This window comes from Lineus longissimus, chromosome 6, assembly GCF_910592395.1.
Source record: "Lineus longissimus chromosome 6, tnLinLong1.2, whole genome shotgun sequence".
Classification (NCBI taxonomy): Eukaryota; Metazoa; Nemertea; class Pilidiophora; order Heteronemertea; family Lineidae; genus Lineus; species Lineus longissimus.
Window position 1 is genome coordinate 334,463 of NC_088313.1, and position 109,693 is coordinate 444,155.

Consider the following 109,693-nt stretch of genomic DNA (forward strand, 5'->3'; position numbering starts at 1 on the left):
TATTCATGGCTATACTTAAAATCAATCACATTGTAATCGATGACCACGACAATGGGTGACTTAACCTCTCAATCGACTGCAGAGAAGCTTGTTCGTTTTCCTGGAGCATGCCAGTCTGCTGTCAACCGCTCTACGCTTGCCCATCTCAGACCTGAGTGAAGCTAACGAGTTGATATTTGATGTCAACTCCATTCACTCTAAGTAATGTTGGTTTTCTTACTAAGTATTGGGGTTTAGGTAAAACGACGTATGGTTTGACACCAAATTACATTGAAGTAGATATGATATGACGTTCTACCAAACCCCATGTCAAAAATGAGTGGGTCATTAGTTCAACTCTAGATTACCTTTTATATATACGAACGTGAAAATAACGCTGATTCACTGGGCTGGGTCCAGAGCTGTCCAATTGGCGTCGGAGGCAATCACCAGCGCGTTATCTCTGCTGTACTATGAATGTTATAAAAATGTTGCCAGTGTAAACATGACTTTATACACTGGAAGATGGCAACACTGCCGCCACTTTGATGGGAAAATTTCAGTTTTTGTAATTTTGCACAAATTCGTTTATCTGTAATTGCGATCAGGCATTTGCCACTATAACAGATGATACTTGGTATCAAACTATAATCTAATTGGTCAAGTGATTGGCATATCGCATTTGATTGGCATTTAGATGTCGTTTATCTCACTTTTTGTCTTTCTGCTGTCTTGCATTATTGATTTCGGGAATCAGTTGGAGTGTTTCTTCGAGCTAGGAGACAGGCGACAGGGCAAGCATTGAACAACAGGCAGGTTTAACGTATACCTTGGGTCAGGAATTGGCGGAGGCGCAATGACGGCATCCTGAGATCAGGCTTTTTTGACTCCTATGTCGTGGTTGAAATATCGAGAGGCGGAGTATATTGAAAACAACTGGTGCCAGAATGGGACTTAGGACGAATGGAACAGGTACCTTGCGCACCGGAAGTTGACATTTCCCCCAGGGTATCCCCCAGAGGGCATGAGGCTATACTCCTTACCCATCAGCAGCAGTAGAATCGGATCTGTACGCTTAACCCCCTGGGCGAGGCGCCCAGAGCCAAGATTGGGTGCCAATGACGTGGCTTAAACAGTCATATAATTGCCCATCATTTGCGAAGAAAATATGCAGCGATTTCACCGAAAGGCACATCCGTTTCCAAAACGACGAAATCGCCATTGCAAATCATTGATAATTTGGGTTTGAAATCTCATATTGCCTTGGCTACCCATTCTGTCTTTAGTCCCAGGCACCTCAATGTGAATGAAAGAGGTGTCAAAGAACAAAAAGGACAATACGTTCCCAACGCTTTCTAGAACCTAATATTTTTATGGGTCAGTGTCAAGAAGCCCACGAAAGCTATCGAGTGAATAGTTGTGGCTTTTCTTGTATAACGAGAGAACTTGAGAACTGCTCATTTCCGTCGAAACCACTTTTATTTGTGAAAAGGAAAGCATCTTCTTTCTTACTTCGGCGGTTGTTCTTTGAGCCGAATCTATAGATAAACCCAAGCTGACCGTCTGAAGCAGTCAACCTATCTAATATTCTCGCGGATTTTCATCGATATCACCCTCCTTGAAGCAAAAAGAGAGCCCTGAAAGGCTTTGAACTTCCTTTATTTGAAAATCAGTTATTTCAGATTACACCTCCCCTGTTTTTCATAAGAGGTACATGTAATGATAAGTTTGAAAACAATTATGAAAGACGCCATTAAAGAGAATGACCGAATTTGAAATATGACTCCCACTTCCTTAGTTACCAAGGTTAAGGTTCCCAAGACTGAAAAGAAGAGGTTTGAGTCTTTTCTCTCCCGTGGAATTGGTAAATCGTGCTTTTGGTTAAAGAATAAACAGGAAGGAGCAGAGAGGGACGTAAAGTGTGAAAAGGTAAGGAGTTTGTGGGAGGCTGAAAGCTTTTACAGGAAGACGTTTTGCGACAGACGGGATCTAGTTACCCTTTAGTGTTATGACAGAAGATTGACCAGTGTGTCACTTAAGGCGTCATTATTGAAGTCATTATAGCTGTTGTAATGAATTTATTGTCAAGCTTAATGAATGGCATGATTTGAGAAGGCGAGTGTCCTCGATTTGTTTTGTTGTGCTCGACGTGAAGTAAATTGGAAGAGAGATCGCCATCTCATATTATAGGTTAAGTAAGATTTGTTCATTTTATGTTTCTGTCACCTGCGAACGGATTCTGAACTCCCTGCGACCTGGTGATAGAGAAAGGGGAAGAGGAAGTGGAAGGGTTTGATAATATTCAGGTTTTGGAGAAGTCAGATATTCTTTGTGTAAGCTGATGTGCGGTTACAATATATTTCGAGTCAACGGATCCAGCATCTGTCTTGATTTGTGTTTCTTTTGAGGAATTAGATAAAAAGGTCTCGTGATTCCGCAAGGGAATGAAAAGTACCCAGGGAATCAGGTATCAAAAGATGAAAAGGGTCGTACGATTCAATGGTACTAAGGGACCAAAGAAGGGTCCGAATTATAAAGGGGCCTAAAGAGTTGAATGAGAGATAAGAGAGATGTTATGAGGAATCATGTGAATGAAAAAGGGCCCCAATTGTAAGATAGTTGACTTGAACAACAGGTGTCCTGGCAGATATTATGTATCAATGGATTGTCCATCTGCCCTGGTCGAGTTCCTTTGGGGTGGGATGAGGGTCTCATTGATAAAAAGGGTACCAGGATTGATCCGAGATTATGAAAAGGGTTCACAGGAATGACATACAAAGGGTCCAAGAGATATGATAGGAAGTTATGAAAGGGGCAATTAGCAAGATCAAAGGTTATGAAAAGGTTCATAAAAAGGGTCGAAGAATGGGTAATGCATAACGGAACACGACAAAGGGAGGACAGGAAATGAAGAAAGGGACCAAGGATCAGAAAGGAGGGCCCGAGGAAGAGGTAAGGAACGGGAGGCAAATTATGAAAGGGACGGTAAAGGATACAGGATACGTGATAAGGTATCATAGAAAGGGTCTAAATGATGCTGGATGATGAAAGGGATCATAAGACATGACATGGTGAAGCATGATTTATATAATGAAGATGCAAATCATGTTATCTGGAGTTCTGTAAAGGACCCTGAGAGGAAGTTGACAGGTAAAGGGTTCGAAAGAATGGGACATGCGGCAATAAAAAGGGTCCAAAGAAATCGTATTCAAGAGAGTTGGCCGTGCTAAAAATTTGATATGATTTTGCCCTCGAAGATGATGATTTAGTTCCGCTTGACTGCCAATTGTGAAAAGAAGGGTCCTCCAGATAATAGAAGGGAAAAAGCTAGCCCTGACTTAAATGATGGTAATGGTCTGATGACAGGTGGGGTGAAATAGCTGTTGATATCAAGGGTGGTCTTGAAATAAATAACGCTAAGACCCTTATGACAGGTATTCAGAAACTTAATGAAAATTATAAGATTTGTTTGCTTCAGTTTTGTAACGGTATATTCTGTTGAAACGCCAAGATTTGAAAACTTATTTTGATATCATGGATTTCTAATTTTGGAAGAGCTGCATGGTGAACTAAGAGAAACTCTAAAATCTCTCTAAGAATACTTGGACAAGACATCTTTTTTAATGGCGTCGAGGTCCATGCTTATCAGTAAAATAGCCAAATATAATGGTGAGGTTGCGATTCACAACCAGTACTCTTACGTGTAGTACTGGTCTTAATGCATTATGCACTGAAGTCCATTTCACGTGCATTGCGATACATGTGTATACCTCAACCTCATTATAGTCCCAGGTCGAGGAGTGTAACGGATATAGCTTCCCCCTAAATCTCAAATGACTAGTAAAATGCTTCATTGGCTTCGTAACCGTTATTCAAACATCGATACTGTAACCACAGTCATAACATCCAAAATAACCATGAAATCTCGACCACGACTGCACACTCGGGGTCCCAAGCAGCAATAAGGGTTGACATATGCTCTTCGCCATAATGGATCACTGCATTTTACATCCACGACTTGATAGAAGGAATTTTCCCCTTTCAAGTCGGTGACTCCGCCAAAGTTGGGTGGGTAAGAAATTTCACACCTCCGTAATTCCTCAATTGGTTCCATTCAAAGCTATTAAGTTTAGATTTGTTACGACCTAACGCAACTGGGCGAAGAGCTAATTTTAACATTTTGGTACCTTTTAAGAAAGTGAGTGAAATTTAAAGACAAGAGGTGTCCGGAGTTCGCGGGGCGAACTCGGAGGCTTCCCCGCAGTGATTTATTATGCAAATCAGTTACGTAACTGAAAAAATCAAACCCCATATGCACAACTTCAACAAATCACCTATCATCCCTGAAAATATACGTATTTTATACCAAAAGAATATATCGACATCGACGAATCTAACCAGAACTAGACCTGAGACAGCTGTTTCTTGGTGGCTCTTCGGCTGCATGGTCATTTTCATCAGCGGCGTCATATTTCGAGAGTTCTGCGAATTCCATAAGGATAATCGTCACAGGTTTGTCTGTTACTCATCAACTTAATAATGTTCTAATAAAACTACCATCTTTTTGTTATATATTATCTTCACTTCAGGTACAACGCCAACGACGCCCCAACCCGTGAAAGACTTCCGCAATTTCATTCGAAGATATCGTATACAAGACATGGCGAACCCTAATCAAAATAAAATTTGAGAGGAATAAAATACCAAATTAGAATGTTCAGATGACATATGGACAGGTCTAAGATTTAATATGATGCTTAACACGCCTGTGGGTGTCGGGGCCATTTTGAACGGGATAATTCCAGTCACTAAGATGTCCGTTTGCAGTTGATGGGCAGTTTGTGACTTAGGAATGGCCATATGTCTCATCTTTCATTGGAGACAAGACAGTGATGAGCATCTTGAAATCACCCCAGAGCATCTCATCCCGGGGTACCTCATCAGCGGAGTGAAACTGGCCATCCGTGAATCAGGAAAGACACAGACACCGCTAGCTCCCGCCACAAAGAAGATTATACAGAATATTAAAAATATTCAATAAAATCTCATAGTAATTGGTGGTAATTACACATGGCAGCTCGCAGCTGTTCATTTGGCATTCCTTCACTTCATAACTTGTGCTATTTTGGGCAATTTCACAGGATTAGCAAGCCATTCCAGGGCGGAAGTGAAGAGTGGGCACTGATTGTGGTCTCTCTCTGGACGCTCCGGCAACGTGGCCAGGACATTTTTTCATTCTGCCAGTGTTCCCGACAATGTTCTACCAATAAAGTTACCGGAAGTTTGGACAAATAGTGAAAAGAGGGCAGGTGATTTTTGAATACTGTTATTTGAGATTGCACACCCTTACCATAGATTAGAAAAAGGGCTGGCCGTTACCATTGTTTACCGTTGACCATAGTTATCACATTCCCTTCGAAACAAAATAAGAAGCCAGTAATCTGTTGACCTTCACTGCGACCTTCACTCCACCTCTGTAGCCATCTGCTCGACCGGAAGTAGAATTCAAAGGGCCTTAGTTTCAATGCTGATGTGTCATAATCGCATTCCCATTGGAAGAATGGCGGTCTAATGATATTCAAAACTTAGATACGAATCACTGGAACGTTGTGAACGAATTTTATTCTTGAAAACTATCACAAATATAATTAAATCATATCGAGGAGTTTGTTGTAGGTCACTTTTGAAGTTGCTGTCACTCTGACTTTGCACATTTCTCGAAACTTTCGCGTTGGAATCATCCGTCGTTCCCTCGAGTTATTAGCTTCTGACCATGCACCAGGACCTATGACCACATCAATGACCTCAGGGTATCGGAACCACTGCCCCCTAATAGCATCATTGAGCTAAGCTACCAAAGACCCTTACTATTTACAGGGAACAAATACTGTGGCCCCAAGTACAACGCAGATAGTGCAAGTATACGTTCATAATTTCCTCCCCTGGGTTTATTATAACCGTGAAATTCATGTTTATATTTCGGCCAACCATGGACGTCTGTCCGCGGAACAATCAACCGTCGTCCTTCATTTGTCCTTGACGCCCGAGGATAGACAAAATGGCTGCGACTTCCTTCTTGACCAGCGCTGGAGCTTTGCGCCATTTCATTATATCTCTGATTCCTTTATTGGACTGAAATGGACTACTAATCGCTCTAGTCAAATAAGATTGGATTTCGTCCTTCCTAAACGATTAATTTGATGTTTGACCCAACCCCTTTTCTCAATTTAGAAATTTGAAGAAGGAAGTTGACCATCCCAATGTCGAAAGCTAAATTGTGAATCAAAATCCAATCCATATACACTTGTGTCATACAATTTCTACCCCAGGGCAAAAGAGTTCCAAGCCGTTCTCTGCGGATGCATCTTTGCTTCAGCATCCGCCGAGATAAGTAACTTATAGGTGTGACGGTAATACAGGTCCCAAAGAATGCGAGTCCCATCACAATTTATATCCAGAGGAAGATTTACAAGGTCATTGCTAAACCTGAACAAAATCCTTCAATTAATCTCTGTGGATCATTCTTTCAAATCGCGTCGTTCTTTTGAGGTGTTCTCCAACTTGCCAAGTTACGACCAAATCATCATTTACCAGCAACTTAAGCGGGCGATGTCTTATGAGCAGGAAAGAGAACTTCTGTCCATACAATGAAGTTCTACGCATAGTGGATCACTACAACCAAATATTTACAAGCTCGCCTAAAAGTTGTCGCTATGACCCGAACTCTGTGAGTTAACATGTTGTTCACCTTCAATAGACGATGTCCTTGAAAGACAGGCATTGCAATCTTAAAAAAACTGTCCCAACTGGCGCCGAGTGTCCATCATTCGAAGGATGTCATCCAATGAATCCCAGGGGCGGGGCCTTAGGATGTCACCCAAAGACACTCAGCAAAACCATCATCAACATCTAAACATCTTCCGTAATCGCAACACAATGGCTGCTCAGCGACCAAATTCTCTAAAAGCCCAGAGGTGACTAAATCTCCATTATGATGGAGAGTTTGGTGTTTGTATTGGACAAGAGGATGAAACGTTGGGACAAGTGTGATGTTATTGTTGGGCCTGGAGCGATGTCCCAAATGGCGGACACTCATAACACCGGAGAACTGCGCATTATAATTACTTCTTATTTGTTACAAGAGTGCATGTATCTTTTTGGTCAATATCCTATCATCATCTTATGTCTAGCCCAGTTGTCTTTGTTGCGATTTGATGAATATGATCAGATGAATCCCAAGAAAGTTTTGAACATGTGACCACCGTTAAGAGTGACGACATTCCTTTACCATTTTCTTCATTTAGAGGCGCTCCGACAAGGAAGTGGTACTCCGTCATGTCCTCCAAACCTTTTTTTTCGCAAAATAGAATTTTATCACGTATAATCATCTTCAAATACCAAAACTGAGCCACTAATCCCTATTTGGTGGAATTTGGCGTCGAAATAAAAGTTGTGTTTTGCAAAGATTGATTGATTTGAACTTCTGAAACAATCAAAGTGAATTTCGAATCTTGACAGGGACAGAGGACATCACAATCCCGAGATACACAGTTGTCTAGCGGGGATTCGACTTCCCACGATTGTTTGCAGAAAAAATTATCATTCTCACCTGTTTTACAAGTGGTATATTAGCAAAACTTGGAACGTTCGCCAGAGAAGCGTGTCTTTAGGATCCTTGTAAATATCCAGGTAGAACATCGGCGGGTTTTTCACTTAAGACAATGGTAAAGTGATAAGTGTCGCTGCGGGAGCAAATGAAAGAAACATGGGGGCCATGTTAAAGATGGCTCTGGCAGTAGGTTGTCTCAAATACATTGCATTTGCGTCAAAAGACTAAGGCCAGGCACGCCGGTGATGGATTAAGGTATGATGCTGTAGAGACCAACGGTTAGTACCGCAGATATAAAAAACGCGTAGTAGAATCCTTTGTTTCTGAGATCCTCGGACAAATTTTCCTACCACGCTGTGGAGGCAGGACGCGAGCAAAATGATATAGTGTTGGTTGTTGCTGGTCCCTGGGAGTGAACTTACTACACACTTCTTTCTAGCTAAGAATTCCTACAAATTGTATCTTTCCACAACTTGAAGATACAGCATCGTTTTCACGGTAGTTAGTATCTGTTCCAGGGCAGAACATCTCCGATAACGATACCTATCAACATCCCGTCTGGTTTACTCATCACTACCAGGGTCGACTGATTGAGAGGTAATGGCAGACGACAGATCAATGATTCCTCCTCGAATAGCGTGCAAACATCAGTATGCACTCGAAGAAGAAGAAGAATGAAAATTATGATAACCCGGGAAGATATAGTTGCCTGTATATTTCAAATCATAGTAAATCATTTGCATCCATTTACCCCGCTCTCCCGCACATCGATGAGATGCACGTGTTACAAATGGCTACCCTCCAAGCCATTTTGTTCGAGCCTTGCGACGAACTGTGTGATTACAACTTTGATACCAGCCGATTCTAATTGCTTCCATCTCATCGTCTGCTGACTCATCCATCGATTCCCAGGGTCGGCGATCGGGGAGGTAACACCAGACGACCAATCAATGTTTCCCGCCACAACATCCATTACCCAACGGTAAACTAGCCCGCTGGTCGCTAAGAACTGTTGAGATGGCTTGAACAGGTTAGGCAACACCAGTTTAACTTTTGAGATAATTCTTAGTAAGCAAAAATTCCTGTCAGGAGAAAGTCAGTCACCTTCCTCATGTCGGAAGGAAGTTGGTTCTTTCTGTCAGGAGAAAGTATGTAGGCCTCTTCCTGTCAGGAGCACGTTAGTAGACCCTTGTCATGTCAGGAGAAAGTCGAGTAGGCTTTGTCCTGTCAGGAGTAAGTCAGTAGGATTTGCCAACTTTCTCCCGACAGGAAGAAGCCCACCAAATGTCTTCTGACAGGGCAAAGCCAACTGAGTTTCTCAACTTATCATTTTCTCCTGATAGGAACCAACTTATTAACATTCTACTGTAAGAACAACGGCCTTTTATCCTCATCAACATCACAATACAGAGATTTGGTGCCCATTTCGTCGTAATCACCATTGCCTCTCTGAAGAGTGTTGGAATTCTCACCGCTGTCTTGCTGTCTAGATGCCTAGAGCTATCAGTGCACCGCCGCTAGGCCTTCAAGCCTTATTATCCTCACTCATGCAACCTGCACCATGCCCTCCATTGTTTGCTAATTGCTAAGGCCATGAGCTGTATGAATACGATAGACCAAATCTGGTGACTCGATTCCAAGACAATCACCAACGAATTAACTTGAACTTTAGAACAAATCCGCCATATTGCTGACACCATTGGCGCCAAAAACTATTTCTTTTGACCCTGTTGACCTCGATTATAAAAACTTTTTAAAAAGGCCATTCAAATGTCAAATCAACTGCAAACATAATCTTTTATATCACTGAGGTATATAAATACGATATTTTGAGAAATATATGTACAACTATCGAAATATACGGATGCTCGGAACTATTTCGACCAATCACTCTGCCACCTGCGCGACCTTGTCACAATTGCGGCGCGTTTTTAATATGGCGACGACCTGAATGACATTAGAGGGATGTCATCTCGTCATGCATCACCTGGCTCGGTCGCGCATTGCATATAAGAGGCGAATAAAATCTCTACCCTGACATGAAAGCCTTGACGGGTCAGCGCGTGGAGTGTTTGACTGTGGTTCGGCTGGTCACGGGTTCGACTCCCGGCGAATCTAGCTATCACAAGTTTTTCTTTTTTTTTTCTTCATTATCTCTTTTTTCAAACTGCAGCCACTGATTCCGGGCGTTCGAGTACTTCCGAGGATGGTTGGATCGGCGGTTGGTATTCTCGAAGCAAAACAGTTTTTTCCCCTAAGGGCACTAATGGGAGAGATAACAGGAGCCTATGGTAGAATTGCATGGAATCTTTTTACAATTGGCATGAGTGTTAGAAGTAATCCTTCACCTGAGGCAAGGCAAAGGGGTGCCATAGTACTTTTGTGATGATTTATGAATCAAAGAGCTCATGGATGTCTTCCATGATCAGAGCCAGTCAGATGCTCCTCCCCTCGGACACGTTCATGAGTGCCGAGTGTTGCACTGAAGTTCAGGATGTCCGTGATGATTCCTAAAGACAAGGACCTGCAGCATCTTCAGTCTGGAGAATTTATAGCATTGGCAACAGTTCCATACATAACAAATTATGGTCATGAAGCAGTGTCATGGACAACATCACCCCAATCCCATGTCTTGTTGCTCAGGAACCAAAGGTTTTTTCATGACCTTTGAAGCGATTTTGATTGGAAACCAAGTTCCCATGATGTACATGTATATGAACCCATGTCCTGCTGGTCGAGTAAGTTTTAAAAACACAACAAAAAGCATCAAATTCGGATGTGCCCTCAAAGGAATAACATCATTGTTACCGTAGAGACTGCCAAACTTCAAAGAATCGTCAAAGAGACGTTGTTCCCTCGTGAGCACTTCTGATTTCATGCTCCATGTCAGGTGGAAAAGAAGGAGAGACACTTGAGGTCGTACCAGGGGAGCTAAGTGTCCTGTTTATCCAAAAGGATCCTGGCACTAGCCAGGAGGGTCTTTGAATTAAACTTTTGTCAATGGTTTGGTTAGTATCTCGGTGGTGAAAGTGTCTATGTCCAGCAGATTGTTCTTGACGCAACCTCGAACACGTTTTGTAAAGGCTTTATGATGAGTACACTGTTTTATAATCTCAATGAATATAACATGAATTACTGATGCCGTCACTAATTAACGTAGGCTATGTTTGCACAATTTCTGACGGGTGAATCATAAGAGTTGCAGTTTATTCATGCTCCGAATCTTCGATCCTTTAATGCCAGACTGTGTTTCTCATCATAAGTTCATAGAAATTGTGATCATTTTCTCAGGATGAGCTTGCAATGGTGCAATTCACGAATTTCTTCAATAATTCTTATCAACCCTCATCAATACCTGTGTGTTGTGATAGATAAACTTTTCACCTTGATTTAATGAAGTGATCATTGAGGATAACCTCAGCAGGGGGCGCCATGAGAAGGGCGAGATGAAAGGGGCTGAAGAGCGTAAGCAATGAGGCGACTGGCGTATTGAACACTCTTATACAAAAATCACATCCTCAAAGGAGATAATGTTTATGCCTGTACAAGTTTACCACTATAGTAGGTCTGTACTACTGGTTGGCCCCGTGGAGGCCAAGTGAGAAATTATATCTGACGAAAGTTTGATAGGAGTTGTTACATATTCTTTTTTATTCAGCCTCAATGTCTGTACTAATCCTGTCAGCAGTGAGGAGTGAATCTCTGCGACCCAAATCCGTGTCTCCTTTCACACTGATGTCCCCCAATTACCCACTTTTTACCCCTGATGGCCAGATAACCATGGCGATTGTGTCGGTTATCTTCTCCCAAGCCAAAGACCTTTGATCTTGTCAGCCCGAGGGTTAGGGTCAGGGCTCATTCTATACATAAGGATAAGGGACAAAATAAAAGAAGGGTTCTAAGGATTTAAAAAGTTGAAGTAGACCCTTGATTTCATGGACGAATTGATTAATGGGGACACCTGTGCAAGGGTCTGAAAGTATAATGCGCCTCGTATTTAACCCTTTCAAGGCTAAACTGCCTTAAATTGCTGAGATCTGTGATCAGATTTCTGTTGAAATCAGCAAGAGTTGTCGAAGATAGTTGCTGATGATAAGTCAATGATTATATCTAATTATTTGTAAATGATACACTGACTTTGATGTCAGGAGCAACTTATCTAGCGACAATCTGAAAAGATTAATATGTATGCCTTCAGTCTGTTTCTCGGCGTTGAATATCATCCCTTTATAACGCCAGTACAAAAGTTAGATGATCGCAAAACAGGGCAACTGGCCTCTTCTCAAACTTGATATCCGAGCGATTCCATGTTGTCCCCACATGCGACAAGACAGAAGCCTCATATTTATTTCCACAGATTAAAACTACTAAAAATCCCCACAGTCGTCCATTTCGTCCCAGTCATGTTTGATGACATTATGAAGGGGTCAAGAGTTCTGTTGACTGGTCAAATCAAAATATTTGTCCCAGAAGCTCTTCCCTCGCCAGACTATCGGGACCAAACTAAACAAGTGATTAAATTACTTGTATATTGATCAGATACGATCTTAGTGCACTCTAGGTGGTCAACTTATCACATGTCAAACCATTAATTGGTTATTCTAATGAACAATATCAGCAGCTTAGTTCAACAGCTGACAAAATGCCTCCTTGTCTATGCAGAGTCTCCCACTGGGGAGAGGTAGGCCTAATATACCCTTCTTGATAAAGGAACAAATAGAATCAGGTCTCTATGTTTTAGGGACCCAGAAGTATTAAGGTAGCGGGGAAGGGATGGGCGTTTGTTATTAGGCATGGTGCCAGTCTCTCTTAAAACACAGCCCCGCAATGTTCAGCATTTCACACAGTATCAGCATTGAAATTTTGGGCAACTTTGCATGAAATTGTCTTTATTCTATATCGCTGAGATTTTGATGCCCATTCTTGGGTCCTTATTCAGGAATATGATACAAATAATCAAGGGTTCTATCCACTTGTCCCTTTTTCCCAGGCACTCCTGTCCAGAGGATATGTTGACAATGTCTTCTTCAGGACAAGGTGTAGACAGGGCGGGGTCAGTAGGTGACCTGCTCATCCTCCTCACCTTCCTGTAATATTTCAATGCACCGAAACGACCACCATAAGAACAACTGCGTAGATGAGACCTGAAACGCCTTGGACATATTCTTGTTCCCCTTTCCCAGGGACGTCTGCTGGACAATATCTGGAGCATTGTCATCTTCAGGACAAGGTGTAGAGGGGCGGGTCAGTAGGTGACCTCTTCACTCTGACCCTTCCGTGAGATTTCTCTGGCCTAAAATGACCAAGGCATACACCTCTTCGGCGTCAACCTGCCTCTTTTTCCCAGGCACTCAGATCCAGACGATATTTTGACATTGTCTTCTTCGGGAAAAGGAGAACAAGGATAAGGGTCCAGTTGGTAATAGGATGACCTGCAGAGGCTGACCCTTGTCTGTTATTTCAATGGACGAAAATGACCATTTTGGATACCATTGCATGTGTGGTAATGAGGAGGTAAATGCTAGGATATCCACTTGTCTTCTTCCCAGGGATGGCTGTCTTCGCCAGGGATTTCAGCTGGTTGATATCTTTGCATTGTCTTCTTATCTTGTTATGGAAATGTTAGACAAGGAGAAGATAAAGTGCTTGTTCAGAACCTTGTCATCAATTTCGATGAATCAATATGACCAATACTCCTTTGAATCAGCTCCGCTGAAATCTTGCTACCAGTAACATCATGCTGCTATCCAACGGAAGACCCTTCTGAATCTGTCACAGACAACATATCCTTATGTCTAAGTTGCCAAACCATGAAGGCCCTGGAGATCAGGGCAGGTTGAACCCCAGGAACCCAGGGTATATTACCCCCAGATTACCCTCCATTAGGTCTGAAGGGTCCAATATTAGGGGGTACCTTGACATCAAACGACAAGGTCAACCATATCTCATCTTCAAGAATGATACAATCACAGTTACAACTGACATCAGAGATATCACACAACAGCTGAAGAATTCTCATTGTCGCCAACTCTGTGTGTCTGCTTGCTGTCGAAACGGATTAGGGTCAAAATAAAACAAGGGTCAGAGCCTTCTTTCAGTTGGGTTGTATCTGTCTGCAGTGCTCATCAATTACATTATCATTTAGGAGGGATCTCAGTTAGTTACAACATTTAGGACAACTGCAGTGCCTGAGGGTTAAATATCTTGATTGGCATATCACTTGGACAAAATCTCATTTTGGACAACATTACCTTTGGAGGACAAGGAGTGTTTATGGTGCCTTCAGGGCTTGGGACAAAAGGTGTATCAATTACAAATATCTCATTTGCTTGTGATAGTCAGACAATTTGAATGATGAGATATCTCATTTACGAGATAATTATATCATTTTCAATGGTAAATTCCATAGGAAGGAATCTCAGTCCTTTTGTCAAAGTATGGTGGTGCACTGGTTCCCAAATGAGAGATCAAGCTACATGTATGATCTTTTAGACGAGTCCAATACACATTTGATTTAAGATTCCGTTGTTCGATCTGAAGACACAAATCTGTCCTGCTCTGACAAAAGTTGGCCATAGCTGCATTCCTTTGGACGATGAGCTTCCTTAGTTGCTTTATAGTTTTCTGGAGGTTATTCCTTGTGATATTTCACATGTTTGAAGATTTCAAATCTGGGAACAACAGCAGCTGTGGGTGACAACCACGGCCTTGGAATCAAATGGACTGACATTAAAGCTTCAATCTCTCAAGTTGTTTCTTCAACCGACAGGATGTGGGATAGTAATCAAAATGTTTATTAATTTCATTTTGTTTGTTTTGCTTCCACAGAAACAAGCAAAGTTTTCAAATAGTGTTCATCAAGGCCATGTTTAAGAATGATTCATTGACAGAAATGTCTGATCTTGTAGGAATGCAAGAGGTACCGAATGCCGTTTATTGTTACAGCTAATGGAATAAAGAACTTTCTTTGCAATGATAATGATTTTCCATAAAAGTTTTGCAAAACAATCTACCATTTCCTGTAGAGGACCTGAAGATTATCCTAAAAGCATATCGATATTATCTAAACACATCGTAAAGTTCGACAGACGTGCTCAAACATTGTATTCAAGCCAGAAGAAGGCATAACTTTTCTCCTTTCATCTGATGGAATTCGGTAAAGGTTTTTATTCAGGATGCTTTCAGAAAGGATGCTGAATAAAGGGTCTTCCCATTCAAGCGGTATTTTTATCATCCTCCTCAACAAATACCTGAACACTTGGTATCTGCCAGATGTTTGAACGTGTTGTTTCGATGAATGGCAAATCCTCTTACCTTCTGACCGAGGGCACGCTACGGTCAGATCGCCAGAATCCACGCTACAATCTGGGCGTATCGGATTCACTTTCCGCCACTAGACTTTTGACGGTACGCTTTTCACGATGACCTTCAGAGGTCACCTTGACCTGTCTGTATTGGCACGTTTAGAGCATATTTCTTAGGGTTATGAAGAATCGGCATAAGAAAAGAAATCAGAGACGCAATTTAAGAAATCTGATACGTTTCATACCTTTTTCTTTAAAGATTTTACAAATGGTTTCAAATTTGACAAAACGAAAATTTAATTAGACAAATTGACCTTTTTCCATGGGTCAACTTCAGCCAAAAATACAAAAGCGGTTTTTGATTTAACAAAAATCTCTTAAGATTGATTTGAGGTCTATAAGGGGGGTATAGAATTGGATATCATGATAGGGGGACCGCAGCCAATTATAGTATAAAGGTGATTTCAAGTCCTTGCTTACCTGGGCGGAGGGGTGGTGTGTCCTGTCCATACAAAAAGTGAAAGGCTTTGGTTAAAATTTGGACCACAATTTCCTCCCTTTTAGATTGTGTAATTTCAGCTTTTAGGTCTCAAGGTTACTGATAAAAAGGGCAATTACAGCAAGGCTGAGACGATGTATGTATGTATCTGATGGGCCAAAATACAGATTGTAGCTTAAAGGGAATTTGTCAAATCGTGACATGTATCGGGTCCAAAAGAATTTGAAACATGTCAGTGTTTAAAGATAAAAGCTTGGACATCCCGTTTGCATGGTCCTTGGTTAGAAACAGTACCACATGTCAACGAAAAATAACACCCCCTGTGGCTAAAATCATAAACATTTGTAGTACATTCAAGCCTAATGATAGGGTCCTTGTCTCCCCAGGGGGTTCATTTAGTGGGACAAGAGGACCCATGGTTTGAATGAGGAAATAACAAAAGGGAATCATTAGCAGGCATAGGTTTGTAAATTATGAGAATAAATGGAAAGATTTGTCAAAGATAATTGCACAGATTTTTACATATTTTCGTCATTTTTGGATTCGTTCCTTGGATAATCTGCATGGAGGTTCTCGGGCACATCCCCAAGGCAACATTCTGTTATTGGAACCTGAAAGCATGGATGTGTCCAGAGTTGTACACCAAGATCATGGATGACTTATTAATGATGTGTGAGCTCCCACTCTCTGCCTATACTAGTAACACCCTCAATAAAGTTTGAGTAAGCGTTTGATAATGATTATTGAGTTTTCTCCACATATCTTTGGCCATCAATGCAGTGGTGGAGATCAACTTGTGGTTACAGGGATCATGGAAACAGGGACCCGCTCAACCAACCCTATCCCTAACAGATGGGCCAGGCAACTTGATACGGTAGGAATACGGTAAGCCTCCCAACATTGGTATCAATTTCCCCAGAGTTGTTCACCATTTCATGTTTGCTGGTGGTCCATGGTTGACACCCGAACTTCAAATGACAGAGGATTATGTGCTGGCACTGACTTCAGGGACATGTATTGTCTTTTTCAAGTCATGCCTTAAACCTTGTGTTTCAAATTTGGGTAATTTGATACTTTAGTTTCCCTGCAACGGTATTGATTTCATCGAGAGTTGTTCATTTTGGCATAAAGAAAGATTAAACTTTTCCGAGTCAATTTCAAATCCCTGAAAATTCCAATCTGCATGGCTTGGCAACATGACAATCAACGACTCTTATTCCTAATCTTACGAGTAAGGCAGTCTGACTTACCATGACAATGTTACAGGGTATCATACTTTTCGCACAGAAACTATCGGTCTCAGAAGAAATGAAATTTCCCTCAATGACCTGCATGCATTTCAATGCTAGATTGGGGAAACAATGTGGCCATGTTCAGGGAGAGTGGTTACATAAGACGGCAAGAGTCAGGATAGGTGTTTCCCCCTTCTAGCAGCACTGCTGCTTCGAGCTAAATGTAACCATCTGAACGACCAGATTTAGGCACACTTGGTCATACTCTTGGCTTTATAACATTTGATACTGGTGAGAAAGTATGACCGATACTGGCTCAGTACAGGAAACACTCAACAAATATGATCACACGAATGATGCCTGATTCCTTCATGTCACCTTGTTGCCAAAGGAGGTAACAAGGAATACATTTTTTAGGAAGTGAAATCATGTCGTGTGGACCTGCCTTCAACTATCTTTCAAGAACTGTGTCCCACTGCCATTACTGCCGAACTCAATCTTCTCATCAGTAAATCTCGCTTACACCACTTCACAGTAGTGTCAGACCAATGGAGACAGACTCTCTCGAGGACCTGGATTTTCATAAATGGCCAAAAACCAGCTTTTTAAACCTGTCAAAAGAAGAGGGACTCCACTCCATGCTTTGGCCTAATTTAACAATTCAAGGCAGCAAGAAAGAAGACGCCCAACTTTGATTCGTCCATTGTTGCAGACCTGTCAACCACGGCACCTGTTATACAAGATCAGGTGAAAATAGCAGTTTGAATGAGTCCTGGACTCCGCATTCCGATGCAATCAAATCCAATCCAAGCGAGTCCAAGCGAGTCCACGCATACCAACTTGCCCAAAATCTTGTGTACAACTCTGTACATAGACACAGACGAGATTTAATCAAGGATAGCTTGAACCTTGGTGGACAGACACAAACTGTAAACCGGACTAGCTTATCTCGGGGTGTTATCTCTCGGTTTATTCGACGGTCCAGCCAACGTTGACAGGGGTCTGTGGGATTTTGATGCTTCTTGGTCCGCTGTCTCTGACCTGGAAAATGCAGTTCAGAAGAAGATTCTGATTTATGTAATGATGATGAATCTTCTGACGAAAATAGCAGATTTTGATTTAACAAATTTGTTCATCAACGAATTCCAACTACTTTTGGGTCCTGCATGTCATGCAAGGATGGCAGGAAGTAAATTGGAAAGCCAGGGATTTGGGAGTCATACATTTATCCTGTTAAGCTCAAGAGAAAAGAATCGCTTGCTGAATTTATGCAAAATGGCCAAGCACACTAAACCACCAACGAAAACTTCTAGACTTTTAGTTTCAGTCAACCCCTGAATATCTCACAGGAATTCTGTGTAATGGAAACACTACTTGAGTCCTCCCCCTGGCTTCAGGCCACTGGTCCAAACCCTTCAAGAGAGATAACACAACTCGACCAGAAGCAAGCACACAACTTTCAGATATTCCGCCCAGTTGGGTCAGTTTCTCAGGGTTTACCATTGTGGGAAGGGTCTTGATCCCTTGTTTCTAGGGCTAAGGGGATTACCTGAGGTATTATTAGTTTAATTTCTCCATGGATTTGTTGACCTGTTGCTCAACCTGGGGGGAGGGACATTGGGATCAGAGAAGTCAGGGTGTGCCATACCATATCTAATCTCACTCAGACACAGGTGTGTTGGAATCAGCGTCACCATATTAACAAGAGGCCCATGTGCCAAGTCCTCAGCTGTGACTAGGTTGGAGCTTGTGTATAGTTTAGAGTTCTTGTCAAGGAATGATACCTTACATACTTTGAGGTATTTGGTGGTTTACTGTATTGGGCAATTAACAAGATACACATGTATATATTTTTGCTACTTTCAGAAAATAGCTGTAAAGTTTGGATTATAACTGAAAATGCACAGGAAAGTTTTCGACATTTTTCATCATTTAACTTTTCCTGTAGGCCCTATTGCTCTGAAAACAGGTCAGACATCAGTCTTCACATGGACAATGCCACACTATCACGCTTTGCGCTGAAACTGCTCAATTTCATCCCGTTCCCCAAACAAAACATCCTGCTGTCAACTCAAAATGGCTTGCACAACATTCCACCAATTCCAAGGGTTAATAACAGAGAATATCAGAGTATAACACCATAACACTCAAGTGTGACAACCCCATATCTGAATTTGACCCCAGGAATCACTGCCCAGTGGTCAATTTCAAATTCATCTATTTGGACATGGCCAGAAAGAAAACATCCTGTTTGCGGTCCAGTCCTCTATTAGGGGTACAGGTCCCTGCGATATTCAATTTAGCAAATCAGGTTTATTTACTGTCCGATATGAAAACAGATTATGTCTGACCTCTGGCATGAGTTTAATATTGGCAGTTAGTATTGGAATTTATGTGGGAATGATTCTGATACAAGGCCAGGGAGATTTTGATATTTTTGGTAATATTTTCTTTCACACCTTGAATATGGAATTGAGTATTTGGATGGGATAAGGGGCTACTAATAATATACCTAAAGTTATCATCATCACCAGCAACTTAGTCAAACAGGCTGCGATCTCCGCACCTGGCTCTGATGGAGATTCAAACTGTAATCCATGATGTGCATCCCGCATCAGACTCTATACAGATCAAGGGTCGTTTCCTCTCCCGTATCAGACTCTATACAGATCAAGGCTCGTTTCCTCTCCCGGAAGAGCATTTCATATGACGTCACTTCTACCATATAGCACAACATCTAAACATCTAATCACCATTTGATGGCGTCCTGCGAAACTACAACCAACGAAAATATGTCGATGATGTCATGTCAAGCTTTAAGTAGAAATAAATTGAACTAACTATCTCATCTCAACTTGGATCAAACTTACATGCATGTGATGCACATACTGCACAGTCATGTTTTGTCAAGATGTGGTGACTTGGGCACCACCTGATGTGCTCATCTCCTTCATGCTGCCCCACCCCCATTCATGACTTCGTGTCCTCTCCTTTACTTAAATCTCAACTTGACCTAGGCTCACACAAAGGACATGTTGTCCCCCTTAGTCCCAATGCCACTCGACAATGTAGGATTCACTGAATTGATCATCTTTTGGGCCACATTTGGAACATTTTGATAAATATAGTCTTTTATGCACATTTAACGAGGTATCATATTTCAATGTAAAGCTTGTGAGGATTTTGTTCAACGAGTTTTAACATCCTTCATATCTCGGGCCACTTGGAGAGCTGCTCCTGGTTTGATTACGAGTGCAGGGGCATCAAAATAGGCAAATTGCACACAATCTCTGCTGAGGGAGGTGTCACTGTACTAGGGACCATGATTTTGAGTTCAATCCAGCCACTTGGAGATTGGAGCTGCTTTTGGTTTCCAGAGCAAAAAACATACACAAACTTTCTATTCATTCAACCTTTATTACTTTATTATCATCATTATCTTTTACAAATTTATAAATATATGAAATCTGAATATAAAATCTCAGTTGCCACTGGCATTATCATGTTATACATACTTTTGATTCAAATTTTTAGACATACATCATATCAACTTCGCATTTCACAGAAAAATACAGATATATTCACTCATGTAAAATGACAAAATGACAAAATATATGTGTACGAATTACCCCAACAATTGTACATCCTGTTGCAAAGAAAATAAGCAGAATTATCCCCTATTTTCATATCAGTCAACTACTTGCTAAATGAGGACAAAATGAAGGGAACCCTTATAATCTGATGACAGCTCTCACCAGGGGTGTTAGGTCGCTGTCAAACATGCTCCCCTTCTAATAGCCCTGCAATGAGCACTCAAAATCACTCAGTTATGCCTCGGTAACTTTACCAAGATTTTGAAGATATTTTCACCATTACTTGACCAGACATCCATCTCATTGCTGCACATCGATATACAGTGACTGTACAACTATTGCTGGCAAGGTGACTTGAAACAGACTCAAACTTGATTCCAAGTTAAACTGACAGCATCGCTGATACTTTTAAACATTGCCCCTTCTTTGGAATGCACAAAATATTTTGTCAATTCACAATATTTGGTAATTTTCCTCAGCAGATTTCCTTCCCACTGTGCAAGGGACCCAACACTTGTAAGGGGCTGAGGTAATCCACGGGAAGTTTGTCGCGGGTTTGGCCCTTATCGCGCCCGGAGCTGCGGGGCTATATCCGCAGCCACGAAGGCAATCGCTCGTTAATTGGTCGCTTTCCCACAGAGCGCGGGATGCTGGGTAACATGCGACACACTACAGCTTAGAGGAACGATTACACGCTCGGTTCCCAAAGACTGCCGGCTCAGGGGGATGATTTGGGACCCTTGTTTAGACCCTTACACATGCTAAATTTCCCCTACTTCCTGTTGTAGTTAAGAATTATTCAAATTTGGTTGTCTTGGGCAACTTTCTGGCTTTGAGGGGTATTGCATACATAGTTACACAAGACATGAGGAAGGGAACGATTTAAGACCCTTTTTCAAAACCCCTTGGGTCTGGGGATTCAATACCCTTACTTCCTCTTCCTGTGGAAGGGTGAATACATTAATGTCGACAATTTTGACAGGTTCTTGATGGCAAATTTGTTCACAAAATGTTATTCTAAGTTTTATGACATCGAAAACCCAATATTAATGAAGATACCAACAACTTTTCTACAAACGTATTCTTTGAATCCCTGAATCCAGTTTCAGTTTGTCCAAAGGTATCACGAGGCCAAATGGTGATGCTGCATGGTCAATAAGTCCAATTATTGCACAGTCCAATTGTCATGCGAGAAACTACACATCACGCAGTTATTGCAAATTCGAACGAGCACGATAAATTCCTCACTTTCCACGAGGTTGGCCGGAAATGATGCCAGATCCAAGGAAGGTTACTGGAGTTTTTCTGAAAGATACAAGAAGGAAGAACACATAAGACCAAGCCAGAGTATAAGGAGCAAGGCACCTCGGGTCAAGGCAAAGTTAGCATCCTTGAAAGATGGGTCTACTGTACAGAAAGCATCTTCAAAACTTCACGCTGAAAAAATAAAAAACTTTGTAAATATTTTTGAGTTAGACAACTACATGTATGACCGAATCTGAAATGGGCGCTTCCGTGATTAAATATGCAGGTTTCAAATGCACCAAGTGCCGTCTGGTGAAAACTGCATGAACTGTAATGGCCTTTTTAGACCCTTCCAAGATGCAGCCCTCAAGAAGAGCTAGATTGTATTCCAATAAGAGAATAGCTCTGAGATGGTACAGCGAATTCCTTGCCACATCTTCCTATTCAATTTCTGTCAACTCCTCAAGAGAAGATGGGACACGTCTCCAGGCGATGGCCATCAGGTCTATTTTTGACACAATTCATGGCATCCTTCACCTTTTTGGGGAGGGCACTGGTATTTCAAAATTGAACTCGAAAGTTCAATCTAAATCTGATGTCATAGACAAGTCTCTGTCATAAAAAATCTTTTTTCAAGATTCTTTTTTCCCGTCTCCCATAAACAACGGTGATGGCAAGTTTTTCCTTCAAGATCAAGAGCCTATGGGGGTATCAAAGCCTCAAATACTCCTGAGAAATTATAACTTTCTGACGTGCCCAGACACGTTGGACCGAAGAGGGGGTTTATCATCCCAAAGTAGTCAATTCAAAAGGAGCAGAGCACAGGAGTGCACCAGACTATCTTCGCCATCTTCCCAATAAGGAACTATGGGATGGGCCCAGTGGCTATGACTGTCTCGTCTATTTTAGTCCCCAATTTTCATTCACAGCATCTTCGGCAATAATTTGGCATCTAAAATTAAACGCGATCCATTATGGAATAGAGGCTGCGTTGTTGACCTCACGATTTCAGAGCCAGGCCGTCGATGAGGTCATCATTAACCCTTACACATCAAGCCTCATCATCAATTTTATTTCAAATTGAAACTTCAACTCTCATGTTCCCTCTTCTTCTTGCTTATTGCCCAAGTGGCCCCAACTTTAGCCAGGGAGGATCTGGAAATATAAGTTGCCTGAAACCCTGACCAATATTGTAACTATCAACTACACCATTGGCACGATGCCATATATCGTAACCAACAGACTGCCATACAATCTTACTCACGATCGCCAAGACGTTCTCAGCTGACGCTGTGAGCACCAGGATATGCATATAGATTATCTTATTATAGAATATCATATCAATATTGAGATATTAGCGGAGAGGACACGGAAATCAACGCCATTTTGATCTGGTCACGCAGAAAATTGGCATGGATTTCCAATGATGTGACTCCTGGTGCTGGGCTGGGTGAGAATTCAATTGTTACACAACGTTACTGCAGTATCACGCTACATACGTTACACTCACGTTACAAACGTTACACTCACGCTATCAGTGTACGAGTATCAGATTCTTATTTCCTTAACCCTCACACTATACCTTTCAGGGCCACAAACTATGACCAAACTAAGGGATTCAGAGATTTGAAGATTTCATTTGTAATTCCCTTCACAATACGCTCACTCACACTAACAGAGATCACCAATGACCAATCAAACAAAACATTTAAAATCAAAACATCCGCATCATAGAAGTTTCACCACGACTCTTCAAAGGACAAACATGATTGTTCTCTTGAAACAGATGAGCTGATATCCCACTAGAAGTTCCCAGAGGAAAGTCTAACTTTATAGATTACACCTGCAATGACCCATGCCAGTTAAACGAATATTCTTCCAATGAAATGAAATATTTTCAAACTTCTGTTTCACCCTGACGATATTGGAGCCACATGTTGGTTAAATGTACAGTGACACACAGAAGATTTCGGCATAAGAATGCGGAGAAAAACTTTTAGAAAATGTTCGTCACCACAGAAAGGCGGAAGGTCACATGACCAAACAGTCACCTGTTTTCTCGTCCATCATCCAACACAAACACACGCCATCAAAATAATCTCATGATATGATTTCCGGCATTTTATCCAATCTCTGTCAAGTACGGGTCACCGCTTTGAAATTCTCTGCAAATGGTTTGGCGAAACAAATGCAATTATGAAAGATTCTTTAGGAGATCAACAACGGCAACAACAGACCATGTCGATGTAACGTTGCCGCCACCTGAAGCTATGGATGTTGTTTGTAAGAATTTAAAAGATCCCAACACAAAACTGACCCAAGGACAAAACGCCTCAATATAAGACTGCTCTCGTTTCCTGCGTAATAGACCCCATCTTTTGTCTATGTGGGAAATAACAGCGAAAACCCACCAACGCATTGTCACGGTTTATTATTGAGATTTGATTAATGCGAGTTCATGAATTATTAAAAATACTGGAGCAGGATATTATTTTCAATGAAGAAGTCGGGTGTAACAGCTGGCTGTACATAAACTTTCTTAAAGTTCTCCACAAATGAGAGATATCGGTCGAAACAATCTCAAACATCGTTCATTTTCGGTCATTTTTTTTATACTCTCTTGGTCAAAAGGAAACTGAAAACTTCAAGGTTAGCTGTCTCAATAATCAGGTGCCGTCTGCTCATTTCACAGTAAAAGTTGAAATATCACTTCTCTACTGCCGTGATAGATCTTTTACAGAGAAATTCCCCCTTTTAATATTCTCAGACAGCTACCATCTTCTGTGTCACTGCATCCAGCACAAAAATCAAAATCTCTATGAATTCTGCTTCAGACACTATTCGAACTGTACAAGAGGAAATTTGTGATCTTTACATCATTCAGGATGCATTCCTGAGTTACACTTCCTCCAAACCTCCATCATCATCCTTGCGACCTCCTGTCATCCGTTTTGTCCATTCCCAACACCCCATAATTTCCTTATCAAATCCTCTCAATCAAGCTGACTTTATATTGTGTTTGCACCGTTATCACCAACTAATCAACGACCCGCCCCGCCCCATGAGATATTTGGCACAGTTTACTGTGTGGAAGACGGATTAAGGAAAGGCCAGTTAACTCTTTAGGTGTCATTCTAGTGTCAGAAAGAGAAGAACCTTGTTCTCACAAAACCTCACTCAACTTCCTAAAATCTGTTCAGAGCTCCCCCCAATATTTCACAGAATGCAGGAAACCATCACTGAGAAACCATGTTCTGTAGGATGGTGGGCAAGGAATACAGGAAGTGACTGTTACTAAGCAACATCCAAAAAGAAAATTCTGTTAATTAATTAATCAACTTGAGGAAGTGCATGCTGAGACAGCATAAGGTTTTCTTGGTTCCATAGCGTGGCGCTGTTCTCTAGGAAAATGTCTTGGTACCAGGAATCACAAAAATCCTATTTACAGAAAGCCCCTTGGCACCATGCAACACTGCAGGTAAATCTATTCTGTCCTCATCATAATACCCAAAGTAAATGATAAAACACTTAGTTTCTTTAAAATTTGGACAAGTGTCATTTAATTGCACTATTGCTGTAGTTAACCCTTTTGTCCCCTCAATCAGCGTGGGAGGGGCTGGAATAAAAGCCCTCAAAACAGGTGAAAAACACAAGAGCTCAGATGTCATGCTGAATTCACCAAAGTTTCCTGTACAGTTTAACTAGCCAATGTGAGGAAATCTCAGTGCAAGTTGAATTGGATTTCGTTAACCTTGGAGTTGGCTCAGGTTTCTTGTCAAGGTTTTCATCGTGACAATAGGTTCGAAGATGTAATCTGGTTTAGAAGTTTGCTGCACTCACCGCTGATAAAACCCCTTAGAATGGTTAGGGCCCTTACTTTCAACCCCTTTGAAAGACCCTCTGACCATGCTTTGTGACCCTTACCAGGAACAGGAAGTCCTATTCACGCTCGACTAAGGAACACTAAGGGTTGACTAATTAAGTCTGATGGGGTTTGTTTCTTGAAGAAAGGGAAATTGTATGGTAAAGAAAATTGAATGCGATTATCACTGTATACCACACCAGGAATGCGGAAGTTTGGTTGGATTTTGTGAAGTAATCTTTGAAGAAAAGAGATCATTTTGAATGAGACAGGTTTTTTTCTTGAAGAAGGGCAAATTGGGCAGGAATATAAAGAGAAGTGAATGCCACTGATTGGATAAGGAAGAACGACCGGAGACCTCATCCACCTCGCAGAGGATAACTATGGTGCCACTTTGTAAACACGCAGTAGTACAGGGTCGCCCCAATGGCTGCAAGGCTGCAGGACAGAAATAGAAATATATGTTTATATATCACTCATCTTGACAAACAACTGGACAGTAAACATATCATCTTGATACTTCCGTTTCAAATTAACAAATGAAAATCGTCTAAAAATATCAACCACACCCAAATTCATATTCATTGAAGGAGGGGAGGCTAAAGAATGTACATGTACTGTTTTTACAAACCGTAGAGCTATGTGGTTCAATCCTTTCTTGATATTGGTCCATAGAAAGGTTTTTGGGAGTTGGCAAAAATAGGCCTCTGACCCAGTCACAGTCTGAGGAATATCATCAATCAGTACGGGTTAAAGGTCCAGGTGAAAGTGATGAAAGTATAATAGTAGGGAGGAAGTGATTTGTTAAGTTATAAACATCCCCTGTATCAATAAATATCGAGTCCCTTCCTTATTTGCGACCCTTGGGAGACAAGGGACCCCGGGTGCTACCCTACTTCCTGCCAATAAAGACCAGATCTGACATAAATAATGCAGTGCTCATCCTCTTGAATGAAATTTCAAACTATAGAAATGAAATGTCCACCTTTTCAGTTTCTCTACTCATTCATTTTACGACCTCTACTCAGGATATTGTGATTTCCTTCACTATTATTGTGAATTCTCGGATGGTATTGTGAATTCCGCTCACCATTCACCACAAATCTGTGGTATTTGTCTTTGGGCATGTTTTACGAATTACTGTGATCAGTCGTTGAAGATGGCACCCAATTCAGAAGCTATTACTGTCCATTTCATTCTATCGCACTTCCTGTGTTTATTTTACATTTTAAAATGAGATAAATTCGCACAGACAACAATACGAAGATCCCGCTGTTCTGCTCCTCTTTGGTCCATCGGCGACGGGATGCGGAAGTCGCTATCTCTTCTTAAAATCGCTACCCGTTCCGTCCCTTTAGAAATCACCATGCCGAGAGGGCCCTATCTATTCTCGTTAGAACATCTTCAATCTGGCAATAACGGTGTACAATTGTTTCATTGTCTCCAGCCATGACCATGAATACGGTGATCAGAGATCGCACGCCCAAATCAGGGTCCCCAAGAAACAAATCTCGGACAGGATCTACTGGTCACTTTATGCCAATATTGTCCGTAAAACAGGAAGACAATTTCTCACATTGTTCTAACGGATCAGCGTGTCTGTCACTATAGAAATCGAACGATCAACTTCCTGTGTGAGATTGTCTGCTTCTATGGACGAACAGACAAATAGCGGGTTTAACTTCTCTGAAATTGGGTGCAAATTAGCAGGATAACAACCCGGTCCCCAGCTGGGTTAACAAGAGACGATTGAAACATCTTTATTTAAGAACCCCACCCCAATCATCTTGAAGACCCTCATGGCTAATTTTTCTAAGAATATGCTTTGAAATGACATTTAGAGATGGGGATCTTTCTTTGAGGTGTTTCAAACATCCTTCTTTGAGTCTTCACCCCACTACATCGATGAAGTCCCTTGGGACTCATGTCAGAAACAAAGCGCTTGCTACTCATTGCTGCTAAAGTTTAGTACATGTAGTGGTCAAGAGGTACAAGAAACTGTAACATCTATAGATACATTGAGGTCAAGATGATGACATATGATATCATATAGGTTTTAAGGAAACCATTTTTCTGGAGCATTCACCAAAACTCGCCATATGGTCAAGACGGATCAGGGTTTGGATGTATGCCTCTCGAGATTTTGTTAGTGCAACAATCTTGGTCTTATCTGACACAAGAATGAAGACAAACGAATGAATGACAAATGTTGAAGAAAACCAATCAAATTTTTATGAAATCATCTAAATTCGTCTAATTTTACAAAGTGTTGAAGCATTATCATTAAAACTCTCCCAAAAGAATAAAATTTCTTGACAATGTTACACCAATGACAATATCGTTATAAAGTGAAATTAAAAAACGTTTCAGAAAAATATGGTATCGGGCCCATTATCAACGTTACGGTTTAATCATTGTAAACGTAGCATCCCATGAGAGTGGGATAATTGTGAGATGTCACTTTGACGAGAAATGAACCCGATTGTTCCAACTCTAATCTCATTGGCTAAGAATGGCCACGCGCGTGAGATTGGCGTCCATTACGCTAATTGCTGCAATTGGAGTTGATAGAAGAGACAAAAAACGTGATAATGCATACCATGCAGCGATGAAAAGATTTCATCGTCAAGTGTAAAAGTTCAACAAGCAGCGTAAGTCAGGAGGTGCACAATTTAGTGCAGGCATTTCAGTTTCCATTTAACGGCGGATTAACGCTTTTAAAACTGACTTTCCTCGTGTAATTATTCAGAAGGGGGAAATTAAGGCAATCTTAATTGTTCCTGATTACTGACTTAATGTCCAGGTGCCAAAGGTCTTGAGAGATTTGTGTGTGGTTTATGGTGGAATAAAGTGGTCAGTCCTGGGAATAAGCTTTTAACAACTTTAAGATGATGTTCAGGTCTCAGACGACTGGTGATCACCGCCTTCTTGTGACTTGTTGGCTGTGCACACTTTGCCGCGTTCAAATGAGTCTAAAAGATGACAGAAGCAGCAGCAACTCCCCGCTACAAAATTATTGTTCAAGTTCCCTCGATGACACCAATTTTCATTCAATGGTTTTTTAAGACCATGTACCATACACAAATGAGGGATGTGTTCCATGACACCCAGTGTTGAGGCCATATCAACTCAATTGATACAGAATTAGTCCATAACTGCAGCCTCCCAGGGTCCTGCTCAATTCTCCCTCCCAAGACATCAATACTTACACTACTGATCAATGTTAAAACTGTCTCACAGAACCAGTGCCAGTCCCCAGACCTGAACCAGATGCAATCAAGCATTTCAATAAATCTAACGAGCTAATTAGCACTTCTTACTAATTACCTCCCATTCATTATAGCAAATCACGGATATTTCAACGGTCAATTATTGCCTCAATGGAGAAATGCCAAAACTTTGCACATTTCTGATGCAATTAGAGAATTTATCGCAATCTAAGACAGGGAACTGCGCCAATGAGAATTTTTAATTGACTTCATCAGATGTTTACCTGGAAAAGCTGCTTAGCCTTGATTTGAGATGTTGTGTGGTTGGTTGTTGATGTTTTGTGCATAGTGTGCATATCACTGCAGTTTCAAGTTGGTATGCGCTTATGTGCCGTTCATTTTGTGACTTTCCTGAGCAATTTCAACAACCAGTCTGTCTTTTAGGGGTGTTTAAAGTCCACTTAGGGCATGTCATACAGCAAATAAGTTGCTCCTTCAAATGCTTTTCTCATTTGCCTAAGTATTCCCCATCTCTTGACAAGATTTTCAACTGTCTCAACCGAAGTTCATCGCTCAGTCATTCCTTAACAGATTGTCATGTATTGTACATCAGTTAAAGATAAATCTGTACATACTAAGCCATTACCAATGACTCATTTTCAGCCAGGGTCACAAATCTCCCACATCCCTTACACCAGTGGCTCCACCTGAACTTGTTTGCCAAAACCACTTCCACCTCCAGATTCACCTTGCCTTGGCGCTGTGGCTAAACCCGCACAACAAGTTATTTCTAAGGAATCTGACTGCCTGCCATCAACTACGCTGTAACTCCCAAGGCATGTTTACTATGATTTAAACAATACAACATCTTGCCGCAAATACTGTGATGATGAATTCACCTCTGGGCCAACGCCAGCCAACAAACCAATACTTGCGTATCAATAAGTTTACCACCAAAAAAAATCAATGTCAGACAACGACTTATCGCTACATCATCAGAATGTTGTGCGTGTTATCGCCAGTTTTTTATAGGGAATTAACTCATGACGTAAATGGCGATGATTTACACAACATGGTGAAAATATATCGTCCGACGTCCAAAAATCTGGCAGATAGCTCGCTAGGTGGACTACTAGGTATAAACAGAACATAAAACTTGTTCCTATCTCGCCGTGTTAGTCAAAAGCTACATCAATAATAGAAGCAGCTGTAGCATTTTAGTGTAGCAGTAAAATACTGGCATGTTTTCAGCCAACAGCTGAGTTTTAGTCATGATTCAGGGGAACTTTGACCCTCGCTGATGTGGTTGGCCACATTTCCAATCAGTAAGCTGAGAAGAAAGAAACAGCCTTTGACTGATCTCAACACAGTGATTCGTAATCCCAACACTGTGAACAGCCATACCTAATTCAGCATTCCCTCAAAAGGTAATAGTGCAGAAAAGACCTGATTTTTTTATCTAGAGTCGTCTAAATGAAGTATTTAACCTCACCTAGTGAACAAAAAGGTTAAACACCCTTGAGATTAATGACTTCAAATTCTATTTCATGATGTGAGAACCATTTTAAGCGTGAGGGCGGGAATTTCTGGCCGATTGGTCAATGTCACTTTGAGAGATAACGAAGCGATGCACATTGACTCCAGTGACAGTCCATGTTTGTGCATATCAGGGCATAATCAACTGCTGTATCCGACGAGGAGGAGTGATCGGCAGTCAATGCGGGTGTTATCTCTGTGGTGCTCAGCCGGAGTAAATCGGGAGTAAACAGAATGTCAGGGCGTATGATGGAAGACACAACGCCTTGTTTCATGCCGTCGTTGATGTTGGAAGTATCTTAGACGAAAACCAAAAGGAATAAACTCTGAGAGAGAATTAAGAGGGATTAGTTTTCGTTCCTGATGGTGCCAAATTCTGAGTTTTGGGCAGGGTGTGAAAACATGAGGGACACAGCTTGTTCAAGGCTTATGTTGACTTTGTTGACAAGATCCCTAGCTCCTGCAGCCAGCTGCTCGTTAAAGGGTCAGCATTTTTGATAATCTGTCAAAAAATCAACTGTAGATTCTGAGATATTGCTTGAACAAGAACAACTAAAAGCTTCATATTCTGCACGAGATTGAACCTAGCAACAGTCACCGTGTCAATAATCAACTAATTACTTGATAGAGCCCCCATGATGATTAAGGCATCATTTAACGAAGGGGAGCCATTGTTGTGGATGGCTGCCATGACAAATACTTGAACAATGTCGTAAAATTGTGAAGTCATAATGGATTTTCAACAAAATTAATCAATTTGGTGACATCGGCATTTCTAGAATATGAATTGATGGCTTGCATCTCATTGACTGCAAAATTTGACAAAGTCACAACTAGAATGCAGGGATAAGTTCACTTTCAAACTTTCACTGGCTCTGTCTTTGACTGTGGCAGCTGCACATTTAGGCTCAAATGTAACAGTTGCTAAAGGTCCAACATGAAACATTTTCAAATCAAAAATCGCACTAAAGAGTCGCTCAAGGCTTACCCCAGACAATAGCCCCCTGGGCTAATTTGGCTTCATCCTGAGGGTATCCCAATATTTACGAGAAAGGGGCAATTTGTTGAAGCCCTCTAGGGTGACCCCTTCAGGGTAAAGGACCTAATCCTCTCGTAGTGGACGTATCACAGAATATCCATACACAGCCTTGGAAAGTCCATAGTCTTCTAGATATCGAGACCTGGGGCAGTTTTCAACCTAACAAAGCCCACGGCATGTTTCGCCCCTAATCTGGGGAATATTTGGGTGCCTCCTGGCAGGAAACCCTTGTTGGCCATCCCCCACAATAACATATAGCACTCAGGACGACGTCCGCAACAGATTGATACTCTTTGCTGCAGGAATCCGTGGCATGGTTAATCCGAGGGATCCTGCTTAGAGCATATGGTACCTAGAGCCCGCTGGCCCTTCCTCTATAAACGGGGACAGGAGCCATGGTGGTCTAGTGCCTTGGGTCTCTGACATGCAGTCATCAGGTCTCTAGTTCGACCCCCATTGTTGGCACGAGACTCGTTACCTTCCATTGGAAGGTTGCACAGAGCAGGACAAAGTTCTTGGGCAAGTCACTCAACTGAAAAAGCATGTTGGGCCGCATTTGAGGCTGGGGTTCTATCACTCTGATTTCTACACAGCAACTCTGTCCAATGAGCCTCCCACAGCCTCTTATTCAATCTGCAATCACTCTGTTAAATCAAATCAAAATCCTGATTACGAAGATTTGGCAGGCTTCAACTTCCTTTGTACTAAATTTGTCTCTGAAATACCTCCCTCGATAAGTGTTTAGCAAGGAGATTAGAAGCTGTACCAAAACCGCTATATTTACCGTCACATCCTGTCATTACACCGTGTGATGACATACCGCTCCTGATCCCAAAACATTCAAGTGTGCATTGTTTTGAGATCAGCATGTGAAAACACCATTTCTCACACCCCGACACACGTTTCGTGCCAGGAAATCTTGTCACTGGCATTTTTGAGATTGTTGTGTCTTTCATTTGAAATTTCTATGAAAGTTACCACGTCAAGCTCAGATACCGTGCATCAGCATGAGAATTAGAATATTTGGTGGGAAAGGAAACAAGTTCAAAGTTCTCAGGATAGTAAAAGAATAAACAAATGATCGGGAGACTGTGATTCAAAACTTATCGCAGGTTTTAAGACAGGAGACAGTAAGCCAGGATGTTATCAACAACAACAACAACAAAAGTTGGCAAAGTTGCCATGCCAAAGGTTGGCAAATTGGCGAGAGAGTAAAATTGATTATCTGAGCATAATAAAGGGTGCCGACCCAGGAAAGATCCATTAAAGATGCGCACAACAAACTGTAGCATCCCATACTCGGTTCTGGGAAGAAAAACACCACAAAAAAGCGACAGCACACCTTTTGTTGCAATGTTTTTATGAGTTACAGGCAGACGTCCAAAAGTTCAGTGCTAGCCATGGGCTGTATATTGAGACGATTAATGCAAATTTTTGAAGAAGATTCACACAAAAGACGACAATATACGTAACGTTTGGACAGGAGCATCCTTTGAATAAAATAATTCAAGATTTTTCTAATCCGATAATAACGTAACAAAGTTTGATTGCATTCTGTCCTTGACCTTGACACTTTGACCTTGAGATCTTGAAGCCTAAGGAAATGAAGGATGTTGACGAGTGAGAAAGTAATCTTGATTTGAGAAATCTATGATCAGACAGAAAAAGATAATCATGAAATTCAAAATGAGAAGGATAGTACACTTGAAAGTGGCTGTTTTGGCAAGAAAATGATCGGCTGGTTGGCAGGTCATAAAATAATTTTTGAGGATCAATGTTTGACTATTTGCAGAATTGCATATACGTGGCAAATCACGTTACTGCAATTGTCACATCATTACCAGGTGAAGGAGGCAGATGCCCATTTAGCACTTGTTTGTTAATGAGTGGTACTTGCTCTGATATGATGCCACTGGAAAACAACCGGAAACTTGCATGCAGGTACTGGTCACTCTTGGCCATAACTTTGTCAGAGAAGACAATATATAACTAAGAATTTATATAATAATTCAGATGTGACCACAAACAGAATTCAAATCCGTTGTGGGTCACCAATGATTACTTAAAAAAGACAATTCATCATTTAGTCCCAAGTTTACTTCCCTGCCAATATTCCTGAAAAATAAATAAACTTCTCCAACTCACCATGCTGCACCGGACCCTAGATCCAGGGTCCTCACACGCCTGCACCATTTCTTTAAAATTCCGAGAAAAAAAGCTAAAGAATTTGCGTCAAAAGATGATGATTCAGTCTGAGACAGTTCTAAAATTATCCAAACCTTTGGGCGAATCGATAGACAAATGACAAGTTTTTCTAAAAACCTGAAAATCTTGCTTGATAGTCCATCGTTTTTTGCAGATTTTTATATTTTTGAAAAACCTTCAAAATGACGGAAAACTTGAACCGGTCTTAAAACATTTGACCTAAGGCAGTAAAATGATGGACATGGAATTATGTCTACAAGAACGAAAACCTTGAAAATGATTCTATTTTAGTCCAAACCATACATGTACAACATGAAAAAGCAACAGTTTTTCTGTTACCAATGGTGGCTCTCTTGAACCCTGATCAGAACGTTAGTACAAAAAGTTAGTAAAGCGTGGATGATTCCTAACGCATCCCAGAAATGTCTCTACACAGCTGCAGTCATAAAAACAGTTGCTTTTATGAACTTTTAAATGGAAACTGGAGACTTTAACTTTGGCTTCACTTTTAATACTTTTGCAGCAAATTATATCATTTTTGGCTCACCCTGTAGAAAGTGAGGTTGACCCCGCCCAAGAGCAGATGGCCAGGTGTAACTAAGGCTGTCATACAGAGCAATATCAAAATGTCCACCTCCCTGGGAATTTGGACAAAAAATCAGGTCAAGGGGGTGGGGACACCGCAACCCTGGATGTGAATATTTTGACTAAAATGTAATCAATACAAAAAGTGTCACGCAATGTCAAGAAATAAATGGACTGGTTTTTTTGGTATCTGAGCGGTCCAGGGTAATCTAGTCACTATTAAACTGGAAATGACACAAACAAATTTGGCAGTCGGTGCACTTTCTGCAAAAAAGTTAACGGAGGGCAGCCAAATGACTTTGGTCAGCACAGGTTGCATCATTTCATATGTTCGATGAGGTTACCTTGGCTTGGTAGCTTGGTTGTGTATACTACAGCCAGTTGGCAATAACAGAAAAGTTGTAAAATTAACATAAACCAGGCTAACATTCAGCACGAGTGTAGGTCAGAGGTCAGACTCTTGATGGAAAATAACATATGCAGTGGTTGTCTGGAAAGAGCTGGAGATCAGAAGATAAAATTCGGATTCAATCTAAGCATGCCGATATCTGTTATAAGGAGTTGTGCGCATAAATGTACGGATGATAAGGTTTTCCTAGGGTGGAAAGAACGAGAAAAACAACCAATCAATTTGTGGGATGAAATCAACAAAATGCAGATGTGGGGGTCAGAGGTGAAGAGAAACTGGGATAGATGGAGAGAGCAAACTCCCTGGATTCGAGCTTCCACATCAAACACTTGAAGAAACAGGGGAATGTTTTTTCAGCAGTTACGACTGCAAATGACCCAGCAATATCTGTGAGCGGTGCATGGCCAGGATCTAACCACAGTCATCTGTATGCCCCTCTCTAAGCATTTACAGCACAGCTAGGTCTAAATTCAGGATGGTACTTTTTTGAGATGCCGGGACTGGCCCAGAATTGATGCGATATTTGTTCTCCGATATTTTGGGGTGATTTTGAGAAACATTTTTGCACCCCAAAAGTTCACGAATTTGTACCCCTCTCTCGCATTTAAATATTAGGCTCGCAAACTTAGTACACATTCATCGATTCCGGATGATAAAAAAAATTTTTTTTCAAGTTATTAAGAAAAATAGTAAAGAATTGCTAAGGATGTGGCGGAAACTAGGATGATATAAGCTGTTTAAATTCTTGCACTAAAAATCGCAGATAAGACAAGATTTAACAGACTTTTCAAACCGTTCACTCTTTACAAAAATTCACAGCATAAATTCAACAAGATTTAGGAACCCATTCCATTGAATCCGATTTTTTCTTTTACGGCATTTACAACTGAGCGGCATGAAATTCCATTAGCCAGAATCCCGCCCAGGCATTGGATCCAAGTTAAACCAGCCTGACTAACACGTGATATCTTAGGGCAATGTATGGGAATTTCTGCCAACTTTCCATGAACCTAATCCCAGCTCTATTCCAAGCTAAGATCCTCAATATCTCTGTGCATATCTTCACCGGCTATAATAGTAAGAAGTTCGGGAAGTTGCTTCCAATTCAAACTGAAACAAATGAAAACAGAATTTTCCCTTATTGATTTATCAGCACTAAGAAAATTAAATCTGACTTTTCGTTCGCTATCTTTGATTCGGCATTTAGGGATCAAACACACGTTTTTAGAGCTTTTATTTAATTATGCACAGATTAGATAGGGACAGAGGGCAGGGCACGAAGCGATAATTGCCTGATGGAATTGAGCACGGAATTCTAACGATTTGTGCACCGTAGCAATCGCCAAGTAATTTCTTTAATGCTAACCTGGTCCACAAGGAGCAGTTAGTTTCAGAAATGAATAACAGGAACAGAGAAGTAGTGCCCCTGGGGTGAGGATGATGTGATTGGGATGAGGAAGGTGGGGCACACATTATTTGTTATTGCTTTGAGATTTTGTAATGTGTGTATTTTTTATAGGTGGCAGCACCAGACTGTAGAAGAGAATGACAAAATTTGCCGCCACTCCAAGTGAAATCGAGTTGTGGGGGAGGAGAATCATTTTTCAATTTTACCTGGGCTGAACAGAAAGGGGTTAAGGTAATTGATAGAGCCAACTGTAAAACACAGGTATCACTCTTTCATACATGTAATGAAATGTTCTCCTTTATCTCTTATATGGCGATGTCCGCTGACCAAAAGACAACACAATGAAACGTGGCATCGCAAGTTTACCATGATAAATCTTCTCTGCCGTCCATTTCTATGCAAATGAGCATGCCAAAGTGGTTGTGCGCAATCGTTGCGTTGCTCGGCAGGAAATGAAGCCACTTCGCTAACAGGAAGCTGCGGACAGCGACTTTTGTCATGGAAAATGAATGACGGAGAAGTTGTGAGTTTCCAATCGTTTAGTATCGGGACAGTTTGATGTCTGTCACTTGATGTATTGGGTAGGGTAAACTGCTAAATTGTCATGGGCAGTTCTCATTTTTGCGGATTTCGATAGATTTTATACCCGACACTTGAACATAGCTTGTGACCTTGGGCAATACTGTTCACTTAGAATAATATAAGACCAAATTTCTTTAACCAATTTGAGTACATGCAAGACAGAAGACAAGAGTCAGGCCTGGCGATCTGTAATGCACCAAAATGCTCACTGGGGGAAACAGAGATCACGAATTCAAGCCAAGCTTCTTACAAAGTAGTGGTTTGTACCTCAGGGTCTCGGTGTTTATCCTGGACAACCCTTATATCTCACCCTTGGGGCAGTCTCTGTGCTATCTGCCACCTGGTTTTTAAAAGACAAACTACCACAGCAATACTGGATATACCATATTTCCTGGCTCATCTCTGATAACAGATGTTGCTGAGAAAATTACAGGTAGGAAAAACTCAGTCATGCTACATCCACAAAGATGTAAACAAAAAATAAACAGAAGCAGTAAGGACAGGAAAACACCATTTGGAACGGAGGTTTTAGTTTCTGGACCACCTCAGTTTTGGAGGATGATAGGTAATTTCACCAATGAAGTTAATGGGCACAACTTGTCCATCATCATGCCATTAGATTTAGACCAAGATATAGGTGAGATTGTGATTTCTGGTTAGACAATGACATTGCCTGGTATTGATCCAGGCCTCATGTACACAAAATATATCAAATATAGAACATTGATGATGGAAAATTGGAGAAATATCAGCCCTTGGATAAGGTTGAATTGGTTTATTGACCATTTAGAAGAAAGATAAGTTGAAGGGAATTCAGTGGGTGGCACATTTCTTATACACATTCCTGCAATACTACAATATCGCAGTGCTAAACGATAGTAAACAGAAACAGTTTAGTAACTCAACAACTCATCATCATATGCTTTTAGTTTTTTCGTCATGGGGAGCCAACCCTCTTTAAAAGTTTCAGCCTTTAGGATCAGGAGTCACAAAATCTACAATAATGTGAAGTGACTCTTATGTGCCCCCACCCCCTCTCCCTTGAGCTAAAGTTAGGAGGAATTGATATCCCGCTAATGGGCAGTAAACAATAAACAGATGATGCTGGGTGTGATAGTTTATTGGATTTATAGGTGGCAGCATTGCATTGGGTTTGATTTCATGAGAAATCTGCGCATTTGCAAAATATTTGCTGTATATTTCTGAGCAAGTCTCACACAACTGCTAATTGAATTTTCCTTTCCTTTGCTGGGCTGGCAGCATACTATGTTTGTAAATCAAACTGATACGAGCAGAATGAAACTGCTGAATTGATTTTTTAAAGCCAAACTAAATAATCTTACCTATCATGATCAATCGTTATCTTTCTTCGGCATTTTCAGCATGAGGTGCTGAATGCGTCCACTTGGACCATGTCCTGACACCCACCTGAAAAAATTTGGTCTTTGAATTTGACATTTCTGGGCTGTTCATAATGCTATCAAAGATTCAAATGTGATACAATCATAAATCAAGATTCTGGCCTGCCACATCTATGATATTTTACAGAAACCACAGTGTCACAGACTATCACATTACTCATTAGATCTGAAGAAGAGACAGAATAATGTGCGGAAAGAGGCGAGAAAAGAGTAGAATTGTCTAACAAAGGCAAGATACTGACAAAGTCGGACTAAATAACCACAATTACCGAATCTTGATGGGTCATTTCTGAATTGAAATTATGAAAATCACTGTCAAATCAAGTGTCAAAAACTTCTGCATGGAGAAGCTTCTTTGTTATCAACACGTAGATTAAAATTATCATAAGTAATTAAAACCATTGTGACACAAGAAGAACTAAGAAGGCCAATTAAAAAGAACAAAAGAGAAGAGTTAGTGACTGAAAGGTCTGTTTTTCTTTGACAGGCGAGTGTTTTACCTACCACTGACAAGCTCTTCGTCGCTTTTCTATGGCTATACCCTCACTAAAGTATGCCTGGAGAAGTAGCAAAACCACACTGACCATGATTGTTGATTTATATGTTGATTCCGGGGTTTTTAGTTGAAAAAAGTTGGGCAGAAATTTGTGTTTGAGGCTGGGGTGCAACACTGCAGTACCAAAGGATGCCGCGCCATCTATTCTAAACTTATAGAACTACTGTGGCAGAGACAGTAGGTCGAGTGAGGCTAAACAATAATAATGACCACCTTTGAAGACGCTTGGAGAATGGGTATCCGGTCGTTTCGCTCCCTGACCTTTTCGCCCTCAGTCGTTTCGCTCCCAGGGACTTTTTGTTGGGGATTGAGAAAGTTCCCATGTACATGCAGACGTCAAGGGTGAGAAGAGGAGAAGAGGATGACAAATATCACGATCTTGTTTTTAATATCTTTATTGAACAATTAATTATTAGAGTAGAATTTACAACTTTTTTCTGGGAGTTTCTACAGCCTGGGACAGAATGTCAGGGAACCAAGCATTCTATCACTCACTTTAATCTGCAGCTATTGCCGGTGATGGCATCTAGTACAGAACCATTTATAGCATAATCCGACAGAATACAATAGGCCCGGACACTTTTTCCAGGGGAAATTATCTGCTTTTACTCCAGAGTTTTTCCCGCGACTCCCCTGAAGTATCGGCGATCTGTGTGACCTGATCATCCTGATAATGTTGATGTAATTGTGACAGCGAAAGTGGTGCGACAACACACTTGTCCTGATTGTTCTTCACATGAACCGCTTGTTGCCGACAAAGTCAAGACACTTAAGGCGTTACCTCATGCAGTTAAGTCCAATCAACATAACGCCACGTTAAAAGACATGATCAACGGGCTATTGCAATTTGAACGACCAGCACAGGAAGGACGTGTCAAATTTTGTCCTGGATTATGAACGGACACCAATGATGAAATGTACAAACAACCGCTGATTGTGAAACTTTCAATCTAGCATTTGAAATGTTTAGGACAAATTCAAATGATCAACTTAAACTGGTGTCTTCATCTGTCGATATTTTAAAACCACTGATAGGTTTTACAAAAAGATATTTCTAACAAAAAGCTATGAAGGTACTACATTTGTGAACAGGTGGCGCTCCAGTTTGGTAGGATTCGTATCCGAGTGTAGCAGAATGGAATGACCACTGGGAAACGTGTCCTGGTTGGTGACGTCGGGTTAAGGTATGGTTCTACTGAGACTTGGCCCAGAGTTATTTTTGTCTCCATGGAGGTCTTTTTACGGAGGGAAGAGTTGTTCTATTGACGACGCTTGGAGAATGGGGCCTGGCGCCAGAGCGTTCGGGTTCGATTCATACTGGGCATGCGCTTCAAGGCCCGAGATCGTGTGCTTACCGAAGCGCGGCGCTCGAGATCGAACGCGCTAAAAAGGCTAAAAATACCCCGATAAAATTCTATTTTTCAATACGAAGGCTGAGATGACCCCTAACCAAAATTATGAGACCGTCTGGTAGCGTCCTCATTGACAGAAAATGAAACGAAAAACTGACCTTTTCACACCAATGTATGTATCGATGCACTCTTTGCATTATTGCATAATTGCATGCTATTTGTAGTAATTGGTGCGGTAATGTACAAAGTAGACTATGCCAAATAATGTTAGGAATTTGATATAACAAGAGATGTAAGATCAGTGTACGTTGTTGAAAAAACGCTAAGATCTATTTACTTCACGCAATGCTACAGTTTTATCAGATGAAGCGTTGTGGTGAGGCTACAGAAAAAAGACGAGAGTTCGACCCTTCAAAACTTGAAATATTTAACAAATTTGGCCCCTTGCATCAGGTAACCTACATTTATGTGGATGTATGAATTGTAAATAAACCATAGATTTCAATTAACTTTGATGAAAAATGTGAAAGTCACGTATTTTATGTGTGATTTAGATGTCTCTCCGTCTCGTCCATCAGCTGACCCGTTGATTTGCAGTGGTCATCCTAAACAGCGTCCACCAGGTTTAAAGTCGAGTATAAAGTCATCAAAATAAAATTTAGTAGCCATAAACGTAATAAGTACACCATAATCAGTGACCATAAAAGAAAAGATGCGCCAATATCAATTACGAATTTTCATCTTAATACTAGGGCTTGGCCCTTGGCCAGACCTGATACGCCAGTCTACCACCTCATGACCCTGGCTGGACCAACAAACCATCATTGCTATAGATCTTCACGGTAAAAGACGCCAGACTATTACTGTCTACATCATATGTAATGTTGTCCTTTTTATGTACTAAGGCAATACAGGCGAAAATAGACATGTTCTTTCACCCCACTGGCTGCATTGTGCATGTTGTCGTGGACCAGGCCCAGGGCCCAGGCCTGCACCCGCAGCTGCGACAGCTTGCGTATCTGTAATCTGCCAATGCCCACCCTCATCCCAACAATGAACATCCATGAAGCAAGGGTAAGGTATTTGATGGTCACGGCTGGTGCAGAATGATCAAACTGGCAATGATTTTAATTTAAAGGCCTTCTGAGACTGACATGGTCACATACTGACCCATTTTCACACAGTATAAATGGCCTGCTCACTCCTACCCCAGTTTTGGAGAGTGCCCTGTACAATCCTGTTCCAATTGGTTGAATCCGCCAACAGGTAGGCGTTTATATAAATAGAATGCAGAACAGCTGATCAGTCAATACAATTCCTGTTCAGAGCAAGCTGATATTGAACTTGCTGACCATTCAGATTCTTTCTGTGGACAAATATTTTGTGCTGTGATCAGTTTTTCAATAGGATTCACAGTGGGGAATATGCTCTAGATAGCCTTTGTCTGTGACATATTGGATAGCAGATTTTTTGTACAGAACTTTATCTGTGCACAACTAGATTCAGCTTTGTCCTTTGAGGAACATGGACTGAGCCAAATACACTGAACAGAATTATATCGATTTGTGGTTTTAAAATTAAAACTGAAATGGAGGTGATGAATGGTGATACTGTTCAGAATTGGTTGTCCACATCTGACTATTCAAAAACAGATGTGGACGAAATTATTACAGTAATAAAACGGCGAAACTCGCAGCAGACCGGGTCTTCAAATCATGTCAGGTTGGTATTGTATGTTTAATTGTGTCGTCTCTCATTCTCCAAAAATTGTTGTTCTATCTTCGAGTATGAACTTTTTAAATCTTCATTTGATGCATTTTCATGAAAGTTGGACTGTGGTACAGAATCCTGACTGAGGGGTAGCTTGCTTCATTCATATGGCAATATCATACAATACATGTAGTTTGTGCATTAGTGAGGATCATGTCATAAAGTCATCCATTCCTGATACTATACATGAATGTACAGTGGACCCTCTGTTAGTGGACACTTCTCTATTAAGGACAACCTCTCTATTAAGGACACTAGTTTTGGTCCCAAATTGGTAGGTTCTATTCAATTTGACCTCTAATCAGGACACCTCTATCAAGGACAGCAACTGTCAGTCCCGAGGGTGTCCTTAATAGAGAGGTTCTACTGTATGTGTTGTTGAACACATAAGTGACTAACAGTGAGCGTGGGACTCTTGAGGTTGCCTATAAAAACTCTCAGAAGTGCCCTAGTTTTCTTGTCATTCTTGTAGATCTGCATCATGTATGTGTTGGCCTATGTACATGAATGTCTAAACATCTGTGCAGAATTAGAGCAAAGAAAATGTTTATCAATCATGCCCAGGGTCCATTTCAAGATCTATTACAGTGTATTCATTGATGAAATATGGCACTATCGATTTCTGTTTCAATCATGAGGCAAAGGCATCAACATCCTGACTCTCATGTACATCCTGACTCTCATGAAAGGCAAAATCAATTCTGGAAGTAGTAATTTCAGTTTGATACTGCTGTATTTGTTAGAATGTGCAGTTGTCAATTGAATAGTATAAGTTACAACTTCCAGTGGCCTTTTGTCTGATCTTGCTAAAAGTGTGGTAGACCCAGCTGTTGGCTTTCCAATCCATGTTATGGTGCCCGTCGGTCTTAGCTTCACGGAGCTTTTCAAAATGTTGTAATAAAAAATTGGTGGTATCGAGCTAGATTAATTGAAGTTAGTAAAGTGACTTTCCCATTGTCACAATATGCCTCGATGTTCGGTATCAAACCTATCATTTTCAGATTAATTGACCATTTTACTTATGAAATGTCTTGTTTGTAAAAGGGCTGCCCGTCTTCAAAAGAAATGGCCAGAGGAGAGCTTTACGTCACATTGCAATTTATTACCTCAAGATCCTTGTCACATCATGAGCAGAAAACAAACATAATTCTTTGCAGCGGCCCTCTCAACATCGATTCAAATTTACCCTTCGCTCGAGACTGATGGCAAAATGCTCTAATTGCATTGACGGAAATGAATTGTGCATTGATTGCAGAAATTGCAGGGTCTTCTTGACTCTCTTGAGGGTGGGACAGCTTCGTGGTTGACAAGTGTCTGTTTGCTGTAGATAAAATTCAAGGAAGTGCTTGTGTAGTAACTGTGGTGAACTGGTCTGAGCCGGTCAGAGAACTGTTTCTTGTCGACATTATAACAGGTAAGCTAGATCTCATCTGGTGTATAATTTTGGACGTTGGAAACTTCTATCTTAACTCCTGCTTTGTGTATTTTCAGATTTGAGCCAGCAGTGATGGCGACTGATACGACCCCATCAAGACCTCGCCGTCCGAGCAAAACTGAGATGAGAAATGGCGACACACCGGATCACAAAAGTCACAGACGAGATGCTCAAGAGAGGTTTGTACATGCTTTCTTCCCATTCTCTTATTTCGAAATTTTTAACGGAAAAACTCACCACAATAGACCATTCTATTCTTGAAATTCTTTTGACCTAATTTTATTTTGAATTTTTTCTCAGTGTCTGATGCTGTCCTTTGTAAAGTTTGCCCTAGATTCTGTATACAATTTTACAACTTCTTTACAAGTGTGAGAAGTTCTGGTACTGTGTAGAGTAAGGTTTACTATCAGTAGAGACACCTGTTGGTCGCTTTGTGAGCATTGACCGTGCCTATCTTTCTGGTGCCTTTGATGTCCCTTTTAAAATTTGAACTATCCACTTCTTGGATCTGAGCTTTCAGTGCCTAAAAGTGTTTGATTCCTTGGTGATTGATAGTCAGTATAGTGTCAGCAATATTGTATAATAATGATTAGAATTAGTATCCTCCACATATATGCATTCCATTCTGTTGCGTGCTTCGATTGGGTTTCAGTGTTAGATTTGTAATGTCTCCTCTAGTCTACAGGGTGGCAATTCCGATAGGTTTCGAAAACTGAAAGTCGGCAAAATTTCCTCATTCCAATGTTCGTTGTGCCCACAGTGACAATGTGAAAGTAAACTGGTTGTGAAGTACAGTATTGTGCACAATAACGACCCAAGTTCTAGAACGAAAGCGTCTGACTTTTTGTTGTCATTTCCCTTTGATTGCAGCCATGAGACCGCAGTGGCTACTGGTAGCACAGGTGCTGCCCCTGGTGGCCATCATGCAAGTAACTCAGACAATTCTGATAACGAACTCGAATTTTACTTTGACGGAAATAAAGATAAATATTCCCCTCATCGCCCGAGTGGTGGTTTGTCTCTAAGGGAAAATGTTTCTGATCAGTTCGATGGTGAAAATGTTGTCTCTGAGTTCTCTCGCATGAGGCTGCATCGGCAGTTCACCGTGCATACCTTATGCCCTGTGTCAAGGTATGTTCTGTGTTGACCACTAACTGTAGCATGTATCCTCAGCTTCTGTTGTGACTCAAAGAACTCCCAGGGCCAGGCTTCTGTAATTATGTGCCAAATATTGAGCCTAAGTTAGTTGCTGAGCATTGTTGATTTTCTCTTTAGTCACTGCTGTCCAAATCCATGTAAAATTTGCAATGCAATACTGATATCACCTAACATACATTCAATGAGCAGTAGCTTTGATTCCTTGAATCACATTATGCTCTGCCAGAGATCTGTTACTGCCAGTTCTTACTTAAAAAGCAAGCTACTCATTTGAGAGCCACAAAGTTACACAATTGCATGGCCATGGGTTGTTTTTGTGGAAAAAATATATTCAGAATGCTCATATAACAACAAAATGACTTTATGTTTTGAAAATTGCCAACACTGTTTGAGTGTTGCTGATGATGAAATGTGTCTAAAACCTTGAATTGTCAAAAGCAGTGTGAACAGTTGACTAGCTTGTGCTCTGTCCCTTAACCGTTTTTCCAAATAACAGTTAATTTGACTTGTGGAATTGATATTCTGACGAAACAGGATGATGGTGTAGAGTGGATTCCTTGCCTTGTTTTATAGGAGTAACCAAGCTATACATACTGCTACTGGGTTTTCTTCAAGCACCAATACACATCCTTGTTCGCAACTGCACAGAACCCTGCAACTTACCCCGACCATTTGTCTTTACAGAGATTCGTGCCTACTATCCCTAAATCACACTAATTACTGTGAAAAGCTCAAGACTTATCTCGCATAGAAATTCCTGCAGATTTAAGGAAAACACAACCAAAAGTTGAAAATCATTGCTCATGAAACGAGATTTTGGCCTTTGGACGTTTTTACTTTCAGCCCAATCTACAGTTTAATGCAGCTCTTAGTCTTGATTTTGAGTGCACAGAGAAAATAACTTATTTCAATTACAGCATGCCCTATATAATAACATTGTTGTATGATCAATTGGTGTCTTCCTAATTTTGACTGAGAATTTATTTTCACCAATGTTAGTCCTAATCAGAGTTTAGATTAGGTTGGACTTCTTAGGTAATGCTATTATTTTGAGGGGTCTGTCTTCCTTTCAAATAGTCACATAGGCCAAGTGATAGGTAGAATTGGATTTGCAGTGTAATGTGGGCTATGGAGCTGTTGGACTTGGTTGGGAGAGAAGCCTGGAGTCCAATGTTTTATCTAGAGATTTTGCAAAAACAATACATGACTCAATTCCTACTAATAGATCGTAACAGCATAGGTATAGATGTTTGGGACTGGTACAGTAGAACCTCTCTATTAAAGACACCCTCGGGACTGACAAATGCTCTCCTTTGATAGAGAGGTGTCCTGATTACAGAGGTCAATTAGAATAGAAATTACAAATATGGGAACAAAGCAAGTGTCCTTATTATAGAGGTTGTCCTGTTTACGGAGGTGTCCGCTATGGGAGGTTCTGCTGTAGTGAAGAGACCAGGCACTGGTTGACATACTTGGGAGTGAGAGTAACACAGTGATGCTGTTATTTCTGCGTACACAAGCTTTATTCTATGCACTGCTTAAAATCAAAGCAGATGCTTTTGTGCACTGGATGTACAGTCAGTGTGTCATACATGTATGACTCTTCCTGTTGCAAAAAAATGTCGACTAAACTTCAGTGAAACGTCCTGTATATCATGAGGTTTGTTTATATATTGCTGCGTAGTGATGTGGTGCCTGGTAAATGAGTTTCCTGGTGTCATGTGATGCCAGAAAATGTTCCTCTATTGTTAGAATATGGTGGCAACAGTAATCATAGTAATTTATATGTAGCAGCTTGTGTGTTGGACTTGGGGTCTTGAACAGTGTGCATGATCATGAGTCAGGTTGAACCTTTAAATGTGGCCTGGGGGAATATTTAAAAAGTCTTCCTTCTTGAGAGGAGATCGGTGGCAAACTTTTAGGATCTAAGACCGATCCATAAAGCTGACAAATCCTGAGCTTATTGCCTCACCTGGGCTTCTTCATAGAGCCAGTGCTCCCATTTACATTGGTAAACTAAAGAGAGGTTGAGGAGGTTGTCAGGCTAAGTGCTAAATCTTGTATCATCTTATTTCAGGGTGTTTGTCAACAGAAGTTTATACTTGGACAAGATCAACTTCTATGGCTTTGACATGGACTACACACTTGCCGGTAAGTATGGAATTGCACAATTCCACAAACAACACGCCTGATTCATAAGTTCATCCTGGTCATATTTCAAGAGGAACAACTTGTAGTTGTTCATTGTTTGGTATTGATTGGTCTTACTCTTAACCAATCGGTACGATTTTTAATCATGCATATGTCAATTGTCTGCAATAATCAGAACTTTGTTGACTTTTATTTCTCATCTTTTGTCTTTCAGTCTACAAATCACCCGAGTACGAGTGCTTTGCCTTTGACCTTATAGTGGAAAGGTTAATCAGTATTGGCTATCCCGAGTCAATCAAGGAATTTGAATATGACCCCACTTTTCCTGTCAGGTAATTATCACATGTCTGGTTATGATAATTCAACAGCATGAATGATAAGTGTACATTTAATTCATGTCTTACGGTCTCTGTAAATTGATTTGAAAGTTCAGTCTGATTATAATTTATAGAATTTAGAGAGACAAAGTTAAGTTAAAGTCTATTGTAAAGGTTAATTTTAGGGTTGTTTTCTCTTCTTCAACTCTCTCAAATGTCTCTTTTATCAAATCCAGGTAAGTAGTATAGAAAGGGTTCAAATAAACCCCTCTTTTAGATGACAGTGAACTCTAAATGTTTGTGGTTTTATCAGAATTTTAATAGGGGATGATAGAGAATTTCAGATTGATGAATTCTTTACGAATTACAACTTATTTGCCCGCATGGAAAGATTATCCTTCCCTTGTCCTATTCAATATATTGCAGTAAACAAGTTACTAGAACTGACATAAGAATGTGTAGTTTAGCATCTTGTTGTTTAGCAGCAATGTTTACCTGATAAGAATAAGTCTCCCTAGGTACTTTGTTTGTATTCTATTGCGCAGTCAAACAAGTCTTAAAAGTAAACAGCATCTATTGAGGTAATGTACATGAGCGACTACATGTATACAGAAGTACATAGACCTCATTGTTGCCCAAGCTGGAAACTGTGTTTTACGTAGTGAAATAAATAAATTAACATGTAGTGGTCTGTAAAACTGATACAAGCATACAGGAACTACAATACCAAAGACCACACATGCATGCATGCATTACAGTGTATGTATTGAATAATCTGATGATTTCATTAGTTTCAGCCACAGAGTCAAGGGCAGTTGTCCCTGAACACAAAATGAGTTTACCCCATAATCATTCATGATATGTTTACGTTGAATGCCTGGGTGAGATATCAGAAGGATTTCCCGCATGAAATAATCATTTGTTTCAGAGAAATAACAGTTTTGGCTCCGACTAGCCTTCTAATAGTTGATTGTGCCTGCTAATTCACTAACTAAAGCATGCAGTGTTCTCCTCCGAGTATTGAAAGAGGGAAATATGGTAGTAGGAAGTCCCTGAGATCAAAACATGGTTAGTTTTGAAGATCACGGTGACAAATCATTCATAGCACTTCAATAACTCAGAGTTGTCGAAGCAATGGGTTTGCAGAATTAAGTTGGAGTCATATTTTGAATTCAAAAGAGAAGCATGACTGCTGCTTGGCAATCGCTGCTCTGGAGAAATGCAACAGAATGCTGTTCTGAATTCAAAGTGTGGCAGGTTGGGGAGGGGCAGAGATGAGACTATAAATAAGCCAGATGGAACCAAAGCCTGCAAGGACTAGGGCCCATAAGTGTGCCATACTTCCGTGGTTTGGTTCAAAACCTGTGAACGCAGTGGTCTAGGGTGTCTCTCTAGCAGGTAGGGCTAGCCAATTACCCTGCCTCATTATAATCCATGAGTCTTTAAAACGGCCTCAAATGTTTCTATACAACACAAAGAGCAAAGTTTTGTTGCAAATTACGCCCCTCTTTTGACTGGAGAACACTGCTTTTTAACATACTCTTAAGCAGAGGTCTTACCCTCTGTACCTGTAATTTTTTCTCGATATTGACTGCTATTTCTTTGGGACAGGTCGGTGACGACCTCCGCCAACAACGGGCCAGGATGACATCATGAATCACGATGCGTACCCTAGTCTGCCTATGGTACAGTGGTAAACATTTTTGTCATTATGTGTGTCTTGGACAGTCACAATTAATGCTTCCTGGAGAATCTATTGCACACTAATTAAGTATTTTAGCAGTTTCTGGAATGTGAGGATGAATGAGATGCCTCTTAATGGTGAAGGGGAGAGGAAGATCTACTGAGTCCACGTCTGGGCAGTTGTCTTGAGAAACGTTCATCATCGGCATCCGTTACTCTGATCTTAGAATGGAAATCTTACAAGGACCTTTTGTAGGCAGATTGATGTCAGAATCATCCCACTGTCCTGGTAAAGGGTCATTAGCATCATGGACAGTACATGATACAGGTTGTGTGATTGATTGATTGAGAAGTTGGTTGAAGGTGACATTAACCATCCAATCTAGTAATTACATTGAAAAGATTAACAGTGGTAAAAAGTGTTGAGCATGCTGTTACTTGGTATCTGTAGAGAGAAATCATTGGTTATTGATTTGTGTGTCTACGAAGGTGTTGATTAAGCTTGGCTATAGGCTATCATATATTCTTTGTTCACAACACTGTAGGCTCTGGAGCTCAAACTACTTGTTAGATTTATTTGAAGGTTGAGCAGGTTGATTGCATTCCAAGCTTCGTTTTGGCTGTGTGGCAGGTCGCAGAAATTCCTTATTGCAGAGCGGTTTGAGAGATTTTGTTGATCTGTGGCTGAGTTCTGTATTCCTTAGCTTTCCTAAGAAGATTTTGCTGAAACCCTGAAATCTTCAGCTTCCCTACCAGAAAGAGATATCTTGGGTTTATAGTCTGATTTAACTGCGGTAGAGGTGGCTACTGATTTCACACTTGAACCGTCGTCTGTCCTGAAATCTTTGTGTAGATCACAGATTGAGCTGTGCATTCATCGTTGCAACCTGAGCATTTGTACCAGTGCCCATTGGTACACCTCGGTGGAGTAAAGCAACATCTTCAAACAGACCTGCTGAAAGTCCAACGTCGACTACGGGTTTGAACCAGGGACCTCTTGACGGCTAGCTGAGAGTCCGAGCCACTAGTGCACTCCTGACATGACCTGACTTAGATCTGTGATGTGAGACCCTTTAGATCTAGTACGAGTAGGATAAACACTTTTATTGTGGTGAATGCTTGTCTGACCCTTTTCGTGTCTTTTCCAGGGGGCTGTGGTTTGACAACCTATATGGAAATCTCCTGAAAGTTGACAACTTTGGAAACATCCTTGTGTGCTCCCATGGATTCAAATTCTTGAAAATGTAAGTCACGTTTCTCCTGGGCGATTCTCCCAGGATAAGATACCATATTTTGTAATCCTTGACATAAAAAAGTTAACTGTTCTTTTTTTTAATGCTTCGCTATGACCACTAGATTTTTGCTTACTGAAAGTGAGGTCTTTTTGGGAAAAAAAAAAAATTTTTAAATTTTCAAATTTTTTTTATTGCATCTCAGAAATTTTACCAGGACAGGTTGGTGAAATCAAAAAATCACAGAAATTTTTTATTTTTTTTTTCCGACAGCCTCTCAAAGTTTGGAATAAAAGTTTCACTAAACAAGGTATTAAAAAACTCTTGCCCTAGTTGATAAACCAAAGTGGTATTGTGTCCTGTAGCTGTCAGTTGTTCTCAGTGCCTGGCTTATCTTCTCAGCAAGCTCAACCCACACTCATGATTGCAAAAGGTGCCAAAACCCATCTAGCTACTATCTTGTTGACTCTGTTCTCCATTATTTTCTTCAGCCAAGAGATCCGAGAACTGTACCCGAATAAGTTCATCAGTCTCGATGAGAGTAGAATATATGTCCTCAACACTCTGTTCAACCTTCCAGGTATGTTGGATTTAATTCTAATACTTAGCGATAGCCCAACCAACTCTAACTCAGTATGCGGTTGCCCATTTGATAAGCCTTGTGGTTTGTTGTTTTCACTACTCTACTGGAAACTATGCTCAACTGATGGCAGCCCTGGGCTACAGAACAAAGTGATTTTGAATTAGGCATACATGTGCACTCCTCTCTGGCCTCTGCAAAGGTCAGAACATATCACTACATCTAATGCATTGTAAAATCCTGATGTCTAATGTATTCGAGAGTTCAAGTCCTCTATTGATGGCTATTGCCAAGTTGCATATTTTATGCTGCCCACTTGTTTCAGAAACCTATCTCCTCGCATGTCTGATCGACTTCTTCACAAACAACTCTGCTGACTACTCCGTTTCCATCAATGGTGTGAAATCTGGCGAACTTTACATGTCGTACAAGTCCATATTCCAAGATGTGAGGACAGCTGTTGACTGGGTACACATCAAGGTAAGGGAAGGAGAGAAGGGGGACCTATTGATTCAGATAATAGATTCATTATACATGAAAAATATGAATGGCATCTTCTCCAGCGGTTGTTTGCACCTTGGATTGAAGTTTGCAAGGAGTCAATAAAAAAGTTGAGTTGGAAAAAGTACTTCTAGCTATTGTTGCTAATGTGTTGTCTACAAACCTTGATATTCAGTTTACATTGTTTTCGAATCATGCGACTTGATACCCATTTCGATATGATGAGGTCTGACACAATTTCATTATCCTTTCTGCCATTGCTCACCATGGAATATTCCTTTCAGGGTCCCCTAAAGCCGCTGACGGTTAAAGATGTTGAAAAGTATGTCCACAAGGATGATCGACTCCCAGTTTTGCTGGACAGAATGAGGGCCACTGGTGCTAAAACCTTCCTGCTGACAAATAGTGGCTTTACGTACACAGATGTAAGTGACAATCCTATTTTTGCTCAGTGCAGATCCAGGTGTGTATTGCCAGCCTATGGATTCCTGGAGACTTGTCTAAAGGCTGATAAGATCTACAGCATATCAACGAAAAGTAGTAGCAACTCATTTTGACCAGCATTTATATCTGCTTTCTCTAATTTACAGAAAATCATGGAATTCTTGCTAGACTATCCAGCAAAACCAGGTGAAGAGAAGCGAGACTGGGTTTCATACTTTGACTACATTGTAGTAGATGGCAGGAAACCACTGTTCTTTGGAGAGGGAACCATTCTGAGGCAGGTCAACAGAGTAAGTGAAGACTAGTTGATTGGGATTTCTTTTTCTTCTTCTGTGTTCTCTCTGCCTTTGAATTGAAGGTTCCTATCACAGTCCAAGTGCCTTCATACTCGAAAATGACATTATTTTATATCAGTATTTCATTTCTCTTCATTACAGAAAACTGGTGCTCTTAAGATTGGTACTCACTGTGGACCACTTCTAAAACATACAGTTTACTCAGGAGGTGAGGCAGTCTACTTGACAGTTTTCTTCTCATCAGGCTTTAGCTTCCAGATCAACTATCATTTCCAATGTAACTCGTGGCCAATTACTTATGAGTTATCCTGAAATATACAACAGTGCTTGAGCACTTAAGTAAGACAGGAATACTTAATGGATATGTCACTAGCACCTTGATTACTATTTTATTCAATATTAACTTGAGAAATGAGGTATATTGCATGTTTATGAGATCAACCAGGTTACAGTTACATTTGGTTGACCTTAAACCCCCAAGTTTCAAATTTCAAATTGATATTTTGATTATTTCAGGTTCATGTGATGTATTCTCCGAGATGATCGGAGCGAAGGGCAAGGACGTATTATACATCGGCGATCACATATTTGGCGACATTCTCAAGTCAAAGAAGATCCGTGGTTGGAGGACATTCCTGGTGATTCCTGAGTTAATGCAGGAATTATACGTCTGGACGGAGAAGAGGGACGTGTTTAGTAAGTTGGAGAATCTTGACCAAGTGTTGGGAGAATTGTACAAGTAAGTATTTGAATACCAACTTTCCATATGAAAGATTTCGTAACTTCTATCTCAGCTTGTGACATTTCCTGGCAAGTGTCTGTCTGTGTGAGCTCTGGAAATACCATCTCATTATATATGTGCTTGTTCCCCAGATATATAACGTGCATTGCAATCTTAACTGAGTTACAACTTACATGTCTTTGGCTAATCTTGGTGGAGTTGATTTTACCAAGTTGAATCATTAGAGAATTTGTTTAAGGAATACACTTACAATGTTTAGTTCTGAAAGGTCCGCAGCTTCATTTGTGAATGCTTCTCTTCAGAAATTTGGACAGTAGCACCACTGAGAAACCAGATATCAGTAAAGTTCAGTGTGCCATCCGAGAAGTGACGCACGAGGTAGACCAGTTCTATGGAATGTTGGGCAGTTTATTCAGAAGTGGTAAGTTGAAAATCGACTTGATAAAGAGGTTTTGTTCAAAGAAGTGATGTGTTGAAACTGGACTTAAAGTAGAAGTTTTTCCATTGAACTTGAACTGAACAGAATTGTTTGGCAGGCCTTGACTTTGAGGCGGGTTTTTTTCCCCAAAAATTTAGAAATTGGCGATCTACCAGTTGTACAGATACAGCAGTAGCCCACCGTAGCTCAATTGTGTGTCCCAGCTTGCTGATGTCATTAAATGAGTTATAACTTTCCTTTCAGGTTCCCGACAAACATTCTTTGCCTCCCAAGTCACGAGATACGCTGACCTGTATGCTGCTTCATTCCTCAATCTTCTCCACTATCCATTCAGTTATATGTTTAGGGCGCCACCTATGCTTGTGAGTAGTACTAGTTGAGAAATGTATCTGCACTTTGGCATTGATAACTAAAGCCACAGTGAACATTTGATAACAGGTTCATGTATATGTATCAGTTGATCAGAATGTTGGGCAATGGGTTTGGCTTAAGGAGAGGAAGATTTGAACCTTCAATTTATGAATGAAGTACTTATCTGTTTTTGAATATAAAGGTTTTCTTCAAACGTTTTGAAATACTTTCTCACCATCACCTTCCTATCTTCACAGATGCCCCATGAGTCGACAGTGGAGCATGAACGTTCCATCAATTTCAACGGCATGTTAGAAACCGAAAGTCCTATGGCCCCAAGATCAAGAGTCTTCAGTGAAGTGGTTGACAAGAATACTCCACAACTCTCACCGACACCTAAGCGGGTCAAGGTGACAGGGAACGAGAGCCTTGTGCCTAATTTGCGGGCATCTACTCCCAAGAAATTGATCCACCACCACGATGAGGATGATTCAGATGATGATAGCTCTGATAAGTCGTCTGCTTCGTAAATTTGAATGGGTGACTATACAGTGTGTCCCAAAAAAGGAACCGAGATCTCCTTTCAGGGACAAAGTGTATACTCGGTCCTTCAATCTGAAAGTTTCTTGTGATCAATGTTTAACAGTGACCAATAAGGTGACCATACCAGTCTCCTATATGCAATACAGGTTGTTCTAATAATTAATTAGATAATTAATTAGTGGTGTTATAAGCCATGTGTAGATTCTCTCGCATGTAAATCATCATGTTGACTATGTCGGTGGTGTTTCAATCACCAGCATTTCAATTTTCATGTTGTCTGTTTGGTATTGGATTACCAATGAATGTTTTATGAAGGGTGAAATATAGAATTATTATGATTTGGCTAGTTTGAACGAGTGGAAGACTGATAATGAAATGCAATTAATCCCAATTCAATTTTTATTCAGTTCGTATGTGTGATTTCTGTTGAATTTTGCAAGAGGGGGATATTTCTTGGCCATTAGTGACTGCATCAATAGTCAGTCAAAGCTCAAGTAGTTGCAGATGTCAGAAATACTGGGTTGGTTAAAAGCAAGTTTCAACTTGCCATCAACACTTGTTATGGAAGGGATAATATAGTTTCCATTTTAGTGTAAAAGCTTGGCCATAAATACTTCAGTCTTCCTTGATTCCATTTTGTCATATTATTTTAATATTCTCTTTTATTCCACCCCAGTTGATCCAGATAGTGCCATAGACACACTCCATAACTTCAAATGGTCTCATACTCTTACAAAGATTTTACCAGAAATGCTTGAATCTGTATTACTAGGGTTGAATCAGAATGAAGTCATGGAGCATACATACCTACCCTCGCACATACATTGCAACTTGTCTGTCCATTGTTTTAACTGTATATTGATTACAACCAGTTATTTCTGTTATTGGCAATGATTTCAATGTTTATTTTCTATGTCAAAATTGTGTAATGAATCTACTCAGGCAAAGTGTCATTTTAATGACTTTGCATTTATTTAACAGTAGTATTACTAGTTAATCACTGAAATATATGTGTGTATTCTTGTGTTACGGGTTAGTCTGCCTTGTGATACAGTTCATGTATGTGGGATCCATGTTAAACGGCTGATAATAGGAGACAGAAATAGTATAATCTTCTAAACCTTGGTCTTTGTAAATTCTATTCAGGGCCTATTGGGTGTATAAGATGTAGCTTAGGTACAGTACATGTAATTACCAGTAGATAATCTTACATGAGTATATCTTGTTTACGTCTTTGCAAACACCATTATGTAAAAACCTCTTTACTTGAGTATGCCAGGTCCTTTTTGCTGTTAGTTCATCTTGGTCTGTATATCAGACTTTGATAGAGTTCTGCTTGAAAGAGAAAATAGCACTGTAGCCAGAGACAACCCTGGTGAATCAGTGTTGCATTACTTGTGTTAGCGCCAATCTCCACTGAGATAATGGTCTGACTGACATTCCCGTATTCTGTTATCTGTCATTTACTTCTAGATTTGAAAGACTGGTCCAACCGAATGCCTCTTATTATTCAGTTAAATTCAGAGAATGATTCTATCATTCCGAGAATTGTTATGCTTTAAGTTGACTGTATAATTCCTGTTTGCTTATGTTTTTGTAATGTCTAAGGTATAGTCATGTCTGCAGGATTTATCAGCAGTGTTTGTCATGATATGTCTATGCAAAACTTTTGTCTGCGATGCCTTGAAATAGGCATTGCTTTAGGTTTACAACTCAAATTGGGAGAAAGTTAGTGCTTTAAATCATTTACTCAAAGGGGATCGGGTGTGTTATGTGTTGTGATGTGAGGTCAATACCATTGGGAACTGGGAGTATGAAGTGAATAGAGTCATTGTTTGCAGTCTGTTCAAAATTTAATTGGTAATTTATCTCCTGCAGGCTCAAAATCTGTAATTATCAATGTCTACTTATTGGAACTGAATCGAGATTCCTGACTTAAGTTACTGGCATTAACTGGCATTTACAGGCACTGTGCTACTGAAACACTTTGTTGCATTGTTTGTCTTGAAGCATGAAGAACAACCTGTCATCATCTGAAATGCAACAAAGGCACAGATGATGTGTAGTTTTCTTGTATTGGTACAAGTCTTTTTTGTCGCACAGCCTTGGATCTGTCTTATTGCTGTGCACTGTGTATGCCAGTCATTGCTATTATTCTTATCAAAATCGCCCAAAGGCAATCACTGCACTTAATTCAAACAAATTGCTTCATTACTATGCTCGTTATAATGTTGTACATATCAAATAATTTTATTTGATATTTTATGCTATTTAAAAAGAAATAATCGGTTATAGCCATGTCAATCCTCGTTGTCTTGTTTTGTTGCATCAGCACATGCTTTAAAGGAGTCAGTTGGGACGACGGATCACAGCATCCCTGTCAAGGACACCCTGTAATCAGATGGGCAAAGACCACGCATTCACTGACCACTGAAAATCTCGCGGGAAAAGAGTGCTAACTTTGACCAAGGAGGCCCATAATGAGTCGAGCTGTATACTGTAATCAGATGGGCAAAGACCACGGATTCACTGACCACTGAAAATCTCGCGGGAAAAGAGTGCTAACTTAGACCTAACTTAGACCAAGGAGGCCCATAATGAGTCGAGCTGTATACTGTGAGGGCCAGACAATAGATAAAGATGCCAAATCAAGACTGCACACTACAGGTGGCACCATTCAGATGACCAACCTGGCATTGGGTCTCCAGCCCCACTGGTCATCTCCCCAATGCACAGAAATGTATTTAGAGAACAAGGAGGGGTCTTGAGAGGTGATACTGATTGACAGATGGCATCATTGTCGCTGCTGGAAAGCCGATAACCAGCTGTGTGAGGTTTTGGCATATTACACAGGAGAAACTCACCACAGGATAGTTGATAACCAGCTGGGTGAGGTTTTGGGCATATTCATACAAGAGAAAAACCATTTATGTGAGCAAGTATAGTCAACAATATCTTACTTGCACTGAAGAAAAATCCTGGCCTCCACCTTCTTTCCACAATAAATAGCTTACAATTGGATTTACACCATATCTGTGAAAGGCCAGGGATTGTCAAAAAGAATAAGGGTGTCACAATGAAGTGCTCTGCATGAGGACTGAAGTGTTCGACTCCCTAGGCTGTTCAGTAAAGCTCTGCCCATGGGAGAGTTGTTCTACTGCCTCTCATTTTCATCTTGCTGCATCGCATCATCCTGATATTGCCAAAGAAAGTGCCTGACCCAAACTCACACCACATCTTGATCCGGCTGATTGTCCCATTAAATATGATCTTTTCAGTTCCTATCGTGCCCTGAAGATGGCGTAGTTCAGAACTTTAAATGACTTCATGAAAGAACTACGCCATCGCCATCTTCAGGGTAAGGTAGGAACTGAAAAGACCTCGATCAGCTGTGCATCATCCTTGAGCTGTTTTGCATCAATATCGGGTACGGTGAGACCGTCGGCCTCCTTGTAGATCTTTAGAGACTCGGTGTACATGTATCCTGCGCCGTCTTGAGAGCCTCCATTGCAAGGTCTCGTTTATTGTTGTATCGGCTCTCAGCTCCAGTTGGACTGAAAACAATCATAGTTGCAGCTATTATTTTGCTCTCAAGCAGATGTTGTTGTTGTGGTAGAGATCACTCACAACCAGCCCTTTATTGGAGTACTCAATGTAACTGAAAGCGAAATCCCCCAAAAGATCTTGTGACTGTCCTTGCTTGGATATCTTGTGGAATCCTCTACTCAAGTTTTGGTCCGACTATCCCATGTTCTGTGCAGCAACAGCTTCTGACCTTCACGCTGCAAACTACCATTGGTAACAGAAGCTGTCAATAGTCAAGTTCGATGCGGCAAATAGGAGAGGGTCACTGAGTCAACATATTGTCTTCTTTTGTAAGTGTTCTAGTCATCATAAAACTGGTCCTGGATCTAAGTGCTCCAGATGGCTAGAACTCCTCCCTCATGGCTGCTAGTTCAGGGCATTTTGGACACTCTGTCGTATGTCACATCCTTCGAAGTACAAGGGACACACGATCTGCACCCTCGCAAGACGAGTTGCCCATACCAGGTAATGCCAAATCAGTTACCCCCAAGACTAACACTGGAGGTACAGGGTTGTCCGCTTCACTGCCCATACTTCTGTAGGGACGCTCTCAGCAGTTTGAAAGTCCTGTGAATGTATTAGTGTCTTTTTCTCTCAAGGAGCTGCATTGGACACTGTGAGATGTCACATCCTTCGAACTAATTGGACACAGCTCATGTGCCCTTATGAAATAGCAACTCAGGTTAGTTATAGCTCAGTTAGTTATCTCGTATCAGGCACCACCCAAGAAGTACTAGAGTAGTGTTTGAGGAGATGACATGAATAAACACCAGCAAATGCTTCGTCTTCAAGTGACGATTGCGGTTTACCAGTTACTCTAAGCACGGGTTACTCTGGGCAGAGATGGGGTGTCAGTGTCTCTCTCAAGAGCGTACAGCGGACTGTCTGCAGGATGCCTCATCCAAAACTAAAGAGACAGGGCTTTTAAGCACCTCTGTAAGTACAACCATACATCGTAAGGATAGGATACAACACAAGTTTGAATGTCCTGGAATAATTCGCGTCTCTTTACGAGACTAAATCGGACGCTCTGTAATGTCACATCCTTCGAACTCCAGGGACACAAAGATACACACATTGAGCGCCATTTATTTTCCGTGAGTAGCGGAGAAATGGGACTTTGTCAGTAAAATTTTTTTATCTAGGCAGATTTCGCAAGCCCTCACGAGCGAAGATGTATGAAATCCTGCTTAAGTTCGGTTACGCGATATTCGTAAATCGGCTCAATCATTGATACCATGATGACCATACAGATATAGGAAACCAGACAGAGCTCTTCAGAACTGTCGTCATACATAGACGCTGGTCTCCGCAAGGCTTGGAAAAACTGTCTCTTCTTCTCGATCGTCAACTGCTCACATACAAGTTGGCTCTCTCATTCGGGTTTGAAACGGGATGCAAATTAAGTTACGGTACAGACGCTGGGCTATTTCGTCCCTGACCGCAGGCGTGAGGTATTTTTGGTGAAGAAGGTGCATTTGGTAAGTGCATAAATCTCACTTTTCGAGAGTGTCCCCCACGCTGAGAGACCGAAGGACAAGAGACAAAACCCGATGATATGGCAACTTTTATTGGGTAAGTATATAATATATACTACAAAACTTAGAATTAGTGGCCGGCATGCGGAATCAGAAAAGGCTGACCGTAAATTGTTGCACGTGAAGATAGTGTATAGTGTGTTAATCGAACTTGTTGGGAGTGATCCGCACACTTATTTACCGAAGGACAAGAGACGAAGGTTACGATATGACAACATTTATATGGCAAGTACATACATATGAATAATGCAAAACTTGGAATACAATAACACAACGTTGATCCTGCTGACGCCGCTTGAGCCGCTTAAGCAAGCGTGTCAAGGGATCAGATGTTGGGTCAGTGGGCATGCGGGGCATGGGATGGAGGGTGGTGCACTGTGAGTGTCGATAAGGATGGGGGGAGGGGGCAAAGGCAAATGACAATAGCATAATAACAATTGAACAATGTACAAGTCGTAAGTAACCATGACCGCTTTCAAGGTGGCTAGAACTGATTGCTGACCAAAATAATGACATATTCTGTTAACACCAATGGAGCATTCTCTTGTACTGTATTTTAGCCCAAAACCGCCCAATCAAAATGGTGCAGAGACTCGATTGACTTTTAATGTCTTCAAGAGGAAATTGATCTCAAAACTGATATGGGCCTATAGTATAAATAATATCCTCCCTAAAATATAGGCCTTCTGTTAAATTAGGCCTGCCTTAAGAAAAAGGAAGAAAACCTACAACCAATTCCTCTTGAAAACAAATATGTCAATAAGGCTCATCCATACATCATTTGAGTAAAACAATGTAGAAACACATTTTTGCTGTGATCAAGAAATAGCTCCATTGTTGTAATGTTGCACTTCTTGTGCTGTGAAATAGCTCAGATACGGTAAATCGACTGCCACATTGAAAACGGAACAAGAAATAGCAATATTCTGGATCAGCGAGTACATACATGAAGTGCTATTGATTTCAGGAATAAGCACATATTTTGCAAGGTTCACTTTTAACAAAGAGTAACAATGTTCGATGTTTAATTTTCAGGGTCGAAAACAGGCGAGTGTCAACCCATTCTGAGCCAACAGTATGAATTACAACAAGAAAAGGGTCAATTCCGTTGGGAACTGCTGTTCCCTGATCATGGCTCTTGACTACTGGCCTGGAATAGAAAGGGAACATTTAGATACCAAGAAACATTGAAATATACAATTTAAGAAATTGAAGTATTAGATCATTTTTCATGACGTTTTTTTTTAAATCTTGCATTAAAGCATATCAATAATATGTCTATACACATGTTTATGTCTGTGACAGCCTCATTGGCACTAATAAGATGAATCAATTAAATTGAATTGTCAGGCAATGGTGGTCAACCTGCCTCGGGTTTGTCCCAATATCAGTCACATGATGACGGACCTAAAGCCTCATTTCATCAACTGTAGCCAGCTTATCGAGTTTTATCTCATTTACCTCAATTGTGTTCCACAAATCTGGCATCCTGAATATTTATCTCTCAGAAGTGGCCTCGGTTGCGTTGGCTCGATTCTTGGGACGGGACAGCGAAACCACACGAGATGGAGCAATCCACCTGAAAAAATTGAGACAATTCGAATGCTGCTTCAGTGAACAATGGGCGATCTGTTCAGGAGACGTCTTTCAAATCGCCCATTGTTTCATAAACGAGAGCTGGACAGACAGTTCCAGCTACTCTTGGCAGATTTCCTTCTTCCAATGCATACATCGCGTTTTGTCTCGACCACACTTGCATAGCTATTTACTTTGAGGTCACGTGCAGGTCTTATTGGTAATTGCTGGGGTGAAACTTGGTACTGCGGGACAGACTACATGTCCACAAAACGCAATGTCACTGCTGGACTGATTTACAAGTCCACAAAACGCAGAATGGGACATGGACATCATTACCCCAGCAAGAACCCAATGTAACCCCACAAATAGGGCCGTTTATAATGTTTAAGACATGTTTATACAATAACAACGCTGAAGCTATTGCCTGCAGTGACCTTGCTAATGATTTTTATGTGGGAGGGGCCAGGGACCGTGACTATTGATAAAGTCCTCACGATTTTATATTCGTCAACAATGGGGCACAGACTTTCAGATACTTTCGTGACTGACCTATATTACCAGTACAGTCCAATATATATTTCTTTTTTTTGACTGACCTCTATTACCAGTACAGTCCAATATATATTTCTTTTTTTTTGACCGACCTCTATTACCAGTACAGTCCAATACATTTCTATTCTTCGTGACCGACCTATATTACCAGTACAGTCCAATATATATTTCATTTTTCGTGACTGACCTATATTACCAGTACAGTCCAATACATATTCTATTCTTCGTGACTGACCTATATTACCAGTACAGTCCAATATATATTTTATTTTTCGTGACTGACCTATATTACCAGTACAGCCCAAAGATACTATTTAGTCTGTATATTATTCTAGGGCTGGGGTGGGGGATGGGGAAATTCTCCAGTGACAAACTTTTTTATTGTCATTCTGGTAAAAAAAAAAAACACGTCCAAAGAAGAAATTTATTCTCATAATTTTTAACAATGCTCGAAAAAAACTTTTAAAATGTTCATGTGGCGAGTTGCCACATGTACCGACTATACCTGTGGATCTTAATATATATATCATCATTGAAATCCTAAGAGAAATTAAACCAAGACAAAAAAGGGTTCCATGCCCTTGGTTTCCATGTACCGCGAACGATGCTAACGATAGGATTTAGCTGACAGGATTTGGCCACATGAACCCCTCCCTGTCCAGAAGACGCGGGGGTCGTCAGATCAATTTGAAACCGCCATGGACATCACTTCTTCCCCCTCACAAGTCGGTCGCGATGACCTCCATGTGCAAACCATTTTGGCTGTGGATGCCCTGGTAACCCATGTCGCCTAACCAGACATAGCGCGCTGCCTGACTAGAAGTTACCGCCTCTGAGACCCAGGGTTGAGACACTGGGGTCTGCCCCTAGCTGACAGGTGGCTGGAGATCCATATCATAGAGCATACCAACCGTACATAACCGGCTGGACTGGTACACCCTATCAGGCTCAGACTCCCCAACGGAGTCTATTGAGCGCAGCCGCAGCGCCAGTTAATATGGATGGATTTACGTCGTCAAATAACTGTCGACCTGATGAGCATTCGTTCACGGTACATAGAGTTTATCGGGGTTGGGGGCGAAGAGACAAGACCAGGAACTCCTATGGGGTCGCGGGCGCAATGCAACCCGAGGAACGAGATGCACCCAAAGTACAAACTCGAAAATAACTGGCTCATCCTTCGCCATTAGGTGTCAAGTATGTACCACTTATACAGACAGGCGTCATTAACGTTGGGTAACACCTCACAAGGAGCAATACCAAGCATTTTCAAGACCTCATATTTAGCGAAAAGGTGTGACAATAATGATAATATATCAGATCCAATACCAGTCCCTTGACCAAACCCAACCATTTCTTGAAAGTTCAAAGGACGTCGGGGCTTCTGAAAGAAAAAAGAATTGGCCATGACAGCTACGGTAGATAGATCGAAGTGATAGATGGGATAACTGTCTATCTGAAAAGCGAATTTTTTTTTCCTGAACCTTTTGGGCACTATAGTGTACATTTGTACAGGGACTTTCAGCCAATCAGATTTCGACAAATACATGACGTCAGAAGTCTTAGAAACTTCAGAGCAGTTGGTAGAGCGCTCGTCAAAAATGGCAGAATACGATGTTCGATCCAAAGATCGTGAGTTCGAATCCGGTTGTGGACAACATTTTTCTTTTTCTTTTTTACTCTTTATATTTTATTTTTATAACGCGTTTCTTTTCCCCTTGTTATTTAGATTTTAGATATTTTAGTTATTTCTGCTGCCTGCGACATACCTACAGAAAGGACAATAACAATAGCCCATCTCCAAGATCCAAGGGATAGTCCTTCAGATATCATATTGAGCATGAATATACAATGAGACTTGTCTCATGTGAATGGTCTTCCTCCAGGAGGAATATATTTCTCTTCAATGAGACTTGTCTTTCGATACTGCCTCGTGTGTATGGTCTTCCTCCAGTATATTTTGATACTGTATGCTTTAAATTTGATTAACAAGCACAAAACAATACACGCTTACTTCTAAGTTTCATGATGACGCCCCAATGACGACACAGATTTATCGGATTCTGATTGGCTGAGAACCTGTGTACAAATGTACACTCTACTGCCCGAAAGGTTCAGGAAAAAAATTCGACCGACGGCACAAGGATAGCTTTGAAAGCCACCTCGTGACCGCAGGGCCAATGCATTGGTGTCATTATTCACATTTATCATCTTCGTGACCACGTGAAAACATACTTAAAGCCGACATGCATGCATAAAAACCCAAACGACAAAGATAGAAAACACAAACGCCCGACCACCAAAAGACAAACTGCACTTGAAACATGATAGACACTCAGCGACAGGTCTCACTAGACTGCACAAACACAAGTTCATTGACGAGACAGGTCACAGAGAAATAAAAAAATAAAAAAATATTCCTCGAGCGGGTTCGAACTCGGAACACTCGCCACTTCATCCTTTTCGTCTTTTCTAATTTGGCCGTTAGGGTTTTTATGCATGCATGTCAGCTTTAAAGGGACAACCTGGGCGTGGGATTTCCCTGGCCAGGAGGATAATACCTCTGCTTGTCACCATGCGCCGCCACTTATCTCAAATAGCGATTTTCGCCAGTGTGCGAGGCAGTTTTGGACATGACCTGTGAAATTCAGGCAGGCCTAAGTTTACACCCAGTTTTTGTGCACTGTTTATTGCAGTTCAATGATGTATTTCAATTTTCCTGTTTGGGTGGGAAGTCACGGTTCTACTGGAAGCCATTTTTGTAGGAAAAACCACCATATCTCATGCCACAGTTGTCCATATTATACCACTAAATACAAGAGGGGGTAGGCCTATCACTAAACCAAGGTCTTTTCATAACACTAGCCTGGGAACAACTGGCAGGTTTATCAAAGCTCTGGGATGCTGATCTCCGACTGATCCTCGATCGTCGCACAGTTGGCAGCACAGAGGTGAATTGAGACGATTGGTGATCACTAAATCCTAAAGGCTAGAGGGAGGTAATTATAATATGATCTCCACCGCCCGACCCGATGACGTCATTACCGGAATTCAGGGTGGGAAATACCCCAAGTATTTACATCACAATGGCGGCAACTTCAGTTCTGAAGTAATCGATGAGCTAGAAGTTGCCACCCGGAATTCCGGTAATGACGACATCGGGTCGGGCGGTGGAGATCATATTATAATCACCTCCCTCTAGCCTTTAGGATTTAGTGATAACCGAGACGATTGGTAATTTCTGCCATGTCTTCATGTAAATGGCTCTGAACTACTTCGATTGTATGCCTCATCTTTCTGATCCGGTCAAGGTCCTCATCAAACATATCACATGTCACAGTATCAAGGGCTGATTGGTTCAGAGATAGAATGTGTTATGAGCACGTGACACATTGCGCCAAGCACGTGGCGTGTGACGTCATAAAACATGGCAGACATGACCGATCGTCTCATTTTCTTGCTGCCAGAACGATATAGTACCATAGATAGGGTATGGGCTACAGTGTCCTCCTTTCAAAGGTCAGCTGAGCCGAGTGTGGAAATATTCAGAACAGCAGTGGCGGATTTAGGGGTCCCGCATGAGTCATCCCTCTTTGATATTTTAGGGCACGTGTACCTCTCCTCAAGAACCCTCCCCCTCATTTTCAGGATTGCACCTTCGGCTCTATCATGAGTTCTCATTGGTTGGGCAGCGCCCCCCCCCGCTTCTTTCCCAAATTTCTGGATCCGCCACTGCTGCAGAGATGAGAAGTTTCAAAAGAATACATGTATGTGCGATCAAGGAAGTTTCGATAGAGAAAAATAACTCACCACGTGGTGTTCATGTCGTATCTTGTGATAAACCGGTTGGGCAGAATTGGGTGTGCTAGACAGGACAACGTATCTGGCGTCTGCAAGAAATGAAAATGAAAAGATAAGATTGTACATTGTATCAGACAATAGTCGCAAAATTTGGGGAGAAAAAGTTGTGGAGAAATCAGGCTGAACTCACCAACGTTGAACCAGTGCTTCGACTTGGCGTCGACACAACTGAACGCTTGTGTTCCCCAAACCGGTCTGTCATACCAGGAGCACAGCCAAATTCAACGCCCCGTATTGAGTACGTTACGTCAGAGAGGTTACCAAACCACTCATCTATTCAAATTGTGATTTTCAATCAAATTCATTGACCCATACACGAAAATGCTTCACTATATAAAGCTGATTGGTAAAATACTGAGGTCACGGACGGATGAACAGGAGTCGGACAACAAGTGACATAACTTCGCGGAAACTTGGCTTTTGTGGTATTTTTAAACGAGTCTACGTGACGTAACATGATTGTTGAAATTTATAGCCAGTAGTATTCACACATGGCAAATATTTTTTAATTCAAGTTCAAGTTTGCGCACTGAGCGATTGAAAGTGGTCCGTTTTCGAGTACGTTGGGTGCGCTCAGATGAATTGATAGCTTATGCTGATCCGCATGTCTCGCTGAGAGTTATGACTGGTCAAATCTCTATGCTGTGGCCACACCCAAAACTTTGGGGGGGGGGGAATTCCCCAAAAATACAAAATTTCATAATTTTCTCATATTCTATTCCTCTTATTTCAGCTCACGACCGCGAAGCATAAAAAAACGTCTTCCTGCTCGTGAGTCGTCTGTATTAAATAGCAGACGACGACCACATCAATCTTGTGCTCACAGTCAATGACTAACGGATTCCCGGTGTGGCGGGGATAGTAGTCCTAGGGCTGATAGTCCGTGTAACAATAGCCCGCATTGCTAACTGTTTTGGTTAGGGTTAGCGGTGGAATAGATCATGCTGCTTCATTGGTCAAATACAATGCTACCGGACTATGACTCCAGGGGGACTATATCCGCTGTCACACCGGGCTCACTGTCTGAGGGGAAACCCTGGATCCTTGTCCTGGAGAAGGCTAGCGCCATCGATCGATGCTTGCGCTATCTATCGATGCTCGCGCTAATTACCGATCCGTAGAAAGCGCTACAGTTCGTCGCATTCCATATGGGCCGCGCGTTGGCCGATCCTGTATTCATGACGCACCGCACCCACAGTTACGACGTCGCAGAGAACGGGGAGGGGGTTTGGGGGACTCATCCCCCAATGTACTGGCTAAATATGTCAGAAGGACGGGGGGGGGCTCCCCCATGTCAAACAGTTGTGTGAGTTCACTAGAGCTTGCTCTTTACATATTATTGCCAAAGAAAGTGCCTGACCCAAACTCACACCACATCTTGATCCGGCTGATTGTCCCCGATTGTCCTAGACCCAACCACGCGGGCTGTAGCGGAAACAAAATTTTCTTCGTTTCAGACGACAACCACCACACTGAAAGCTACGGCCAATGGGGAATAAATTCACAGTGGTTTATCAAAAAAATTAAAAAGCCATTCTCCGACCACGTGTTGCATTGTTGCGCTCTTAAAACCATTTCATTCACGTTTTGGCAGCTTATGTTTCCAGAGACGGTCTTAGCCTTTGTGTAGACCTTTATGTCCGCCATAATTCAGGCAATACATCCAGCAGTCCAGTGATCAAGCTTTTTCGAATACCCCTTTTAATAATGCTGGGCCATTTTGGACGGTGGGAATGGGTGGGGCTCGAGGGTCAGAGTGCTACTGCATGCCCACCCCCCAATCTTCTCGGAATAAAATGTTTGATGCATGTATTTTGACCCTCTCCCCCCAGAGTGCCTTATCCCCCCCCTTTCGGACCAAATAGTACGGCCATGTATTGTAGTGAGAGAGATAGGCCTGATGATCTATTTCAAACGGGCAAATTAAGACAAGACCTGAAACTGCATCGCATAGCCTAGACTCTACATTTTATGAATTGGAAGACAATTCAGTTGTCTCCTGGTAATGATTAAAGAATTGTCATTATTGATACAGATAAAGACAATTTGTGCTCACATATTTTGCAGATAAGGACTAGGACATTCCTTTTTCTTTTTCAGTTCCAAAGCTGAAGATGGTCCAAGAGTTGTCAACAGTTAAGTGATTGAAAAGATTGCTACTAGAGAATTGGTCAGTGGTGTAGAGTCCACCTTACCATTTGGTTTTGTTGGCATTTTATCAAGAAAAACCAGGTTAAAGTAGTTCCTGCATTCATTATACTAAACTAGACCATCATGAACTATACAGTGCACTGTTGATTGTTCATGAGGCTTCTAAACCTCTCCACCAAAAGCTGTGTGTATGTGTGCCTGTTGGACATTTTGACTGTCAACTCTGTATTGCTGGCAGTGGTATGTTGTAATCAGAGGCAGATTTAAGTGTGTGTGTGTGTGTAAGGGGGGGGGGCTCAGCAACAGATTTTCAGGAACCTCCCTCAAGAAACGAATATTAAACCTTCAAATATAAGCCCTCAGATGCCCACAAAGTGCATATTTGGCACTTAAATCTAAAGGTTTTGTGGGGGAGGGCCCCCAGAACCCCTCTCGTGTCTAAGAGTGCACCCTAGGTGGATCTGTGCTCCCTAGAGACCTTTCCCAAATTTATGGATCTGCCACTGGGTGAAAAAACACTAGCCAGTGGACAATGTCTGTGTGCACGTTATAAAGCTCTCAGCTGTGAGGTTCCCCCTATAATCTCTCGGGCTAATCATGAATAATGTATTGATCTGACGAGTGACCTGCTGTTCTTAAAATAGCGAATGCTATTTTTAGTGCCATTGCAGTATATATTCACGAACGAACATGGCTGCCTCATAGGTAGGAAGTAGTGTCATTTAGCATGTTCTCTCCTTCTGTCTGTAGGATTAGGACTAAAATCTGTTCTTAATAGTTGCTGGCCACTTGATTTTGATCCTGGAGAGTGGTTAAAGGTTAAACTAGAAACCACTTATTCTTCAATGGAATGATACTTTGACTTCCTTACTCTACTGTTCAGCTTAGCTCGCTCCCTTCTGTGATACAGAGCCAACTCTTCCTCTACCCACCTGCATTATGGCAGTTGTTACTCCACCGGTCTCAAACTTGAATAACTTGAATTTGATGATTGCCCTTGGTTTGTGGGACCCACAATCATCCAGGAAATACCCCAAGAATGAAGGTAAAATACTCGTCTACTGTTCTTTGACAAGTTAGAATTGTCATTACCCAAATTCTGTAGGCCTACATCATTCATCAGATGGTAAGAAGATACACTTGAGAATGCGATATGAGGTGCTGAGTGTAGGAATGCTGTAATATACTTTGATTTTGACTAGACCTGACCTAGAAAACCAGCGTCCCCAGAACTCTTAACAATATTATCATCGTCTTTGCTCTTTCCTTTTCCATAATCATCATCTTATCCTTTCAGTGAATGAAGTAAAATACCAGAGAGTCAAGAACACCTACGGTGGGGGCAGGATGGTGAAGTTACTCAGTGATATCTGCTTGGGCTGCATTGCCAGCAATCTGGACTCGATATCAAACGTCAGACAGTATCTCCCCGCAGTTCACAAAGAGATTCTCCTGAAACGCCTCTCAGATCATGATATGTTGATGACATCGTATCTACCCCATGTGACGTATAATTTATTCTCACCGGTGTTAAAACGTGTCGAGTTCTACTATTGTGATCAGCTGACAGATGATGTGCTTGTGAGTCTGGCAAGAAGTGGTTGCAAATTGAAGGAATTAACTATAAAAAAATGTTCAAATGTGACAGGTATGTTTTTTTCATTGTCAGTACATTGTATATGATTGTTAGAGACTTGCATATAAGCTGTGATGGCCATATTTTGGATAAGTTGATGAGGGGTCACAAAAAACATGTTTTTGATCTAAATTTGTGTCAGAAGTTTAATATGTTCTTCCTTAGCCCCAAGAACCTGCTGCCCTATGACCATTGATGACTGGTCCCTCTGACATGGCTCCAAAGAGCATTGGATTACTGCTCAGAATTATTGAGTCTGTTTTGTTTTGATCAAATCATAGCACTTGATTTAAGTGAATGATTTCTGATGTTTCTTTCCTTTTCTCACAGAGGTTGGACTTCAAAAGATCACTCGGGGACAAGATGAGTTGACATACTTCTACATCAAGAGTTTTCCTGGTCTTGGAGACAAGGGACTGATGCATCTCAAATCCAAAAACTTAACTACATTTAGGCTGCAGAATTGTCGCGATGTAACATCAGAGTGTAAGTAATGAAACTTACAACAGTTTATTTGAGTACTGCAAATGTATTTCTTCGACTTATTGGATTATTGGGACGCACTGTTATGGTACTTTTGACACTTGTCAGAATGTTGATCAGTTGATTCAAATCCTCATTATTATCATTGAAGCAGCCCAGTGCTCATTAAAACTCAACCAGTAGGTCAACCAACCATGTATTGACTCGACTGGGAGTAGAACTGCTGCTGACTGGTTGTAGCTCTTTTCCAGACCACATAATTGATGGATTAACTCTCTCCAAATAGATTTGAACCATGTTAACAGTGTAATTCGCTTCCTATGAAGAACTTTCCTCACTTCTTTGCGCACTTTTCAAACATTCCAGGTATCAAAACAGCAATAACGAACAATCCTTTCATCAATGTAGTCAACCTCAATGACTCCGTCAAACTTGATGACACTCTCTTCCCCGTGATAGCAACAACTCTGAGAGAAAACCTGGTAAGCATGTAACACGGCTACACACTCTGTTGCCTAGTGCTGGGCATAGAATACGGTAAGTTTATATGTGACCAGCACTGTCAAAATAGGCGCTGAAGTTCAAAAAGAGGTATTGAGTTATTCACATACATGCATGTAGTTCTACTTTGTTAAACTTGTCTGTTTCTGATATCACAGCAGAATACTTCATCGTCTTGTTTTATGTTTGGAGTTTCTCTAACCATGTTGGTGCAGAGGGACCCGATTGTATTCAATGTCAAATTGGCTGGTATCTTCTGGCCTTGCTGGCTTGATTTTGAAGCCTCCTCCTAGATTTCTTGCCGTGCAAGGCTGACTAGCAACATTTATAGCGACAAAAATGACCTGCCATTTATCAGGCTTCACATTACATCTTGGGTTATTTTCTAGATTACATTTGGATGATCATGATTTTCAGGAGAAGCTTCATTGCCGTGACATCCACTGCATGAGTGATTCCAGCCTGTCAATGATCGCTGAACATTGCCCAAATCTCCACACGCTCGATCTGCTTGGCAGTAGCAAGATAACAAAACTCAGTGTGGAGAAGGTAAGATGAGTAAATCAATTGACCCTGCTGAAACACCTTCCATTCAGATGGGTTTTGATCAAAACGTTCCTCGTTAAATTGCTAAATAGAAAGATTCAGTAGACCGGTTCATGCCTGTCCCAGCTCAAAGCTTTAAGAGTTGCGTGGCAGCAGACCAACCTTTCTTCAGTTTGACCTTGTCCTGGTTTTTAATGTGGCATGTCTGAAATCCATCTGTTGGAACAAGTACTTCTTTCCTGTCATCCCAACAGTGAGTGTCCTAGTCACTGTCAACTCCATATCTTTACCTATCCATATCGTGTTTTCATTTCAGGTGTTTCAGAATTTAAGGAAGTTAAAGAACCTGGATATTTCCTACTGCCCAAAACTTCAAAACCAACCAGATGTACACGTTTTAACCCAGATGCCTTCAACGTTACAAGAGCTTTCATTATGTGGTGTATTCATAACCGATAGGGATATTTTAGTCTCGGCTGTTCAGCGATTGGAAAATCTCCGGAAGGTCCGCTTGTGTGGTGTGCCGTCTCTTGATGATGATGCACTGGAGGAGGTGAGTGGGGGTATTGTCCGTAAGGATAAATTGTACTTGGAGACCATTCGTCCTCGAGGACGAATCGTCCTCTGGCTTGGTTTGTCAATGGACAAGGTGTCTACAGGGTGAATTGGTGGTGATTGTCTGCGGTGTTAATTGCCATCGTTGACTGATATGTAGGTTGCTGTTAGAATACTAATTGACCACAGTGAGGTTGCAGCGCTGATTGCGCAGCTCATCTGACCTCTACTCATCGTTTTAGAATAGACCAGTGTTGAGCGCGAAGTCAAATGATTATCTCTTAGTAGTTGATACCAGACTATAGACCCCAAACTTAAACTTTCTACATTCTCCTTCACAGATTTTGAAAGCAGTGGGCGGCAACCTTGAAAGGTTAGATTTGAGCGGCTGTCGTGAAATCACCGACCATGGTTTGAGGGCCATTACTAAATACTGCCATTCACTTGAAGAGCTTGACCTGACACAAGTAAAGAACGTCACTGGCGAGTCGTTGTTACGCCTGTTTAAAGATGAGACGAGAGCTGATCTGTTGCTGAGACTTAATCTTCGATGTAGTGTTAGTAAGGTGAGTCTCGTTTTACCAATTGGATCCAAAGATGATGGGTTCGATGGCAGTTGTAAGTCACTTGACTTTGCCTCCATGGCCCGGTGCTAGAAACTGCAGTGCATCTGGAAAGTCCACAGATTGAAATTTGATAGTCGAAAATGATATTTGGTGAATTGGGATGGAATCATTGATACTGCACTTGGCTATTCTTCGTTTGTTCAACAATTTGAAAGTTCAACTCGATTGAATATACTATGGATACCAAGTTTCAGCAAATTTGCTTGCACAATTGTGAAACGAGCAATATCATAAAAATTATATCAACTTTTTGCAGTTCAATGAGGACCTTCTCTACACCGTGATCAGTAAGTGTCATAACCTGGAGATGCTCGACATAGCCGGTCACCTGTTTGTGACGGATGACATTGTCCTGAGCATCGCTGAGAATTGCCCTAAGTTGAGAGAGCTGTACATCAAAGGATGTAAAATGGTAAGACAGTAGGAACTCAGTCGTTTTAGGCAAATCTGGAGGTTGGCACAGTGTTTAAGTGTTGATATGAACAGTCATGCAGTCTGCGTTAGAGGGCAGAATCCTGGAAAGTGATCCAGGTCGCTCACTGTACAAGATGGCTATTTGTGGCCTTGGCTGTTAACTCATTGAATTAATTTGACTAACTTTTGGATCAGACACAGCATCTGATAAATTGATCTTTATAGAAGATTAGATATAGATGTGACTACATTGTCGAGCGTACAGATTTTCTTCTGCTAACTCTAATCCCCTCTATATTTTCTTCCAGGTGACAGATACAGCCATTTGTGAGATCGCCTGTCGCTGCCCGCTAACGATACTGTCAATATCCGGCCTGCACAACCTCACCGATAAGAGTATCTTCGCTTTGGCCAACAGTTGTCACTACCTCGAGGAGCTCTACTTGAGTGGATGCGCCCTCATCTCGCGGGTGGCTCTCCGGTATTTGCAGGATTGCTGCATCACTCGTGTTTACATCATGCATAAAGTGCCAAACGCTGCCTCGAACATGCTCATGGCAAAGAATTTAGACACCGGCGAGTTCTGTCGAGCTGATCTCATGAATTAGGGACCGGCAGCTCATCAAGTTTGTTGATGCTGAAGGGGTTATCTGGACATGGTATTTCCTGCGATTGATCAGTGGCGTTGCTAGTGTGCAAATTCTGTCAAGGGAAAACTTGCAACATTGATGTTGTCGTTATGTCATTTGGAGCTCATAACAGAAAGATTTTAAATTTATTTGTCAGGACCAATGTCGAAATGCCAATGTAATTTTTTTCATGTATTAATTACTTAGAAATGTATGAAAGTTCTGCTTCTTTTTTTAGTGTATATGGTGCTTTAAGGGAGAGTATAGTACATATACATGGATATTTTTCATTTACAAAATCTATCTCTGTGATATGTGAAACGACTGTGTATTAGTACCTGTTATTATTTGAAGGTTTCTTTACATATTAATTATGATTAAGGATTGTGAACTTGAGAGAAAAGTGCTCTTGAGAAGATTTTTTTCCAAGCAACAGTCTTTGAGGGTTAGAAAACATCCTAAGAATTGAAGCTGATGTAATGTCTAGTCATGCCATTACATTTCCATGACAGCTAGTTATACGTCACTGCAGTCTATATATGTCACAATATTCAATCAGAGTCCTAATGCACGTGCAAATGTGTGCAAGCTTTGTCTGTATACAGTTAATATATAGTTTGCGTGAATCAGTTTACCTGATTGTGTATGTTACCAGTGGGCTAAGTGTGCACTGGGATTGTCATAGGAGAATATACCAAAAGCTAGGTTATTGTATCAATCTTGCCATTACAGGAGTGGTGTGTGTCATCTTCATGGAAACAACCACCTAAGTAAACCAAGTAAGGCCTTTAAAATCAGGAAAACTTAGTTTATTTTGCTCTGATTTTGTTCATATAAAATTTGTCTTTACTTTCTACTGTACGGTATATGTATTTGCACTGCGGCAAACTTGTAGTTGGCCATAAAAAACCACTTTTGTATTCGACATGTAAAAACCTATTGGAGGATATACAGGGACAGTGTGATCCAGTGTCCAAAATATAAATTGTTGATGTAATCCATTTGTTGTTTTTTTTGCTTGAAAAGTAAGTTATGAGATTGTCGATAGCAAGATAGGCCTGTACTCGAGATCCTGATGTGTATACAAGCTTTCTCAAGTATTCTTCACAGTCATACCCTGGATTCAAACTTGTTGACTTTGCCTACATGTAGTGGGCAACATCACTCATGGGTTGGACGTGCCCTTTTCTTGGGCAGTATGTGGAGGAAACTTTTCCTGTCCCTTGAAATGTGATATCACCCCCGGCCTCTGGTGATACCACATTCTTCATGTCGGAACATTCATATTGCCCTTGACCGGGCTATATTTGATTACTGTTGACGTTTTTGATGAACCTTAATATTGATCACTGCACTCCAGTGTCCTGCTGTCCTCAATTCATGCACATGTTCATCAACATGCCAAGGTGAGCCCGGTTCATAGCTTGTGTGAGAAATACTGAGAATTAGTCTCTCCATAATCTTGAACCGAATGTCTTCCTGTGACCAGCCATATTGGGATGACATCATTGTCTTGTGATCACACAGTCGAGCATTTCTAGCAAAGTTTGTACATTACATGGAACCAGCATGCTCCTATATCCACTCAATCGGCAGTGTTGCTGACACAATTGAGTTTTACATTGTCAAATGGATGTGACTGTCTTCAGCAGTGTCTTCTAGGGGTACTTGAACCACATCGAGGATGATATCTCAATATGATCAGACTCTGAATTGCAACATCATCTCTGGTTGAACGTCTCTTACTGATGACCTCATGATGCTAGTTTCCAACAACCTTTGCCATGGTCAGAGTTGCTCAGGTAGATGACCCAAGTAGAGTGATCGGCAACTTTTACACCAAAAGTCTGTCCGTTCATAGCAATAATGACGAGAACCGCAAAATCCTAATAGATAAAGTATATTCTTATTCTGAACATAATTTGTATTATAACATTAAAAACCATTTTACAACACTTAAAACTTGTATATATTCATGATACACTTGTCCTGAGAGTAGATGACAAAATACAAGTGTTGACGAAAAAGGTCAATGTTACCATCTTGACATTTTCAGTGCCACCATTGATTGAATCATCGGCAAAATTATTGTATAGTACTGTATGCACTTTACTTGAGAATGTTCTAAATATCACAGTAAAGTCCGATACAAAGAATGTCACAACAAATCAGAGAAAAAGACCTCTACTTCGGGATCATTCGAATTGCGCCATCAGCCAGTAACCTCCGCACAGGTTTTGGTCACCAGCGTCATAAAATCGTCAGATTCCAAGCAGTCTTGTACTCACGCTGTCTTCATTTGCTGCAAAATGGACGAAAAAACACATGAATTTCTGTTCTCTCAGTAACGAAAAGATAAAACTATACCAACAAATAGAAGGAGAAACACTACACTCTGCATAACAATCTCTCCTCAAATTTGAAAAAAAGAGGGATCATTTTCTGAAGTAGTTTCATGCCTACTACTCTTTTCGTGCTTTACAATGAAATGACTTGTCCAATCACGCATTCTCCTCGAATTTGCCACGGGAATAAGGCACGAGATCCATCTGCCTGATGTCACAGTTCATAGAATATGATTTTTAAAAAATCGAAGCGTTACCTGCAAAGTTTGTAAGAGGGTGTCAACTGTTGGTCTGTCAGGAGCAGTCTTTGAGCGGTGGATCAAAACAAGCTTTCCATCCTTGTCGAGGATGAAATCACCACCCATCTGAAACAAAGGAAACAAAGAGTTTTAAAATGTTTCAAAAACTCGGCTTTTATAAATGGCTGTGTCTACATGTGCACATGATGTGGACTGGTTGGGTGTGTTTTAAACACAAACCTGTTGGTTGATTTCTGGCCTGGTTACAGAATCATTGGCAAATGACGTAATTTAGGTGCAAAAAGTACCCCTCCACATCTGGTGCTGAAGGTGTCAAGCTTGATATCAGGACAGGTGCCTGAACTATAATGACTGATAAACTGAAAATCTGTTCCTTCTGGCCAACTTGCAACGTCGCGAGGGAACAAAATGCTCAGCAGACGTCACTTTGAATATTCTGTAGGGTACATGTAAAGAGAATTCATTACGTCTGCTTAGCATTTGGTATAAAATGCTCACCTGTAAAACGTCCGACTCCGCCCCTTCATATTGCCCATAAAGCTTCCTCCCAGCAGCCTTCTGCTCAGCATAATATACAAGAGTTGACATCGTCCAGGCCCTGTACACCGAGCGAGGAAGTCCTAAATAGCAATAGATGCTTCGGTCCTCATCAGCTAGAACATCAAAGGTGCACTCAATGTCTTGTGACCATTTCTTTGCACCCAAGGCAGGACCAGTTGTCACGACTATTACCCTGCAGCTAGCGTCTGATAACTCTGGCTACAATGATGATACAGAAAATAAGAAATTTGTCCCCTCCAATACGGATGTCAATCTTATTCATATACCAGTATGCTCCAACCACAAAAGTGCCACTGATCTAGTGAGGTACAAGCATACCCCAATGATTGGCAGAGCACAAATCTAGCCAAAGATCAAGGCCACATACTTTCATTCACCAGTCATACGGCCAACATGTCCACTGTACTGTTACAGTTTCACAAAACACCTTCTGGAAAGTCAATAACAGGAAATCCTCAAAGAACCCTTACCTGTCTTTGTAATAGTTCCTTGACATGGTCCCGTCATGGTAGTCATCCAAAATGGCGGATCAGGACCAGCAAGATGGGTCCACTTCCGAAGTAGTCCTTTAATACTGCTGTGGCATCAGTTTTGATATTGAGCAAAGGTATGTCACAAGGTCCTGGGGAACCGATATCCAGTTTTGGAATGTCCGCTGATTTGTTGATTTGCTTGTCAACGGTGTTGAGGAAGTTGTCATAGTCCTGCTACAGTGAAGAAAAAAATGAAACGAAAGTTAAATTTGGCTTTGCTAGGTCCTTGGCTTATTGAGCTCATCTGGCTGTGGCTTATCTTACCTTGATTTTGTGGCATTCTATTTCTGAGAGATAATTGAAGTGTTGTTTGTCTTGCTATAAAAATAACACCCGACAGACAAGATCCTCGAACTCACATAAGAATTGTTACCGAATTCTTGATAAAGCAACCACTATCCCAAACTTGACAACAATTAGCAATACTCACTTCTAAGTCTTCAAGTCTATCTGCTGCTTCTTGAACTTCTGGACAACTGAAATGCAAAAATTGATTGAATCAGCACCACTACCTGTGTCTCGAAACAATGAAGTTGGGAGAAACAAATAATATGTAGTCCATTTGGGTAATTTCTGATGATAGAATGAGAAGGTGAACCTACCTGTAATACTTCTGTATTAATGCATCAACATTAGCTCTTGATGTAACAGAAAGACTGAAATAGAAATGATTATATCATGTTTAAAGAGATATCTTAACTTGGATATGCATTCAGATATGTCAATCACATGCTGCTTATAACTCTGTTCTGGGTCTCCAACTCATAAGCAGAGCTAAAGATTTTCATCTAGACAGAACCATTACATAGTCTTCTATCTTACTTACATGTAGGAGTGAGGGCATGATCAGAATTTTAACCTACCTCTGCAAAAATCTGGCATAAACTCCAATGATGGCACCCAGGGAAGACAGCTTATTGGTGACAAAGTCATCCACAGATTCTGAAAAAGAAATGGAATTTCCATTTATGCTAGTCTGTAAATTCATAGGAAAAGTATCTTATCAACTTGGCAGAAGAGAGTGTAAGCTATAAAATTACAAGTATATTTGTTCAAGGACAAGTGGTCTATTCTTTGCTGCAGCCATATTTGATGATGTGATTTTCTGGACAAAAAATGTCTCTGCTGAAAAATTTTACCTGTTTAGATCATACAGTAGAACCTCTCTATCAAGGACACCATCGGGACTGACAAATGCTGTCCTTAATAGAGAGGTGTCCTGATTAGAGAGGTCAAATTGAATGGTAAGTACCAATTTGGGACTAAAACTAGTGTCCTTGATAGAGAGGTTGTCCTTTATAGAGAGGTGTCCGCTAAGGGAGGTTCCACTGTACTTTCATAGACTGTGACCTTTTTAATGATGTCATGCAGGTCACATTGTTGTCCTAGAAGTATAGATTTCAGGAGTACAAACCTGTGACATAATTCTTGGCAGTTTCTAGGATTTTCTCTACTGTGTCTGCTGTCTCCTCCAGACCTGTCACCAGTCGGTCCTTCACCCCATCTGAGGCTGAAGACATCTTATATCTAAGGTGTTCAGGGCTTTTAAAAAAGGAGAATTAGTTTGCATCTTATTTAACAAAGCTGGTCACAGTACGAGGAATACATTTAGTGCTGAGTCCAACATGACCCAGGGCCCTTACTGTGTATAGGCCTCTTAGTCACCTGAAGATGGCCAAATTAGCCCCTCTGCTCCTGCCTATAGTCAGATAGACCCCCTTTAAGAGGCTAGCTGGTTAAGTCTGCTTGTGTTAGTCTTAGTGGAACACACTCTTATTTGTATCCCAAGTAGTTTACACGACCTTCTTTTATCTGGATGTCTCAGCCTGGGTCCTATGCCAACACCAACTGAGACAAACGGATGGTTGTGACATTGTCTTTATACGTATGTCTCCTTGTGAAAATTGTGTTCTTATCACACCGACAGAGTGGTGTGAACCTCACCTGGGTAGATACAGTGTAGTTATACTGATTCATGTCGGAACTATGATAAAGAAAAGTCTCTCACACCTTAGAATATATGATCAGGGCAGGGTCCGGAGTCCGTCCTGGGGACCATGACATGCGTGATGAAAAACAGGAAAACCCCTCGGTGCAAAAATAGTTTGACGTCACAAGGCTAGCCAACCAATCAGGCCATTGTTTAGACCAACACTTCGACCCCAAAGGTGGGGACGAAGTGTGAGCATTCTCCAAGCGTTGTCAATGGCGAGTATTGTGGCTAAGTCTCACTCGACCAACTGACAATGTAAGAATTTCAGCGGGTGCATGTAAAATTCGACAGACGGACCGAAGACCGGGAGATTGAAGTGCGAGGTGCCTATTGCGAAAATGATTGGTTGACGAAAGAATGGCCCGATTGGTTGGCTAGCCTAGTGACGTCAAACTGTTTTTCATCTCCTTGAGACACTGCTCTTGAGAAATTTGGTGACTGTAATCTTAGTTTAGAGAAATCTTCCCAAAGCCAAGTCAATGATAAACACGTACTAACTATAACATGTTGTTGGTGTGAGGTTCATGATGGACCTTCACCTTATCCTGGAGTGATGCTTCCCCGGCAGAGAACCCGAAAATGTGTTTTTCATGCAGATTTGGGCCCTTTCCCCACAACTCTCCATTGTGTGGAAACCCTTGGGACTGACCAATGCTCTTTTTAAGAAAGGTCTTTTCATTACAGAACAGAGGTGATTCCACAGTACTTGGTACCATTGGTGCCTTAGTTGGCACATGGAGACATCTATTCAGGTCCCCAACTCGGCAGCTTTTTTCTGACTGTTAATACAGTCAAAATTTTCCTTACAAGGGAAGAGACTTCAGACACTGCTCTGAGAAATTTGGTTACCGTGAACCACAATGAATAATCTTAGTTTAGAGAAATCTTCCAAAAGCCAAATCAATGATAAACACGTAACTCTAACAATTTGTAAAAAGTCATTCAACATGTATTCACAAACACAAAAAATAAGTATCTGGGGTACAAGGTTACATCGTCGTAGAATTGGTCATGCAGGGTTCCAACTCAAAGTTGCCTTTCTTTATGATGACTTGTGTGACCAAAACCAGTTGATTTCATTACTTTCTTTCAAAGAACTAGCATGTTTTTTCTTCAGGGATCATTGTACATTCAAGAACTGAGTAATGATCATAACAAATACACGTATACCCAGCAATGCACAAACAACTCAAGGCCAAAATGGTTTTGGTAATTGTACCCGATCTCCTGTAAAGCCTGTCCTCTTGTGATAAGGTGCATAGATATCATCGACAAAAAATCTGCGCTTTTGCCAAAAACTAGTAACCATTCTGTTGAGAAGTCTATTTTGTGTGTCCTTCACAAAGACATGCTGGCGAGATCTGTATTTCCTTGAGGAGCGTTTCTGATGTAATCTCTTGCCACGGCCAGCTTTTGGCCGAATCCAGAGTCCTGAGTGTAAGCGATAAAATCGATGGACAACGGCTTTAACTGTTTTTGGTTTGCACTTCCTCATTGAACCGAGTACCTTTGTTCTCACTGACTGAACCACAACAGCAACTGAGGGTTCCAGTAATGACCTGGAAAAGCAAAGAAAGTACCACAAGTATTTTACAGGTCTGCCATATTACAGGTGAACTTGACAAGAAAGAAAAATTATTATGAATAAGTCATATATCATATACATGAGCTTCGATTAAAGCTATTGTTGAAGTGGGCTAAATAACTGCTTCACACTTTGCAGCCCAATAACCACCTTTGGTCAGTCATATCACACGAAGTAGCATGCATAGAAGATAGCCTGGAATGTACGTACAGTAATGTGTACCTCTAGTGAATAAAATACATTACTCATTAATGGTAACACTAACAATGAATATATAACTCTTAATCTCCACTCAACCTTTTGTCCACTGGGTATTTTAAAATGTTATTTCAGAACAATATATACCTTTGTAAAGATCCTCCATTCATAATTGGTCTTGCCATACTTGATATAGAGAGGGATGCAAAGGCTCTACCCAAACCAATACTGCATGCAGATGGTGGTGATCCTAATTGCTTAATCAGGAAGGGTGCTTTCTTTGTCTGGCAGAGCCATAGGTTGTTACTCATTGAGACACTCTTTCTCAATCCAGTTTGCCATCCTGTAGTGTAAGATACAAAGACACAATTTTTTAATCACGGCATCCTTACAGGAGACTTACACCTATGATGCTGCTGCTGCTGATCTGCTAAATATGAGTTGCATAATTTTCATGTCCGACAATATGTTGAGCGAGTCAGGATCCGACAAATGGAAACTGTCGAGTAAATTTTCAAATAACACCTCATGATTCATCAGGACGAGACAAGATAAGAATAATGAGTGTGCAAACATGATCACAACTCTTTAAAGCATATCCAATTGGTCAAGATGACCTATATCTCAAAAGGACCTATGTAATTCAAGAAAATACCTCGCGAAAACTGCCGGGCTGCGGCCAACATGGTAGTCGCCATTTTGTCCTATCACGTGATTGAAATACGAATTGAGTGGTGTTGTAATTCAGATTTAAGAAATATTAAAAACTTGTGAGCAATTCTTCTAAAAGATATGATTGAATAAAGGCTTTTTATAATCCAAAAAGTAATCATATATGCTTCAGATATTTTTTATGCGGCTTTTGTTTGAAACTCAATCGCTTGCTATTAATTACGTCTAACTCTGTTGACGTGTGACCTTCCGCCATTGCCGGTTTTCTTCGCCCAAAAACGATGTTGAAAGCATCGAGAAACTCCTATAACCTCGGTCTTAGGGTAAGAGGCTGGTGGACAGACTAAGCGGATTGATTTCTTCTTTCGATCCAACTAAAATGTTGCTCTGTAGCAACCACTCAATGCCCAATAGTGGCCATCAATTTATCGTTCACTTGACACTTTCTAATTCTTTGATCTTATTTCGGACAATTGTTCCGACGTGCTCATGACTCATGTGCTGATCGAATCTGTCATCTATACAACTCGACACCACGGTGCGTGGCTGGGAAAGGACATTACAACTTTTCTTTTCAAGAATTATCTGTGGCCCCGCACTTCTTATCTGTGGCCCCTCACTTATTATCTGGAAATAGAATGGGCGAATTCGTTGTTGTTGTCGTGAAAAGTAAACTCAGTTGATTTATTTCTGCAAAAGCTGCAAAGGTTTGTCTCCTTTCTGCTATCCACAATTCTGCTATTTCAGATCAGCACTATACGTCCTAATGTGCGGAAGCCGTTCTCCACTGATGCTCCTCCTACACAGCCAAAGTGAGTACATTTCATCAATATCCGTATGCCTTGAGTTGCTTGGTCCATCGACTCCAGAGTCCAGTTCAGGAGAAGGCAGGTTTTCCGCCAGTGGGGGAACAAGGGGTATTTACTTAACCACTACCTTATTTGAGATAATTCTTACATTTTCAGAAAAGGAGGTGGAGTGTTTCTTAAACTTGTTGGCCTGACAACCTTGGGTCTTGCTGGTACGACTGGCTATGCATGGTATGATGCCGCATTTAAAAAGAAGATCACAGACAATGTTCCATACTCCCAGGAAGTACTAGACTTCATCTTCCAGTATCTTCCAAGCGAAAGACCCCAGCTGCCATCGATGCCTTCAATGCCATCAATCAGCATGCCAGATATTCCATTTTTCAAGTAAGTGTCATATAACTGCTGAGGAATCATTTGGAAAATATCATACCTATTCCCTTTGATATGAAATCAGGTCTGAGAGAATTTCCTTACCCTAGTATTTTGTACCCTTTTCAGAATACTGAGCTAAGAACTTAGTTGGTGTCTACAAGAGATCATGTTGATTCGTGACAGAGATGCCAAATCTCCCTTGGGAACTAAGCACCTACCTATATTGCCTCGGATCTCATTTTCATCTCTTTTCTACAGGAAAGATACTGCAACCCAAGACCCCCTTGAATCAAATGAAATCATACCATTGAAAAAGCGTGATTCAGCCACCAGTGTAACAGTAAAAGAGGTGATTCAATAGATATTATTGGAGATATTTCTCTTGGTCATAATGATGTTAAGAAACATAGATAATGCAAAAGTAAGACAAACATTTAGCAGTTTACAATGGTGATTAGTTTGTGCTGTCAAACTATTGTCCAGTGTGACCACATGGCAAGACAGGATGCCCCCTTTAATTATCCAAAAAGAATGTATACCTGTACTAAGACCAATCACATGGACTGGATGCACCATGTGTATGTAACACTGTGGAGACAATGGTTTTCTGTGTTCATCAGCTGCATTGAAGGGCTTTTAATATCAAGTTATAATGCACTTAGTCATTTGTTACAAGAGTGTACCTCTTCAATTCAGCCTCTACCAGTTAAAGTGATAAAGAGTGACGGCACAGCCAATGCTCCCCCATCGAAGGACACAGTCGAACGTAAGGCAGAAAGAGCTAAGCAAAAGTCTAAAGGTGAGCCTTCTGTTAAGGTCATGGTGGTGGCTACCAAAATATGGAAACTTGTTTCCCGATGTACACAGCACATGAAGGTACACTTGTCATGAAATATTAGTCTCGCATTATACATTTATGTCATCTCATATGTCTCTAGAGCCACTGGTTCATACTGTATTATCCAGAAGGCTTTGGGTTGGGATTAGCTTCTCGAAGAGCTCTTCTATCTGCAAAATGTTAATGGTCAAGTTGCCGTGCTTGCCCTTCTAAACCTGTGAGGTTCTGTTTTGATCGAGTAGTTACATGCTGTACATACTTAGGAATAGTCTGCGGTTTCATTCAGATTCCGTGTAAAGTTCTGTACTGAGTGCACTGAATGTGTTTCTTCTTCACCTTCTTTGTATCAATTTTGTGTTCAAAGAGATCTGTTTGGCATTAGGGGTTTTTAATCGAAACTGAGGAACTGCTGTGGTGTAGTGGCTCGGACTCTTGACTAGCAGCTCCCTGGTTTGATACCCACTTTGGGTGTGAGACTGAAGACGTGTCTCTTTGCCTACCTTGCCTTACTCCACCTAGGAGTGTAAGTGGGTACAGTTCAGTATTGCTCAGCTTGTAGGACTGGTTGATCAGCTTTTCTGAATTCTACTGAAAGGTTTCGAGGTACACCAGAGATAGAGTGTGAAGTCGAATGATAACCTCTACTCCAGTTGATATTAGACTTAATCTCCAACTCTAAGTTTTGGTCTTTAAACTGAATGGCCAATCTTTGCATATCTATCCTAGACCTATCAATCTTCTTGTGAACTCAACTCCATTTCTTGCAGATTTCAAATCTATATATTCTGTTGTTTAAAGATTCTATATCAGACAGTTTCATTGTTTTGGCTTTAACAGGAACTGTCCAGGCTTGATCACTGTTAAAAAAGGGTTGTCAGGGACCTGTAATGACCACCGCAAGTGAGGAGACTTATGTTGGGCAAAAAATAGCTCGTTTGCTGGGGTCTTTAGGGCTGGCTGGTTGTGTTTCAGGCTGTCAGGGTGTGTGGTTGACTGAAATATATAAACATAAAATTCCTTTAACTGAAAACTTTTCAATCAAAGGGTTCAGGTTCTGATTTGCCCGTAGAATGTGTACTTGCTGTGCGCAATTTATTTTGCAGTCTTACACATCTATGTTTCTAAACTTGATGCGTTCAAAGTATTGACTTACCTAGTATGGTACAATTAATTCCTTGTTCTAGCAAATTCCTAGAGACGAGGTTCTTCCTTGGCATGCTCAGGTTGTTTTTGACCTGATTTAGACTTCATGTTTATTTGTTATTTCCTGAACTAGACTTTGAAGCGAGTCGTGACTATGAAGCGAGTATGTGGTTTGACGAAGGTCGTTGGGCTGATCCTCTACTTGTTCCAAAGAAAAAAAACAAGAAAAAAAGAAACAGTTAGTATCGATTTCTATCTCTAACTTCTAGTGGTTTCTGTCTATTTATCTAGGTGCTTTTCGTTGTCTAATTGTTCTCCTCACAAATTTTACAATGTATCTTTGATTGTTGGTGTAAATCGCTTTCTTGCAGTTTAGAGCTTCCTAATGTGTACAAAACTGCACAGAGGCTATTGCCAGTAGTCTGAAAGGACCGCTACTACAAACGGGTTTGTGGCAGAATGATGTACATTTCGGGATACCAATTTCAATACAATACAATGGTCCCTTGTAAGGGCAGTCCGGGGAGATGCCTAGACTGCCCTTACAAGCCCAGATTTATGCATATTTAATGAAAAACGATGGAGGAGATTGCAATAGTGGCAAACAGCTCTTTGTCAGTTATATCATTGATGCCCAATTCTGGTATTAATTACAGAATAATAAAACACAAACAGCCTATTAGTATGAATCCCTGCTTATTGTAACACTCATCGCCTTCACCTCACAGAATGTCACCTAGGTCCATTTTGGAAAATTCACCTCACGGAATGTGTCATTGTAACAATTGGTGTGGGTGTGATTCCTGAACTGAACTGAGTCCAATTGACTGCCATGGTGCTTGCATTTGATATAAACACGTCAGTCAAGATAAGTTTGAGGGCTATTGTCTCGGGGGGGTGCTAAGCCAAGCTGGAGAAGTGAACATTAGCCCCTGATTTCCTTGGGATATAAAGACCATGCACAGGTGGACAGTTGCCAGTGGTTAACTCAACTTCTCTCGGCCAGTAGCTTTAACTGATAACCAAACTAAAAATTATCATTCATATTGTACAGTTTCATTCATGGGTGCATGTAGATGTATGACGGAATTGTGAAATGGCCTGTGCATTTAGGCTTGAATTTCTTACATGATGGTGTGTTGTTTTTGATTGTTTATAGTTTTATAGTTTTAAAGTTTTACAGTTTCAAGATGCATGCACATAGATTTGTTATGTTGTGTGTCTTCATCTTGCTGTCCATATTTTGATTGCAATAAGCTAGTGCAGTTATTGAACATGTTGAAGAGAAATCCTTGCATTGTCTTTAGACCAGCTCTTCTTGAACGACAGATCAAAAAATGCACAAGCATTGGCCGTTCATTTAGAATTAGATCCTCATGTGCTGTAATTCTTAACTGAAATAGTTCATATTAATGTACAGGATATTGCTAATTTTATTGCCACATTCCCATAACCAGCTTTCGTTTCAATTACTGCATGCTCATACATAACAAACTTCAGCCTCCTTGACTATACTGTGTTGAAGAAGCCAGTAGAGGATAGTCTGTGTCACATAGGTCTAAATGTAAAATAGGCCTGTTGTACACGCACTCCTCATCTGGCTTTGACACAGTATGTCACTCTAAAACATGTTGTATTCATTGATGTAGCATGTGTGTTGTATCAATGATTACAGTAAAACCTCCCTATTTGTGAGTAAGGACACCCTTCGGACTCACTTCTACTGACCTTGATTATACATGTTGAACGGAAACCTGATCACTCAGTCAAATTGAATGAAAATGGCCTGTTGAGAACCAACTTCGGTGGCATAAAAGTTAGGATGTCTTCTAAGGGAGGTTCCACTGTACAACACATTTGTCATCATTCCCCCTTGTTGGCAGTGAGTTTGACCTTGTGTTGACTGGCGTTCTGATAATCCAATCTTAGTTGAATACAGAATGGCTGATGCAAACCAGTTCTCTCTAACAGGCAGACGCAGAAGAAGGAAAAGATTAGACCTCCTGTGGAGACACTTTCGCCCTGTTTACAATACATCCTTGATTGAAGAGTTTCATGTGTTTGTACTTGTAGGACCTGAATCCACAGTAGCGCCCCCTACTGCTGCTCAGATTGAGGCGGAGCTAAAGTCTAAAGAGGTGGACGATGCTGCTGAAAATGCTGGTGAGTCATTTTCAGAAATGAGATCTCTCCATTTTGTACCCCAGCAAAATCATGTCAGAAGAGGGAAAATTACCTTCCATTTAGTCATTGAGTCCTGAAAACTGTATAATAAACTCTAATTTGGTATTTAATAGCATGGGCAGTGAATATTGCTTCTTTATTCTCAATTTTCAGTTGTTTCTAAAATTTTATAAATGACTTTATTTCAACACATTTCAGCCCTGGAGTCCATACTTACGGAGGTGCTGAGCGGTTGTAAAGAAACATCAGACCAAGCAATCAGCGCCCAAAATCTTGCTAGGGAGGCAACGGAAAATCACTCACAGCTAATGAAGAAGGCTATGGAGGACCCTGATGTGAGTGTCTGTTGCGGTATTTGCCTGTTTCTGAGTGAAACTCATTAATGAATTGTTGCCAACAGAACTGTCAGTGTCAGAGATTGACAGAAGTTGGTAGTCAGAGTATAGATTAAACAGAATATATTCAGCAACCAAATCTGAAGGTTGTGGCTGACCACCAGAAAAATAGCTCCTGTGATTTGAAAACTGCCTTGATTGCTGAAATGTACACCAGTATAACATGCTCATATACTTTATTATCGTCATATTCTTACAGTTAGCTTACAAGAACCAGCAGTGGTTGGCTGTGACTCGGGCCTTGGATGCCAAAAATGATGCTAAGAAAACAGCAGACAAGTTAACTTTAAACGCAAGGTACGCCCCGGTTGTAAATTCTATCATCCATGTTGCTGATATTTAGAGGCTTGTGATGTTTCTGCTGAGTATTTATGATGGAGAAAACTGTCCTTTGTGTGTTTTCAGGAAAGACATTGAGAAATTGAAGACTGTGATTGTTGATGCAAAAGAGCATGCAGCTACCAAGTCTAACAAGGCACTCATCTCTGCTCAGGAGGTGCTGGGTAAAATACAGTACGATCTTGATACCACAATCAACAAGGTAAATAAGTGTTCTCATTCGTCAGCAGCTAGTATTTCAACGTTGCTGTTGTACTCTACTCTATAATATGAAGCTGGTTGTCTTATTCAGACTGCTTTGGGGAGATGGAAATTTTCATGAATCTGACCCCAGATAAAGAGTCTGCAAATCCCTGGCAGAATTTGACTCTCAAAGGCATTCCCTCAAAACAGAAGAATGACTTAAGCTGATTACATTCTATCAAAGTGTGACTGTTGACTTTCTAGGTCCATTCTGCTGAATCGATCACCAAGATGTTGAATGAATACAAGGACCTGATAGAGAAAGGCAAACAACAGTTGAGGAAGGAATTAGAAAGTGTTTCTCCTGCAGTCACTATGGGTGGAAAAGGTGAGAAATGGTTCATGACATTTACATTCAAATCGTTCCAAATGTCCCGAAATTTCATTTCGGATTAGTCTCAAATGCACTCAACATTAGTCTTACAACAATACTCTTAAGTTTTAAAGGGGATTAATTTTACTTGCAGGAAAGAAACTGAATGAAGAAGAATTGAATAGTCTAATCGCGCACGCCCATCGGAGAATTGAACAACTTCAGCGCCAACTTGCTGAGGAGCAGGCGCTCGGACAGAAACGATTGGATGATGCTATGGTCAAACAGAGGAAGGAGGATGAGCGCTTGGCTGGTGAAGTTGTCAATGTTGAGTTGCAGAAACAAAAGAGTCAGTACGATGTGCAGAAACAGATATGGGTAAGGGCGACTACTGATTTTTTTCTGGAAAAAAATTTGAGAAAAAAAATTCAGTTTTTTTGTCCCCACAAATGCGATCCTGGCAGAATCTGTGAAAGTTGTCGTGTCTACATCGAAATGACGGGATAATAAGCCATGGCCTTCTTCAAAATTGTATCCCATTTCATAATTTCAGGAGGCAATGGCAAGAGAACAGATGGAACAAGAACTCCGCCAACAACTTGCGCGTCAGGCAGCCGCCCACAGCGACCATCTGGCAGACGTCCTGAGAATCCAAAGGAAAGAGATGATCATTCAACAGGAGGAGCAGCTGAGGGAGAAGCTGATCAGTGAGCATGTGAGGATACAGAAGGAACTCGATGGCTGGATTCAGAGACTCAAGGGTATTGAGGCTGCAGTTGAAGGTGAGGGTTGGTTGTTTACAGAGATTCAGCCATTTGTATGTGGAGAATATTGAGTTGCAAGCTGAGCGTCAACAAGGGCATTGTTTGCTCTATAAACAGTATTGGGTGATTGTAATGTAAGTAGGAGGAAACCGGACACCCCGGAGGAAACCTCTGCTGTCGAAGAGAGTGGCTCTCTCAATCACATCTGGGACGTCAGAGGTGAAAGGTGTTCATGTTTGTGCTGCGCCACTCCAGACCATTTCCTTTTTTGCTAATAAGTGGTGATGGTTTTCTTATTTTCTCATCTATTGTTTAAGGTCGGGCCGAACAAGAAAAGATCGGCAGAAAAGCACAAGAGCTTTGGTTGGCCTGTCAGACTTTACAGAAAGCCATTGCACAGGGCAAAGGTGATGGCTCATTCGGTGAAGAAAAGCTCAAACCATTAGCAAACGAATTCATGGCCATTCGAGAGGCGGGCAACGGCCACCCTTTCGTCAACCAGGTGATCCAGGCAGTTCCGGAAGAAGCCATTCAGCGCGGTGTGTGGACAGAAGATGAACTACAAAAACGGTTTACAAAAGTTAAGAAGATATGCCGCCGTGTTTCAATGATTGACGAAACTGGCGGGTCACTCCTGAAGTACTTTGTTTCCTATTTGCAATCTTTGTTCATTGTGGAATATGCCGCAGTGGTGAATGCTAGTGAGGAGCTAAAGGTTGAAGACTTGGACACTTTTAAAATTCTTGCTAGTGCCGATCAGTGTCTCCAGGACGGTGATTTGATAACTGCTGTAAGATTTATGAACCAGTTGCAAGGGGAACCAAGGCGTGTTGCATCAGGATGGCTAAAGGAAGCGTTACTGTTGCTCGAGACTCAGCAGGCTGCTCAGTGTTTATTAGGTCATGCGTCAGCTAGGGGTCTAGGGTCATTATTTTGAGGTATGCTCAGGATAGAAGCATTTATGAAATTGATTTTCCTAGTAAGTGTCTGCTTGTGATACAACTCAAAAGTTTGACCTGCTCTGGCAAAAGTACAAAAGTAGGTGCTGGTCGGATATGGAGAAAGAGGAAATTGGAAATAGTGAGGAAACTTTTGTGTGGGAATATCACTTCCATTGATTGTTGAGAGTAGGTTGATCACTCAAGATAATGACTTTGGTGACAACTTCATGATATCATCACTTACTTGCAAAGGTATTAAGGGGTTTGTGGTATCTAATGTGATAAGGCCACACTTTTTATATTGCATTTACTTGGATTACAAAATGTTCACCCAAAAAAGACATGTGTGGGAAGAGGGGAGTATACAATTTGTGATGTCTTTTTGAAGCAAGTGTCCTGGATTACAGATGATCTTTTCAAATGAAGATGTTAGCTGTGTTTTATCAAAATATAACATGAAAATTTAAATTAAAAAAAAATCATCTCTCGACAGCAATAATGTACTCTGAAGACTCAAAAGGTATCTAAGAAGCAAAATTTTTCCTCCTTCACCGAAAATCAGTGAGGATGGATTGATATTTTCAATCTGTTTTTTTTCTCGGAAACCATAGAGGGCGGTTTTGTAATCCAACTAATTAAAAAAATGTTGCCTTACTGTAAATATTTCTGAAGCACTGAATCACCCTTCTAGAATAATGTGCTATGTTGTGTAATAAAAGTATATGACATAAGTAATTTCTCTTTTTATTTTTGTCCGAGGAGGATATTATCATGTATTTTCAATAGGACAAGGACTTCCAAAACATTCCTTGCTGGATAACATGTCCTCGAAGGAGAGTGTCCTCGGAGTAGAGACACAATCATCTTTCATAACGTTTTCTGCAACGACCTACCCATAAAACATTTCATCCAAGGACTTTAAAACATCCCTAATGTGTCCTAGGAGCATCCCGTGTTGGATAGTGTGTCTTAGGAGCATCCCTTGTTGGATAGTGTGTCCTAGGAGCATCCCTTGTTGGATAATGTGTCTTCAGAGCATCCCTTGTTGGATAATGTGTCTTCAGAGCAGAGACATGGTCCTCCATCATTACATATTCTTCAGTGATCCACCCATAAAACGTTCTATCCAAGGCGTTTCAAAGCATCCCTTCCCGCAAGCTGAACTGTCCCAGATATGAGCTCTGGAGTGTAATATTTGTCACTTCAGTCTATTTCACCCAACCATAAACTGAGAAATCATCCCCGCTTCAGATTTCACTAATAGTTAATGCGACTTGACCTACAGTGTCCTTATTTTCAAGTCGGTGGTTGAGAATATTGAGATGTCTCGACTCCTCACTGGAACATCCGAGTAGTTTTTTTCCCGGGCAGACGATCGAGGAAGATCACCTGACCTGCAATTGTTGGTGATACCAAATCCCCAAAGATCGTCGCATCTTTCCAGTTCATCTGTTCACTCTGAATGGCCGTATTCACAGTCAAACAGTCAGAAAGATTCAATTTTCTATCTATTTTCCGCTTGGTGATTAGGAATTACATTAGCCTCCACGCCCGTCACTGATTCAATAAGCGTAGGGATCGCTCCAGTGGAGTCTGGGAGGAGGGAGCGTCACAGCATCTCCGCGCGGCATTTCGCGCTCGTAGTGCCGACCTCCCTGAATGACAGTATTGATCTAAACGCATGGGACGAAATATGACGTTTTGAGGATTTCTGAGATTCAGAAGGAATTGTTTTCTGTTCAGAAAGTGGACACCTTTGTTTGACCAGATATATGCATGGTAAGTTCCTTTCTTCATTTTCTCATTAAATGTTTCTTTGTCGGTTCTTATGTAGTAATATTAGTCAGTGATACTGCCGATTCGTTTCACCTCAGTTATGCCAAGAGGTCTCGCAACTACGAATAGCGAATATCACATTACTTTCTTGGTGAAATACGATATGTACCTGTACCTGGTGGTTAACAACGAAGTATAAATTCGACAAATGTTTTTGCAATGTTCGCGTTTTTAGACGTCCGCAAAGTCTTCGTTTGTCGTTCACATGTACCTAAATTCGTATCAATCGGAAAGTTTTGATCTGAAGTAGTTCGGGACACTAGCAAGCCTCTCTATTATCTTTCACATCTTCCGAGTCCAATGTGATCTTTCCGTTTTTGGCCATTTTTGTCGGAACAAAGCGGGCGTACAGAAACGTCTCTGAGCTGTCCGACAAACCTTTCATTTACGGCAGAGGAAAAGCATCGCTGGCTGAGCAGCAACACGAAACTTGCGGCACTCCTCCTTCGGCAATTCAAACTTTCAGCATCATGCGGCTGCACTCTTGAAGCAGTGGTGTTGTCAGCCTCGGGCTGCATCGGAAGCTTTCATACGGCCGTTTCAAGTTGCTTTTTAAGCATGAAAGCAACACCAACTTGCAGCAACTTGCACCTTCCAGCAACACTGATCAACAACAGTGACCAAACTTGCGGCATCATGCGACCGGTACACCTTCAATGCATTCAATAATCACCGCCGTTCCATCTGGGTCTATTCAATCTGGCTTAATCCTATATCATTCCCGCTTCATATCAACTCATTTATTTCCCCCGATCCGCATGGTTGCCAACGATGACGGCCATATATGCAGCATCGTTGTTGCTTTTTACCCGCGCAAAGCAAAGTAAAACTCGGTGGCATTTCGGTTAAATCATAACTCGAACTGTCTTTCACAAGCGCTTGAGGCTTAAAAGAATCACAAGAAGATGATTTCAAAGATTACTAATGGCATATTCCTTCATGATATGAATCGCTTGATGAAAATCACTGACATATTTTGATTCCGCTAGTATAGTTTAACATATCTGAAATTGGTCTTTCAAATGTCTGATGGCACTGCAGGGTGATATTTCGCAGTCCGTGGTGATATGAATGAAGACAACGACTACTAGTTTTGCCAGGCACGATTCGTTAGTGGACAAATAGCCCTGCCACTGGTTTGACAGATCGACTAGGATACGTTTTTGCGCGGGGCGCAGTGCAGTTTTTGAGACTTAAAGCTGGGCGGTCACTTGTACAAGAGTAGTGACTGATTACTTCGCGAATGGTCGTAACCTAAGTACCGGTGTGGTGTACGAATTTTGTCCGTTCTTTTGCAGGCAAGTAGCACTTCAACCTCGGATATAGCATGCCATTCCTTGACATTACGGGCCGCCTTCAACGGGCAAGAAGCTCGCGAAAAGTAGTCCTTGCCCTCGTTCACTTCTCGCTCCTGCTTGATGGGTTTCTGCTGACAGTAGTTGGTAAGTTTCCTGACTTGCTTTCAAAGATGAGCAGCCCGTGAAAATTTCATTTTCCGTCATCTGTGTACTGAGAATCACCTATGAGATTTTGGTATCAATTTTGTCGATCATAAATTGCTGCTTTCTTGCAGTTCCAATTCTGCCCGACTTTCTCTACCAAATCGAACTGGCCGAAGACAGGCGGAAATACCTGGCGAAACAGTGCCACACCTGTTGTCCATGCAATGCGTCCAAACCACTGGCGCCCCCTGATGAAAACGGCCTCATATCGAACGAAACATTTATGAACGTGACTGATGGATTTGGCTACATGCTACCCCAGGATATAATCAATGAGAATAGTAAAGTCGGATGGCTGTTTTCTTCCAAGGCGATCGTTCAGCTTTTGGCAAATGGCATCATTGGGCAACTTACAAACAGGTAAGCGTCAGCCTAGGAGGATATCGCAAGTGCGTCACACTCGGATGTGACGCACTTCCGCGTCCCTGTCAGCCACGATTTCAACACAACCCTGGCTCTGCCAAAGGTGTACTGCATCTGTCTATCAAAACTAACATAGCTGGCACTTGCATATCGCCCCCGCCTGTGGCAGAGGTTAGATTTCAACTATCTCTTGACACTTTCACCTATGCCTTGGCAGTGGATGGCTTGGGGACAGTTATTGAGAGATTCTGACATTCTCTATTCAAAGGATTTTTATTAAATTCCAATCTCGCTTTAAAGATTGACGGTATTCGCAATTGATAATGGTCACAAGCCATAAAGTAGTCAACGAATTTCGTTTATTCTTGCCAACTAGTTCCAAGGTCAGGATCTGATTTCCGGTCCTTAGATTTTGTGATAGCAGACGACTTCATCAGTCACAAATCAATTGGTGAAATAATGTCGAACGAAATACAGTGGTTGTAGTAATTTTCGACGATATTGTGCCAATCTTGTTTCAATCGCATCAGATTATTATGAAAATAAGACCAGACATCTGGCAGACGACAGACTTTGTTTTGTCGTCTGCGCAATGAGACTTGAAATTGACAAGAATGCGATTCGTTTTATCCTTTGAAATCGCTAGATTGAACACGAGATCATTTCAGAGATTTCCGAAAGCTGCAGGTTTTTACCGCTGCTGTGATAAAAACTGGTCAGTTTTTACAAAGCCTGTTCTCTCTCTTGATAAAGCTTACTGTACATGTATTGTGTCTTCTTTAATCAGAGTAGGCTACACCATACCCCTGTTCGCTGGAGTTGTGAGTCTGACTATATCTTCACTGGGTAAGTCCACATTTGCAAAGTTATTATTTCCATTCAGTGTCCCCTCTTAGATTCCGCTCCCTCCCACCTTAAAAATAATATTCTTTGAGTCACTTTGACAGCCACTTGGCTTCTGTTGAGACTAATTAGCACCGGACAAACTATGATTTTTCGTCATCAACATTTTCTGTTTACTTTCTATCACGACGGTCATGGTAAATAGAAGCAATGCTCATATGATACAGTTACAACTATAGACATTTCCTTGGCAAAATAACCAGCACCAGCAGCCAAATATTAAGAGATAGAACGCGGGACGCTGTATACCACAGATAACGCGCACCAAGGCGAGCCAATAATCAGAAATTAATCGAATCTGCCTTAGTGTAATTACGAGTCGGTGGGCTGGGCTGGGAGAGCGACAAGGGGCTGATACAGCCGCGATACGGGCTGATGTCATTTTCGGCTTGGCTGCAGATCGATCGGATTCAGTATTGAAACTAGAAAGAGCGATTAAAGAAAAATAGTAACTTGATTAAGAGGAACGGTTACAAGGGCGTTGGGAGTTCGTCGGTGGGACCCAAGATGGTTAAAGCTATTCAGTCTCTGTGCTTGCTGATTGTTAATTGAGTCGTCGTATAGCGTTCTCAGATAAAATTAATGCGCCCCAGATATGACGACTTTGGAATCTATTGCAGTAGCCTAAATGGCGCTTTTATTTTGCCTCATTCGTGACTGACGTGCGTATACCCAGAGGTTATAAAAATGTATAAAATTTTGGTGAAAAAGGATTCTTATAATAGTTAAATACCGTCCTTTTCTTCCAGGTTTCGCACTTGCCAACTCCTACATCCCGCTGTTCATCGCCCGAGCCATCCACGGCATTGGAGCAGCGTGCTTTCTCATTGCGGGTAAGGGCATGTTATTGGTATTAGAGAGGTTTAGATTTTGATCCGGGAACGAGAACGAGGTGACATTTTGACGGCAGATATCGCGTTGTTTGTTGCTGATTTCTCGTTCTTGACTCAAAATCTGAACCTCCCTATGTTCTCAGCGTAAGGCGGCGATTCTCCTTTCTCGATGGCTGAACCTTTTGATGCTAATGCGGCTGAATGATATTCTACCGTGTGGGCGAGGTTGTCCCTGAGAATGACTGACTCCAACGGTCAAGCAGCGCTGTGATGGATGTATTGCTTCCATTCGGCGGGCTTTGTCCGTCCCATTGACCGCGTGATGACCATTGATGATATTCCTTAGCGACAGTTCATTGATCTCCGCTAGTTCGACCAAGTGAACGGTAACTGCAGCCGCCACACGGAGATGCAGGTTGTGACCATCGATGACCGCCGTTTTGCTTCGGTACGCGACTCCGTCACGGCCGCAAAGTTCCTCTGAACATTTTTATGTAAAGACTTATTTGTATATGCATTTTCCAGGCATGGGTATATTGGCTGACATCTACCCGGAGGACCTCGAAAGGAGCAGAGCGATGGGAATAGCTCTTGGAGGACAGGCTATTGGCGTTCTCGGTAAGTTTGCAACATTTCCAACAATATCAACTATTCTTAGATCTGCCCCAAACAACTGACAGATTTGGGAAAAACTGTAAGTTGGCCGTAGCGTGCTTTATGGCTAAACTTCGATTTCTCATCTCAGAAACCTGGAGACGACCACGTTGGTCTTTCTCTGAAATCCGGTTTACAAATGATCAAGAGCTTCATAAGAGTCTAGCAAACCTTCGCCTTTTTTGGCCAAGTAAACGACACGTTTACTCCTCTGCAGACAATACACGTAATACATGTAATCGATATCGACGTCGATACCCTAGATATTGTGTACTATTCCTTTTTTTCAGCCGGCTATCCCGCAGGAGGTGCCTTGTACCAGTTTGTCGGCAAGACAGCACCCTTCATGATCTGCGCCACGCTTCTCACAGTTAACGGCGGTAAGTTTGGTCGCCTTGCATAACAGAAACAAGGATCATCCTTTCTGCCATTCGGTCAGGCTCTCGCCATCTCGTATATTGTAAGATAAGCTGTTTTCTTCTGCAGGTCTTCAATTTCTTCTCCTACAACCTAGCATCAGCACGAAGAAATGCCTTGTGGGAGAGTCTTGGTATCATCTGCTCAGGGACCCTTATATTCTGGTGGCCGCCGGTAAGACGAAAATTCAAAAGTATTTTTCCCCAACTTTTAAATCATAGGGCTAGTCCGTTGTTGTCAAAGCTAGCTTAACGGAGTCGTTAAGTCCAACGTAACCGTTAGGGATAACATGACTTCTGTGCTTTTTAATCAAACTAAGTCAGGGCCCAGAGGCCAAAGTATCGAAATTCTATGATGATGTTGTGCTTTACGAGTTCATTAATCACACAGAGCATGAAAGGTCCACACATGGATTTTTGTAGGTGCCCTGATGTTCCCTGAGATGGCGATGGCCATGCTAGAACCAACCCTTCCAATATGGCTGGCCGATAATATGCACTTGGAAAAGTGGCAAATTGGTAAGTTCCCCTGATGACTGTTGTGGTTTCGCAACTGTTAGGAACCATGAAGTACCGTAAATTAGATTCTGGATTTGGTACAGTACCGAGGAAAAACGCGTCTTTCGTGCAGATTTGAGACAAAAAGTGTTTTTTGTCTCAAATTCATCGAGTGTTAATGAACCACACGTTATCCAGTGTCATTGATTAACACTCGATGACGTGTTCATCATTACCGGAGTCTTTCAACTGAAAAAATCTGTCTTTACCAAGTATAAGCAAAGTTTTTCATGCATTTTTTTCATGGATTTTGTGCTCCCCTCACGTTTATAGAGCCTATTCAGTGCACCCTCGAACCAGAGTCTTTCAATACTTATTTTATTGAAAGTCTCTGCTCGAACCAAAAGTTCAGCACTGATGTTTCCTTCTATCTTTCTAAAAGAACTAAAGCTGAACTAAATGCCAGTCCTGTCATATACTGATAAAGTCATGTATTCCTAAGGCATGAGTCCATCATAAATATCCCATTCTATCTTCCAGGTGCTGTTTTTATTCCCGATAGTGTTGGATTCCTGATTGGGTGCAACGCGTTTGGTATCGTAAGCCAAAAGATAGGAAGGTATCTATATAGAAGGTTCCTCCTCCTGCCTTGTGCTACAGCAAGGCGTCGTAACGACTCAGAGAACGACTTAGATAGTCAAGATTTATGCACATGTATTCGATTAATGGCGCCATTTTTTCCACCAATGCTTTAAATGACTTGAATACATTGTTCAAATCGTTTATATCAAGGGTGTCCATAGCTGGCTGCTGTTCAGTCTCATAGTTCATGTCGGAGTCGGATAGGGAAAGTTGCTAAAGCTCGCTATTAGTAGCTGGACCAAGGACATGTCACCAACCTCCTCTTCTTCACCAGGGCAGTCTGATTACTGTCGTCGGCAAGGAGCGTCCATTTCAACAATTACAGCCACAGCAATCTCGAGTGCCGCGCCCTGTGCGGAGGTCATTGAGGATGTCACATATATAATGGGTCATTTTGTTCCATTTTAGATGGGTGTGCAGTATTACAAGCCTTCTGCTGGTTGGGGGATCTCTGATATGTGTACGTAGACATATTGATTTAAAGTTATTCTATGCATTGAAATCCTTTGGGTAAACTACATTTAGTCCGCTCCCAAAGTTGGTAATTGATGTAAAGTACTTCACCAGAAACTTCAACCGATTGGTTACGAATTTGCAAACCTGCAAGCATTCTAGTTTGCTTGTGGATGTGTCAAAGTAGCGAATAGTCAAATTTTCACACGAAAAATGATTCGCTACTTTGACAAAACATGGACGCTTTCTTGCATCATATTTCAGGTGCCATTTGCTACACAGATGCCCCACCTCATTCTGCCTCACTTTGGGTTTGGATTTGGAATAGGTACGTCCAATTTGGTCATCTTAAACAGCGTCCTCCTGGTATGAGTGTGTGGTCGCAAACTTCATCATATCATAACATTTGCTGCTGTTGCGAATGATATGAAGTAGAATGACAGTGTTTGAGAGTTTAGTTTAATTCAACAGAAAGGTTCCACATCCTGGACCTCTATGAACTCAAAATGTTAGTTGCGAATTAATTTGTTTATGAAAGGTGTATCCACATGTGCATGTTTGCTGCCAGAATCTACTAATTTGATAAATTAGATTTGATTTTCAAATTTTGTGTTGGTGAAAATTTAAGGAAACGAAGGAACGACTGTACACTCTCGTTTTGTTTACTTTTGATAGGAATCATAGATGCATCCATGATGCCCCTCCTTGCGTTATTGGTGGACCAACGTCACGTGGCCATGTACGGGAGCGTTTATGCCATTGCTCAAGTCGCCATCAGCCTCGCTTTCGCTATCGGTAAGTGAAAACAACGAGGTGCCACTTGCTTCGATCTGAAATCATATAATCGATTTTGTCGGCATGAAAGTGAATGCTGGCTTGCTACTGGCAGCGTTGTGGGTGGCATTGTCGTCGTTATCAGTGGTCTTCCTTACTTGTCACCGGCGTTGAGGTTTAAAGGGTAATGTAAGGTTATGAGCCTGGGAGGTTAGTCAGATATCTACTCCATGTAAGGTAGAGGTATCCTCCGGCTTTACCAAGCTGTGCCTCTTGGAGGTACGCACATGGTGCTACAACCCGGTCAGTGGTCTGAGGTACAGTAACTAATGACTTCCCTCACCCAGGCTCGTTTAGTCATGTCCTCCATACAAACAGGTCGTTTCCTCAAAGTTTCTAAACGTCTCTCATACTCAAACGGACGGAGAAACTTCCTTCATAGGCAATGCATTTCACGAGATCAATGAAGAGCATTGATAATATTAAACAATTGAACTCATATTAAATAGGCACACGACAGACACAGCACATTTCAAACTGCTTTAAAATTCTACCAATGCATACTTAGAGCCATTCTTCCTTGAAAGGAACTGTCTTTTCTTCAAAATACGCGCTTGTTTAAACAAGCTGGCGGCACTTTTATATTCTGTTTACTGGCAATTTGTGACGGACAAACCAGGCCTATCGAATTCATACTCTTTTAATAATGGACTCAATAATTCGCCCTGAGCATAGTTTAAGAAAAATAATGCATCAACGTTTTTAAATGCCGCGGCTTTTCAAATCGTGTAGGTATTTTCGGGGTGATTTCCAATAACATGATGCATTGTATTGATACAGGGACAACAGTACTGGAAATATAGTCTGTTTTGAAATACATTTGTCTATCAACATGGGATTATCATTCACCACGGGCGATATGATGCCCATTGAAACAGAATGCAGAGTTGAAAGTCCTGGCGTGGTGATAAATGTACATCAAGTTTTTGTCGTGCGCGACACAACGAAAACTCATTTATTGATATTCCTACTTATGGATCCAATGACCCAAATCTCGTGCATTATTCTATAACAGAATTTGATGTAAAGTCTCCCTTAAAAGGCATGTTATTCATGTGGACAAATAGAGTGATCTATTGAGAAAAATATCACAACGGCTTATCCGTACGTTTTGTTGTCATTTGGAAGGTCGGAAACGTGGTTGTCAGGAAGCTTTTGGTGTGTTGGATATTGTCACCTCAAGTTCCCTTCCTTAGGAGCAGGAGTTTCAAGAAACGGTTTTTGGATTAGTTGAGTGCAAGCAACTATGAGAGTTCTTTCTCTGCGGGTACTTTGATGCCGCCAATTTTGACTGGTGACTGACGTGAAAGTGGACTTTCCGCACTGTTTTAGAGAAATAACCGTTTTTAAGTGACAAGGAAGTGAACAAAATCCGTTTGTAACGGTATCATAACGAGTGGAATATTGAAATTCGATTTGCAGAAACTTTTGCAGAAATTTTCTCGGAATTTATATTTTCAAGCATATGACTCGATGGGGTTTCGAATCTGTTTACCGTGCCTATTCAGTAAGTGATCTTGGTCATACATTGGTTTAGGCCATATCGTTTTAAACACTGGTAAACTATTTGAAGAGTTAATCTGGATTAGATAGTGACACTAGAGGGATCTTCCTTTTAATGACAAGGCCTTGCCAAGGACAAATAGCAAATGTTTCTTCAGGTTAAGCAAAGACTAATCGGACATTGGTAAATAATCCAATTGCCTAGCTTGTGAAGCTTCCTTTGAATATATTTTCTATACGCTTGCACATAATTTACACTGGCTGTGACAGAATTCAAGCAAAAGACATTGGCAGAGGATCTGTGTACGTGACCCATCACCACCTTGTTTGATCTGTCAATTGTATTGAACATTTGAATAGGACTATAAAGCATACACTTCAAATATAGACATTCAGATTGGAAAAATACCATCGGAGGCCGTGGGCATAGTTTTTAAATCTGCTCGATATAGATGGATATATGAACTCTGGTTGCTAAGGATCCTGCCTTACGGCCTACGGTTTGTTTTCAAGTCTTGTTGTATTCTCGCCGTATTGAAACATTGGATTGGAGGATGTCGCACCACATTATGACGAACGAGGTTCACCGTGCCGCGGTGCCGAGATTGAAGTTCGATACAGATCTCGGAGCAGACGATCACGATCATTACGTCTGCAACATGGACTGTCGAATCTGTCAAGAACGATCCAAACAAAACCATCGCGTACCTTTGACGGATCGCTATAAAACCACGTACGAGAGATCATTTACGAAACCTAAGGACATACAGAATGCTTTCAGACGATTTGAGGAAGAGATGGGCATGCTGTCGAACCGTTACGGTCCTGATGCCTTCCGCACGAGGGAACAAGAGCTACACGAAATGGAGATCGATCGGGCCGAGTTTCCATTCGGGAGGAAGCGGATGTTTTATCACAACAGGCCAGGAGAGGGCGACAAAAATAGGTATTATGAGTATGAAAACCCCGAAGAGGAGATGAAACACTTCTACGAGCGCCATCACCATGATGATCATGAACATATGCATGATCAACGGGGCCCTCCCCAACAAGGAGCAACGCAGCGCCGGTATTCACCACCAGATAACTTTCCAGAAACATACGTCCCGACGATCGCCACCAAGCATATTGACCACATCAACAAGGGCACTCAATACAGCGAGCCGCGCTCGGCGACTAAGCTGGCGCAGAACGGCATGATGCAGACGATGTCGCCGAGGGAGCGCGGCCCAGCCAGGGAACCAAGCCCTCTTAAGCTTCACCAGGACTCCCCGGTCCTGCCAAAGCGTGATGAAGACTTCCTAAAGGAGTTAGACCGGGAGTTCTACATTGAGCCCAAGACGGACCGAAGTGACGGATTCAGGCGCTTAAACCGAAATGACATCCTCCCAATTGCTGAGAACCTTGGTATACGGTTTGCTGACTGGATGTCAGGCCCGAATATCCAGTCCATGCGGGTTAACGAGCTTGTGCTCCCGACAGCTCATAACGCCCATTCGTACAAAATCCACGATGCTTTCCCTCTAAACATGAACCACATCATCTCTCAAGCATGCGACGTCTACGACCTCCTTCTCGGCGGGGTTCGATGTCTTGAGTTGCGACTTCACAACGACCAGTGGTGCAGCGTCCAGCGCTTCAGGACAGTCCGTATCACTGAACTCGCCAACCTTGTCGGGAAGTTCGCCACAGACTACCCCACAGAGCTCGTGTTCCTGGACATGCAGAACGAAAACAATCAGTTGGGCAGTGACCACATCAGCATACAGAAACTCTTTAACGACACGTCAGGGCAAAGAGTTGCAAAGAATCTAACAGATAGCACGACGGTTGGGGAGTTAGTCCGCACACGACGGAATATCATCCTCATATGGGCCGGCAAAATGGACCAGCTGAGCATCGTGGATTCACAGTATGAAACCAGTGGTTCTAGCCCAAGGTTAGTTGTGGAGAAGTGCCAACGCTGGGCCCTGAAACAGCCCATAAAAACCAACCACGCGGGCTATCTGAAGATGCTATCCTGCTATGTCTCGCCGCCAAAGGACGCGTACGTCATCGGTGGAAACGTTCGAGTCTTGGATGCGGATCTTCGCCAACATGCGGAAAGCTGTAACTTCCTTGTGAAGTCTTTTATCCTATCTGACGATATCTTGGATAGGGTACACTTCATCAAGATAGATTTTGTCCATACTGAGATTATTTCGAGGATCGTGGATTATAACATGAAGGTGAACTCGCGGAAGAGGGCGGGATACTTGTAGGCGAAAACTTGTGGGAGATTAAATGTAATGTACTTGTATATCAGCCGTGTTACAAACGTTAGAAAATTAAGTGAGTTTTTTATACGATATTTTAATATGGATTTAAGACAGGAGCTGGCTACATTGGGTCGATATAGGATTAGGCAGTTAAGAACAATAGGCCGATGTGTGAGTGAGTGTGACGTTGAACCGTAAAAACGTAAAAGCCAAGAATTTTGGCACACATACATGTACTTTCTCACTCCCGCCACGACTTGATACCTCATGACCGTCTTTCAAAGGATAAACTGACGAGGTTATGTGGACATCGTGGCTATCAATTTGTAAGGATTACTGCAAAATAGATAGCTTCATACTCTGGATTAGTGCATACTGTACGTAAAGCCAGACGTCCCTTAATGCGCCGTGATCGGGTACATTCTTGTGCTGTGACTGAAATGTATACTAAAAAGAAGTTGATAATGCTGAATACAAATAAATACCACTATTCGTATATTGTAATTGACATACATGTACGTATCACGATAGCTGAAGCCAATTACTTTCATCTTGGATTAACCATCTTTATCGATAATAAGCCTGCACATCAATCTTTAATGAACCGTTGGTAGGCAACGGAATAATACCATCATTGATACCAATATGTATTTTGTATATCCTTATTGATACATATGTATATCATGAGCCTTCTGTAGTTCGCCACATTTTCGCGCCTCTCTCCTCTTGCGAACTGACTGTTCCCTAAAACATTTTGTAATTGTACTCTACAAATATCATGACAGCCATCTTACTGTATTTGTTTGTGTTTATTTATCAATCAGTATAAACTACATGTAATGTATGCCGAGTCAATAAAAGAAATTTAGCTGATATATCGCTGCCTTAATACAATAACTACGAACGACTCTGGCAGTGCGTGGAATCGTTTAGAATTCTTGGACTTCCGGTCGTATTGTCTAATGAGATGTCCTTACTTCAGACTTCAAAAATAACGGTTAATGACAAGGTTTTATGATGGTCGTTTTCAGGACCTTCCGTTGGTGGACAGATCGTGAAGTCGGTCGGGTTCCCGTGGCTTATACGAGGGATGGCCATAGTGATCGTCGTTTATAGTCCACTTTGCTACTTCCTGAAGAACCCGCCCGGAAAGGAGGAAAATAAGGCAAGTTCAATTGAAGGATAAAGGCTCTACTGGTGTTCTTTTGCAAACGCAACCTCTGCCGCCACAAGGGCTCTGCAGTAGCTCCTTGGCTTAGAAAGGCCGCAGTCCCTGTCGACAATGATGAAAAACGTGGGTGCGTTCATTAGCGCTGCAATTCAGAAGTCCAGCTTTCCGGAAATGTCGGCACGATTATCATAAACACAAAATAGCGGCTGGGCTACAGCGCCTCTGCAGCAGGAGTGAGGTACTTTGGGACCACTGACTCATAATATTTCCACTAGAGTGTCCGAGGTGCAAAGTATTTGAATCTGTTATGCTCTGTTATTCTCTAAAGTAGGCGGTTGTGGTCTCTAATGAACCAGATACCTTAATTTGTCACAATACAATAGGGACACACTTTTTCCAGGGGGACATTTGAACTGCTACACCGGCTATTAAAGGCAAAACGTATCGACATCTTGTCTCTCTTTCAGTCAATCCTAGCGGGGGAAGAAAATGGCCACGCAATGTATACCAACGAAAAAGAGGCGTCGTTCAACTACTCCAGATTCAAGGGAGATGATGTCACTCCCTAATCACGTGACAAAAAGTGGCGGTCGGCCAACCTCATTCCCGGCACTCATCAGGCCACTCGGGCTGAAAAAATCATGGGGACTGTGGCAACTCGACGCAGACGACCTGCTCCTAGTCGAAACAACATTGTTGGTGAACGACAGTTTTCCTCTGTCCACAGGCCACCATTAGAGATACATGTGTGCTCGCTATGGCATGTGTGGTCCTTTATTGGTGCTGCTCTGGGTAACAAGGTTTTGGTTTGAGGTTGTGCTGCCACCTATCGGAACGAAATCGATCACTCTCAACGAGTGGAAGGAAAAGGGGTGTCTCCCAACCAGATGGCTTTTATGGCAGAAAATATACTTATTTTTGTGAGACATATTAGCACGATTTTGCGCATTTAGTTAGGTCAATGTCGGTGTAGCGTATTTGCATCTATATTGTGTTGGCACAAGTTGTGATTTAGGAACAGATTTTTTTTTTGAAAAACCTGACGACCCAGTTTCAACAAAGGTTTGACTTCGTAGGAAGACCCCTGGCCCAGCCCTCGTAAAATAACCGAAAATGATGTTCTTACATCGTGCCTGCTCAGGATACTCACAGTTGACATTCATGAATGTAATGATTTGATGGAATGCAGAAGATTTAATTCTTTGCGACCATAAATCTACTGGATACACTCATTTCCCTCCCCTCTCCCCCTGCTGAATTCTTTTTAGAATGCAATTGCGCACATAAGGCCTACTAAGTGTAGACCACACTCCTTGCACAGTGATAGTAGTGTGATGAGGCGGTATCCTACTGTCGTACTTTGGAGAATAAGTGCAGACGTTACAGTTTTCCTGATCTTTAATGACCTGTTGTCGATTTTACAGACACATCTTCAGAGGCGGTGTTTACAGTATATTATCACCTGATAGATGTATTCCTATCAACAAGTGTGGATACGTGCTATCAAGGTAAAGAACGATATTCCTGGGTCCTCTGGTGGTTTATAACCTATTGTTTAAGTATAGTCAGTAGTGTAGGAAAATAATCTGAAGCAATAAAAATAACGAAATTCTGAACGAATCAGTTTAGCAAACTTTATTTTCAATACTGAACAATTTAACATGACACTCATTACAACAGTACTATAGCCAAGACGCGTCTTGACTTAGGGAGCAAGCAATCGAAATCCAATTACTAAAAACAAGTTTGTTCATACAACATTTTTAGCTAATAGCAAAACTATATGTAGCACGAGCTCGCTTGTATATTTGGGTATTATTTAAAAGAGGAGAAGATAACCACCAAGCTACTGCTACTGATAGTTGAAAGATTTTGCCGAATTAGGATTAGGGTGATGTTTTTCGGAACTCATTCCTGACAGTTTGTAGTTGTTAATTGCTGTTCTTGGAACCGTCGGACTGAATTGATGAGATGAGACGAAGATGCCGACGCCGACAAAGAAACCGTGACAGAAAGTCGGCTGAGTTCGGAGGCCCGGTGAACTGTACCAGGGAGAGAGGAGGATCGCCGATACATATCCAAACTTGCCAAGACGGAAATCGGAGTCAAAGTCTCGGCCCTTGCAGCCCGAGGAGCTTCGTTAAACATGTCGATGTGTTCGAAGAGGAAGTAGATGGCTGGGTTGAGGATGACGAAAGTCTTGGCCATGATTGGAGCCACCAGGGAGCCGGCGGGGCTGACGGAGACGGCACCCAGTGTGTTGCCGAGGACGGAAATAATGGCATATGGGGTCCAGCACACCAGAAAGGAAATGAGCATGGCCAGGGACGCCTGTGGGAAAAACAATGGACGCCTGGTCAGTATTTTGATTATCAGCTTGAAAAGACCCGTTGCATGCATATACCCGATTGCCTAGAGTCGGACTTGAATAGATAAGTACCCGGCCTAATTCCCGCGACTGAGATTTGTCAATAGATGTCTCCAGATATTATAACAAATGGAACTGAAGCGGGACAGCAATTTCTGATCTGAAGCCTCAGTGACTAAAAATGTAAGGGTGTTGCCTTGAATTCAAGGTGGTATTTTGTCTCATATACAAATATTTATTTTGTATAATGCCTTTGTTATTAACCTTCATTTAATTTCCCCCTGTATGAAGTCGTTTGACATGAAGTATAATGACTTCACAATTTTTCATTTGTAGACTCACCCAAGTCTGGTGCCACTGTACGTGAACATCTTGCTCGCTGGCCTGTTCAATGGTGGCCATATCCACACTCGGCCCCACCTTGACACGCCGTAGCCACAGTATCCGCCCAAAGAAGACAGTCATGACGGATGTTGGTAAAAACCACACCAATGCCAGACTGCATACAAGGTATGAGATGGTGCGGGGGTCTTTGCCATGCCAGTCGATCGTACATGACATCTCGAAAAGGTAAAGAGGAAATTGTGTATTATGATAAAATGACAAGTGCCAGATAGGCCGAAGTTCCACAGAGTTGCCAATTGATCTGATGGAACATCTGTTCACGGGTGAGGCCATCTTGACCACCGAGGTTTTTGCATCTCATCAAGATCTAAATACCCCTGCTATGTTTAAAAGGAGTATAAGACCATGAGGTTCAGGATGGGGTAAGGCGACCAGTTGTTTTCAATGTACTCCGCCTCTAGATACGACATGGGAGTAAAACAAGCCTGATCTCAGGACGGGAGAAAGTTAGCCCTCAATTGTTATTGTAACTCAAGCAACAGTCGAGGCTACGTGTTTCCCCATTTCACCTCACATTTTGTAAGGGAGGATGTAAAGCTCACCTGATTTGCTTCCGGTCTATATTCACTCCAACCTGCCAAGGGCATGATCCCCCAGCCGATGGAAAAGATCCAGATGGAAAGAAGCCAAGAAAACACCTGATTTTGTTGAGCTGAAAAGGCGTAAGATGGGAATCACTAAGTGCAGTGTGAAGTCGTGAGGCCGGCAACGAAAAGGAAAACATGCAAGAAATTATAGTGCAGGCCTATTTTGATAGGGTCTTGTCTTACCGTTACGCGGGTTGCGTGTCACGTAGTATCTCTCCACACTCATAGCAAAAAGCGTCATAATGGAAGCGATCCCGGAGACAAAGCTGAGACAACCGATAAGTTGACAGCTCAGCCAACCAAATGGAAATTCATTCTAAGAAAGAGACAAGAAAAAAGATCAAGAAAGCTAATCGTCGAGTTTTTCAATGATCCTTTTCAAAAGATGTCAATAGTGCTTTTCATGATTGGCAATATCGAGAACTGTCATTTCAAGTTTTTGTTATTTGATATCAAATGATAAAGACCACTCTCACTTCGGTATACTAGCTATGAAGACGTCTCCAGAACGGTCTGCAGGCATGGAAGGTCAAATACCGTCTCTCAGGTAAAAAACTATCCTCAACCTGATTTTATTTTCTTCTAGAATCTTGGCCGCATATGCGCAAGTTTCAGGGACAACGCGCCAACATATAAGAATCAATACCTACATGTTTATACCTTACGAGGTGACTAAATCATATATAGGTGGTAAGCTGTCACCATGGACACAAATGCAATTGTCTTGCGTGGGGGCCATTTTGAGCCACGCCAGAACGACTCGGAAAGTGCTTTCGAGACCTGTTGGTAGAGATCATCCCATCTGCCAGTTATTCTCAAAATCCCAAACCAGGGACATAACAGGTTCTTGCATGGTGAGATGAAAGGTTATCATCTTTTTACAACAAAAATCTAACCTGGAACTCTCCCACGAATAACGCCGCGATTTTCACCGGAAATGTCATCAGCATCAAACTCTGAGCGAGCGCCAGATTGAGGATTAAGCTGTTGTACTGGCTTTTCAGTTTGTTCCTGAAGTACGCTACCACTAACCAACCATTGCCTATGACCCCCGCTGTCACTAAAAACGAAATGAAAATAATTGTCAAAAATATCAATATTACAAAAGTTATCTAGCCAATACCCGCGGCGTAGGCAGGTTCAAATGGGCTATACCTTGAATAGATTGAATTGCAATGAAAATCGAATGCAATATCAAAGGAGCAATATTGAAGAGACAAATTAAACCAACCATTTGTCCACAGACTCGGACCTAGCTGTGGCGTGCTGTATGCGGGCACATAAAAGTATATCAATTGGTCTGATAGAGATGATGAGGCAATGTGAATATGCCTCGTTCCTTAGTCAACAATATGCGCCTTTTTATACCTTTATAATCAAGGGCTAGCATTGGCTAACACAGCACCCATAAACAATAGCCCACCAATTCGACCCCAGCTCCTTACTGCGGGAAAACCCAAGTCCAGCAACCAAAAGTACCAAAAATACATTTTTGTTTACATTTGAACTGCACACATGCGTTTGTTTACAATTTCTTTCCCCGCGAAATCTCGGAGATCAGGTGACCTGCAATCGGTGAGTGAAAATAGGTCAACAGGTACAGGCTGTTCCAATCATCCTCCTATTGCCAGCTGTTCAACAGGTCACTGCCTCGCGCCCTTACGCTTTTGGGGCCAAACCAGCATTGCCAGTATACCTTCATGGCCATACATCCAAGCTTCTTCACTTACTTGCAAGGCTGAGATAAGCGGCCGCAATGAAATTATCAGGAAAGGGGATGGGGTTCTTCTCATCTTTTAACCATTCATCAGTGGTAGGGTCAGGCATCTCGAAAGCTCCACCAAACATATACTGCTAAACTTCCTTGGTTTCGTTGGCGATTGAGATCTGATCGGACAAAGAACACGGAAAAACTCTAAGCTGAAGTCCAACAGAAATTCGAAAGAAAACTTTTTGACATTGTTACGAAATCGGTGGTGATCCAAAACATGTATAATTGAAGTTTACAGTTGATCATAACCAGAGAATTATCAAATAAGTCATTATTCTAACGGACTACATCAATTACCTTCAAACTGCTGTAGAACGGTTCTCTGTGTCGCCTACGTCGAACAGCTGAACCGCTGAAGTGAAGTTTCCAGCTTTTGTCGCACCTCGAAGAAATTGTTATTTCACCATAGAGTCGAACGTGTGAAGATAGAAACCTAGAATCATTTTATATATGACACCGCGTTTGTGCACCGATCTACGTTGTTTATAGGTAAAAAGGTCGTAACGCTCTACTCTGGGGGTTAAATCACTGTGGGGGTAATTAACAACCTGATATTATCGCGACGGTGCAACCTCGCATGAAGGACCACGGAGTGAGCCTGGCCACCATTCCGGGTTTTTTTCGTAGGGGAACATTCCTTTCTTAAATCTTTAGCGGTATTGAAGGCATGTTGTCCATTTCGAGCACCTAAGCCTTTCAATGGGGCGTTATCGCAAGGGCATTGTGACATCCCGAGACTGATTGTCATACAGTTTAAACGAAAAAGTGTCCCTAAATAACCAGTTACACAATCAAGATATCGACATGAATCCATTCACTCGACCTGCCACTGTAAGATCCGCCAAGAGCCACAGCGACTTTGGACGCAGCGCCGTTCCTCTCTTGCGAACACTGTAAAGGCGGCCAGGAGCCGGCTAACATTTGAGCCGCCGTCCGTTGGTCTTAATTGAAGAAGAAATCGAATTGATCTAATCGTCAGCAAATTTAGTCTATACAATGATTTCAGAAAGGAGAACAGGCCCTATGGGTTTCGGCACCATGAAAGGAATATTCTGGGGGGGGGGGGGGGGGGGGGTGACAGAGCATTTTTGTCCTCATTGATATCCAGCTGGAGGAATGAAAATATGACTTTTTCAATAAATTCCTTTTATTTTTGTTCTAAATCTTCCAATTCGAATTTTATCCCAGACCATCATAGGCCATATCAATATGTATTCACATACAAAATTAGAGATGATTCTGAGAAAAAGTAGTTTGGTCCGTTTTTTACGCAAGGGGGTACCCTTGCCAGCCGAGAGGGCGTTTTTATTTTTTTCTCGAAATCACTTCAAATTTGTTATGTGATTACACATTGATAAGCTCTGTGATGAAATGGAAAACCATCACTGTTCCCCACAGATTTTCATTTACACGGCGCTGAAAAGATTTCTTGTATTTTTAAAGTCTGCTATCCAATATCATTCAAGAATACAAGGGAGGTGCAGAGACTTACAATAGGCCTACAGCAAAGAATAAGAAAATTACATGAATAGCTAAACTAACCATTCAACGCCCTCGCAAAACCATGATATGACCCATTTTGCTTGGGGCAATAGAGGAGATCAATAAATCGAAAATCCTTTAGGTCACATGAACATTGATATATACTTAGTCCATTACATTATGTTGGCCCACGATGTGGGCTTTAGGATGTCAAAGTTATTTGTTGTGGTTAAGACGCAGACGCTTTGAGGAGTAGACTCGATTGAGTTCGGGACTATTAAAGGGTAAGTGGAAGGCCTAAAAGTAACTTTTATGTTGATGTTTACATAAAAAGTGGCTTACATTTTCAGTTTCAATATTTCATGATTCACATGTACATGGCTCCACATGAAAATGAAAATGAAAGTGTCTTGTCACACTCCTAAGTTTGACGAAAGTAATTGGCAAAGCACAAGAAAGCGAATCTTCCCATGTTTGTTTAGATCGAGAATTTCTAACTCTCCGCCTCGGCAACAATGTCACATTCTCAACTTCAATAGTCACATAACTGTGCATGACGTGTTCGCTCCAATTTCTTGCTCTCCGAGTTTCATGTTTCCATATCAACAACTGGCAACTCAACATGACCCGGAGCTGAAGAGCGGCGAACAAAAGGATATAAAATAATCAGAGCGAAGAGGAAAATGATGTTCATCATGTCCTCTCAATGATTGGTGTGTTAAAGGTGATGTGACATTCCGTACATAGCCGCACAGAGGGCAAAGCTCTGAAAACGCAATCGTGCTGCGTAACTTTGAACGT

General features: G+C 41.4%; 6 protein-coding genes and 1 long non-coding RNA gene across 13 annotated transcripts; 4 read left to right on the forward strand and 3 right to left on the reverse strand.

Annotated features, from left to right (window-relative positions):
• Window positions 1–20,038: 20,038 nt before the first annotated feature.
• LOC135489321 (uncharacterized) lies at window positions 20,039–38,385 on the reverse strand. Its single transcript, XR_010447131.1, has 3 exons — window positions 38,222–38,385; window positions 37,640–37,724; window positions 20,039–21,521 (listed from the first exon to the last, which is right to left on the reverse strand). It is a non-coding gene; the product is annotated as an uncharacterized LOC135489321 (long non-coding RNA).
• Window positions 38,386–40,005: 1,620 nt separating this feature from the next.
• Window positions 40,006–55,571, forward strand: LOC135489909 (cytosolic purine 5'-nucleotidase-like). Of its 3 annotated transcripts, none has more exons than XM_064775538.1 (15): window positions 40,006–40,078; window positions 42,887–43,009; window positions 43,701–43,961; window positions 46,066–46,139; window positions 46,354–46,471; window positions 49,288–49,383; window positions 49,863–49,951; window positions 50,277–50,431; window positions 50,737–50,877; window positions 51,043–51,186; window positions 51,334–51,400; window positions 51,709–51,931; window positions 52,237–52,355; window positions 52,617–52,735; window positions 52,982–55,571. In XM_064775538.1, the coding sequence occupies exons 2-15, from the start codon at window positions 42,903–42,905 to the stop codon at window positions 53,252–53,254; spliced, it is 1,986 nt and encodes a 661-aa protein (XP_064631608.1). In that variant the 5' UTR covers window positions 40,006–40,078; window positions 42,887–42,902; the 3' UTR covers window positions 53,255–55,571. The 3 variants fall into 3 exon arrangements, with proteins under 3 accessions (XP_064631608.1, XP_064631607.1, XP_064631609.1); XM_064775537.1 differs by lacking the exon at window positions 40,006–40,078 and adding an exon at window positions 40,906–41,347; XM_064775539.1 differs by lacking the exons at window positions 40,006–40,078; window positions 43,701–43,961 and adding an exon at window positions 40,915–41,347.
• Window positions 55,572–67,122: 11,551 nt separating this feature from the next.
• On the forward strand, window positions 67,123–72,919 carry LOC135489695 (F-box/LRR-repeat protein 2-like). 3 transcript variants are annotated; one of them, XM_064775181.1, is made up of 9 exons: window positions 67,123–67,237; window positions 67,830–68,180; window positions 68,499–68,654; window positions 69,018–69,133; window positions 69,570–69,701; window positions 70,015–70,251; window positions 70,595–70,819; window positions 71,136–71,291; window positions 71,602–72,919. In XM_064775181.1, the coding sequence occupies exons 1-9, from the start codon at window positions 67,180–67,182 to the stop codon at window positions 71,899–71,901; spliced, it is 1,731 nt and encodes a 576-aa protein (XP_064631251.1). In that variant the 5' UTR covers window positions 67,123–67,179; the 3' UTR covers window positions 71,902–72,919. The 3 variants fall into 3 exon arrangements, with proteins under 3 accessions (XP_064631251.1, XP_064631252.1, XP_064631250.1); XM_064775182.1 differs by lacking the exon at window positions 67,123–67,237 and adding an exon at window positions 67,330–67,350; XM_064775180.1 differs by lacking the exon at window positions 67,123–67,237 and adding an exon at window positions 67,404–67,577.
• An 887-nt stretch (window positions 72,920–73,806) lies between these two features.
• On the reverse strand, window positions 73,807–77,713 carry LOC135489307 (uncharacterized). Of its 2 annotated transcripts, none has more exons than XM_064774606.1 (9): window positions 77,632–77,713; window positions 77,036–77,163; window positions 76,485–76,563; window positions 76,224–76,277; window positions 76,052–76,097; window positions 75,559–75,795; window positions 75,026–75,286; window positions 74,525–74,632; window positions 73,807–74,224 (listed from the first exon to the last, which is right to left on the reverse strand). In XM_064774606.1, the coding sequence occupies exons 2-9, from the start codon at window positions 77,139–77,141 to the stop codon at window positions 74,207–74,209; spliced, it is 909 nt and encodes a 302-aa protein (XP_064630676.1). In that variant the 5' UTR covers window positions 77,142–77,163; window positions 77,632–77,713; the 3' UTR covers window positions 73,807–74,206. The 2 variants fall into 2 exon arrangements, with proteins under 2 accessions (XP_064630676.1, XP_064630675.1); XM_064774605.1 differs by having other exon boundaries at window positions 77,566–77,704.
• Window positions 77,714–80,305: 2,592 nt separating this feature from the next.
• On the forward strand, window positions 80,306–89,144 carry LOC135489317 (MICOS complex subunit Mic60-like). Of its 2 annotated transcripts, XM_064774620.1 has the most exons (14): window positions 80,306–80,392; window positions 80,817–80,881; window positions 81,035–81,265; window positions 81,512–81,602; window positions 81,950–82,052; window positions 83,368–83,472; window positions 85,308–85,397; window positions 85,617–85,753; window positions 86,013–86,110; window positions 86,219–86,354; window positions 86,600–86,723; window positions 86,863–87,086; window positions 87,262–87,490; window positions 87,790–89,144. In XM_064774620.1, the coding sequence occupies exons 1-14, from the start codon at window positions 80,351–80,353 to the stop codon at window positions 88,407–88,409; spliced, it is 2,295 nt and encodes a 764-aa protein (XP_064630690.1). In that variant the 5' UTR covers window positions 80,306–80,350; the 3' UTR covers window positions 88,410–89,144. The 2 variants fall into 2 exon arrangements, with proteins under 2 accessions (XP_064630690.1, XP_064630691.1); XM_064774621.1 differs by lacking the exon at window positions 83,368–83,472.
• Window positions 89,145–90,021: 877 nt separating this feature from the next.
• Window positions 90,022–103,713, forward strand: LOC135489455 (synaptic vesicular amine transporter-like). Its single transcript, XM_064774817.1, has 15 exons — window positions 90,022–90,192; window positions 91,548–91,691; window positions 91,823–92,111; window positions 92,902–92,960; window positions 93,767–93,850; window positions 94,376–94,468; window positions 94,795–94,884; window positions 94,991–95,095; window positions 95,344–95,439; window positions 95,959–96,037; window positions 96,469–96,520; window positions 96,778–96,841; window positions 97,189–97,308; window positions 102,140–102,273; window positions 102,747–103,713. The coding sequence occupies exons 2-15, from the start codon at window positions 91,577–91,579 to the stop codon at window positions 102,846–102,848; spliced, it is 1,482 nt and encodes a 493-aa protein (XP_064630887.1). The 5' UTR covers window positions 90,022–90,192; window positions 91,548–91,576; the 3' UTR covers window positions 102,849–103,713.
• Window positions 103,714–104,002: 289 nt separating this feature from the next.
• On the reverse strand, window positions 104,003–108,061 carry LOC135489456 (melanopsin-A-like). Its single transcript, XM_064774818.1, has 7 exons — window positions 107,708–108,061; window positions 107,370–107,526; window positions 106,536–106,699; window positions 105,823–105,955; window positions 105,595–105,704; window positions 104,990–105,208; window positions 104,003–104,610 (listed from the first exon to the last, which is right to left on the reverse strand). Exons 2-7 carry the CDS (start codon window positions 107,485–107,487, stop codon window positions 104,188–104,190), a joined length of 1,167 nt encoding a protein of 388 aa, XP_064630888.1. The 5' UTR covers window positions 107,488–107,526; window positions 107,708–108,061; the 3' UTR covers window positions 104,003–104,187.
• Window positions 108,062–109,693: the final 1,632 nt, after the last annotated feature.

Excerpts from the sequence above, each read along its gene's own strand:
- LOC135489317 (XM_064774620.1), top strand. The coding sequence starts at position 80,351 with ATGTTGAAAGCATCGAGAAACTCCTATAACCTCGGTCTTAGG. Across the intron at positions 81,266-81,511 it reads CCAGATATTCCATTTTTCAA|GAAAGATACTGCAACCCAAG; the intron begins GTAAGTGTCATA and ends TCTTTTCTACAG. Across the intron at positions 85,398-85,616 it reads CGATGCTGCTGAAAATGCTG|CCCTGGAGTCCATACTTACG; the intron begins GTGAGTCATTTT and ends AACACATTTCAG.
- LOC135489455 (XM_064774817.1), top strand. The coding sequence starts at position 91,577 with ATGCCATTCCTTGACATTACGGGCCGCCTTCAACGGGCAAGAAGCTCG. Across the intron at positions 91,692-91,822 it reads GTTTCTGCTGACAGTAGTTG|TTCCAATTCTGCCCGACTTT; the intron begins GTAAGTTTCCTG and ends GCTTTCTTGCAG. Across the intron at positions 97,309-102,139 it reads CAGCCTCGCTTTCGCTATCG|GACCTTCCGTTGGTGGACAG; the intron begins GTAAGTGAAAAC and ends GGTCGTTTTCAG.
- LOC135489909 (XM_064775537.1), top strand. The coding sequence starts at position 41,214 with ATGGAGGTGATGAATGGTGATACTGTTCAGAATTGGTTGTCCACATCT. Across the intron at positions 50,432-50,736 it reads TTGACTGGGTACACATCAAG|GGTCCCCTAAAGCCGCTGAC; the intron begins GTAAGGGAAGGA and ends TATTCCTTTCAG. Across the intron at positions 52,736-52,981 it reads TTAGGGCGCCACCTATGCTT|ATGCCCCATGAGTCGACAGT; the intron begins GTGAGTAGTACT and ends CTATCTTCACAG.
- LOC135489456 (XM_064774818.1), bottom strand. The coding sequence starts at position 107,487 with ATGTTTGGTGGAGCTTTCGAGATGCCTGACCCTACCACTGATGAATGG. Across the intron at positions 106,700-107,369 it reads CGCTTATCTCAGCCTTGCAA|TGACAGCGGGGGTCATAGGC; the intron begins GTAAGTGAAGAA and ends TTTCGTTTTTAG. Across the intron at positions 105,705-105,822 it reads GACACGCAACCCGCGTAACG|CTCAACAAAATCAGGTGTTT; the intron begins GTAAGACAAGAC and ends ACGCCTTTTCAG.
- LOC135489695 (XM_064775180.1), top strand. The coding sequence starts at position 67,472 with ATGGCAGTTGTTACTCCACCGGTCTCAAACTTGAATAACTTGAATTTG. Across the intron at positions 67,578-67,829 it reads GAAATACCCCAAGAATGAAG|TGAATGAAGTAAAATACCAG; the intron begins GTAAAATACTCG and ends TTATCCTTTCAG. Across the intron at positions 68,655-69,017 it reads TCGCGATGTAACATCAGAGT|GTATCAAAACAGCAATAACG; the intron begins GTAAGTAATGAA and ends CAAACATTCCAG.